We start from the raw sequence: 122,054 nt of genomic DNA on the forward strand, positions 1-122,054 counted from the left end.
TTTCAATTCAATTCAATTTTATTTATATAGCACCAAATCACTACAGCAGTCGCCTCAAGGCTGTAACTTTCTTACAGTTTGGTCAGAAACGTACACACAAACAGTCCATTGGAGTTCGTTCTCCTGTTCCTCCTTGCTCCTTCTACAGCCCTGTACTTAAAATGAATATTTTAACAACATCATAAAGAGCTTATCCACAAGTGCACATTTTATTTATTTTTACTGTGTGCATCTTACATTAAAAATAAAATGACATTGACTCCAATTCTCTATCACACCAGTTGAGGGCAGTCAAGATTAGGAAATGTGGGTGTTGATTTCTTACTGTGTGGTATGGCGAGCTGTTCAGTGGGTGGTGTTTTATAGTAAGGTGATGGGCAATTCAGCACATTGTAGAGTAGTACACTATTGTACTGCACCGCCATAAATTCAAGCACAATTCAGCAACTTGAATGCACTGCAACTTCAAAACCTATTTGGAGGACCAGTAACTCACACAGTGTTGCAGGTGAGGACACATTATATGTGTAAGCAGGATTGAAATAAACAGTGAATTATTATTACATGGATGATAAAAAGCCAGGACACACAGATCAACCTGGTTTCTCAGGTTTCAGGTAAATATCTGGCACAATGTGCATATGAAACACAGACCATCCTTTTCATAGTTTTCTTAACAAATTTTAAATCCAGCAGTATTTCCAAGAATATTTGTTGTTAAAAAGTACACTCTTCAATCTCAATGAGAATATCATGAATAAAAATCAGGATCTTCATCATGTTGCATCCTTCAAACCGTGCAGACGACACGTGACAAGGGCACACGTTAGCGACGATAGGAACTGTAATCGGTTTGTTCTGACATGCACACATGTACAGACTCAGTCACGAATACTCACACACTCACACCTCCATCTCTCCCTATGCATTGGCAAACGCTCCACTTCACGCTGATCCTTCCCCTCTACCACCCACACCGGGATAAGTCATCCCTGCCTCAGCATGTAAAGCCTAGTCTTATCTGAACAGTATCATTGCCTTCGAGGGTCTTATTCTTGATCTTTTCCTCTCCTGGCTGGCAGCAAACCTACCGCACAACTTGCCTACAACTATGAGTCTATATCGGCGTCTCACATGCACATACTCACACAGAGACCCCAGACAAAAATCACAATATACTCCTTTTCTTTTTATTCTTTTCTCCATTTGGAAATTGCAGGGTCAATATTTTCATTAATCACATTACTTGACATGATGCACCAAAATTTTTACTCTGCTTACAGGAATACACTGAATAAAACACAAGGTTTCACAATGGATACACGACTGACATTTTGCCCATTGCACTTACAACAGTGAATGACATTTTTCCAAATTTTTAGTTTCCTTTTTTTCCCGTCACCTCGCGGATCACACCCACCAAACTAAAGACCTCCTGATAGTCTGACAAAGGCATTCTGCTCTGCAATTGCCATGGAGGTTTTTTTTTCTCCTCGTTTAACAAATACAATATGTATAGAAACTCCACAGAGACTGGATATGTTTCTGAATACAAGATTTGTTCCACTGTTGTAAACAGTCAATACAAGTCAGCCACATACACTATGCTTATGCAGTAATAATGATCATCGTCATCATTAGTTTCATTGTCATCATCCTCATTATTGTGATAATAAATATTCTTTTTATACACAAAAGTTGGCAGCAAATACGGCATGGGGATGCACATGACAGCCGTACTCGAAACTCAAAAGCTGTACAGAAGAATGACTTTATATTTACAGTAAGAATGTGAGAACGTGCCCGTCTGCCCTTCTGTTAATAATGTTCTGTTTAGTATCATGCGCCTCGCCGTCGCTCCTCACCGTGTTTTTATGCAAGTATTAACGTTGTTCAGATAGAGGCACTGTCACGCAACCTCGATATTCCTGTGTTTCATCAAGCATCGAGTGCTGCCAGTCAGGCTTGTGCTTTCAAAATGACATGCCCTGATTTGTGAATGACTGGCTGAACATTTTACTCATTGTTATTCTCTACGTTGGCCTGTGAACGTCAAGGTTTGTTAGGCAAACCTCGGTGAAATCATGCCTTACCTTTTTTTTCCTTTTTTAAATTCAGGTACAACTTCCAAGAATATAGTTTCTAATCATGCACCTTTCCAATGGCTTGGCTGCTGAGTGGGTTAATCAACAATGAAATATCTGATAGAAGCATTCCATTCATCCTCACAGGTTATACTGACACCCAATATGTACATTGACACATATTAATGAGGAGTGCTGACCATCTGTATCACAGGTTTTATAGCAGCACAGACAGTCACTGCAAGCCAAACACTGAGGAGCCCAGGTCAGCCAAAACGCACAAAAACTGAATGAGGGCTTACGAACAGCCAGACAAAGCCAAGCAAACCCATGCTTCAAAGCAACATGATGGTGGACATTCATAAAACCGACAGTCTAACACAGTTTACCCTTTGGCAACAAGTCCCCCATGCGGGGAGTGAGGGGTCAAAACATGCCACAAAAAACAAAAACAAAAACAAAAAAACAAACAAGAAGAACTCTAGTTCAATATTCAAATTCATACAGACAAGTTGCTAAGTAAAAACGTTTTCAGTACCTTTTTTTTTCTGCTTTCGTAGTTCATAATTCTCTTGTTTTCTTGTGAGTACAGTGATGATAATAAACTGTTTTAGGCTGAATCACTTCCAGGTTCAAAATGAGTCATTGCATAGAACATTTGAATTGATAATTGCTTTCGTCCTCTCCTGTATCTGTCTGTGTGTGTAGGTGTGTGTTTGTGTGTGTGTCCACATGTGTGTACGTGTGTGTCTTTGCACAAATAGAGGCAGTGGCCCCAGCTTGTTAGTGAGATCATCTCGTTGGTGAATTGGTAACCTCATCAATCAGCAGGAGGTTAACAGGTCTATTTGGAGAGAACTCAATTAGCCTTGGCTCTGAAGTGTAACAGGGATGCAAAGTGTGTAACGTGTGCAGTATGTGTGCGTGTGTTTGCAGGAAATTGGTAGAGAGAGAAAGAGAGAGTGAGAGAAAGACAGAAAGAGAAAGTGAGAGTGTGTTCGTACCTGTCTGCATGCTCTTATGCGTCTGCATATACCATGCATGTTTGTACACGGTACTGTGATTGTAAACCCTCTGACAAATTGTATTACGGCTAGTTATTGACAGAAGTGTCTGATAATACCCTTCACTACTATAAACTACATTTATGTGCTATATAGCATTTTCTGCATGCTATTGCTTTTAAAAATGAATAAGCAAATTAGTTTGATGCAAGAAAACAGAGATTCAAATAAATACAAAGTGAAAAATAGATAATATAAATAAAAAGTTTTACCAAAGTAAACCACATAACAAAAAGTCACAGAAAAGTGATTCATTAAATACACAAAACGACAAATTTACATAATTATATCTCTTGTTTTGTCTTATGTACATACAGTAGTATACAGTGTAAAAACAAATGCATGACAATATGAACGTTTTCAAACATATGAGGTATACAAGTAAAAACGTACCGAATAAGGCTCTTCCATTCAGTGAATATATCAGGCAAAAAAAAAAAGTGAAAAGAAACTAAAAGATGAGCCAAATCAATGAAAAGGATAAAGTCCCAGAATGCTCTGGGGCTGACTACAACGATGGCTTTGTGATGGCTAATAAAGAGCCGTGGCCATTCTTTCATTTGGTCCTCTCATCCGTGTGAATCTCACACATGTGGGCACACCGGTAGTAATTTCCCTTCCCTAAAAACCTACAGCTAATGACTAGCGGCATCTTCGAGGTGGTGAAAAAGTATTGATATGGGCTTTTTTTTTTCTTTTTTTGCAGTTTTTCATTTGTGCGTGCATTCTCATGTCCACGTTTACACAATGCATTCTGTAGACACTGAAACAACAACAAAATAAAAGACAAATAAAAACACATTCAAAGACAGGGTCATTTTCCCTATACTGGAATGTACTGTAGAGATCAGAGAAACCAAGCCTTGAAGAGTTTTAGTGGCGTCATCAGGTTGGTCGTCATTGTTGTGATATGCAGGTTCTGCTCCAGGTATGTGGTGCCTTTTAGGGCTAAGATTGGTCTCTTTGGTACAAGGTAAAACCTATGAAATCTGACTTCTTTTTCTTGATTTTCCACCATGTTTTGCATGAAAATACTCTGAAGGCATCAAAGTAGAATCAAGTATCCTTGAAAGACATGAGTGGTGTCACATTAAAACCCCTGTAGAGGGCGCTGTGAGGCTTTCTTCATTGAGCTGCTTCAAAGGAGGGACACGCAAGGATGAGCATGCTGACTTTCCCCTATGATATCCACCTGCCTCAGTTAGTGGGGCTTTTACTGTCACACAGATCCCAGGAGGACTTTTTCTTTTTTAAAAAAAGGATGGGAGGCATGACTTGCTCTTTCCAGTTTGCCTCATCCTCATTATTATTGACCATTATCCACCTGAAATAGAGACAATGGAAATGTTAATGTTGGCAGAAATAAATGAAACCTTAATGCACAACAGATGCTAGTTAAATTAAAACAATACAGTTAAAAGAAAAATACCAAAAATTACGTTAAAAAAAAGAACATATTTTTGTAAAAAGCAATCACATAGTGACAGAGATTAAAGCTTTCTTTCTTCTGTTCATGTCACGACGCAGCCTGCCCACCACATCCTCCTTCACATGACACTCCAGCCTATCACAGCCCTGCTGGTCCTGGCAGTAATTCACTGAGCCACTGGGTCTGGTTTATCTCTACATTTCCCCTCTGACTCCTCAGAGTGGCAACCAACAGAGATGACCAACACGGTTGCTGACATCAATCCAAACTCGACCGCAGACAGAATCAAAGCTAAATGATAGATCTTCACTCAAATAAACTTCAACTTTGTCCCTGCGTGAGTTTTAACACAGGCAAAAGAGAAAAAAAGCGAGCTTTGAAATCTGCTTTATTTGCACTTTTGCAATTCTGCTCCATTGAGCAGAATTTGTTCATTCTACCATGTAATGAATTACAATGAGTCATGAATCTGTGTCCCTACATGTGCTCTTGTCTCTGTGTGTCTTTGCGTGTGTGCAACTAAAGCCACGCCACAGTTAGCTTTCGCTGGCTAATTATAGCCCAGTGTGCTTGGCCCAGATTATCGGAGGTGTGTTTAGTTAGGAGGTAAACTATTCTAGTGCAGACCTCACTTGCTCTTGGTTTCTGCCTCTCATCTCTGCTACACAAACTTCAAGTGGACAGTAACAAAACTGTAAAAAAAAATGCACATGCAAAGAAAAGTTAATTAAACCGGCAACACAGGCATACATTCACACACAAGAACACAGATGTGCAGCATGTGAAAGTGACTTGCCGTTGGTCTAATGAGGCCTCAGATGTCTTCGCAATCATCATTCTGGGACCATAGTCCTGTATAAGCCTCCACTTACTTTCAGCCCTCTGCTCAGGTCTTGTAACACTGTGCTGACGAAGCGATCGCCCTTATTTAATCCACTTCAGTCATGCGCCCATGTCTGGGGAATTGAGTGCTGACAAGGCATCCTTTGATTCCACCTCTGTTTAGCAATTCGGGGTAAAGGAGAGGTACCGCGAATCAGTTCAAATATACAATCAAGACATTTAATGAGTCATCACTTCACTTGAGTCTTCTCATTATGCAGACATGGACTATGCTAATCTATGTAAATATACCCTGATAGAACACTTAATCCATTAATCAAAGTGAGACAGCATTTTATGTTTTCACAGCTTGGAGTGTTGGTGTACCCCAAGAAAACCAAAACACAAACCTAAATGCATAAAAAATACCACCAATGATCAATAGCATAACATCTGCTGCATTTACTATATACAAAATTATCAAATCTTTCAATAAGTTACTATTATGACGTGGTTTTCGACTGCTTAGTGGTGCTTTGTCCCCCCCCCCCCAAAAATAAAAATAAAAATCAAAGTCGACCTGTTACGATTCCCTTTCAAATATACACTGTTAAAATGTTGACGCTCACATTAAACATAATATAAACATAATTAAACATAACAAAATTCAGACAATGAGGCCAGTGTATGTGTAAGTATTTTCTTATTCAGCCTTTTTTCAAGCAGACAATTGATAAATACATTGGAGCGTTAAACCCTTTAAATCCCTTTCAAACTTGTCCTAAAAGTAGAGATACTCACTGATGCATTCAGCATTCCTGCCTGTCCTCTAAAAAGTGAAATGTATTAAAGCAGTTTCATAGGTTTTTCCAGTACAAAGCTACCAATCCAACTTATTTCCACTCTGCAAACCCTGGAAAAAAGCAGCACAGTAGAAAGAAAATGAACATGTTAAATAATAACCACACATATTTCCCTTTTCTAAGCAGTAACTATTCAAAATTTGGAAGTGTTCCATCATTTCTGTTGACAGATGTCAGCCTGTCATCATTTCTCTAACGCAATCCGTGCTTCTAACATAACAGCTTGAAAAACAACAAAAATGTATACATTTTTATAATTTCAACAAGTCTCTTATTAAGAACTACAGTTTCATTACCCTCCTCTCTACAGTTCACCAGAATGAAGTGAACTTCTTCCCAAGGCCGGACAAAGCTGGAAGAATGACAAAAGAGAAGAAGGCAAATATGAAAAAACAAGAAAATCCAAGAGCTTAGTTTTAGCTGTAATAAATTTCTCTGTTTTACCATATCATAGCAAAACTAAACCTAAAGGAAAACTCTATTTCAGTAAATCAAAGTATTAATGAGAGTACCATCTCCCAGTTTTCCTGCTTGCTCTGCAGCTCCTCCTTGCAGTATTTTGGTGAGAACATTCTCCCCTTCAGCAGGTGCCTGGCCTGCTGCAGCGCTGCCTATACCTCCCGGTTTGCTACCGATTCCAACGGGGGCAGCCTTGGAGCCTGCAAACAACAACAACAAAAAATCAAAATCATCATGTACTGTGTGCCATATTTTTGCCTGTGGCGGTGGTTATGACATCTTGACAGTGATACTATGACGTACCAATGCCTGTTAGAGGTGGCGTGGCTATTTTGGTAGGCTGAGGTGCTATTGGGATTCCTGCTGTAGGTTTCATTCCTGTGGCAGCTGCTGCAGGTGTGGTATCCATTTTTGCCTGAACAAAAATCAAGACAAATACTATGGGCTCAAAATGTGGTCATAAATATTTTGTACTTGTAAAAAAGATTTGTATGTGTAAAAAAGATTTGTATGTGTAAAAAAGATTTGTGTGTGCGTAAAAAAGATTTGTGTGTGCGTAAAAAAGATTTGTATGTGTAAAAAAGATTTGTGTGTGCGTAAAAAAGATTTGTATGTGTAAAAAAGATTTGTGTGTGCGTAAAAAAGATTTGTGTGTGTAAAAAAGATTTGTGTGTGCGTAAAAAAGATTTGTATGTGTAAAAAAGATTTGTGTGTGCGTAAAAAAGATTCCTGCAAGTTACAAGTACGAATTTTGACCCTATTTTTCTTCCTTTCATCTGATTGGTCAATGTCATGTCAATCACAAATGTAACAATCCAATCAGAGAACAGATGGGTTTGGCTGTCGGAGGGGCGCTTTTTTGAACTGCAGGTCCTTGAAGGGTGATACAGTTTGAAGCTGGAGGATCGCTATATAAATATCCGATAGCAGCTAGGTCCCCTAACTTTCAGTAGCTGTTGAAAGGAAAAAGTTGTGGTATATCAGTGGTTAGAAATACCATTATTACCTTAGGATTAGTTTAACACAAAGTCAGGGCTGACCCAGGACCATTGCTGTGAGTCACAGTGCGCAGCATAAAAGTCCTTTCACATCAGACGCAGGATGTGCTGCTAATGCTAACTGCTAACTAAAAGCAAAGGATCCAGAATTTGTTGCGCTGGCTGCTGGGCTCTGTGGGTTTTTGCAGCAGCTCTACCTGTACTAGATGCACCTGCTCCTTGTCTTTTCTATCTCTGACTTTATGTCCTCTACAAGAGTTTCTGTTTTTTTTGCTGGTTCTTCAAATGTTCAATAAAAACATGTATGCTAATTCATAACGAAGAAAGCTTTGTAATGAAGACTGTCATTTCCAAAACACTGCCCGCCCCCACCCCGCGGTCCGCAGCGCTGTTTAAAAAGGCTGTGGAAGTCCCTATATTAAACACGTAGACCTGTGACACAAAAATCACCAAACTCGGACGACCACAGACTGTTTTCCTTCGTGGTGATGAAGGAAAACGCTGGGTTGGCATGTAAAAGGGCATTTATTCCCTTCAAAGACCTGCAGTTCAAAAAAAGTGCCCCTCCAACAGCCAAACCCATCTGTTCTCTGATTGGATTGTTACATTTGTGATTGACATGACATTGACCAATCAGATGAAAGGAAGAAAAATAGGGTCAAAATTCGTACTTGTAACTTGCAGGGTTTTTTTTTCTAAGTCCACACACAAATCTTTTTTACGCACACACAAATCTTTTTTACACATACAAATCTTTTTTACGCACACACAAATCTTTTTTACACACACAAATCTTTTTTACGCACACACAAATCTTTTTTACACATACAAATCTTTTTTACACATACAAATCTTTTTTACAAGTACAAAATATTTATGACCACATTTTGAGCCCATAAAATACTGAGTACGGGGAAAATGAAACTACTGAGTGGATTTCTGAGTGAGTCACGTTGTTCTCACACTTGCATTTCAGCAACAGCATCAAACAACAGCTTTATCCATAGTGGCATTTGGAACCGTTTTTGAAAGCTGAATAGGACACACCAGTGCAATTCACTGCTTCTAATTATTATATCATCATAAAAGGCTTCTGTGGATTATTTAGAAAACACAACTACTTAAAATATGTCGCCATAAAAACATGTCTGTTGTTGTATATGGAGAAAGCAAGGCCAGGTGTAGCTCTACTTACCGCTGCAGGTGGTTGCCCTGCTGCCGACCCGACTCCAGGCTGTCGTCCCTGTGCTGGAGCTTGGCCAGCTTTTGGCTGCTGCTGTGCTGGTCCAGCCCCTGCACTTGTTGGTATAGGCTGACTGCTTTGTATCTGGCCTTGCTGCAGCGGTTGCTGCTGCTGCTGCTGTTGTTGCTGTTGTTGCTGCTGCTGCTGTGCATTCTGCTGATGGTGCTGCTGCTGAGCATGTTGGGTACCATCAAGTGGCTCAGAGCCTGGATGCCTCCCCGACTGGTCCTGCCCACCTGACCGCTGCTGTCCAGAATGGCCCTGAGAGGTCTGCTGTTGCTGTGGTTTAGGCCCTGTTGCAGTGGGATCCTGTCTCCGGGACGTTGAGCGATCTCCTTGTCCCCTCTGACTCCTTCCTGCAGTGCCATGGTGATGACCGGAGTCACGAGAGAAGTCTCCTGAGTTCCGAGGGCTTCCCTGGGCAGAACGTGAGTCTGCACCGCTCCTTCTTTGTAAAGATGAGGAGCTCCGGCCATCAGAACGGCCAGATGGGTCTTTGGGGTGTGTCCTGGAAGACCGAGAGGACCTGGAGTCTTCTGTGGAGTGGCGGGAAGAGCTGTGTCTGCCAGGGGTGCTGCTGTGGTGACGGTGGTCCCGTGGTGTGGAGGATGAGTGGCGTTGGTTGTACTCATCCTGTGGACCGTATTCCTCTGGAGGCTCGTCGTAATCATGGTAAGTATGTTTACTACGTCTGCCTGTGGACGAGTGACTCCCACCTCCATGATGTCTTGAGCGATCAGAACGAGCCTCCCGTGGTTTCTCAAACCAGTCAGTCTCCTCTTGACCCAAATGATAGGCTTTTCAAAAATCAATACAGACATGATCAGTCAATGTCAGTGGTATTGCTTTGGCGGGTGGAGTAGCATGCAGACTGATGACATGCAAAATATCCGTAAAGCCATGCTCCATATTCCAGAGCCATGCAGATGTTTAAAAAAAAACAAAAGGAAAAAAAAGAAGCAGCATTCACGGCCCACCTCATACATAAAAACTATGCATGCAAAACATGAATATAAAACATTTTTGGCATTGTTTGTCAAAGGAAAAAAATAAAAAATAAATAAATCAAAATAAAAATGGTGATGTTCTCCAAACTTGGCATGCAGTCTTTTCAGCACAGAGGAACAAACTACACCACAAATAATTCAGCACCAGTTACCTTCACTGTCAGAAACAGCACAATGCATGTCATCCACAAGATAAGGGTCATCTGGTTTATAGACATGACTCCTGGGCAGGTCCTTCTTATGATGGTCCTGTACATCTGGAAGTGAATGGCTGGAGCCGTACTGGTTTCTCACGTCATGGGCTTCTGATATGCCAGAGCTTCTTCCCATGCCGACAGGCTTTCCAACCGGACTGAGCGGGCTCTCCTCTTCTGAATTCTGGCGCATAGGAGGCCTTCCACTGCGGCTGCTTCTTTGAGATCGCTCCATAGCATCTCTTTCATACGATTTACTCCGGTGCCCTGTGGCATCTCTGGAAGAAATCTTGTCCATACCATATCCTGTAGACCTGGACCTACCAGAGCTATACATGCGGTCCTCTTCCTCAAGACCTTCACGACTGGTGCCATAATATTTCTGCTGGTCGTATGCACTTTTCTTCATCCCGTAGGTGGCATCATCCTGAAGCTTCTTGGATCTGGACACCACTGTACAGGAACCCCCCGTTGATGTTGTCATTGTGTAAGAGGCAAGGTCAGACTCCACATCCCGTGCTTCTTCAATAGGGGAGAATTTCGAAATTTTCTGCTCCATTCCCTGCTTCCTGTGTTTACTACGTTTAGAGGAGACTACGGCAGGGGCAAGATTCTTGGAAGTTAATTTGTGGCTGCTAGAGCTGCTGCGTGATGAGTGTTTATAATCATCATAGTAATAGGAAGAGCCTCCACTCACTGTGGTGCCAGTGCGACTGTCCACTGTGGTCTGGTAACCTGTGGAACTTATAGGTTTGCCATAAGCGTCCACGGGCTCATCATCTGGCCTGCCATATGCACTTCCTCGAGCGGGGCCATTCTCACTGCGATACCGCCCTCCGACTGGATGACCCAGAGCATCTGTGGGTTGCCCACTGTCTTTTGTCAGCTCGCTGATGTCATCGATCATGACATAGTTCCTAGGAATACTCTGCTCTAAGTTAGAAGTGTAGAGACCATCTGTAGCATAAGCAGATGTGGGGCTCTCCACAGAATGAGTCAGGCCTGGCTCAGGTGGGCGGTATTGTCCATATGCATTGCCATAAGCTGAACCATAGCTGCTATCTGGAGCTGATGTAGCCACGGATACTGCAGGGTTGCTGATGACCTCATAATTGGTGGGAAGCTTTTGTTCAAGGTCAGCCAAAGATGTTTGCCTTGGTCTTTGATGGACTGTGAGAATCTCAGCCTGGGGCTGATAGGAGAGGCCAGGCTGGTAGGAACTGTGAGTGGGATAAGGAAGGCTCTGTCCTGGCATAGGTTGAGCAGGTGAATGGAAGCCCTGGTGACCATGCTGTTGCATGCCAATGTCTGTCTGATAAGAGGACTGGCCATACATGCGTGAGGAATAAGTTCCCTGGTTCTGATATCCAGGGCCTGGTGGGGGATGTGGCTGGAATGTTCCAGGCTGGGGTGCAGAGGATGAAGGGTACTGAGGAGGCTGGAAACCTATCTGTTGGTAAGTGGAGCCTGGTTGCTGTGTAGATGTTTGAGGGTATGGATAAGACATATAAGATGAAGTTGAGGGATACTGGGAAGTTGCAGTGAGATCATTCGTAAACTGACTCAGTGGGGCAGTGCTGGGCCTTGTCAGCAAACCATTAGCGTCAAAGGTTCCAGTTGCAGCTGCCATCCTAAGGTTATTGAGCTCGCTGTCTGACATGTAGTCTCGGGCATCACCCATACATCGCAGGTAGGCCAATTCTCTCCTCTCTCTCTCCTTCACCATAGTCTCCTTTCGTTGCGTAATGCCTAGCTCCAAATAGCGTAGCTTGGCATCAATCTCTTTTTCTTCTTCCTCCAGTTCAGCCTGCTGCTTACGAAGCTTCGATGACTCTTGTTCCACAGCTTTTAGTTCGCTCAGAAGGCCAGCCTTGGTGACACCTTGGGTGGGTCTTGGAAGGACCCTCTGGTGCATGCCAGGAGAGCTGTACATTTGTGCTGGAGTAACAATGGGAAGTGGAGTCTCCTCTGGAGGGGGGCTGGGGAGAGTCCTCTTTATTTTCCTCATCAGAGAGTTCTGCTGCTGCTGCAGGGAGGCCATCTGCTAGGAGGGGCAGATACACATCAGCAAACACGGAGCTATAAACAGAATGTGTTTATGTAAATTAAACTCATTACTGTACACTTAGTACTCATAGAGAAGCTGCACACATCTTCATCTCTACACCGAAGCAAAGAACTATTAAGCCCTGTGTTTTGTCAGACTCCCTGACGTTAATTGAGCTATGTACTATGAGAGCCTGAAATTCATCAGTATTTTAATTAATATGGTTTAATTTCATTATATTTATTAAAACGTTCCACTGAAGCCAGAAATTGTAATTGAAATTTTTCATGTTATGCCAGGTTAACAATTTTAAATAAAATGTTTAGAACTAAAAGTCAACACAGAGCACCACGCTATATCACACTACATAAAAATGTTTAAATGTAACCATGTTGTTTATTAAAACAGTAATATTAAAACCACTGTTACTGTAATGAACTAAGCATTAGTCTACAAAGCTATTATCTTAAAATAACAGCAATTTTTCTAAATTTAGGGCCCATAAAGGTCAATGACAAAATTTTTGATGAAATATAATGTTGAACAAATTCTGTGTTTTAGCAGTTTAGTATATGTAAAAATAAGCATATGATGGTTAGACATACTTTTCAAGCTAACAGGAGAATAAAATGAAGAATAAAATGAAGCAAATGTCTTCTGATTTCACTCCAAATGTATTTTCAGAAAAATGCTAATTTTCCCTTTACTGCTTTGATAGTTGCTGTGGCTGGACTTCTTTTACAAGACATAAATATTTATGCGCCTCATGCAAGTAAGAACAGTCAAACATAACAAATAAAACACAGTTTAAAAAGATATCTATGCTAGTCTTTTACTTACAAAACATTTGTGCTTCGTTGATCCATGATGGAGGGTTTTTTTTAGTATCCACAAGAGAATCGAGTATTAAATGTTAACACTAAAGATTAGAGGTATGAATATGAAAAAGACTTGGTCTAAGTGCAGAGCGATACTAATTTACTTTGACCAGCTGCTAACAATTAGGGAGCGAGCAAGGCAGCGGTGGGATTACTTCACATTGTGTCTCCCTGTGGCAAAACTTTAGGGTTTACCAAAAATAGAAAACGTGGCAAATAGAGAGAGAGAAAGAGACAAACGGACTAAAAATGTATAAAGGGAGAAGATAGGGGAGGAGACGTAGCAGAAAAGCTTTTCTGATATTGCCATCTGCTCTTATGAGATCATTCTGATACTCTGTCAATGCCAGATCCTGTGTGATTATCCATGTCCATGTCCACACAAAGCATCCGAGACATCCTGGATACATATTAAAGGAAAAGCCTGAACCTTTGACCTTGCAGTCAGGGGATATACTGGCTCTGTTATGCAAATTAATATAAGAACTGTTATAATCACCTTTATCCTTTGATGGAGCATTTCTGTCCTGATGGGACAGGTTTGACCAGTATGAAAATGATGTGGATGATATTCTATGGCTTTAAAGTCTTCAAATCTAAATTGAGTTGATTTTCGACCAGTTTGTTGTACATCGCTCTCCACCTCCCTTTTTTAAACACCAAATGAAGGGAAAATATTCTGGAAGAATTGTGTGCATCCTTACCATAAAATCTCAACCATGGAAAATGAACTCCAAGGTGCACCGAAGCAGCTTTGACAGCATATGTTGGCGTAAACTATGTGTGTGTGTGTGTGTGTGTGTGTGTATTTTTTAATTCACGTAATGAAGTTTTAGTTTTATAGTGTAGAAAAGCACTATGTGACTTCCAACAGCCCCCAAAAGGTGCTACTTTTATTTGATTGTATCTGTGCTAATAGGCTCTAGTAATTGTAGAATAAATTAGTTTTGAATCTGTAACACTAATAACCACACATTAGTTTAACTAGTTTCTAAAGTCAGATTTGTCTTGTGATTATACTCTTCAAACAGGCATTTAAATTTTTTGAATTCTACTAGTTCTTTGTTGTGTATAAACACTGATATGTTACATGCATGATAAACTCTGTTTAAACAAAAGGTTATGATTTTGTACCTGACTGTTGGACACAGCTTGTTGGTGATATGGGGAGAACCTGGTCTTGACAGGGTCCTCTGATGTAGGACTGAGAGGCTTTGGATCCGACATCGAACGCTGCACACTTTTTATGGGTCTTGGTAGAGTCTGGTGTCGTTGGGGTGACTCGGCGGTGAAGGCCTTTTGCTGGGGCGTTACGTGGGCCTTGTTAAGCTTCTCCTGTGAGGCAAATGTTGTCTCTAGCATGCGATGAGGAGACAGCGGAGATACAGGGGAGTATAGCACTTGGGGAGATTTGGGGGGCTGGCGAGAATGAGACTCATTCTGTTGCTGCTGATAGCCGATTTCCAAGGGGTCTGGTTTCCTCCTCTCAAACTTAACAACTCCTTGGAGTCTAGGGGAGATTGGGTCAGATGTGTTTGCTCCTACTATATGCAGACTTGTTGAGTAGGGGCTGATAGTTGTGGGCACACTTAGCTGAGGGGCGACCACTCCCTGGGAATGAGACTCTGGTTCTGTCTGGCAGGCCAGACTCTCTCCTTTGTGCGTTCTTTCAGGAGCCGCAATGTAATGTAACAGGTCAACCTTTGAGGTTTCTGCCACTGTAATGTGGATTGCAGGCGAAACCCTGCCTAGTTGGTCAGGTTCTGTTTGGCATGATGAATCATTTGTGGTCTGAATAGCTATGCTTGCAGAAACCACTTTGGATGATCCTTCAGATTTAGCTTCACCGCTAGATTCAGAGTGCTTGGATGCACGTGATCGCCTGCGCCTCACGGGCTGCTGATCCCATTCTGCCTGGTCCTCCTCATCAGTCTGTACACTGCAGTCTGCAATTCGCCGAGTTCTCCTGCGCCTGTTCATGAATCTTTCCTCTCCATCTTCGTCATCTGTTTGCACACAGCTGTCTGTAATCCTTTTCACAGAGTCCTCCTCTGAGCCATCCCTCAGCCGAGGCATGGAATTCTGCTTTTTCATAATCTTAGAGTCAACCTGTTTGTCACTGCTTTTTAAAGACATTTCAGAGGCTGAACTATGAATAGGTCGAGCTGCCACCACGGCTTGGACCAGCTGTCCATCTTGCCAAAACTGAACACTCTGTCCATCTTGCTGAATAACTCTACCACTTTGGTCACAAATAATAAACCCCTGAGGGGGACCTCCTCCAACAACAACCCCTTGTATAGCACCTTGGGCAGATGTTGCTGCTGCTGCAGCTGCAGCAGATGCAGCAGCAGCTTCAGCCGCCGCAGCTGCCGCTGCTGCCTCCACTGCTGCTGTCTTTTGCCTTTTCTGCTCCTCCAACTGCTGCTGGAGCTGCTGCTGCAATGACTGGATTTGCTCAAGCTGCATTCTCTGTTGAGCTAGTTGTTCCCTTTGCATAATGAGCTGCGTTTCGCGCTCAGCTTGCTGCTGCTGTAGGACTTGCTGTTTGATCGTCTGCAACTCTTGGATCTCACGCTGAACCAGGAGCTGTTCTTTTTCTCTGTGACGCTGAAGCTCCATACGATCTCTTTCAAGCTCCTCTTGCAGACGTAACTGTCGTAATTTCTCTAGTTCAACCCGTTCTCGTTCTAACTGCAGCATGTGCTCTTGTTGCTGACTCAGTCTCTCATCTTCCTTACCTTTCTGAGCATCTGTGGGTGGAGAAAGTTTGGAGCTTGGTGCTTGTGCAGAACCATGTGGTGGTGCTTGCGAGTGACTTTGCGGCAAAACTAACTGTTGAGGCTGACTGACAGGTTGTGCTTGAGTTTGGGTTTGAGTGAGGGATAAAGGCTCAGTTTGAGCAGGCAACTGCTGTGCCTGCACTGGCTGGACAGTTGGAGGCTGGCTTTGAGCTTGAGAGAGAGCTGTAATACTCTGTGATGAGAGCTTAGCAAGGTCTATTTGATGATCAGCTGTTGTGTACATCCCAGTGGCAACAACACTTTGTACTGCAGTTTGTGATGGTGCAATTGTTGTAACTGTTTGTGGAGCAACTGTTGTTAAAGGCTTTCCGAGGTACATTGGAGTTTCTTGGTGGGAGCTGCTTACCACAGGCATACTTCCTGATGGTGTGGCAGATGTTTGATATTGGTTTGGAGGAGGGTATGAATATGCTCCCTGCGTGGACAGAGGCATCCTGGGAGTCAACTGAGGCAACCTTGTAAGACTAGCCAATGGTACAGCAGTTACACCTGTAGGGTACGGTCTGTAAATTCCTCTCGGCATGGGGCGCAGGACAGAGGCAGGCTGTGTAGTAATTGGCAAGGTAGAGGCAATGGGAGCATTTATGGTAGAATATATCATTCCATCACCTCCCCTCAAAGCAGCAGGGTACAAGGCGCGTATACTAGCTTGTCTAGCATTTATTAGATTTGTTAGGGTTTGGCCATTTGCTGTTGGTCTTCCATCTGGTCCATAGAGTAAATTTGCTCTTATTGATGCTAAGCTTTGCTGGAGATTTAACCTTGCTAAAGGTCCACCCCTTCCTGCCCCATATGGTAATTCTGCATTAGTTCCATACCGGTTCCCATACTGATCCACTGTGTTAAGAGCTGCACACATGCGACTGATCTCCCTGGCAGTGGTCGCACTATACTGAGCCAAATTGGTGTCCTGTGATACTGTTAGGTCACGTGAACTGTAGGCATAGTCTGAACTGATATTTGACATGGAGCCATAACGGCGAAGGGGTAACGAAGGGCCTCCGAGATCTCCTTGGTGACGCAAGTCTGTGTAGGAACCATACTGTGCTCCCATGCCAAGGTATCCACCTTCATAAACCTGATTTATACTGCTAAGATCTACTGCCATACCACCTTGGAGATTACTCTGGTAGTGGCTAGCATCAGTCATGGAAGGCAGATTAGTATCCGACATGGATGGCTGTATTCTTCCTGAGGGGACTATGGGTGTTTGGTATGCTTTATGTTCGTCTGTCATTCCTTGTGTAACTTGAGGCTGGTGTTGTTGTTGTTGGCTAATGCTGTAGTGAGGTGAATGGGGAGGATGGGCTGCTTGAGAGCTTTCAGTGGTCGTGTTTTTATCTGAGGATACTGTGGTAGACTTCTGAGTGAGTGACCCTGAACAGGAACCACCAAAGGGCAATTTGTAAACAACATCACAACAAGCCACCTGGTTTTCTGGTTTGATCTGTCCAGTAAGATCCAAGACCTGAGGAGGGGGAGGAGGTTCCTCTCGCTTTATCAGTTGAGTCACTGTGCCACTTTGTGATGGATTACTCTCATCAAGGTGCACCATCATCACATGGGGCTTACCTGTGGATAGGTTCATTACTGTTGGCTTATTTTTTAGTTCTAAGGCAACTCCACCGTACAATTCGTGGGGAATATTAGAAGCAGGAGCCCCAGAAACTGATGGTGGAGCCAGTGGGGAGACTCTAGGTATGGCACTAGCAGTCACTCCAGGCTGGGCACTGCTTGTCTGGTTCACTACAAGGTCTTTTTTTATCAGCAGTGGCTGGACTTGATTAGCCAAATTATAACGAGCAAAAGAGGATTGCTGCTGGTGCTGCTGGAGCTGTTGTTCCAGAAGCTGTTGCTGCTGAAGCAGCTTCTGCTGCTGTAACTGCAGTTGTTGCTGTTGTAGACCCAGATTCTCCAGACAGGCATCGATTTTGGGAATAGATGGGTCTGTGATTGGTGGCTTACTTTGGGTTAAACAGACAGCTGATCCAACACCTTGCCCAAGATCCACACGGTTTTGTAATGGATCTCCATACACGACAGGCTGCTTTGGTTGGGATATGAATGTTGAACCTGCGACTGTGACACTCACTGTGGTTGGCGTTGATACAGATACGTGTGGTTGCTCTTGTGCATTTAGGTTCATGATAAGAGGTTGCACTGCTGTGTGTCTACCAGCCGGCTGCTCTGCTCCTAAAGAGTATCGTCTCGTATCAGAGGCAAGAGATGTTAGGTCCATTCCCTGGTCTGTCATTATAATTGGAGCTGGCCTCATTGGGGCCCTCAAATCCACAATATTAGTGCCAGGAAGTGTTTCACCCTGACCTACGACCTTTGAAGTGCCTTGAATATTTGAAATTTTACCTAGCGATATCTCCACAGATCCAGCACTTATACCAACATGAACTTTTTCAACATTCTGAGCCATCTGAGAAGAATGTTTCAGGGACTGTTGAGATGGGTGTTTTTGAGGTGATGTTGGCGAACTTGTTGAAGAGGGATGCGAGCTGTAAAGTGTTTTACAACTTGCTTGTGTTGGTGATGACAAAGGCGAAGTGGAAGAATTCACAGTAAGTGGCTTGGCAGGACTAGTTGTTTCAGAACCGAGAGTTATCACCATCACCGGTGAATCTTGGGAGGACTGCTGTCGTATGAGACGTGGCGAAACTGCTCTTTGAGGTGCCTGGGCCCCATGGGATGCTGCAGCTGATGTAGGACCACCAGGCAGAGATGGCAGTTGCCTGCCGCCACTACTAGTGGATCGCACAGATGGGGCATGAGTTGGACTTTGTACTGGAGAAGCAGTGGGAGAGACTGGGGGGCTAGGGCCTTTGAAAAGGGAAAAGACTCTGGAGGTCAGGGAGGATGTTCCAGAGTCAGATGGTGCCTGTGTTGGCCTCTGGGAGCCTACCTTGGTGCCAGCAGGTACCGGGCCACCTGTTTGGCGATTTGTCACAGTATGACTCACAGCTTTTGTTGTGGCAACTCCAACAACACCTTCAATTTTGGCACTCTGTGTCATCATCCTGTTTTGTGTTTCTTTTGATAGATGCTGTGCTGCATGAATACCTGGAATTCTTGGATCACTGCCTGTTGTAGAGAAGGACATAGGTGCAGTAACCTGTGTTGGGCTTGAGCCAGGGGTGAGTGCAGTTCCAGCTTCAAGATGATGCTTATCATCAAACTGAGAGGTACTTTTCTGCTGATTAACAGCTTGTCCCTGCCTCTGCATGAGCTGTGCTTTCTTCATCATCTCCTCGTACACTTCCTCTGCACTTTTCAGTGTTTTATCAGATGGTAAAACTGCTGTCTTTTCTGTTGGAGAGTAGAGAGAAGTAAAGGTTGGAAGGTTATACTCATTTCCTGATTTGTAAAGCTTTCCACCAATTATCTCAAAGCCTTCTGCCTCAGAGTCCATAGAAGGTGAGTACTCCGAACATGACGATCTGTGAAGTTCCTCCATCTCAGCAGCCTGCCTCAGCTCCTCTGTTGGTGATGCATCCTCGATGGGAGAGAGATTACTTGGAGGAGTTTTGGACCTTTCTCTGCGTCTTTGGGCTCGTAGCTCTTCTTTATCCCTTTTTGTTTTTCGGGCAGTACTTCTGATCCTCTGTTGCTCTAAATCTCTCATTTGCTCCTGTTCTCTAAGTAGTTCTTCCTCCTCTCTAAGCTCATCCTCCTCAGATGAGTCCTCAATGGTTGGCAGCAGGGGCCCATGGGAACGATGGCGAGCCTTTCTCTGCTGCTTAGCCTCCTCTAGTCGTGCCCTACGGCTAGGGCTGCTGTCACTGTCATCCTCCATGGATGACACAGATGTGGGGGATGTTCCAGAGGTGTAGCTGGGGGTGGTGGCAGGCAGAGTTGATGAATACTCTCCTTTAGACCGCTCCTCTGGAGACCCAGTCAGACTTTCCATCTCTAGCTCTGGTTCTCTTAGGTCATGCTCAGTACTGAGCTCCATGTCTCGATTGTAGCTGTTGGTGTTATTTAGCTCAATGGTTTTAAAGCGGCGAAGGCCTCCAGCGATCACAACGTCTTCTTCTTCATTTGCCTTATAAGCCCCTTCTGAAACCTTGGCGTCATCCTCAAAACTATTAGAATGATGAGAGAGTCGTCGCCTCTCTTTGTTTAAGTCTCCACTTGTTTTATGTGACTTTTTTACTTTCTGATTTCCATAATCTTCTAAATCTTCTTCATCAGCACTCATCTCCATAATTTGCCTCCTCATGTATTCTTCATCTGTTAAATCTTTATGTGACTTCTTCTGTCTTACTGGCAATGGTGAGAGACCACTTTCACTGCTGTCCTCCACGTAATCATGCCGAAGCTTACAACTGAGGTCATCTTCTGATTCATCTCTTGCTGCATCGTCATCGGGATTGATGTCCTGTCCTACAGACAGTGAATGTGGCCTGTGCTTCTGATCTGAAGTACTCTTTGACTCCAACAGAGGTTTCATGGAGCTCTCCAGCTTGGTGATTTCTGAGGGGATGGAGGCACCTCTTTCACTGAGCTTGATTCCTTCTTCTCGAATCTGACCAGTAATTTCCCCATGAGAACTGGAGATGCCATCTGAAGAGTATCCAGTGTCACTTAAACTCTGACAACTTGATTTGTTGGAATCCTAAGAAAAGAGAGGAAGAAGAGAAGAGGTCAGAAGCAAAAAAGACATACTTTTTTTCCTGTAATTAATTAATGAAAAAGTATATTACAAGCTTCAGTGCACATCTTGTATCCAACTATTTCATCCAGCTCATCAGTGACGTTTCTATGAGCATTTTTGAAATGCTTAGGAGTAAAATTAATTCACTACACCTAATAAAGATGAAATAGTCTCTAATAGTAATATATTAGAGAATAATTAACTTGGAAATAACATACCCGTAAAGAGACAGTTCACCCCAAAATAACAATGCTTGCTTCATGGCGCACAAAGCACCAAAAAAAGTTGTCTTGATACATGGGGTTTTTTTTGGGTGGCAGGCAAAAAAGGTTAATTTGAAAATCCAGGAGCTATGTCTCTTTCTAGAATGTATGACTGCACAACTAAAAAAAGACCACCGACCTTGGTGGGAGTAGTTCATTCTAGGAACTATATTCTTTTTATTGAACTACACATGCAAATAAAAAGAAACTATACATGCTGCCACACTGTCACAACCACAAGCCTCACAGCACAGGTAGATGTGATGCAGGTGGTGGATGCAGTGGGGTAGAAAGAAAAAAACTTCTTTGTGAAAGTGATTAGTGCTGGAGTCACTATTTATTTAGAGTAACCAGGTCATGATGTCGAGAAACAGACTTTATTAGGGTTGAGTTTTGAGCACCACTTGGTAAGTGGCAGTTAGCTCCTTGATATTCACCAAACTATATGGTGAAAAAAAGTGGGCAGCTCGTACTAAGACAGTTTAGATGGAAAGTCAGCACTATAGGCCAGAGGAAACATAAATGTGTCTTTTTTATGTGTGAACTGTTTCTTCAATCAAACAACCAGATATATTAACATTTTAGGTTAAAATCAACCCAAATCTTTACACTTTATTTCTTTTTGGTTTTAGAAATTAGGCAAATTTGCAAAAGTTGCCATTTAGAAATATTTATGCATTTGCACTTGTACTTGGAAAAAAAGACCAACTTAACTGCAAAATGTTTCTGTCTTATAGAAAAGAAAAAAGAAAACAAAATAATTAGTGTCATTACCAATGAATTATTTCATAGTTTATTATGGCTGTTGACTGTATCGTCTTGATTTGGGTTGAGTTTGCCTTTCAGCATTATGTACACACAGATGGATAAATACACTGACACAGCATGACTATAACAGACAGTTGAACATACAAACAATTACGGACAAATGTCATTTGATTACATGCTTCATTGCCATCTTTGACGCATTCTCCATTGCATTCTTCCAACCGCTGAAGAATAACGAACATGCTTAGAATGCTTAAAATATCATCACGTGTCACATTAAATGAACACAAAAAAAAGTTCAAGAAAACCTGCAAATAAAAAAAAAGTGGACAAAACATGGCTGCAGAACGAAGGCATGATCTGAATGTAAGAAATGGCTCCTGAGACCAATGATGACGATCATAAGGATGAGGATGAAAATGACATAGATGGTGATGTTAAGGACATCACGATGATGAAAAAAGTCCATTAAAAGGAAATCATCTCACTACTAAGTGAAGGAATTTCTGTATCTCTATCTGTTCTTTGTAGTTCAAATGTAGTTTCTCACATTTATTTTCTCCACACGAGGTGACCTTAAAGTTGACGTCACCCTTCTTAATGATGTCACTGGTCTTGATATCATAATAATTCCTAAATAAAACACTGATGCTGACAACGACCTTTTCGTGACAGCATTACTCTATTTTATGTGAAAGATGTTATGATATAGCACCTTTAGGTAAAGATGTAATTATTTACAAGTTAAACTTTGCTCAGAATTAAAGAGATAATGATGACAGAGTGGTGGAACAGATGAAGTTGTGAAAATTATAATACGAACATAAAATCATAAAGAGCTTGATAAGCACAATAATTAAAAAATGTAAAAAAAAAAAAAAAAAAAAGAACAACTTTTAATGGAGCAAAATAAATAAAAAAATGGTGACTCAAGTGGAACAGGTGAAGGCGAAGAAGTTGCAGGTAGCTCACTTCATGGTGTCTTGACTTCTGCGCATCTTCAGATATCTTCATGTCTTTTGGAGAAGTGACAGTCTCTGACAATGCCTTCTTTGGTGAGGCTTTGACGTCTTCTTTTAGAGATTTAGATGCAACTTTAGTCTTCTCCTGGCTTTGCGGCTGTTTGCGGGCCTGGTTGTTACCTGTGGGTTTAGACTGAGTAGGTATGGTTTTTGAAGGGGTGGAAGACGCCTTGGCATTGCTGGGTGCAGCTTTACCAGGGGTAGATGAAGTCTTGGCACCAGAAGGGCCCTTAGTCTGAGCAGAGGGCTGAGCAGATACCTTTGTCTGAGTCAGCCCTTTGGCCTGGCTCGGGCCCTTCGTCTGGTTAGCTGGCTGAGCAGGGACCTTACTTTGAGCGTGTGACTGAGTAGGACCTTTAACCTGACCAGGTCCCTTACTCTGAGCCGTGGGTTGTGTTGGACCCTTAGCTTGGGAAGGTGGCTGGGTTGAACTCTTAAGTTGGGCAGAACCTTTGGTTTCAGAGGTAGGCCCAGCCTGTTTCACATTTGAGAGAGGGCCACTTACTTGGGGACCCGCTGGTTTCTGTTGTTGTTGTTGAGGACCTGTGGTCCTGGGCCCTGATAGTTGATTGGGCCCTTTCTGTTGAGGTGGTTGTTGATTGGCTGGAACAGGTGACCGGGGGGATGCCATTGGCTGTGGAACAGGAGCTGGAATATCTCCCAAGCTTCCTGACAGGGCCCGCTGTGTCTGGCAGTTCAAGCATAACCATTCTTTCTTCTGAAAAACAAAAAGAAGAAAGCAGGATTTAGCCATGAAGTAAAGAAATCAGATAGGAGAACATGATTTCATAGTATGTACATCAGCAAAACAAATTATACACCAATGCTAGTAAAAGAAACAATTTGAATTTTCTGCCACCAACAAACCTCAGGCATGATTAGGTGCTCATAGTAATATTTTCCAAAACACACTACTGGATTCTTATTCCCGGTGATTGATGGGTACAAGCATAAAGATCTGTCTGTTAGTTAGATAAATTAAATCCAAGTCATGTTTCTTCATAAATGGTCACGGTGTGCTAAGGACATGCTATAGCAAGTCTGAACAACTGAATATTTGAAAGCCTGTCCAAACAAGGCCTTTCATCTCCTCAAGAAGACTTAATCATTTGACAGCATTTAGCACTCTCAAACCGAGTACACAGAGAAAGAGTGCAGCACGAATACAAATGAACACAACTGTTATTAGATTGGACGGATGCAACAATCATCAGATCTTTTATGGAGCCCACAGCATCTGCAAGAGCAGCATTCACCCTTCACAGTCACCCTCGCTAAGCCCTATGTTTGGAAAGAGGAGTGTGACACTGTTAAAAATCTAGTGCAAAAGCCATCACAGACAGGAGATTAACATAAACAGATTCAATTTCAGGTCAACACAACACATCGATCAAACTGCTCAATGGAAAGAAATGGTTCGATTACAGGTAATGAAAGCTGAAAATAGAGGGGAAGGAACTATGTTTGTAACACAGCCTCCTGTTAATGACAATCATCTGTGCCTCGGGCCTGAAGAATGAGCATTCTTGTGTAACCGACTTGTACAACAAAACAAATAACCTCATAAACACCTCCATTGCTGATTACCATCTGCCCAAATAAATCATTTCTTTTATTGGTGTAATACTTCAAAAGCATAAATACAGAAGATGGAATTTAACAACATGCCCGGTAACAGCTAATAAATAAAATAATGGTGGTAGGTGTGCAGTGACTGTATCAGAGGACATCTTTACCGCGGTGCAAACAGTCAAGATGGCAGAGAAGGTTGCAAATAAAACATTTATTTTTAACGCACCCTTATGTTTTCATCACACTGCAATGATCAAATGGAAAAGGGAGTCATTGAAGTCACTGGGATGCTGTCTTTCAGTCAAAATCAATTAAGGAAGGTAACATTAAGAAGAGATCCTCCTGAGTTATACAAATAAATGAGAAAAGCCCATGTTCCACGTAAGACAAAGAGAGACTGACAGAGACTGACAAGCATTTAGTCAGCAAGAAACATCCTATCAGCACAATAGGGATCTTAATCTAGAGACCCAAGAGGCCAGCATTTGATAGATATGTCTCTAGCGATAAGGTCTGTGAGTACAACGGTCTGTCTTCTTTATCATTTTATACAAAACCTTTAGAGACATTGACCCGGCCCTGTGTAAGGGAGAGACTGATTGTTCTTCTTAGTGGTCCTTGTCTGTCCTCTATTAGATTCAGTGGCCACAATGAATGGTGGCCGCATGGTCATGGACACCCTAATTGAAAAGTAGGATTAAAAACAAACTATAGAAAATGTAGGTATACCAGTTCAACTGCTCATTAATGTGAAGATTAATTCAGCCAATCGCGGGGCAGCAACATCAGAATATGGAAGAAAGGTGATTTCAGTTACTTTGAATGTACAACTACTGTGATTTTCTCTCACAACCCTCTTTACACAGAATGAAAAGCTAACATATCAAATGAGAGGCAGTTCTCTGGGTGAAAATGCCCGTCAGCGGTCAGAGGATAATAGCCACACTGCTTCAAGCTGGAAGGAAGGCAAGAGTAAGTCAAATAACCACTAATTATAATCAAGGTATGAACATACACAAAACATCAAACTTTGAAACAGAGGGGCTACATAACCACAAGACCTCACTGCATGTCACTTCTGTCAGCTAAGAACAAGAAACTGAAGCTACAGTTTACACAGGCTTGCCAACATCGGAAAATAGAAGATTGAAAAAATGCTGAGTCTCGATTGAGCCGTTATTTAGCTTGAATCAACGGTTCAAGCTAGCGTTGGTATAACTGTGTGGGGAAGATGTTCCAGGCACACCTTGGGCCCCTACTAACTGATCATCATTTAAACACCACATCCTACCTACGTATTGTGTTGCTGTCCATATCTATCCCTTTATGATCACAATGTACCCATCTTCTGATGCCTGTTTTCATCAACGTGTCATGTCACAAAGCTCAAACCATCAAGTCAAAAGTGGGTTTTTACCCGTGTGGTGTCCTCGGGATTCCCATATACTTGTTTGCCATTCACCTAGGGACCAGTTTTGACCCGAGGACACCACAAGGGTTCGGCAATGACTCCACTGTACTCCAATGGCCTCCACAGCCCCAAATCTCAATTCAGCAAAGCACCTTTGGGATGTGGTGGAGCCAGGGATTCACATCATGGATGTTATCATGTCAATATGGACCGAAATCTCAGAGAAATGTTTCCAGCACCTTATTGAATTTGAGATGTGACGAATTAAAGCAGTTCTTAAGGCAAAAGCAGGTCCAATCCAGTACTAGCAATGTGTCCCCAAGGAAGTTGCAGTAAGAGTATCATTCTGAGAACTCATTTCTTAATTATGATCTAATAGAATAAATTCCTAATATAATACATTTCTCATGCATGTATGACAGATAAATAAAGACATATATGTCTTATACATGTTGACTGGAGGCGATGTGACAGTTTTTTAAATTCTGTTTTTCCATGTGGACACTTTTACTATCTGCTCAGTGTAACTGACTTTGAACACAAAATGATGTACAAATAATGGTTAGTGACATGTTGGCGTAGGTGTTAGTAGACAAAGCTACAGCTCACATTTAACACAACAGGATGAAAAGGATGAGGAGGTGGATGGGAAAAGAGGAAGGAGAAGGTGGTGCTGTAAGAATAATGATGCTGTTAGTGAAGACAATGTCTATTCAGGATATAGGTATATAATATTTGCTATATTTAATGTTGTTACTATATGCTGCTTATAATAATATATAATTATTATTTATCTAAGCTGAATTATTATTTATGTGAGGCCACTAAAGCTAACATACTGAAACCTCTTCAGTATACCTACATGCACATCCCAGCAGACAGAGCAACAGTATAAAGGTGGTGAGACAGCAACGTCACTGTACATGTACATTTGTAAATGCAATAACAGACATATCAAATTATAGCAGGGTTTACCTTTTTTCCCTTTCTGCATACTTAAAGAATGCATATGATTTTTCAAAGCGTAATTACTGAAACCAAAACACCTGCAGCCAATGTGTTTACTAAGTGTCAGAAACTGAATCCACATTCTCTGCTTTACACTCAGCTAATATTTTTAAAACACACACGCTGCTTTACACTCAGATATAGCCTTCCAGCAGATTCTTTCCACACTGCCTACCTCAAAACAACACTGCATGCAGTGTGAATGAAGTTTCATGGCTTTATACACATGGATCCCCTTTTGTTTTTACTGTTCTTCAATTCAGTTTGATTTTATTTATTTGCATTGCACCAAATTAAAACAACAGTTGCCTGAAGGTGCTTTATATTGTAAGGTATAGACCCTACAATAATAATACAGAGAAAACTCAAACAATCAGACAACGATGAGCAAGCACTTGGTGACAGCGGGAAGGAAAAACTCCCCTTTAAAAGCAAGAAACCTCAAGCAGAAACATGCTCATGGAGGGGCAGCCATCTGCCGCGACTGGTTGGGGGTGAGGGGAGGGAGGCAGGATAAAAGACACACTGTGGAAAAGAGCCAGAGATTAATAATAACTAATGATTAAATGCAAAGTGGTGGACAAACACACAGAGGGAAAAGATGTGCATGAAGAAGAAGCACTATCACTATATTTGCTTCCTTAAAAAATCCCTTTTTGTATTTGTTGTGCGTTCTCTTTAGAATACACATTTGGATATCTGCGTGTCTATGTTTATAACATGTATAAAACATCCTTAGCTGCTGTGGCCTGCACACAGAAAAATGAAAACCCCCAAGTCTTATTTAATCTATTAAGTCAGAAAGTAGTTGGCGATTCTTTAAATGTAATTAACTTAAAGGAGTTTTGCAAATTTTTTGGTTTTTTCATTGTCATCTTTTGCTAAACTTGTATGATGTTTTATTGGTTTCACAATTAATTTTGCAAAAACAGCCACGTTTCAAAGATGACGCCCAATCAGTCAGGGGGAAAAGAGCTGTAATAAGTGGCAATGACCCAGCAAACATGGAACCTCAATAATAACTCAATTATGCAACATGAGTGACAAATTATGCAACTCCTTCCCTCAGAAATGATGCCATTTGAATCATGAATAGTGTGAAAATATGCAGTGCATCTTGGTTAATGCAGCACTAACAATAGTGTGGGCAGCGACATCATTTTTCAACATTAAGCAGGATAAAGTAAGAGCCTGGAAAACATTTGGGTGCACCGAGAAAACAAAAACCACAGGTTATGACTGTAAGGTACTACATTACTTAACTTCACCTACTCAGTTTGATAAAGTCCGAAACCCAACAAAGTGCCTCAACCAAATATAACGCAGCAAAAATAGACGTGACAGTTACATTAAAAATCTATCTATAATGCGCTATTTTTGCTGGTGCTATTCCTCCGTACAAGATAAAACCTTTGTTAATATGCCCGAATCCTAAAGGAATCTGCTGTCTCAACTGAGACCACAAAGCGTGGATGGAGCTACTGGCATGCCAAACAGACAGACTTGCTTTGTTTTCCTATCTCTCAAGTGCTCTACTGAGAAGCTATATATAAACAGGTGCAGTGCTCTCAGAACTAGCCATCTGTGCTGGTTCTTTCACAACAAGTGACTGTGTGTTTGTGGACAGCTAGCACATGCTGGGACCAAGAGACAACTACTGAAGCTATGCAACAACAGCTACAGTGAAGACATGCTATATGAGTGTACACTTATATGATCACACAATTAAGCCAGCTAATAAAAATTCCAGCTTCTGAGCTCTTGACTCACGTCTCTAACTTTCTCAAAACCCCATCTAATCATCCTTTTTACCTTTATTACTTAAATGAGATGCTGAATAATATTTCTTTTCTATGGAGACGTTTTCTCTTCCTGCCATGTTGGAAGTGCCAAACTCTCCTCTTTGCTCCCGAATCAGCATAACACCACTGCGTGGGTGAAAAGGAAAGAGGAGCAAGGCCAAACCGGAGCAGGGAGTAGCAAATTATTCATGTAGAATGCTTTAGCTTGTACAGCAGCGAGTGTTGTGGGCTGTGCTTCCCACCTCTACCCACACTGTGTGGAGAGAATCAGGTCCGTATAAAAGAGCGAGCCTCTGTGCTTCAGAGACAGCCTTTTAATGCGTCTTGAAAACAAAACAGCCAATTCACTGTGGTAGTCTCCAGCAGCTCGATAAATACAAATTAAACTGTAGCCAAAAACTACAAAAGACACAAGTAATGAAATGTCCTCTTTAAGCTGGAAGTAATTAATTCTGAAAAGCTTTTTGTTACTTTTAACTGCAAAGAAACTGACATACCTCTGTGCTGTTCTGTTGTTTGCGTTTTTCATTTGCTGGAACTCTCATTTTTTTTAGGGGATTAAGTGTGTGGGGGTTTTCTCTAAGGACAGCAGGCTCAGTTTGTTAGCAGGATTATCCTGTTAGTGAGTTGATAACCTTGTTAAATGGCAGGTTAAGGTTAAGTTATCTGATCAGTGGACAGTGTACTTAACATTCACTCTTATCGGTGATTCAGATTTAGCCAACAGGACTACACACCGATTGTTAATTTGTAATTACATGCACATAACAAGCATTTAATGTTTGTTTGTATCTGCTAAAGCTTACATGTGCCAACAAGTGATTTTTAGCAATTTGTTGACCGAACACATGTTTTGAATACATTTTGGGATTGAACATGTGTCTTTGTATTACTCTCTGCACTATACATAGCAGCTGTCAGGACCATTTGGTTTACTGTATTTCTTGACAAAATCTAGATGTGTAAAATATTCTCATTTGATTTTTTTCTGTAAACCAATAAAAGTCACTGAGAAATCCTGGTGGTTATACGACAGAAGGAATGTGCACTGAAAGAGATTTGTATAATTACAAATACTGTAAAGTATGTACTGTAAGTATGTAACGAACACAACTGTTGTTAGATTGGACAGGTGCAAGTATGATTTAAATTTAGACACATTTTTTAAGACTGCTCTCACTTCTAGCAATACTAGTATGTATACACAGTTTGAGATTCTGTTTTATAGATCATGCATTTCTAAATAACTTGAAAGAATATTTTCTTTGATTGAAGTTTGTCTGTTTGTATATCCTTTCCAAAAATTTCAAATTTTGGGACTGAAAAATCAATAATGTCAAAGTCAAACTCGCAAAAACTGCACTTCCTGGAATGGCCACTTGAGGACAGCACCAAAAACCCTAACCCTATATCCCACAGATATGTCAAAATACCCACATTTACAGGAGAAATAAACATGTATAGCAGCCTGGTACACAAAATAAATAAATAAATATGTTCTGTACCATTGTGTCTGACTTGATTTTTAAAAACATACCCATTTAAATTTTATTAAGGCTTAAAAATTGCATTTGACAAAGTTTGAGCCTCCACATTCCTGTATGGAAAGATCAGCCCTAATCTGTTAGAACCTGTGATCCAAAATCCTTTAGAACGCGTTACGGGACCAAGTAAATTTCACATTTTTATTAATTCTCAAACTCAGAAATGCTGCTGTCACCTTGTTACCTGAACAGAGATTTACAGATCTTGGTAAAAATGATTCACGGCACGAAAGTAAATAAAAACCTGTCAATGTAGACTGTTGTCTTAGTTTAATATGTAGGAATCAACTGTAGCAGAATATCTATTAATTCTTTCTTTAAATTTGTGCTATTACATTTTAAAATGATTTCATATTCAGTATTCAAGTAAGACCATTTGTATTGTTCCATTTGACTGCCATGTTTGAGGATTTCAATTTGAATTACCATTACAAGACTAAATACTCAGAGAAATACAAACATTTGACAGATGCAAAGCAGACAGGGATAGATGAACCTTTGCTTGCAAAGCTGCAAAAGCAACAATGACTTTTTAACAAGCTTTGCACATTGAGGGATGGAGCAGTGAGACCAGCTTTCTGATTTCACTGAAAATATACCCCAAGAAAAAAGAAGCATTTGAGAATGTTCCCCTGCCCAGATGATCTATGACAAGACAACAGTATCATGGCAAAATAAGTAATAGAAACGACAGTCCACCGGTCCATGCAGAAGTTGCATTAGCAGCAGGGGGAGGTAATATGTTTAATTAAAGCCACAAAGTTGGTATTGAGCAAAAAATGTATGCAGTGCACTCTAGGGCCTTTAAGAAATTGTAAAGCTAGGCGGCTAATACGTATTTCCATGTAAATGTGTCAATAATGTCTGTTTAAACACTTTCCCATTATTATTTTCATGTTGGCTTGAAATAAAATATCTCATTCTGCTGTTACTGCAGCTTACTGCAACTTCTGCATGCATGTCCTTTTCACATTTTGTAGATGCAAAGCATGAAATGGGCACTGTGGACAAGCGTGTCAATTACACGTTTTGCCATGATATCGTGTGAAACGAGATGAATGAAAAACACCGCTGCAATTCTGGAGCTTCAGTTTAAAAGCAAAGCGGACAATTTGGCCTTTTTTCTCCTTAGCCCTGGACACATGCTGTAATGTCTGCAACACAGCCAAGGTACTCATCTTTGTACATGGGATAACAAAAGAGTTAGATTATGGAGGAGCTGGCAGTAAAGCACTCAATGACAAGGACTGCAACAGGGAGTTCATGGAGTTCATGCTCAATTATGTTGGGGAAGAAATGGAAGAAAACAGGAGTGTTGATTAAAAAGTGCTAAAATATTGTTTTTACTATTCCAATTTCACATTTCTATTTCCTATTTGTAACATCTACTCTTACCAGTAGAGATAAAAGTCATATAGAACAGAACTGAGTTCAGCTTCTTGGTGTGGCCCTCCACAACAGTTTCCAAATCTGGCCACTTTTGGCACAATTTTGGATTTATTTTTTAAGAAGTCTACAATCAAGAGACAATTTTTTTTTATGTCTAAACAGAGTGTTTACAGCAATTTGTTCCTCTCAAAAACAGGAGGCCACATTAAACTTTTAAACAGTTAATTTAATTAAAATTATTACAAATGACAAGAAATCCAACAAATAAATAAATAACATAGAAAAGCACACAAAGCTAAAATTAACTTCATAAAAATGATGGGTGATGTCACAGTGGATACATCAATCTTTTAATATTAAGTCTATAGTTTTCTGTGCTCTCGTGGCCACTTAATCATTCCTGAAAAAACAATAACTGTGTTGTTCCTGTCTTACTCCACAGTTGCAGGTCTCTTTAGCATATATTACTTAATATATCTAGAAAATCGAGGTGTAGGTAGGTGAGTAGTAACTGTGTGAATCAGACTCTGTCATGAGACAAAGGTGCACAGCTCACAGTCGGAAAAGCTGCCCTTTCACTGTCAAAATAATGAGCGATTGAACAGTGTAGGTTACCACAAGGAAAAGGTCAAACAGATTGATCCCATTCTCTTAGGTTGATCCCACTCTCACTGGAGGTTGCTGAGACATTAAAGCCCTTATCACTCGCACAATGTGTGTACAGCATTTTTGTGCATCTATGGCTGCAGATGCACAAGTCTGTATTGATATTTTGGAGCATAAAGTTACAAAATAAAATAAAAAATCATGAAAAAAACCAACTTCTATTGATATTACACTCATATTTTAGCTTATATTACACTGACAGCAAACCAGTAACAGGGACCAAGACTTACAGAGTGCCTGTAAATGACAACTAAAAGTACTTTAATAGTGCTTTTTTTATTGGCGGATCATTTACTTAAGAAATTAGTTTTCTGAATACAATTACTTACAATTGGAAAGATCCAGTAAAACTCAAAAACAGCAACTCCAGGCAATAGAAGGATTCTTGAAGTAATAAAAAACAATTATGAAGCACAAAAATTTGTCTTATTTTGAGACAGACTTACACAAAACAAGGGGGGCAAAGGCATCTCTGCAGAAAGTCGTTTGAAATTAATGCAATTATACGGATGTGGATACACTGAAGACCACTTGGGGGCAGCAGAAACACAACACTAATACTATAATGCAGAACTGGTGAAACTGGTTAGGAACCAGCTGAGCAGCAAACAGCACTCAACATTATCCAGATCATTGGCAGTTATTTTTCTGTTCACCTGGCGAATCAAGCAGAAACATTTGCTGTCCTTTTAGTCTTGTTTTGGTCTCCACCAACTCCTCAATGCCTTTTCTGAACAGAACAACAAAGCTCGAGGGCACAAAACAATAATGACAGGTAAAGCCATACCAAAAGTTTGGGAGCGATAAATCACTCTGGAGTGAAAAAGCTTTAACATTGTACATTCAAGTTTTCACCTGATGCACTGTTGACACAAAAATATGAATTTACAAGGATTTCAGTATAGTTTTGTCTTTCTCTGTAACAACAGCTCATAAAATTGTATGAGCACTTAACTAGGACACCAAATGTGCAAAACAATGCTGGATTATATGAAACAGCACACTGTAGAGTCATGGTAAAAAACTATTCTAAGACCCAAGTAAAAATGTTCTAGTCCTTACCAGATCTTAATATTAGGTACCGGTGAATACAGTTCAGATTAGTGGGGCTTTAGTTCACTGAGGTTTGCAGGTATTTGTTCATGCACAGCTCTGATAAGTTCCCACCACAGCATCGCAATCAGGTTGAGGTCTGGACTTTGAAATTGCAACACCTTAATTCATTTCTTTTTCAGCTATTCTGTTGTAAATTTGCTGCTGTGCTTGGAACCATTGGTTTGCTACATAAACCAATTCCAGACAAGCTCTAGTGGTCTGACAGATGGCCTCACATTTCACTTCAGAATACTTTGGTATACAGAGGAGTTCATGGTCTACTCAATGAAGTGCCCAGGTCTGTGTCTGCAGAATAAACCCCAATCATCACCCCTCCACCACTGTGCTTAACAGTTCATATGAGGTGCTTGTGCTGATATGCTGTTTTTGGCTTTGTCAAACATGATGCTGAGCGTTATGACTAAGCATCTCCACTTTGGTCCCATCTGTCCAAAGCATATAGTTACAGAAGTCTTGTGATTTGTTTGTTTTGAAAACGTAAGCTGTGCTGCAAAGCCTTCCCAAAAAGCCATACTTTTTCAGTGTTTTTCTAATGGCACTGTCGTTAGCATTCACATTTTAGCCAGCTAACTGAGGCCCGTTTTGTTTTTGGTTTTTTGTAGTTTCTCTGAGCATTACACAGTTTAACCTTGGGAGCGAATTTGCTGGGACACTCCTGGGAAGATTGGCAGCTGTCTTGAATGTTTTCCACTTTCTGACTAATCTTTCTCACTGCAGAATGAATGACTTCAAATTGTTTAGAAATTTCCTTAAAACCTATCTGAGATTGATGGACAGAAACAATTGCTTCTCTAAGATCACTGCTGATGTCTTTTGACCTTGCCATTGTATTAACACACCTGAATGATCCAAACTAGCAAACTGCCAAAACTTCTGATTTTATAGAGGTAAACACACTTGCTGATGATCAGTTATCAAGTGCGTTTGATTAGCAGCTGATACTTACACTCTTAACTCCTATGGAAACACTAAGGGAGGACTTAGCTTTATCTTGAGTGTTATGTAATGAGTGTAATGTGGCACTTGTTGTTGTTTACTTTTAAACTGTTTGCTAATGTGGCTTTAAACTGGCACTTGTAAAACCGTAGAATTTTAAAAAGGGTCTGCTTTCTATTCATAACAGCTGCAGGTCGATAATATTTCATCCTTTTTTCCTGTTTTTACCCTCTTTTACAAAACCAAGTTGACAATTAGTTTCACTTTGCATATTTTGTTTAATCTGCAAATGAACTAATGAGTGCATTCTCTAGCTTTCTACGCTTTTTTGACCATACCAGCTTTCAAAAAGATGTGAGGAGAGTTTAAAGAAAAGGGGGGATCCATGAATTTAAGACTGCTTCAAAATCAGTCGTTCATAATTCTTTTTGTTTAACTGTACAGAAATAGCTATGTGTGTGCATGTAAATAATGTCAAACCTACAGACCAAGCTGCTGGTGAGGTGAGATATGTGTGGAGAGATTTAACCATCCCTACCCATGGAGGGAGCCAGAGTGTGCACAATTTCAAGGAGAGAAATGGAGCCCCTGTGGGAGCATACACACCCACACAACAACATGAACGTGCAGAGCTGAAAAACGAACAGTACACTCACAAACTCGCATTCGAGCATCCTGCTAAATATTGTACTTAGAGTAGGCTGCGTGTTTAACACCAGGGTTTTTAATTTTATCCTGGCTCTGAGTCCCTGCACAACTGGTGCTGACATCTGCACGCCCCTTTTCCACTTTACTTCTGACACACTTATACATGCACATCAATCTACTTTAATGTGTTGGACAAAAAGAAGAGAAACACATGCGCAGGCAGCACTGTGTTCAATTTACACAACTTCTGTATACACCTCTTACTGTCAGCCAGCTCCCAATGGGAGTCTGTGCCCCACATGGTCTCTCTGCCAGGAACTAGAACACAAGCTGTGAGCAAGAAATGTCAACTGTCATTAGATGCACTCACACACCTCACTGAGATATAATATTTTAGGTGCTCATTACGAGAAAGAAACGAAAAGCCCTATCCCAGACATATCCCTATCCTATCCCATTTCAGGTGGCCATTCCTTGACACAACTCCTGGTTTTTGAATATTTAAGCAGCACGCCGTGGCTAATATACAAGCAGAGGATAAAGCCTGACATTTGTTATTGTTTAGCAGATCTGAATTATAGTGGCTGTTTCCAAGCCAAAACAAAAACCGCAAAGGGGGAGGCAATGGTAAAAGAAAGATACTAAGTTGTGCAAGGGAAGTGAGGAAGTGGAAGCATGACATCTAGTATTAAATATTCTCAGAAACACAGTCACGCATCGTGTGTAATCCTCCTCACCAAAGTTTTATTTAAAAACGTCAAACTTTGCCTATTGCCTGTTACATATTAGCTATTTCCAAGTAATTCAACAACAGCTTTGACATCTTTCCCCATAAAAACTGCCTTGGTCACTGGCTGAATATAAATTATTTGTGACAAAGCAGAACAAAAGAAGTGGCCACATCAACCATCAAAGAAACTACAGAGTACTGAAATTCAAAGCATCGCTATGTAGCAACAAAGGCAGCAACCATCATAATAATCCTTCGCGTTCTGTGTCTCGCAGAGATTAATGAGGCATACGACGGAGGAGGTCATAATTAATTCGTAACAAGTGAAGGTCATGGGAGCAGAGGGTCAGTGTGAATTATTAACTAACACGTGCACAGGGGCGAGCTGCCAAGCAGGTGTGAACAGGGTGAGCCTACGTTGACTGGGAAAATACATTACACACAGTTTGGTGCCCAGACATGTCGACACACATATGATCAGTACCAGCAAAGGTGTAATAAACCCTGAGACACACTACATATGCACTCAAATAACAGAGACTTACATTGAAAAAGTTTGTATTCAGTCTTTTGTGCTTTATATATAATTTATTCCAAGTAGCCCCATAGCAATAATTACATTATCTTCAAGCAAAATATTGATGAGAGTCAAAGATTAGCAGGGCAATCTATAAAAGCACTATTAGATTATATTTCTAATGTGAAGAGTCTGAATGAACAACAGGTCAAGATACTAAGTGTGCAATGGAAAGCGTGACTGAGCACATGTCCCAGCAGTGTGCCAGGCAGTGCCACGACTGTGACATGTCAGTAAGAGTCAGCAGGTATATAGGTCAATCCCCTGGGACTCCTTCAATGGGGACACGTGGTGAAGCTTGTGGATTAGAGAGGAAATGAAGGATCATCTACTGAGCAAGCAGGACTCAAGTACAGTCACTGTCAGTCATATACCATCTGACACAGAGGAATGGTTAAATGGTCATGACAAGGGGTTTTGCAGGTCTTCACATTATGTTGCTCTGAATGAATGCTGTTGTTTCAGTATTACAAGGCCAAACATCTGGTGTCTAAGTAGTCACTGAGCTGATTTTAGATTTAGAATAAAGGCAAAGGTTATACTGAAAGTGTGAATGCTGAATGCTGTTCAAGTTAGAAAAATACAAGAAGAGACTTATATTCAATGTAAGACAGATGATGTAGCAGGACTGTCCATACTTGAAGTACTGCAAGAGCCTTGCCAGCAGTTTTCTATTTGTAGACATGAAATGTAATTTACACTTACAAATAGATAGTTATACTTTATTTATTTTATACACTTTATAAGCTTTTTTACAAAATGACTGTCAGATCCGCTGTTATTGCAATGTCCCACTCAGCTAAACAAATCCCAGAAAGATTAAATTCACTACCTAGCAACCTCGCTTTGACATTAAAACCAGCTAAGATGATGCACAGTTCACCTGGTACAGCAGGCGCCCATATGAAAACAGGCTACTGCAGGGGCCTGGGCTTGAGTCTGCTCCAGACAATTTCCTGCATGTCATCCCCAGCAGACAGATTGGGATATGATTTGAGTTGCAGACATGCTTTTATCCACAAAAGCACTGGATAAACAGATGAGTCAAAACGACTAATTTGTCCCCTGTGAACCATGAATGTGCATGATTTCACGTTAGTGTCATGCAACAACCATTACTGTCAGTAAATGTTTTAATGTGGACGCTGGTAGGATAACTGACTAAAAATTAGCACTCATAAAATAGTTAGTCTGGCAGAGTCATACTTAATGTAAGTAAATACAGCCAATATATCTATTTTTTGCATAGATTGGGCATTTAAGCAGACCATAATGGCTTAATAACTTCACGACTGCATAACATGACCAGTGTACAAACAAGCACATTACCAAGGTGCTAAGAGTGCAGGATAAATATTTTCCAAAACAGTGGCACTCTATATGGGAAATAACTTTCTATGAGAGGGGGACTCATGGCCTCTCCAGCAGAGTGTGTTGCTGCAGGACAATAGTGCGTCATCTGCAATCAATAATGTGTGTCTCTGCTGTCCCTCTGGGAGCTGTGCAGCACTAGGTCAGGTCATGTTTCCTGCTTTTTATTTACATATTCTGTCTTTTTCTATTCATGTGCTTTTTCTTGCCTCAGCAGGGAGCTCGAAATACAGAAGTGTCCAAAATGTATGTTTTCAGACACAAATGTGAGCAGGGGAATGTTACCACTACCCTTTTGCCAGGATTTTGTGTGTGGGAATAAGCTTTTCTTTAGTATTACATTAACGTTTGAAAATTCTGTGTTGTGTTAGGTGATGTCTGCCTCGCAGCAGTCATTTGAACAGGGGATCTATGTACTCCTTATGGGCCACATTATTCTGCAGCATAAAGTCTTGTTCCATTCCACTGCTGATGTCAGACAGATCTGCCTCTTACTCAAAACCTTAGTGTACTCAGTCTTAGTCATTATTGAGAGTGAATTATATGAAAACTTGTGACTCAGTAACATGTCTGTAAACATAACTGCTTTGACACTACTTTTAAAACTACTGGCTCTTTCTGCAAAACCCTACATAATAACCACAAATCCTAACTTCAAATGTGAAAAGTATTATAATTGCGCTACATTATTGTAGAGTCTCTACCTTATAATGAGACGACTGCTTTTGTGAAGGGGTTCTATATAAATTGAATTGAACTGAATTAAATTGAACTATGCATCTCATGCAAAAGAAATCAATTATTGAGCATTATTGTTATTGAGCACTAACAAGAATATCAGTGAAAGACACTGTGAGGTTTTGGCTCGTTCTGTGTTTCAGGGCAATGAAATTTTGTGAAAAATAAAGTATTGATGTGTAGTTTTAAAAAAAACGTGCATTTTCTTTTCCTCTAAACAGCTTAATACTTTTCAATTGAAAACAAATACATAAAAAGGTAACCTTGCAGTGCTAGGAAAAAACCTAGGCATTGTGGGTCAGGCCATAACTGTAGGCACATCACATGGAATATTGTTCTTAGCTCACCAGCTTGTCTTCTGGAGTGCTGTGTTTGAATGTACAACACTCCTGTTAAACTGTGGTATAAAATTACAAGTTGAGTGCCAAGCAAAGAATTTGCATCCAAATTAGAACAGTTAGTAAACGTATTAGGTGTACGAGTTTAGTTTAAGAGATACTTCTTCAAGCATCACTTTAAGCATTCAGAAAAAAAGGCTCGAAAAGTCCAAGGATTTTGCTCCTCTCAATTGACGTCCTTTTAAATGTGATCTTATATCGTCTTTTGTTGTGGCAAATCTGTAAGTGCTTGTGGAGACAGTTTTCTGCGACTACAGGATTTCAGTTGCCCTAAGCTCAGACTCATGCTGTCAAGCTCTGTGCTGCTCTGCCTGCCTGCCTGTCTCATTAGCTATAGCCTACATAGTACCACCAGCGGTGGAATGTACTTAGGCGTTACACTTCTCCAAGACATTTTTTACTACTACACTACATTTATCTAATGGCACTAGTTACTAGGTTCTTTGCACTTTTTTCATATAAAACATATAAAGACCTTATAAAATATGTACAGATTAATACAATTCATACAAAAACAATCAACATAAATCAGATTTATTGTTTAGTCTATTGACAGATAGCTGTCAGTTGTTTTGATAATGATTTAGAGCAATCTTCCAACATAGCTGGAGCACAATTCCAATATAATCGATCTAATAATTGTAAAAATATTCCACAGGGCTTTTGCACTGGGATAAATCATACATTTAACTGTTAAGTGAATACTTCCCCCACCAACGACCACCACGCAATAGGGATCCCACCCAGTGATTTTAAGCGAGACTCTGCTGGGTTAAGTAGTAGCTCAACCTAGCAAAGTGGTGGTAATACATTTAGGTCCATAATGTGTCAGACAAAGATGTCATTTGTATAGTTTTGCTTCTTATATTTAAAAAAATTGCATTTAATTAAAGTACAGCTTTAATTCAAGGAGTTTATAAAAATGTTGCATTGTTTGTTTGCACTCTTCAACAATTCTAGCCATTGTTTTGCATCATGTCTCCTCTTATCAGAGGATCAGAATAAATTTTTTATAGGAGGAGATCATCATTAGGCTGAACAAACAAAATAAACCTATCAGGGATGCACTGACCAGTTCAAAAACACCAAAAGGCCTGAAAGATGACAGAAGACAACTGAAGAGTATGATGACAGAATCATTTTCATGGTTAAGAAAAATAACTTCACTAGATCTAATGAAGTCAAAAACACTCTGGGTGTGTTATTGTCAAAGTCTATAATCATGATACAACTTCATGAATGGAAATACAGAGGCTTTATAACAAGGTGCAACCCGCTGGTTACAGTGATTCTAAAAACAGTTCTTTGGACAGAAGAAATCAAGATTAATTTGTACCAGAATGATGGGGAGAAAACAGTATGATATATCGCATAGTTTGTTAAACATGGTGGAGGCAATGTTATGGCATGGTTTCAGTTTCAGTTCAGTTTCAGTTTCAGAGGCAATGTTATAGCATGGGCATGTATGACTGGCTAATTGAAGATGTGACTGCTGATAGACGTATCAGGATGAATTCTGCTCTCTGCTCAGACTCAGCCGGATGCTGCAAACTTATCGGACGGGACTAAACAGTGCAAACAGAAAATGACCCACAGCACACTGCAAAAGCAGCCCAAGAGTTCCTCAAAAGAAAGCAATGAGATATTCTTCAGTGTCAAAAACAAGTCAGCTAACCTCAACCCACTGAGAGTTACTAGTAACAAGTAGTAACAAGAGATGGCACCTGAAGTAAAGGTCTCTCAACATATCAAGTAAGTAATATTTAGTATGTTTATGTTTATTAATGTTTATTAAAGTGGTCACAAAGTGCTGTGCACTAAATAAATAAATAAGAAACATAAATAAGTGCCATAAAAGTTAAAAATAAGTTAAGATACAGAATAGATTTAATTAACAAAAGTATCAACAACAAACAAAAACATGGTTAAACAAAATATTTTTAACTACTTTTATTAGAAAGAGAAGAAGCATGGCATTTGTACACAGGCCTTCATTCATTGCAAATGATTTTCACCAAGTATTAAAACAAATACTTATAATTTCAAATTATTTTAGTCTGTCCAATTAATTTTGAGCCTCAGATAATTTACAAAAATGGCTGTGATTCCTAAATAGTTAATTCAAGACGTCTATAAAACCCCTCGAATTAAAGGGGTGTCTTTGTGGTGGTGGTGTGTTTGTCCAACCAATTATGGACTTGACTGTATGTACGCATTTATGCATCAATTATTTACAGATTAACATACAAATATACAATTCAATCATCTCAATATATATCTGGTATTCTAAAGACTGCAAATGATTTTATGCACAGACAGTTACAGAGCTCTCCACACAAATTTGCAAATAATTCTGCAACAATAACACCCCTCATACTCTTTAGTTTCTTACCAGCTTGTCTGAGATTAGTCAATATTTGTTATATCTTCATGAGGACAACACTTTTTTATTTGCTCCTTTTTAAGATAAATCAGTTGTCCACTTTGTGTTAAGTCTTCTGTTAAGAACTTATGTGCCTCATTTTCAACTTGTCAGGTCTTGCTTTCTTTGGCTTGTTTAATAAACAGGAGCATTCATTTCATAAGGTGACCTACAAAAAGGAGTAAATTCCCTCGTGTCTTTCCTGAATCACTGCAAACTCTCATACTCAGCTGGCTCAGCCAAAATAGCCTGCACCACTTAAAACTTGTACAGAATGTTGTTGGACGGATTCATCTTCAGGTTGATATAAACATGTACAGACATGGTACTGTTTTTAGTGTTTTTATTCATATTTAATGCTTCATGGAAAGTCTTTTGCAGTAATAACTGGCCCTACTGACTGGCACAAAGAGATTAACAGATGTTTTGTGCCTTCTTCAGTCCTCACTTAGTCTGCAGCTCACTGAAGGATTCACTGGTTCACGACTTGTTCTTTTTCCTCCCCACTCTCATTTTCCACCATAGCACAGAGGTTTGATTTGTTCTTTATTTTACTGTTTTTCTTTTAGTCTGTAGCGCTTCCTTTCACAGTTTGGCATTTTTTGTGAACTGCAGCTTGGTCTTTTGTTGTTTTTGTTGTTTTTGATACTTTACCAGACATTTTCTGGTGCATTTCCTGGTGAATCCTCCAAGCTTATAATTATAAAGTCTTCTTTTAGTTCCTGACCAAGTGACATGTACATGTACATCTCCTACTTGCCTCCAATCACAAAGTGGTAGCTCTTCCTGTCTTATTCCACTTATCCATCTTTAGAAAAGAAACATATCCAACTCTTGGTTCTGATCATTTTTTTATTTAACAGCCAAGTGTTTAATAAATGTTTTAACTGTCACACTCTTGCCGCTGTGCAGGATTCTCAAATTAAAGCCGAACGTACCCATTATTTCGTTTTCAATTTAATCTCCTGTAGCACAGACCCCAAAGAACAAAATGTCCACATGCTTACAGTATGAACTGAACGCATTGTAATATAAGGTAGGGGGAAGGACATATTTCTATAAAAAGCCAGTACAGTAATAATGCTAATCTGTCGCCTCCACCCCTGCTAAATATAACTCAATCATCGTGACAGATTCTTTCAGTCCACCTCTTTCATCCCTAGAGGACAAGAACAATCTAATATCCTCCTTCTTACACTTGAGGAATTGTAAGACAGCATTCAAAGGATGACTGAGGCTGTTCTGAAGGCAAAAAAGGCATCTGACTGTTTCATTTTCTTTCTTTTTTTCTTTCTTTTCACAGTTAAGCCTTTTAGCCCAGCTCTGTTAATTTGCCCTGAGAATATTCAAGATGAATTGCAGTGTTTATCCCTCTGCAATCTTGCTTTAAAAGCACCCACAGCGATGCCATACAGCTCAACTTAGTTTAGTGAATGCACTACTCTCTGTGGCCAAACTGTCTAACGCAGTCAGTACAATAAAGTCTTTGATGTGTCTTATTTTCACCTTCCTTCACTACCCTCTTCTGTGATTGCGCAGCTATATTTCTTGACTTACTCACTGCTCTGAACCTTTGCAGGATTTAATCAGCAAACAGACTTAATGTCAGCAAGATAATAAAGACACAGAATTGCAGTGTGGCAAAATGAGATTAAGTGAGATGCATGTACTAGTCGATAAGCGTATAGTCTATCTGCGGTAGCATCATACAGAAGATGGGTTACGCCATGAAGATTAAAGAGTCAGATGCACATTTTGCAAAAGACCTCAAAGGCAAATAAAGAATAAAGATGGTAACAAAAACAAAAGTCACACCTCTAACACTATTTCTGTTTTCCAATAATGTTAATCAAGCTGCTGTCAAGCAAACCTATTTTCACTGTGGTTGGCAGCCGACGCTAGTCATGCGTCTCATCTTGTCACATATGTCTGTCCCCAGGACAAGTTAATCAGGCTGTCTGCTAAGTCCTGTTTTATTTTAGATGAGTTTCTGTTACTTCTGCCGGAGAAAGCCACAGCTAGCAGTCAAGCAAATAAAATTTATGTACCTCACATAAGACTTCAAAACAAGTCACTCAAGCTGTAATCTATCACTAGAACATAGTAAGATGACAACTTTAATGGAACACGTCCAGCAGAAATATGTCTGCTAATTCTACAGTAGGCTCACGTGCAGGTTGATGAGCCATCTTATATGCATCCGACTGAGTCTGCAAGGCAGTATGAAATGTGGCTATTAGAAATGTATCTACATGCTTTATAGATATGATCTGGCATAATTTAGACAGGATTAGACAATTTCAATTAATGAAAAGATCCACAATGAGACACAATGTGTGCTTTACCTTAGCTGTAGATAGCCTGGGCTCACACAGGTTGGATTAGATAAGAAAATACTAAACTTGACACGTGACAAAATGTCCTGGGGAGAAAGTTTATGTAAGAAAAAGTTGCAAACTTCTTTCTCATGATTATACATTTAAGCAATTCAAGAGGCTGATGTGTCCATATGAAACATAGTATATTAAATTCATTGCTTTCCCTGAAGCCTCATCAGGTACCAGTGGAAGGGTGGCTGTCAAGAAGCCATTCATAACGCTTTAAAGTCCAAACCATGAAAATTGAGTGTTTAGTGAACCTTCTGGTGAAAAGTAACTTTGCAAGTTTAAATTTGTACCATATTTGCTACATCAGGCATTTCTTAACAATGTATTCTGTAAAAATGTACAGTGCAATTTATTTTGTTTTTTTCAGAGGGAAAAAGAAAAATCACATTAATGATGTAGGAGTCTCAAAAGCTCGCAAAAACTTGCATCAAATATAATATACTTGATTTTAAAGGGTTAATGCAGGGAAACAGAGAAAAGGCTGAGTTGTGCCAACTTAGAAAACAACTGGACTGAAAATCAGTAGCAACAGATCTGATGATGATGATCTCAATCCAAATTTTGAATTTTTGGTTTAAATCATCATCAATATGCACAGAGGAGCTCAAGAGAGAGGTACAACAGTGAGTGTCTACAGCCATCTGTAAAACACGGTGGAGGCTCTGTGATGGTTTGGGTCTGCATTTCAGCCAGCGGTTTTGGGGATCTGTCAAACTTTGATCCACCATGAAATACAATCTCGAAAGCATCTGATTGGCAGTGGCTTCACTTTTCAGCATGAGGATGAGCCAAAACACGCTGCCAATGCAATAAAAGCATAAGCGGTTAGAAACACACAGTGGAACACTTTCAGTCATGAATTAACCTCCCTAGAGCGCAGACCTTAATGTTATTAAAACAGTGTGGGATTGGCAGCCAACATCCAAAGTGCTTTGAATGTACTTCAGGAGACCAGAAAAACTGTTCCTGATGACTTCTTAAAGAAATGACAAGAAAGTTTGCTGATATTGCCCTCTGTTTTCCCCTTTTTATACTGCATTTACATGTATGTTTACACATTTCTCTGCATCTATTTCCCATATCCCCTGGTAAAATATAGAGACACGAGTGGTGGCTCAAGTCTTTTGCACATCTCTGTGGCATCCTCTCAACAGGGATCAACTCTCCAATGAACAGAAAATACTATATCAAAAAAAAACAAAAAACAAAAAAACACAGCTTCCATCTTCCTCGGCAGCAGAGTCCCGATGTCTTAATTAATGGAGACAGTGAGAACACCATTTGTTTAGAAGAGCCTAAAGATCCTCAGGCTGCTTTTGCTATACTTGTTGTTGGGATGCTGTTCAGGGCAGCAGCCCAGACCATCACTAACTGATCTGGTCATTTCCAGAGCTGCCCGACAGCTGCAGCACTGAGAAGATTAGCAAGGGGTTAAATGTAATATCTGAGCGATCAGTGAGCTTTATCTCTTTCATTTTGTCTCTCAATCTCCCGCTCCCTTTCATTATAGCTCTCCCTCTTCCTGGCTCGGTTTTTGTGTTCCCCTGACATACAACCACACATTCCTGTCCTATAATCTCACATTTGTGTTGCCAGGCTTTTAGTATTTGCAGCCTCTAAGCATAGAGCGCATTCAGCTAACCCCTCCTTCTTTCCTAATGCTAGCATTAGGGAGCAATCGCATGACTGAGGTGCTGAGGGGAAGAGAGAGCAGGAGCACCAATGAGGCGTGTGAAGTGATGTGTTAAGACGGGAGGGCCCAGTAGCAGAGATGGGAGGACTGCACTGGCCCACCTCTGTGGCTCTGACAGCAATGATAGACCCAACACTGCCAGACATCCCTGGAGCATAGCTAAAGCTAGTTAGCATAGCCATCAGGCCTTGAAGATGAGTTTTGAAGAGGTGATTAAGCCAGTGCCGAGGCCCCTTGTAGGCTTCAAAGCACATTTGCTTACAAGATAGGAGAGAAAGGGCATTTGAAGATAGAACCAGAAGGTCTGAAGGGGTAATTCAAGTTCAGTATGATCCATGTGCTCCTCATGTAGTTATTCATGAAAAGCACTGATACTACAGCCGGTGCAGGTAGAGCAAGTTATAGGTTAAAGCTGATCTCAAAGACATCTAGAGACAAATTTACATTTGCAATGCGCAGAAATGCAGCAGAATAATGCGGAAACCAAAGCAGTCCCAGTGTCGGCTTCGTGCTAGACATTTTCCTCTTATCTTTTTCTACTTTTTGTTGTTCTTTTCTTTACAATCGGGCAAAACAATGTTGCCATAAAATGTCAAAAATCTCAAAAAGACTTGAATTCTAAAAGCTGCTCTGGGAGCTTTGCCTCTGGTTGTCTCCATAGATCTGCTGCATACAGAAGTTCAGGGAAAGAGTACGCAACTCTGTCTGAGCACAGAGCCTGGTTCCAAACACATAGTTCCCAGGGATGAGAGTGAGTGGCATTTAAGCCTTCAAACCAGCGAGCCATCTGTGCTGGGTGCCACATAATCTCAACAGGAAACAGTCATGGCTGTACACCACATCATCTTCAAGTCATCCACAGCACAGTCATACACACTGAATTTTATCATACTGTAGTGTATACTGTACTGACCTTAATTCAAGCTAAGAGTGCACCCATTTATTAGAAACGCAGGGTTTATGTGATTAAGAACAGGGTATTTCCCTCTTACAGCCTCTTCAATACTAACATGGTTATCAAACAAAGTAAGAAATGGCATTGTCTCAGTTTAATCACCCAACAAGGCTTACAATTCTCAGATGGCACTTATTTGTGTGGGTGGATCTTTACAATGGTGTGTTGGGGTTAAGCTCTTTACTCAAAGGGACCACCAAACTCTCTCAAAATGGATTAGTACTATTCCCAACTAGCTCCCTCTACGACCTACCCCAACCCCAAATCCCCACTCAACCCCTTAACATGCACACAGAAACACACTCATCTCTGTGTTTCTTTTTTTCCCTCCGTATCAGCTCCTTTAAGTACTCTCTTATTATGTGCGCAGGTTTTAAAATGCTAGTCCTTCTGTTGTGGCTAAATAAATACAACACAGACTAAATCAAGAGCGCTGAGTACCCATGTTGCAATGTCAACTGCAAGGTATTCAACCAGAAGCAATTGCCAGTTCAATCAATGTGTCAACAGCAAGCAGTTCCCAACTCCTTCGTGTAGACACGAGGAAGAGGAATGCAAAAGGAACAAGGAGATCATTGAAACGCAAAGAGTAGGAGTGTGCGTGCAAAGATCCATCACGAAGTGGAAAATAAGACAAGAGAACAAAACAACCAGAGCATCACAATGAAGAATGACGTGTCAGCAGGACAATTTTACTGTATGAATATGGCAAATCTACCCTAATCTGCATATAGTCACATATGAGAAAGGGATGAAATATCCAAAGGTATCATAAGGTACAAGCAAGCATTGAGGTGTTTCATAATATATATGTACTTTTAGCATAAGGGCCATTTTAAGCTGAGGAGAACAGACGAATAAGGTTTGCTCCGTGTGTGAGCATCCATAAAAGCACACGTGCCTGTCTTTGTGGAGCTAGAAAGTACCAGATTCTACTAGCATTTTAAAGTAGTTAAATAACATAGTTCAGTATATGAAATGTAGAAAATTAGCCTTTCTGTATACAGTAACTACAAAATAATAATGCTGTTGTTGGTTGTCCTTACTGACTCCACATTAAACATAAAACAAATATTTTTATGTTGTAATTTTCAACAGCCAGCTCACAAATTGAGAAATTAAAACGGTAAATTCAGACCTCGCTGCATGTAGCTGTAATCCCCATTATCGTGTTTCAGTGGCTGTGATTAAGTCATATTCACTCCTACTAGAAACGTGCAGGCGTGAATGACATGTGCAAGATTCATGTGGACCTGAAAATTGTAATTCTTCCTCCAGAACCTATTTGCACTGGGTTATTCTAGGCACGCAGCACTTGCAGTATAAAGGAATATGAGAATATTAAAAGGCAGCGAGCAGCTGATCGAGGCCGGGTGGGTGTCTGAATCTGTGATGGCGTACCATCATCACTTTGGAAGCAGCCAGGCTCAGCATGGCAGGCTTGGATGCCTGATGCCACCAGCCATCTGGCTTTGGATGAGACTCCTAAGGGAGACACAGGCTGGTGCCAACCTTCAGAAAACACTTCCAACATGTTTGAGAATAAGAATGGTGTGTTCAGCTACACTGCCGCTCTGTGTGAAAGCAGCAACTGTGTTCCTGCAGTCCGGTGACACATTCGCAAATACTACATGTTCTACATATGTTCACTGTATGCAGGATGTGTACTCAAGGACACCGGGCTCCTGTGGTGAAAAGCCAGAAAAGAAGACCAATGATTTGTATAACTCATATGAATTTCATTCATGCATAGCTCGCAACACAAGTCGAATCAAGTCTTTTTTATTAAACATATGTAAAATGCAGGTGTCTCACCAATTTCAGCTCATGACTCATGTACAGCCTAACTGGATCTTTAGTGAACCACAACAGTGCACAAATAAAAATAAAATACTTCCAAACTACATTCTTGAGACATCAATCTACTGTCATTACATGTGCATTAAAACCATTTCTAATGATTACAATTTACACTGCTTGGGCTGCTGGTGGGCCAGATCCACTCCTCTGGTGGACTGGATGTGGCCCACAGTTCATATGTCTGACAGCCCTGTTTTAACAGCTAAAACTGCTTCTGCAAATTCACTTCATGTGTGAGCAGCATAGTTTATTCTATCCTCTGTGGAAGGCGCATAAAAGGCGCCAACTTACCATACAGGTTTTTCATTTAACAGACTGCCTTTTCCTCTTTACTGCCTTGCTACAGCTGTGCATATTAAAGAATGAGACTGTAACAGTGTATACTATAACTGGTAAATATCATATGTTGATGTCAAAAAGTTGATTATTAAATTCTGACTTTATTTCAGCTTTTTATTACGCTAACCACCGTGAACTGAAACCAGATCCAAAATAGACCACAGCTGAACTTTACTTTGGTGACACATCACCAGGATGTGCTTAGATTAAACACAAGTCTGTCTGATCTACCTCGATACTCTAGAAAATTAGAGCATTAACCAGCAGCCGAAAAGCCACATTCCCATAAAAGAAGGAACAACTCTTTCATAGAGGCCTGAATATTTGTGTCTAAATGTCCAAATACGTATCCAGAAACAATAACTAGTTTCAGGACACCTGCATTTATGCGTTCTTGTCTCTCAGACACAAATACGCACACATGCACACATGCATCAACACACACTGACCCTATGTGACATGTGGAATCAAACACAGCTCTCTCACTGCTGCACACTGCATGAACTATTTATAATGTTCTCCTTCACTGAATTATTGATGAGCTATGTTTTCTGTTTCTCTACACTTTTCTGCAGTTCTGTGAGAAATTTGCTCCTTTTTGACTAAATATCCACTCTGGGCCTCTTTCACATTATAAACAATGGGAACAATTTTAAGCAAACAGGGTCGGATGAGAACATCTAACCAACCGTGGGGACGGGGAAAAATAGGCATATGGGGTATAAACACAATGAAATCATGGTTTTGTTTTGTTTTTTTAAAGTAATGTTAAAGTGAGAATGCTGGGAAGTCAGAGGTAATTTCTTATGTCAGTCACACCTCTACCTGTATTTTGAGTCATGAAAGATCTAAAGTATGACATCCACTCTGCCGTGTCTGCCTCACTAGCAGACTGTGATACCAGGAGGAGAGACAGAAGCACAGAGTTATTCAGGAGTAAGGACTGAAATCCAGTGTACTGTGAAACAGATTGAGCAGCAGACACTCCAGTGAAAATATTCTATGTTCTATTTACAGCCAAACTCTGGGGAGATGACAATGACACGGAGGTTTGTTTTAATCTCCTTCAGAAGCAATAAAGGAGGAGGAAACCTCCCAAAACAAGGACATCTTATTTACTCAGAGCCACACATGACTTTCAACACTAATTGATGTGAAATATTCCGCAATGTAACAAACAGTTGGCTTCCTCTCACTAATTATCACTGATTCTCACTTTCCTCCTCCTCCTCAATCTTTCACCTCTTTCCTTCCTCTCCTCCTCCTCCTCCATTCTTCAACACGTTCTCGCATAGACACTGGCAATCATCGTCTCATCGCAGATTAAAAAGGGGCTCGCTATTTTTTATATAATGCAGCTCAGCCTAATTCGCTCTGGATGAATTATGAATTGTGTCACTAATAATGTGACGGAAAATATTTTTTTCTTCCTGAATGCTTCAAGCGTTTTCTGATTTCCACAGGCTAGAATTTTTTTTTCTCCTTGCGAGAGAATATGCATTTGATAAATGTAACAATCTGTTACCGGAGATGGTTTGGCATGACGTAGGCAAGCGGCTGAAACAAATAATTCAAGAGTTTTATAGTTCCAATGAATTTAGGTAAATTTTCTCTCTGCGTTTCCTCTGTTTGCCAATTTCTAGACACTGTACTTTATTTGTGTTTTCTCTACATGTGTCCCGCTTTCAGTTAATGTAATTATCTTCTGAGCTGTCAACACTGTAGGAACTGTTTGTTCTAAGTTCTCTGTACAACTGTAGCAGGAAAAACAGACATCTTCAGATAATTGTATCAGTAAAAACCAAACTGCTCCTCTAAAAAATATGATGCAATTAAATAACAATATAAAAAAAAACAAAAGCAGAAAAGAAATATAAATCTGGTAATGATGTTTTTTTTTAACATACACCAACAGGCTATTTTGTTACAATGGCTGAACAATGTTTTACAATCAGACTTGCCTAAATTCTGTGTGGCATGGATTCAACAAGATAATGGAAACATTGCTTAGAGACTTTGGTCCATGTTGACTTTAGCCATCACAGTTGCTGCAAATTCATCCTGAGTCACTGATACAGTACAAAGCAAGATGGAGCCATGCTTTCATGTTGTTTATGCCAGCGGTCTCCAACCTTTTTTGCGCCACGGACCGGTTTATGTCCAACAATATTTTCAGGGGCCGGCCTTTAAGGTGTCGCGGATAAATACAACAAAACAAAACCAGTACTGGTACCAAAAAAAAGACGATTTATTCATAACACACAAGAAAAGACCAAGGGAAACCAATATAACAATAAGAACGATAAATGCTAAAAACCCTGAACCCACACCTGAGCCTCAACTCTCGCGGCCCGGTACCGATTGACTCACAGACCGGTACCGGTCCGTGGCCTGGGGGTTGGGGACCACTGGTTTATGCACATTTCTCACTCTACTAGCCAAATGTTAAAGCAGAAGTCAAGGTACATAAGACCAGACAACCTTTTTCCAATCTTCTGTTGTCCAGTGTTGGTGAGGCTGTGTGAACTGTAACTACGATTTCCTGTTCTTAGCTGACAGGAGTGACAGCCAGTGTGGTCTTCTTCTGCTGCTTCAAAGTTTGTGTTGTGTGCTCTTCTGCATACCTTTATTGTAACAAGTGATTATTTAAGTTACTGGTTTCAGGTCAATCTCTATAAACCCTTGAGTTTGTTGTTTAGGAACATTCCAGCAGTTCAGCAGTTTCTGAAACATTCAGACCAGCCTGTCAGGCAACAACCACAATGCCACCTTAAAAGTCATTTAAATCAGCTTCCTTTCCCATTTTAATGCTTTTTTTTAACTTCTGCAGATCATCTTGACAATATCTACAAGCCTAAGTATATTGAGCTGCTGCCATGTGATTAGCTGATTAGTTATTTGCAATAACAAGCAGTCTTAAGCACAAACACCTGCGCCTAATGAAAAACTAGTATAACATAAATAACAGCAAACACTATACACAATAAACTATTCATCATTTAGTATTTCTTGTTTAGCTAAAACCTGATAAAGCTGTTTTCTTTAAACTCAAACACAAATCAGCACATGGATAAAATCATAGTGTCACTGTATGCATAAAAAGTGCATCACATCATTGACTAACTTGCTCAAAATTATTATAGCTAATGAGCAACACTGTCATGACATTGAAAAACTGTGTGGGAAGAGGATATCCAGATCTATCCAACCACCAGTATGTCAAACAGACAATAAATCTAGCATATGACAGCTTCTTCAATGTGGTAAAGGCTGGGAGTCTGCTGGACTCATGCACAGTTTAGTTTTGTTACCACTGCTTAGTTTAAACATCTCCATAATGCTGACAATTCTCCTCCATGGCCTACGTTCTATATCAACATGGCTCAAACTTCCTGTTGTGCAAAAGTGGTATTTGATGCATCGTATTGAAAGTTTTACAATTACAACAGTACAGCATCCCTAACCCCAACAGCTTTGTTACCACATCCTTGAAAAGAAGAAAGAATGGTTACAACATTACCGGCGCAAAGAAACACTAAAGTTTGGAGAGATTAAGAGAGGATGAGAAGGAGGATATCTGTGCCAAACAAGCTGTGGAAATCAAGCTGAGGAACCAAGATTCAAAGTACAAAGCCTCACACCATGTCCAAATGGTTCTCACCCACTCTGGAGCGACCCACCTGCCAGCTCACAAGGAATGACAACAAAACCTGTTCACAGATTTGGAAAGAATGCTGGATTGAGATGCAGGCTTAAGCCTGCAGAGCAGAAACACAACACACCTATTAACTGAGTTCCTCCTAAAAGAAGAGCAACGGCAGTCTGAAAGTTTTTGCAGACTCTGAGCATCTCAGCATCCAAGCATGTAAGGGATGGCTGACAAACAAATTATCGCTCTGTTTCCATAGCAATCTATGAATGGGCTGTGCTACTGCCTGTGACAACCCGATGCCTGTGAAGACAAGACTCGCCCATACAACGCTAGCGCTCTGCAGCAAGCCTGTTATTACTGCTATCATTCAATTGGACTTGATTTGCATAATTAAACTCTGTTATTGCCTGGCTCTGAATGCTATTGTCAGGTCCTGTTCTTACCAACCAGACTCCCAGCATGACACAGGACAAGGGGGCACTTAAAGAAGAAATATACCCTCAGGTGACCCTGAGATATGACTAACCAATACTAAGATTATCCATTAAATTGAATTTAATAAGCCTCTGTTTCCTGTAGATAGGTCATTTATTTCTGCGTTTCTCCAGGGTAGTCACTGACAAGGTGAGTCACAGCTTGGACTTCACTCTGCTAACCACATGAAAGGCCCTGACGGAGCTGAACGAAGCAGGTCCTGACTGTGAAATAGAGAAAGGCAGGAGAAAAAGGAGAAGCTCACAGGCTTATGTAAAATATTGTTTGTGCAAGCTGTGAAGGCTCCAAATATCAATGAAGAAATGTTATCAAGTTAGCTATTTATCATTTAGTTATCATTTGTAATAATGCCTTCATAGCTCTGTGTTAAAGAATGAGAGTGAGAAAGAGTGGGTCATTCTTAAAAAAAAAAATACCAAGGAACAAGAGAATCAGAGTCACGGTGATTCTCAAGGATAGAATAAATGCAGCAGTTGCTGTATATTTGACAATCCCTGGAGCCACATGCTGGATTTGTACAAGCAGTCATCCTCAGTGAAATGAAGCTGTTCACACCAAGAGCACACCAAGATGACCTGGCAGCATCAAGTTGATAACAACCATTGTAGCGAGTATGCAACAATTCAGCGTTTTTCACAAAAACATGCCATTTTGTGTTGGAAATCAGAATCTTACCTCGACTATGTGTGGAGTGGGATTGAATCCACACATGTTGCACACTTGGGAGCGGCACTGTGTGCAGGTGTTGTAGTTGGGTTGTTCTGCTGAGTTGCCTATGTTGAGATTTGTTTTACAGAGGGGACAAGAGGCTTTGGCCTTAGAGGAGTCCGGGGGAGCATGCTGTTGCTGCTGCTGAGAAGGGGGTCGAGGCCCTTGTTGTGCAGACTGAGGTCCTGAGGGTTTACCTGCCCCAGGTCCTGGACCAGGAGGTCCTCCTGGTTTGGGGGCTGGTTTAGGGGGCTGCTGTTGGGGTTGAGTAGTCTCTGATATCAGAGTGCTTGCTTGATTGAGAAGAGACGCACCAAAGCCAAACAACTTCCCGAAGGTTTGCTCTGGAGGTGGGGGCTGTCGTGAAGGGGAGCTTCCTGCACTGCGTGTCTGGTCCTGGCGGGGGTGTTGGGGTTGGTGGGCGGGTGAGCTACGGGATAAATCAGGCTGGGATGGGGCCTTGGCCATCCCAGGGAGAGGGACTGCCCCTGGAGGCAGCCTTGCTTGCTGCTGACCTGGGCCAGCTGGACCAGTCTGTTTGGTAGGGCCAGGCACTGGATGGGCCTGCAATGGAGGCTGCGTCTGAGGAGGTGTATGTGTCTGAGGTGTGGGCTGAGCTGAAGCGTTAGGTTTAGGTTCTGGATTGGTTGCATGAGAAGGAGAGTGAATCTGTTGCTGACTCTTGGAACGTGGTGTGGTCATATCCATCCCCAGTGCTCTCTGCATTTGACAGTTTAGACATAACCACTCTTGGACCTGAAAAAGAAAGAAAAACAAGGCAATGGCAATGAGCTACAGTATCTTGTTTTCACAATGGGGTACACTGGATACAAAAATAGAAATTCATTGAATAATCAGTTTCCTGCAACTGCTGAAAGAAGGTTGCATTTTTATCTTGCTGGCTACTGAGTGATTTTACCATGGTGCCACAAACTGATAGCAAGGAAAAGTCTTGCAGGCAGCCTGAAAAGTCCTGGTGACAATCAAGCCTCTTTCTTCATTCCTCCTCTACTTCACTATGTCAACATGCTCTCCTAGTAGCAAGCCTGACACCCCTGAAAAAAGAATGAAAGAATAAGCAGCTACCTCACAGACCAACATTACCATTTACTCACTAGATTCTCTTCTGCGAACTTTAAAGCCACATAAAAAGTGATTCACTCATCACACATCACTCCGTGGCTGACAGGTTGCTGCTAGTGGGCATTCTGGCTTTCAGTTGTTTTGGTAATTCTCTAATCTACTTACCACCCCCTCATGTGTCAATCAGCAGTATCATTTGCTCCTATTGGTAGTCACTTTAATTTCTCACCCCAAAGTTATGAAAAGTTGAAACTGGAACCAGTCATTTTATTTTGCCTGTTGCTGCAACAATCAGTGCTCTGCCACTCGCTTTCAGCATGGAAGCTTCACCCACAAAGGCAAACACATGAATGTGCTGTTGTTGACTGCAAAAGCAGACACAACTAAGTCTTCATGTAAGCAAGTGAAAAGCTGAAAATCCACTGCATTCATTTATGACCGTAATGTCAAGTCAACAATAGAAACAGCATCACTGGTAGCATCTTGTGCAGCTAAGGTCTGATTTACGCTTTCACTGGGAATCTTTCTACGATATAACCTGTAGAAGTGGCCGATGTCGTTTGTATGATTTTTTTGTGTGTGTGGCTCGTGTTTCGTACATATTGCTGGCTGACAGAAACCAATAAAATGCTGGGACTTTTTCCCACCTGTGTCCCCACTCTTTATCGTGGTTGATTCAAGTTTTTCCACTTTTTTGTAAAGTCCCTCACATCCATTCCGATAGTTTCAGCACTCTCTCCAGGAATTTGCCAACTTATGTGTGTCCTTATATTGATGTTATTCCTTATACTGAGATGATGGTTGTTTTTCTCTCACTGATATATTTAAAAACTGCTGTGAAAAAGTAGTCGGAAGTGAGCAGGATGAATCCAGGTGTGCCAACCTGACGTGTATTTACATTTTTAGGGAGACGCACGTCAAGCAACAGCCTGTGTTAAGGTGCATGGCTCAGTGGGGTTTGCACAGAGGCAGTAGGTTACATTGTAGATTTCCCACTGAAGTATAAAACACTAGCAGTGTGACAAACATTACCATTAGCTTTTTTATAAAATGACCACCAGAAACTATAAAAGCAAGGACTGGGTGTGAGTTACTGTGTTTTCATGTCATCCACAGTGATTTAGTGAACCATAAACTCCACTAGTCCAATTTCTCTTAACTCTCTAAAGATATCCAAGTAAAATGAACTAAAAACTGAAGAATGCTTGTATGGGTGTGAATGTGAATGAGTGTGTTGATCTGTTTATGTGACAGACTGGGCGCAGTCCTTTATCCAGTGCGTGCTGGGGTAGCCTCCAGCCTGCTCTGAATGGGAAATATTGTGTGTGGAAAATGATTCAACCACAAAATAATTGTGAATGGTGTAAAATATCTCATTGAGGAAGGATTTGAGTATCTCCAGGCATTTATTGCTACCCATCACTTACCCATAAACAAAATGTGTGTGAAATAAATCTGACAAATGAGATGAACTCTGGAAATCCTCAGTAAATCACTGCTGCCCCTGTTTTTATAATCTTCCCTTCCTCTGTCTTTTCTGGGAGTCTCTTTCCTTTTTGCTTTCTCATGATTTCATATTTGCATTACATAACGTGGAGAGCTCCTCATTAAAATCATTCCTCCAATCTCCTTGTGTTTCTCCTGCTGATCTCTTTGCCTCTTGTTTTCATTTCTTGTTCACTTACTGCTTCATACACACACACAAAAAGGTGAAAGCCAGAAAGAGGCGCTAGTGATGCCACATGGCCATAGACTGTAATTGGCATCCTGGTGCTCTGACAGCTGCCACACTATTGTAACTGTCTTGGATTCATGGTCATTGCATAATACCTTAATGAATTATAAATGAAGGCAGCAAAAGGTTGTAGGTTTGGGTTATCACTTGGAGGTCTGGGCCTCAAAGAACAAGCTGGGAGGGCTGGACTGGGGTTTTTTTTCCTTAGAGCTTAGGGTCAAAATTGCCTTTCAGCCTGTGAATCTGGATTTCATAAAGATTTTAGTTCAACTTCACCTGAGAATTATTTGCACTCTAGGAATTTCTAAAAAAAAAAGTGTAATGCTAAAAAAAAGGGCAGTCTGAAAATGCTTTTAACTAACAGTCTGTCAGCAGAAATGTTCCTGCTCCATTATTCCATAATTTACAATACACTCAGCACTACATGTGGCAGAGTACACATCACAGCTGAGCAGACTTCAGTGTGGATTCAAGCGGAGTTGTCACATTAACCCTCTAAAGCTTGAAACATGAAATAATTTCCAGAAAACATTTTTTTTTTGAGTATGGAGTGTTTATTGAACCTTCTGACAAGTAAAGAAAATAAATAAATATCCATCTGCACACATAAGTTTCATTTTAATGGCATTTCTTTCCCAATTTATTGCTTTAACATGTGCTGTGCAATTTATTTACGTTTCCAGGTGAAAGAAAATCCCACTGATGATGATGATGAAGTCTCAAAAACTCATGTATCAAATATCATACACTAGAAAGGGGTATACTGATAAAATATTTATCAACAATGACTCTACAAGTTTACTTTTTTAATAAAACTGTGCATAAGCTGATATCAGCATATGATAAATGCAGTAAATGCAAAGATTTCATACTATTTTATGCATCTCTTGTATTTATTAATGCATTTCTAAAGCCGTCTGGTATCTGCCTGCATGTATTAAATCAAGATTAAGCAAAATTGTATCATACTACTAGATAAACAGGAGGAAGAAAGACATAATTTAGTCACTTCACAGTTTAACTATGAGTCACTGGACCTTAACTGTAGTATTGCCCCTCATATTGTAAAGCAGTGACTCACTATTATGCTGGGATTTCTGGTTGAAGAAGAAGCTCTCTAACTTAAACCCACTCATAACATCGAGTTTTGCTGAAGCCTGATCGGACTGCACTCATTTCATTGCACTTCATTATTCAGTTATAGTTATTCACTATTTGAACTGCTGCAAAAATGAGATATGGGTAGTGATATGACTCACATCTCTCAACGCAGGCACTTTTTTCTGCCTCCAGTGGTCAGAATTCTAGTTTAGATGATGTAGAATTCAGTTTGTCATATTCAGCACACATTGATCTCACTATTAGGTATGATTACAGGTGCAATACAGCACCTACAGTAACTATCCTGATCTGGGCAGAAGTACAGTAGTGCTGAGCTAGACAGCATTTTCTGTAGCTGTAGCACTTGCTAACAGGCAGCTGCTTCCTCTGGGTGGAGAAAAAAAACAACCAATCGGGGAGATCATGTGTGTTAGACACTTCCTCCGGCTGAGCTGGCTGGTTTCCTGCAGGCTCTATGCTGTGAGTGCATACGGCATAAATGCCATAAAATCCTATTCTGATCCAACTCTTCTACAGTCTAGTTTTTTATCTGCCTTTCTGAATCAAATTCTGATTATGCAAAGAGAAGCTTTCAGGCTGTGTTAAAAGTGAAGGAAATTAAAAATCTATTCATCAGTTCACAGATGAAACACTCATCAGAAAACTACCACACATATTATGACAAGCACGACTGTGAGATTGTTAACATGATTTTACAGCACTGCTTTAGTCATCGGGAAGAACTTTAACTCTTCTTCGAATCCCTGCTGCTGCTTTCTGACCACACCTATCTGTTCTTGTACGAGGCATGGGCTTGAAATTTTCAACCAGATGGGGCAGTAATAGACTACATTTCACTCTGCTTAACAGTCATTTCTTAATAACAAGATAATGGAGTTTTTAATTATATATTTTCTTATTCTTATTGCAACAAAATCTTTAATGAATCCATCGCAATAGCTCAAAATTTGACTGTTGACTGCTTTTAAATGTTTAGCAACCTCTTCACCTGCTTCACAGTATTTCTTTATCTCTTAAGTCAGTCATTCGATCAGTCAGTCATTCAGTAAGTCCGTGTAGACAGAGTAAGTCACAAGCTCAGCAGCACCTTAGCCTACTGCCTGGCTCACTGCCAGTTCCTGGTATAAGGAGCGATCAGGCCGTGGTTTTCACTGTCAATCAGGGAAACTGAGAAGCCGGGTGCAGAGGTGAATCCTGGGGACAGTGAAAAAAGCCAACACAGCGCCATCTAACACTGGACACTATCTAATCAGAGACTCGTGTAGAAACTCCTATTTCTATGACAACTATTGTCATTGACATTGCTTTTTCAGACACACTGTTAGGATAATCATATAAAGCTCACCAAGGGGGAAAAAACACTCTGGAAAAAACAAAGAAAGCAGCTGCGCGAAGGGCAAGCAGCTATTTATCAATTTCTTCATGTCTCTGCTTGCCTCCGCCTCATCTCTCCATCTCATTCCTTTCTGCGTCCCCGTTGTTATGAGGCAATCATGTGGATCTTTATGAAATCTGATCTGTATCAGCAAAAAAAACACACACACACACAAGCACACTGCACACTCTGTCTCCTCCCCTGCCTCTCTATCAGTTCTCTTTTGCAGTCCTCCATCTTTTTCTCCTGCACTCATCTTCATTTCTCCTTGTTATCTGCATCTCTCACATCCCATCACTCCATCTAATTTTCTTCTTCCAGCTCCATCATCATCTGTGTGTTTATGACGACTCTCTTCAGGGCCAGAAATTCATACCCAGCTAGTTTCAAATGAGGGTAAATTTCAGAAAGCTAACTGCCACATTGCCAGGTAAATGTTTGTACCAAAATAGTCGCGTAACAAAGAACTATGCTGAGAGTGTCTACCTCTCATTTACGAGTGCGTGCTTCTGTCTTCTGCTGTCTTGGAGTCTGACACATATACAGACGTTAGAAGATGTAACACTGCATACATCACACAGGTGCACAAAGTTTCCCTGTTTTTCTTCTTCATGCGTTCGTTGACAGGTGTGAGACATCATGCCGTCCATCATTCCCCGGGAAAGCTGGATAACGAACGCGCTGAAACACATCCAAACTTCAGCTGACAAAGATGCAGATGAAGAAAGCAGCTTTGTCTTAGAGATCACAATGCAGTATCACCATGCGGTATGTACAGCAGCTGAGCACTGCAGTTTGGGGATCGGGACACTTGGAATGCAGTGGTTTATCAATTCCTTGCAAATTGGGCCAAAGACATTGAAATTCCTCCCTATGCCTCGCTCCCCCTTTCTCTCTTTCTCTCTGTCAATTTGTCTCCCAGCCTCTGCTAAACTCAAACACAAGCAGCTCTACAAACAACTACACGAGAACAGTCTCAATAAAACACATCTGTTTTACTCCTGAATGTTACCAAGCAGGAAAACAAGGCTAATGAAAATCCTGAGTCATTGTTGGGGAATCGCTGTTAAATTTCTTTTCATGCATACTATTCAACTTCTCTCACCAGGTATACTGGTGCAGTGGTAGGAACGGCAGGGAGTCATGGTATTAATAAGTATGCGGGAAAGTAGTGCAGAGTGCATAACATTAAATCGTGATCTACAGTAGAGGAAATCGGCATGATATGATGAACGCTTGTGCACTGCAATGCAATACCGTTCCCTTGCAAAAGATTTGTTGCTACCTTTATGAAACTTTTAATAGTCAGTTCCTTTGAGATTTTGCCACAGAGAGATCTAGACTCCACTCTGCAGTACCGTTTGAGTCTACAGTACATCATGTGTCATTATTGTCACTTGAGAGTATTACTGAAAAGCCAAGAGCATTTCGATTTCAAATGTTTCTGTCTGGATGATTCACACACAGCCAGAAAATTAGCAAGATTTGCTGCGAGGGAAAAGTTTCTGTGGTCTGATAGGCCATGCAACAAATGTGCAATAACAGCGCAAAGTACAATCCTGTTTGATGACAGATTAAATAGAAATGTAGAAGGCCTAAAAGAAGTCATTGTTTGCAACACGGAGTCAAAGAATTATACCAAATTGCTGAAAGTGATCTTTCTGCGTGTCCAGTTCTAACAAGGACGCTATTAGGAAAACTGACTAAAGATTCCTGTGCAATTTTTCCATACAGAAAAGACTACTGTAAGATGGACTTTAACTGCAGTAGGTTATGGTGTAATAATTAAAACAGTGTCCCAGATTTAGTGTCTGGCAGTTCTCGTTGCAAAATATTTTGGTATATGCAAAATGCAGCATGAAGTGTCTCAGCTGGATTCCTGACCTAGTTCCCACTGTTTGTCCACTTAAAACCAGTCTATGATTACATCCAAAAGCACAGTGTGGAAAAACAGCCACCCAAACCCTGACATAAGTTTCACAGAATAATTATTTAGTTATTTGAACATACGTGTTTACTAAGGAGCTTTTTGTCTCACTTTCTTATGAAATGATTTGCAGTAAATAGGATAAGAGGTTTGCAAAGGAAGGACAATTACTTGAAACACTGAATGTTAAAATGTTTATTTTTGTTAAAATTATCTATTTAAAATCATCAGGGTAACATTGAGATGTCCAAATATAACTGTTTGGAAAGACTTACATTATCAAACCTTCTGATCCGTGTTCTCTATATAATGGTGTATGTTTGTCATGTATGTGCAGTTAGGATCACACGTTTTTGGACAATGACACATTGTTTTGTAATTTAGCCTGTGCACACTGCCACAGTGAATTTAAAATCAGACAATACAAATGTGACTGAAGTGCAGACTTAAAGTTTTAATTCAAGGGGTTTAACATTTTCAGACGCTCAAAAGTAACTGGACAAACAAACATAGCAACCATCGTCCCTTGAGACACTCTGCTAGGCCTTAATTGAGTTGAGATCAGGTGACTGACTTGAATATCCCATTTCTTTTTCTTAAGAAACGCTTGGGTTTCTTTTGCGGTATGCTTTGGGTCACTATCCATTTGCACTGTAAAGCGCCACCCAATCAGTTTTGCAGCATTTGGTTTAATCTGAGCAGAGAGTATAGCTCTGTACACTTCAGAGTTCTTCTATCAGCAGTTATATCATCAATAAATACTAGTGCCCTGGTTCCACTGGCAGCCATCCCCACATCATAACATTGCATCATTTTCTTTTCCCATCATTCTGGTACAAGTTAACCTGTGCAAATAATTTTTTTCCCCAAACAAAGCAGGCTCTTTTATATGTTTAAAGTCTAATTTGGCCTTCTTGTTATCAAATAGCTGGTTGTAACCACTGATTCGGCCATTTGTTGTAAAACCCTCTGTATTTGCACTCATGAGGGTGCCTCTTGACTGTAAACTTTGGCAATAATACCCCAACTTCTTCAAGAGTGTTCTTGACTTGGTTAGATGCTGTGAAGTTGTTTTTCTTAACCAGAGGCAGAATTCTGCAATCATCCACTTTAGTTTAGTGGCTGTCAATATATAGAGTGGCCTTTCAGGTGTTTTGGTGTTGCCAAGTTGCCCAGTGCATTCAGTCTTTGTAAGAATGTATTGTACACTCCAAGAAGGTCCTGGGTTTGAATCCACTATCTGGCAGGGGACCTTCTGTGTGTCTGCATGTTCTCCCCATCATGTTTGTGTGGGTTCTCGCCACATACTTCCCATGATGCACTGAGGGTTTCTGTTTCACTCACGTTTTTTACTCACTATGTGTTTATACATCACTCTGCATTTAATCATTAGTTATTATTAATCTCTGGCTCTCTTCCATAGTGTGTCTTAATCTCGTCTTCATCTCCTCACCTCAAATAATTGAGGAGATGGCCGCCCCTCCCTGAGCCTAGTCCTGCTGGAGGTTTCTTCCTGGTAAAATTGAGTTTTTCCTTTCCAGTGTCGCCAAAGTGCTTGCTCAAAGGGTGCCTTTATTTTACAAAATTAAGTGTCTTGAAGCAATTGTTGTTGTGATTTGGCGTTATATAACTAAAATTTTATTAAATTGAAAATAGCCTATAGGTCCAAATGTGAGTGTGAACGGTTGTCTGTGTGTTAGCCCTGTGACACGCCTGGTAACCTGTCCAGGGTATGTCCTTTGGTAGCCTATGGTAGGTAGGATAGGCTCCAGCTCCCACCCACAACCCCAAATTGGATAAGTAGATGGACACTCCCGAACTACCAAATCTCTCTGACAGGTTTATTTCAGATTGTCAGCCTCCTTCACTTGCATCAACATCTCTGTTTAGAGAGCTCCAGTGAACATTTAAAAAGTGCAAGTTCAAAACTTGAAAACAACCACACATCGAACAGTCAATACAATACTTTTGTTAAAAACCTAGAATTAAGGCTATAGAATTATATTCAAATATTGAATATTTGATTCATACTGGCTAAATGGTTATTTGAATATTGTGTAAGTGTATGTATTGTATCATGTAGGTTAGGGTGTCACCAAAAGACATGCACTCAATGTTTTTGTTGAAAAACCTGGAAAAACATTTGTTGACTAGTAGGTAGACTCAGAAATAAATTCATTTCAGAACATGTTTTGGTTTTTTTGTTGTTGTTTTTTTTTGCTCTGATGTTATTTAGCATCTTCAAACGGAAGAAAATTAATCTCTCATCAAAAGAGAGCAAGACACACAAAGATCAACAGCTTCATGGAAAGAATAATTTAGAAGGATCGAGAAAAAAAAATAAGATCACATTTACTAAAATTAAGCAAATCTTGAAGAGATTCCCCTAAATGGTATTTTCATATATGATTTATCTCCTACTCTAAATCTAACCAAATGACATCTTGATTTCCTACATTAAATTCTTCACAGCTCACCCATGTCAGACAGAAGCAATGCTGTCTTTCACTAAAATGAAACTTTAATAGAGATTCATGAAACATTCTCATTGTGTTACACTTTGCCAGATCTGAATGTCACTGAATCTCTTGTGCCACATCATCCAGAGTTAGAGGGGGATTAGAAAAGTCTAACGCTAAATATCTGAATTAATTTGAGGGGATTAGGAACCGTCCTCTGCCTCCTCTGGGGTATAATGGACTTATCCTTCACTGATATGACCATATCACTGTATTTACATTTATATAACTAATACAGTACCCACTCAAAATGTGGCCGTTTCGAAAGGCCAACTGCAGCTTGCAGCTTGAGTGAGTGATGAATTCCTTTGTTGACCGAGGAATGAGGCGTGTCAGCAAACACGCTGCTGATTCAGGTAGCGTCTAATTATTTATATCGATATTTGACAAAATCTAGATTGTATTTAATGTGTAGGCTAACTTTGCTTTGCAGTTTTCTCTATATTTGCATATAAATGTGTGTGTATGTGTACTGTGATTATAAACAAAGGCCCTAAATAAGCCAGTGGAACAGAGTTAACACAGACACACATATAACATTACTGTTTTATCAAAAGGACACAAATAAGCACGGAATTAAACAAAAAACACCCCAAGTGAGCTTGTGAAGCAGAACTGCCAAATTAGGCAGGCGCTGCAGAATAATCAGCTAAAAATATACTTTGAGAACCATGAATGCCCACTAATAATGTCCCTGAAAACATACAGCAACATACAGAGAAAACTATTTTTTCTGCAATGCACCAACATATCAGCCAATCCGATTGCCTGTGTCAGCCTTGCTGACTGTTTATTGGGCAAATAGAATAACATCTGCTAATGGCAAATCTCACTAAACACTAAGTGCTAATGTGATGAAAATCTGAAAGACCTTAAAACTTTCAAACAGATCGCTTGTGTTTGTGTCATTCCAAAAACAAACATGCACTATATCGACTCAAGTACTACGCCTTACACCCATGCCCAGAAGCTGCCAGCGCAGTTTTTGTGCTGATGTTAATGCCAGAGGAGGTTATTGAGTCAGCAGAGTGTTGGTGACTTTTACGCGCTATGAGCCTCAACACTCAGCAACCCCGTTCTGTAAACACTTGGGCTGAGTTGCTGTGGTTCCTGAACGCTTCCACTATGCAATAACACCACTCACAGTTGGTTATGAAATATCTAGGAGGTAAAAAAAAATCATCATGAAGTGATTTGTTTCAACGGTGGCATCATATTACAGTATCATGCTCAAATACATCGAGCTCTCTAGAATGACCCATTGTTTCCCAAATGTTTGTAAAGAAAGACTTCATGGCCAGTTGTTTGCTTTTACACACCCATGGCTATGGCACAGTAAACAGTTGAATTCAAAGATTAAGGGGTGTGGCCCAATATTTTTGTCCAAATAGTGCAAGGCCTCGGCTATGGGAAAAATTAAGAATTTTACTCTGCATCTCCACAATTTCTAGCAACAAAAAATGAAAACTATAATAATATTTAACAGTACACATCCTTTCTTCTCCAGCAGTTCTTTCAGTTTGATTCCTTGCATGCAGTCCTCGTTAGCGTTTGATACTTTGTTAGAGTTTGTTTTCTATGAGATCTTATTAGTCCTCTTTTGTGAAGTGCTTTATATTCTGTGTTTCTGTTACTCACTTCCTGTTTTACTTTGGTAGTCATTTGTTTTTTGTGCCTTGTATTTACTTCCTTGTGTTGTTTTAATTAGTTTCAGCTGTGTCTCGTCACCCTCCTGTGTCCACTTTCCTCGATTACCTGGCCTCAGTTCTTTGTAGCATCATACTGTGTACCTGCCGTGAGTGCGAGAGAGACAGTACACCCGTGTGTTTGTGTTACTCCGACTAAATATATAATCCTCTTGTTTTTGTTACGTGTGTGGGTGTGTGAGGCACCTGTGTTATTCTTTTGGATTTTGGGCCATATTTGCCTGTTTCTGGATTCATCATCAGTTTGTTCAGGAGTCTGCATTCAAGCTGCTCTACACCATATGACAAATTCACCTTCCGAACAGGAAGCAGACTGGTTGAACTTTATTTAAGCAATATAAACAGTCACACATATGCAGATAGACTCCTTCTTTTATTCCTTTTAGCTCAGCAAAAAACTCAAGTAGCCCTCAGTTTGAAGAACACAGCGCACTTTCTAAAAGTTTAGAAGTAATCACAAGTTTAAGGTCAAACTGGGATCAATACCATACCTGAAACACTCACAACCCACAAAGCTGCCTTCGAGCACGCTTGAAAATTACAGAATGTTTACTTATGACACTATGGACAGCTTGCTCTCCCCGGTTGGTGTCGCTTGAGAAAATTGATTTTCAGCCTTGGGATTAGAACTTTAGAGCATTAAAGTCGATTTAAACAGTCCCATGTCTGACTGAGAAATGTAGTGTTTAACTGTAAGCTTGTGTACAAAAGACGTCCAGCTGTGCACCCAGTATATGCTTTCCTGATCAGTTTGTGGTCTCAGTTTCTAGTTTCAAGGGTAATTGAATTTATGCCTTTTAGAGGAATGTTTTTTTTTTTTTCTTTTGTCAGATATATGACTAGCCAAAGAGTATGTAGTGAGCCTCAGTTTTTCAGTCAGCCCTGTGCCTCACTCATTGTGTCCAGTTTCAAAACCAAGATGGCAAAAATCCTCCTTTTGAAGCTAGAAAGTGGGCCTTCACTAACTAACAATGACAATACCGCGGTAATCTAATCTGTGGTTTTCAGTACACGGTGTCTACGAGGCCGGTTTTTAACATTGTCTGCTGTTTGGTGCCTAACAGATGTAGTACAGTGGGTTTCTCTCTTTTTTTTATACTGAACGTCTGCCCGTTTCATCTGATTACTGAAGCTTTTTGTCTGATCTTGATTGGAAACATTTTATTGTAGAGTCCAAATCGATATTACTGCTTTTGGTTTGGTTGCTAAATCTATCTACTGCAACTGTAAACTGTGGCCACCTACCTGCTATATTTTAAACTCGAATGAGGAGATAGAGTGCTTCTGTGTGGGAGCATTTGTTAAAACTGCTCTTTCAGCTTGTGGGATTGTTGATAAAAAAAAAAGAAAGAAAGAGAAGAACCTCCAAGGCATTTCTGAAACAAAGACTTTAAAGAGTCATTGTTTCATGACTTGTTTGAAGAATGTTTCAGCTCCACGTCAGGGGTGTGTCTTCATCACCAAACTGTATGAAGAAAAAATGTAGTTTTCAAAAGCATCTTAGCATTGTTTTCTGATTTGTTTCTCCATTTTGTTGTTGTTGGGGTATTTTTTCTCCCTACGCTGAATTTATGCAGAGATAGATAGTGTCAGTACGAACACTCTGGCTATTATGGTTAATTTATGATGATGCTTTTTTTTCTCCTCCCGTTCTGTCTCCTCCTGCTACCGCACAGCTTTTTCAACCAGCTCTGTCTCTCTCTCCCTCTCCCTCCTTTCAGCTGTGGCTTCTCAGGACCGGGCCACCGTTGCAGACAGAAGGAGGGTAGGGTCTATAAATAGAAACTGGACCAATTATGAAGCAGATGTTCCCCTGTATGGTGGTGGGAGAACACTGTCAGGGGAGAATGTCTGTGGTATTCTCATTATCGCTCTCACTGCTCTTGTTCTTTGTTGTTCTAAGCCTGCCTTTAGACCGTCTCATTTCTTGCCTTTCTGGCTTTCTCGTTTTCTCATTTCGGTGCTACCTACGTCACGTCACATGTAAGTCTTAGTTCACGTGCACGATAGCTGGCATGCCTGAATTCGTAGCTATCACGTCTAAATAAAACTTGTCTTCTCAGCTTGACTGACAGCCACGTAACAGATGCGGTCTGTGAGATCCATTTGTCGCTCGCTGTTTACATCCAAATTGCATTACCATCAAGAGGTAGTTTAACACAGCTCTGACGTTCATTGCAACAATTATCTTCACCCCTCAAAGAGTGAAGAGAGATTCTCTTTACAAGATAATGTGGCTTCTTAAAAGAAAATCCAGGCTAGCCCCGCTATTTGAGTCTGTGCTCAAAAATCCAAACATGAAATCATCCACAGCTATCAGGACTTTAATCGGCACTGCCATCTTTCTGTGATTTAATGGGAAATCCTCTTCAATGACAGATTTTTGCTCATATTATCCTGATAATCTGGGGGACTTCAGTGGGTCTCTGTAAACTATTTGCAGACACACATCTCTTGCACAAGAAGTGGTCCATGACTAATAGTGTGTTGTCATCACAGGACTAATCCTGAAACTACAACGAATGAGAAAATTCTTCAGGTAATTTTTCACACAAAACACCAAATGTTCAAATGAAAACAAGATTATAATCTTAGAAAATCCCAAACGATGTTATTATACAGGACAGGATGTATGTTTATATACAAATATTTTACTATTAAGAATCAAGAGAATCCCTGTGTGGATTTTGACACAGCCTTGCCATGGCTATCCTTTCTCTGGGCCAGTTCCCATCACTGTAATCGTAATTCCTGTTATCGTCATCTTCTGCATTATCATCACCTTGGTTGTCATCAGTTTCCCTGATGAGTGATAAGGCTGTTTTAGATATGCTGCAGTGAGGCTGAAGCCAAATCCATCCTAAGTAGGTTAAGGGGGTAAATCTTCAGGTCTCCAGAGGCTGGACATTTTCCCTCCCTGTTTCTCTCTCTCTCTGTCAGGATCTGACAAGCACACCAAGCCTGAGCTGAAAAGCACCCACCTCCGCTGTTCTCTTTACTGCCATGCTCTCCTTCACTCCCTGCCATGATCTATTCTTTACTGTCTGTTTCCACTTTGGTCCATGCTTTTTTCTTTCTCATCTTTCCATTTCCCACTGCTTTCTTCTTCCAACATTTGCAGTCTCCTCTCTTATGCATACATGTCATCAAGCTTACACACACCCATTGGGCAGTACATTTACATGCGCGCATTTATCGTTCAAAAAACCTAAACATTATATTCTGCATCCTAATATTTACTCAGCCTACGGTCGCTTTGATAGCCTGTAGGCCAGCGTAACTGACATTGCATCTTGGCTTCAATTTGCAACATGACTCAGTGAAGTTGATTTGAAACTTTGTGACAGATGACACAGCCACACTTGACTCACAGTTACAGTGAAGCATGGCCTAATTCAAATTAGGCAAGTGATTTATTTTCAGACGAAGGCAATAGGCTTTCTTAGCTACCTGTTAACAGTGATGAGTGTTTAGACGCATATGAATGATTGCGAATGATGGGGTAATGTGTTGTGCTCCTTTTTTGGGATGATATAAGAATCTGTTCAGATTTTTCAGAAGAGGCTCTGGGCATGATTAGGATGTGCTTGTCAGAAAGGATGGATGTATAATATACAGGCACAATATACTTCACATAAGTGTTATGTAAAGATAGATTAGCTGAATAAACAACAGAGTTTGCTTTAGAGGTAAGAGCCTCTGATTTATTATGGCTAGTAGCGGGTGAGTAATATATTACTATGCACCTTAGAAAAGCGCATACAACCAGGTCTTTGCAGATGAAAGATTATGAGCCCACCAAACTATTAAATACTTCACCTATCAAGAGAAATCATGGCTAGAGCAGAAGTTCACAGCTCTCAAACAACATGCATCTAATTCACATCTTGACTCCCATTCATTTGGTGCAATTCAACCCACGAGTCAGTCAGAGCCAACTTGATAACAATTGTCATCAACAGCATTACTCATAAATGTCAATGAGAAATAACATTCAAAAGACAAATTAAACCAAATTGTAGCACCTGAATCACCCACTTCAAAAAAAAAATGCATACACCACTGTGACGTTACAAAGGGTGTACAGGAAAAGACTGGCAGTGCAGCAGCCAGAGACCATGGCGACAGCTGGTGAAATAGCTGTTGGAAAGTGAGCAGGTACTGAGTTCAATTACTGATAGCCCGTAGGAGCAAAGGACACCAATGACTGACCTCCACTACAGCAACGAGTGAGTCAGTTTGTACACTCACCAGCCACTTTGTTAGGTACACCTGTTCATCATAAAGAGTAGGGATGGGTATTGATAAGATTTTCACGATTCCGATTCCATTTTCGATTCTGTTTAACGATTCGATTCTTTATCGATTCTCTTATCGATTCTTTTTAAAAAAGGAGAACACTAAGGTCGATTAGCTTAGAACTTTGTTTTATATCTTCTCTTTGAACAAGATAGAAATTTAGGAGTAACATGGCCTTACAAACCCAACAGTGAGATCTTAAGAGATCCTTAAGAGATCCAAAGCCTACGGCTCTTCCATGGGGTGTCACAAGGTCCCCGGGGAAAAAAATTGTAAATGTAAAATAATAAAATAAATATTCTTCTGTAGCAATAACAAAGTATAACATAAATTATTCTGTAGCAATTACACAAGAATATCCAGTAATGTCCCTGCCTACAGTTAAACACATTCACTTACTGAAAATTGAGGGCATCTGCTGTGGCAAATGGGTTCAAGCCTTTTACCACAAACTTAGTCACTGCTCGGTGACATTCGTCTATCCTGGCCTGAAAGGAGACGCTACCGGTAGACTGCAGCGAGAAATGCCAGCATCTGAGCCAACCAGACTCTGTCTGTCTCTCTCATCATGGCCACCTAAATGCACAGTAATGGCAGGTTTTGTAATAAGATCGCGCTAACATAATATGCACTGTTAGTTGATTATTTACCTGCCGCATTAACGGGAGAGGACGTGCAAACTTTACCGCTGCTGCTGGGTTGAGATTCACGAGTCCGGAGCGGAATTAAAAACACGACATTCATTTAAGGTCATCGCGTGTTTTGTGAGCAAATGCTTTTGCATATTCGTAGTGTTTCCTCCTTTAAATGAAATATCTACTTTGCAAGTATTGCAAGTTGTCCTGTTGTCATCCGTTCTCGTAAAGTAAATGGCCTGCATTTGTATAGCGCTTTTCTAGTCCATAGGACCCCAAAGCGCTTTACACTACATTCAGTCAGTCACCCATTCACACACACATTCACACACTGGCGATAGCAAGCTACATTGTAGCCACAGCTGCCCTGGGGCGCACTGACAGAGGCGAGGCTGCCGGACACAGGCGCCACCAGGCCCTCTGACCACCACCAGTAGGCAAACATGGGGTTAGTATCTTGCCCAAGGATATTTGGCATGCAGCCAGGAGGCAGCCTGGGATCGAACCACCGACCTTCTGATTAGTGGCTGACCTGCTCTGCCACCTGAGCTACAGCCACCCCTAGTAAAAGTATAACCAAACTTTTGAGCGTTTGAGCTGCCATGTTTCCTGCCAGGTAAATGACGCTCCGCAACGTGGTGACGTCATTCGGGGCGTCTGGAATCGATAAGGGAATCGTTTGCAAACAATTCCAAGGAATTGAAACAGTGGGAACCGGTTCTCAACAAGAACCGGTTTTCGATACCGATCCCTAATAAAGAGTCAATCACATGGCAGCAACCAATCATGTTTAGGCATGTAGTCAAGACGACCTGCTGAAGTTGAAACTGTTGTTGTCTGATGGATGGGCTGGTCTGGTATGTGAGTGTTTTGGAAACTGGTGATCTCCTATCAAACAACCATCTCTAGGGTTTACAGAAAATGGTCCAAAAAAGCGAAAATATCGCCAAGGTGGCTGGTTGATGCCATAGGTCAGAGGAGGATGGAAGGAAGGAAACACTAACTCAAACAACAACTCATTACAACCAAGTGCAGTAGATCATCTCTGAACCCACAACATGTTGAACCTTGAAGCAGATTCACGGACTCCAACCAAAATTGGAAAACAGACGACTGACAAAACATTGCCTGGTCTGATGAGTCTACTATGATGAGTTTAGTCCCAACTAATGATTGTTGAAACAACACAGCCTCTTCCAAAAAAATGTTGCTGACCATTTCTATCCCAGTGGCTGCTTCCAGCAAGAGAACACTTCATGCCACAAAGCTCAACTCATCTCAAACTGCTTTCATGAACATGAAAATGATTTCACTGTACTCAAATCTGCAGCACCTGTGTGATGCTATCATATGGACCAAAGTCTCTGAGGGATGTTTCCATCATCTTGTTGAATCTATGCTATAAAGTGTTAAGACAGGCCTGAAGGCAAAAGAGGATCCAACGTGGTACTAGCAAGGTGTACCTCCTAACGTCCCAGGTAAGTTTATACTGACAGGACTTTAGACGTGCAGTACACATATTTGACTGATGATGAAAATAATACAATCATGCGACAACAAACAAAACCTGATGGTGTTAAGACTTGGTCCTATTTTAAAGCAGATCAAAATTACAAGGAAAATCTTGTGCTCAGTTTGTCAACATTAGAGAGTCACCCTCTTCCTTTTATTCTCTTTAGCTCTGAGGCAGTCTGCAATGCTGTATGCCTGAATTCATTCCAAATATGTTTGTGCAGTCGATTACACGGTTGCATTTTTTTAACCTTTTTAGCGGTATTTGAGATGTTTTTGTTTCCGTGCGAATGCACCATGGCAGATGCTCATTACGTTTGTAACTCCCTCACTGACAGTAACCGGGAAACAGATGAATTTACCTTTACTATGTGGCACTGGTCTGCTGTAGTGAAAGATAAAAGAGAACAATCCTTGAAAATAAAAACATCTTGGTGAAGCAGATCCACCTACCTCTGTTAGGTGAGGGTTTGGGTTGAAGCCACACTGGTTGCACACCATGGAGCGGCACTGCGTGCAGGTGTTGATGTTCGGCTTGTCATCCCCAGTGCCCATCAAGTCGGTGGTTTTGCAGACGGGGCACAGTTTGCTGCTTGGCATGGGTGCTATTTGAGGCACAGAGTAAGGGGAGGTGGGGACACTGCCTCGGTCTGGGGACGCAGAAGGGGACCTCCCAGTTCTGCTACTACCGACGTCCACCTGCAGACTCTTCCTGGCCACATGGCCCTGGCCTTGCTCTCCATGAGGCGCAGCATGCTGTGGGGTGTCATGGGAAGCCAACCTGTCACCTGTCCCATGACCGATCTGGCCGCCTGCTTTAGGTCCTGAGTCTGATGGAGGTGGCCTGACAGAGAGGTAAAGAGAACACAAGACAAGGTGTACATTAGAGCTGTGTCCTAAGCTAGGAGTATAACCAGTTTAACAAAGAGACTATTGTTTAAACTGAGAGCCAACTGGGCATGGAAATATTTCTATTCGTCTAGGGATAGGAAAGGCTTTAGCTCTGAAAAAACTCAAGAAGCTTCTCAGCTATTCTCTCAATTGCCCTTTGCAAGGTCAAGACTGAGTTTTACACACTTTATGTACATTTTACACTTTTAAAGTCATACGTGTTAAAAATCCTTTTCAGGTTCGCTTGCTGGAAATGGCTTTATGATCACTATATCAGACTGCACTGAAGCACACATATCCACTGTGTCTGTGACAAATAAAGTCCTTGAGTCCAGTTAACGTGCTTATTCTTATAAGCACACCTTTGCAAACACCCAGTCCATGCTATTTTTTACTCATGAATGCAAGGCCATCTATTGCATAAACGAGAACACCGAAATAAAAAGTCATTACACTCTCTGCTGGAAGTAACTACACGGGGTTACAAGCTTTTTGTTTTTTTCTTTTGTTAACATGCAAAAACTTTAAGAAAATAACCACAGCAGCCTTTTGGAGTGATTGAAAGTACTGAAAGAAGAATGGTGAACATCAAGAGAAACGTGGTGTTTCCGGGTATAGACTTAGGAAAGCAAAGGAACCTAACTTTGTTTTTCTGACCTTTTCCTTTATAATAAATTAGTATATATTTTAAATGCATTGCATTTGACTTTTTCTTAAGTGGGCTTTTATAGCTGTAACAGCTACTGAATATAAATAAGCAGCAGTGCTTCTTCATAAAGGGTGCATTTTGGAGTCCTTCAGCTCTGAGATGCATTAGGTGCACATATCATTAAAAGATTGTATTGTGGTTCATGATGTGATAACAGACCACTCAAAACAGAGGCCAGGAGTAAATCAAATGCTGCCTATTTTATAGTGCCTCTTTCTGTAAAGTGCTGGTCTGTTCTCGCCTCAGCATTCTCTTTGGGGTGGAACAAAGGTGGCGTATCAGGACTGTAAACTTTGGGTTTTCTTGCACACCCTGGCCTTCAGGCACTGGTGCCAACAGTTAAATAGGAGCAGAGGATTTCCACTGTCATAACAACTTAGACCTTGTTTAGTCATGGCCGTCATCTTCAAAGACAGTTGAAGCAGCAGCCCTGGATCCACAGTGAGGGAAGTGTGGCGATAATGGGGAGAATAAAGGAATTAAAATAGAGCATGTTAGCAATTGTGACTCATTGGCAAACACTTGAGTTGCTACAAAACTCTAACCTTGTTCAACTCTCTACAGGAGCTTTGTGTTTACTGCAGTGAGCCCATCGGGAAAATCTTTACTTTTCATCTATCGACTGTGAACTTGAAATTCACACAGTTGCTGACAGTCTATGGCGGACCATCGCTTTCAGTCCTTCTGAGGCTACACTCATTCCTTCTCAGACATGGGATATGTAACATTGCTGGCTTCATCAATATTTAAAATGTAGGCATTCGGTGATTCATATGGGTCAGTTTTATGTTAATAATCCTCAGGGAACATTGACAGAGCAGTTCCAGTTTCACACAATATTATGTAGTATGAGCAAGATCTGACACTAAGTACACTAAGTAACATATAATGAATTATTTTAACTTTTCTTTGATTAGCAGCTATAATGTGATAGTTGTTTTGATCACTATAGGAGCCACATTGTGTATAGATCCATATAAACTTGTACATATACAAATGTAGCTTATAAACTACAGTTCACCTGCCTGAAGTGAAGTACATAATGTAATTTGCAGTGAGATCCTGATCAATCCTGTCTCAATGTCAGGGATAATCTCACATAACTAATTAATGAAGTACTGCTGTTGTGCTGTGTGCACAAATGCATGAAACTCTCTCACTCTGAATAAACACCGTACAGTGTTGTGTGCGCCGATCCAATAATGGATTTGACTCCATGCATTCAGACGCGCTATGTTGAAAAGGATACTTAATGTTATCAGGTGTGACTCGGCGTGATTGCCGCCACTGCTGCTGATTTTACGAAGGTGAGCATTCAGACATGAAACCCTCAGATAAATGAACATTTTTTAGTAGCTGATGCGTCTTACCGTTGATCCACTGTGCAGTCTATGCAGTCTACATTTAAGTCTATGTCAAGGTGTTTTCAGAAAATAATTGCAATTTAAAACACCGAGGCACTAAGTGGAGTCTCTTGTGGTTTATGTAAAGCCTCAGGCACCATGGCTTAATGAGAGTCAAAAACATAGTTTAAACTTGAGGACACTTTTTCAAAAGATTTCTTCAAATGTTCTCATCCATCAGTAAGTGGTAATCCACTGAGAACAACTTGTGGCTTTGTGGCGAAAGCACTAGAGACTGCTTCACAAAGTGGATAGTAAAGCATTTGTGTGTTGCCAGTCTTTCGTGCTGGTGAGGCCCATGTGAAACTTTAGATCGCGAATAAGCAGAAAGATGATTAGATTGTCTACTCAGCCTTAATCATCCATGTGACAATATCCCAATGTCACATTAATTAAAAATTGAAATGCAAGACAATGAAAATCTCAGAGGAATTTTTTAGTATTACAGGAAACACTAGTCCCTGAATTGCCAAGAATTAGATGGGAAAATTTATACCACTTTCATATGAGAAGAGTAATATAAGTTAACTGCAGAGAGAAACATTTAGCATACCTCTGTTTTACTGTGAAAAATCTTATCCCTGTCTAATGTAGCCGAAGGTTTCCCAGCAACGGACAACAGCAAAAAACATGTAGGTGCTGACAACTTTTGGACACGTAACAATCACGCTGACTATGTAGAATAAAGCGAATAAGCCCCTGGTTACACAGGCCATCTGTCCAACACTGGTCATGAGGCAAACATTAGTTTTTAGGTTTTTTGCTGGAGGTTGACTGCAATCACTGTGAAAGTGATTGATAAAGCTCCAGTCACACAAGTCTACAGTCCACCCCGTAGCAAACGCCTGTTTCTAGGGGCAAATGTTTGTTCCCCAACTAGTTCCTGAAAACCTCCTTCTGATTGTCATAGGAGTGATGCACTCATCTGCAAATGCTGGTAAGCTCTTCAAGTTGTAGTAAAACTTTAAAAAGTACAACACAAACCAGAAATGGAGAAGCTTTGCCTTCAAAGTAAAAGTTGCGCCTTCTGAAACATGTTGTCTGCAGCACTGAGCCACAATTTTTGCTTTGAAGGTGACCCTTCTCCATCTCAGGTTTGCCTCTCACTTTTTGAAGTTATAACACCCTTGGGCTAGTAGTTAGTGAGTATTTTTTAGACAAACATGAAAAACTACACGCAACTGTGACAATCTGCTAGCATCCATGCATCCATCCTCTTTTGTTTATCCAATTCAGGGTCGTGGGAGGGCTGGAGCCTATCCCAGCTGCCATAGGGTAAGAGGCGGGGTACACCACCACGCCAGTCTGTTGCAGTGCTAGCACCCAAAGCAAACGATTTCATCCAGCAACAGCCAGAAACCTCCAGGAAACACCTGCCAACCAGTTGGGGCGCACACATTTAGCCCTAGCAACCAGTGGTTGTATTACATCCAATATGTCTGACAAATTAAGCAATGTGTGCATGATGTCACATGAGAAACCTCAGTTTGTACTGAAAAAATGCTCATGCTTTTTTCATTACCCTCAGACAGAGCCAGGCCAGCTGTTTTTGATATTTTCCCAATTCCAGGCTAAGCTAATCTAGCTAGTTTATATGAGTGTGATTTCTTATCTGTAGTACATCCTTTAGGTGCTTGCTAAAACACATGCAGTGGGCATTGACAGACTGGCGATGTAATGCGAGACAGGTGAGACAAAACTAGTTATGCTAATCCTGTCAATACTTTAGCACAGGAGGGTATCCACAAAGACTGAAAGTGCTGTTTGCACAGTGATGGCCATAGACATAGTAATTCAACGTAATCCACTATTAAATATCCAGCATAAGAGTCATGGCTGAGAGCTTTTTTGATCAGCATCTAATGTTCAAGTCGGTTTTCAGTTTAAATACAGAATAACATCAGCTCCCTTTAACATCAAATCAAAGCTTTTTTTTTTCAAAACGTAGTAGTCTTGGTGTTTTTGTGCATTTCCATCTTTCCTCCCAGCAAAGTTTCATGTAGTCCATGTTTTAACTAACAGTACTCATTGTCCTTATAAAAATCTAATTACTGGCCTATACAATATACCAGCCCATTACATTGCTTTGAACGGGTTTACTGAACAATAAAAACCACTGCAGCTATACAATAAACAGCAGGCATTCATTTATATTTACTTTTATCATTTGGATTAAAAATTGTCTTCGCACTGACATCTGGTGTGCCAATTAGGTCCGTTGGTAGAGGGGTAGTCATCAGACTGATGTGTGCTGAATTTTAGCTGGATAAAGTTTCAGAGTCTATACAGTGGAGATGCTACAGACACAACATTAAAACCACTCAAAGACAAATACTGACCATCTAGTCACACTACACTGCTCTCATAACTCCCAGGTCCCAAGTGTGAACAGTCTGATCCACAGAGACCTCAACTGGCAACTAAGCGCACCCAACAAGATTCCCCAGAGAGCCCATGTCCACGGCAAATCAGGGCTATTTTTACAGCATGATAGTTTAAATACTTGTGATGTAGAGTATGATTGTGTCTGGTTTAGGCTTTCTCTCTGTTGGAAATGAACCTGTAGCTGAGGCTTCTGAATGAATGTGCCTCCCATTTAGCAGTATTTAAAGGTCAGAGTAGAAAGGGTTAGGGTGATGAATGAGATGTGCACATGATTAATGGCATTATTTGATGCGAATGTCCAATTGCATGTTCAGTGTATCAGTAAAATGTAAATCCACCATTAAGTATCTGTTTGTCGAAAAATATCAACAACTATCGCACTTGTTTTTCAATCAGCGCCGGGTACGTCACATCAAAAAGAAAAAGGAAAGAAAGAAAATGTAACAAGGTTATGTTTATTTCCCAGAAGGAAACACTTACAGCTTCATAATTATCCAGCAGGGCAGATTTAATTCTGTCATGCAATGGCTGCTGGACATTAGACAAGAGTGTTTCTGCGTTTAAGTGAATCATCGGGGTTAAAGAGGAACAAAGCAGGGGTTGGCACACATTTAAGCAATTTCTGCAAAAAATTATATAAAAATAAGAAAAAGTGATTATTAGTTGTTGCCACTAACAACCAGAAAAGATGTCAGACACAGAATGAATGATTTTCAATTAGTTTTTTTCTATTGGTCAAACCTGCCAAAAAAGCTGTGACAACAAGATCCAAATCAATGTTATAAAGCGTGTATTACAGCATCCTGACAACGTTGCGTAGCTTTGTTAGAGGGCACAGCACTTCTTGATTCCATTATTTACACCACTTTTCATACTTTAACATCAGACAAGCTTGGTTGCCCCTAAAAAAATGAGCAGCCAAGTCATAGATGAGGGGAAAGCTTACTCTAGAGCCAACATATTCCAAATCTTGCTGGACAAATGTAAAAGTAGTAGTTGCAGTGATGAAACTTTTAAGTTTATCCTGCAATGCCTCACATCATAAATGTGAAACATGGTTCAGCACATCAAATGGTCTTTCCCAAAAAATCACGCAGAGGTTCCTTCAAAAAGCAACCTCAAAGAAGCTGTGAGCTACAGCTGTATTGTGTTTTGTGGTGATTGTTACTCTGATGGCAAAACGCATCCAGTGTGTAGTTGTGACTAGACTGGACACAGTGTCTGCGCTGCCAAAATATTCAACATGGCATCCAAGTTCAGTTTCATCCGCAGAACAGCCTGGAAATACAAAGAAGATGGTACTTGACTTGGATATGTGGTTTTAGCCAGCTTCACGAGTAAAACGTATTAAAAAAAATCAGCTTAATTAATAAAATAAGTTTCTTCTTTTTTGAAAGTTTGATAATGCCGCTATTTTTTTCCATCTGTGAGTAATTGTGTTAAATAATCGCGATCTCATTATAGACAAAAATAACTCTGATTGTGATTTTTCGCCATAAAGTAGCAGCGCTGGTAGACATCCATTTTCTGTTTATAACAGTGTCATTAGTAAGGGTGGCAATGAAGAACTGGTTCCAAATAATTAAATCTTTTGCCTCCCAGCTTATCAATTCGTTTAACAATGCTGGCTTGTTTTTCTGACAGCTGTGCATTGACTAACAATGATGTCAAACTCATACTGAGTCTTTCTTTTTTACTTGGTTACTATAATGTGTTCAGCCACAGAGATAATGTAACAATTGTGTTGATGCTGAAAAACTGTGTAGGACGTCTTATTTCCACAAAGAAACAAATCAGCAATCAATAAGAGAAAAGGTGAAGGCGCTAACCTGTAATCAGAATCAATAACAGTATTGGTAGCAATGATATTCTATAAATGCCCCTCCCTGGTGATAAACAATATGAACTGCTTTGCATTTGGAGTGTGCTCAAAGTCTCAAAGTCTTTGAATTTGAGTGTATCCATTACTTGTGATTGGTTTCATGCACTCTGCTTGTGTCTGGGTTCGTAAAGTACCAGTATCAATACTCAAACCCGCATTTAATATCAATATCAGTTCTCCACCAGTTGAGTTTTTAGACTGAAAATAAGGAGATGCCAAAGCAGCAGGACACTGAGCTCATCGCTGTAAACAGGAACTATTTGGAGCTTGTGTCAGACTGCCTTTCAGTTATGGTCAATAAGTCAGGATGACTATGCACTTAGTCAAAGCTGTTATGATAAGAGAAGAAGCAGAAGAGTGGCTCCCCTAGCTTCACAGACTCATACAGGGGCTCAGATAGAGTTCTCTAACTGCAGTAAATAAAATGTAAAACTGTCAGAATTGGTCCCAAAAACCTCCTACGTGAAACTTGCTTTTGAATAAAGCTATATAAAGCATATTATACCCTTACTCGTATTAATAGGCAAACTCATAAAATGGTGCACCTCATTTTCATTCAGATGAAAGTCTCCTATCTACAGTCTCAACCCAAGCGTTGTCTCATTATTTCTTAAACACTCACAAGGTCTTTGTAAAGGAATATGTTAAGGCAAGATTCAGACTGAATGTGCAGCCACAACCTTAAAAAGACTGTTTAAATTAGCCATATGATATACTCTCTGTCTCTCTCCCAGCCGATTTCTTATAATGCACTCGGTCTTTTAGTACAGTCAGTCTCTCAGCAGTAGACATCACTTTATGAGATACCTTAGGGTGGATACCAGAGAGAAATCAAGATATAAAAGAATCATGAGGTTACAAGGGAGCTATGAGGATTTAAACCTGTTCCAAAGTGAATAGACGGGATGAACGGTAAATGCTTGGACGAACAGAAACACGAAGAAGACTGGACATTATTAAAAGCGTACAGTGTCCTTTTGCAGACCACACATATAAAGCCCACTAAAACTCACCGTGGAATAAAAAGAAGTTAAGTAGCAGCGCAATGCAAAAAAAAAAAAGGCATCAAAAACCAGACGTCTGTTGCACGAAGAAATCAGCACATAGCTTTGAATATCAGGCTAAAATCTATGGAAAGAGACTGTAAGCAGGTGTGGCGAATGTAAGACGCAGCTGTGACTGTGACTGTGCATGTGCATATTCAGGTCTACAACTGCTGAACTGTATAATTAAGGCAACATCAGATCTTGTTGGAAGGGCAATCCCTCCCACACATCCACACAGAAAACACAGACCTGCAGGCTGCTACATGTGATCACACTAATGATTTGTGCTGGCTTTTGGGAAAGGCTAATATTTTATTAGCCGACATTGCTGTCAGTATAAGCCAGCAAGGGGTGGTGGGAGGGTGTTTGGGGGAGTAGGGGTTCAAGTAGTGTATGTTCCTGTTAATCTGAAGGTGAGGCTGTCACATGAGAAGCTGCCACAACGCCATAACGCATCTGAGCTGAGTGTCTGGGTTTCTTGTGGTGAGATGCGAGCACCACTCTTGAGGAGAGGAAATCACGCTCTTTTTTTTCTCTTCTGTGCAGTACACAGAAAAGTGGAAAAAACAATTTTCACCGGATGCATATTGATTTGAGACTGAGACTGAGATCTGTTAACTGGGACAGCTGTGGGTTATGCTCTCTGGCACTGCTCTTCCACTGACGCTGGCGATATCTAAGGGTAGCTTTGTCATCCTACAGACGCCTCCTTGCAAGGTGGAAGGTGATTTGTCATGACTCTCTATTTACTAGCACTGATGTCGAGGCATGCTCGGTGGAAATCAACATGTAATGGAAGCGATCGAGCCCTTCAACGTGAGATCCAGTGCACTTTGAATCATTTACAATTATTATATATATATATATATATATATATATATATATATATATACATATACTTAACACTGCCTCACTATGTCGCTCTTTCATTCATGATACTTGCTGGTGCCTCGGGACAGACACCGTGAAAACGGGCGTAAATTCCTACTTCAGACGTTTGAGAGCATATTTACGTTTTATTGATTGCACATCGAGACCGTTGCATATTAATTTTCTTATTAACAGGGCGGTGCTGCCAAAAAAATTGCAAATAAAAAGCATAAATTGGTCTGAAAGGGGGGTGGTGGTAAATTGTGTTGACAGTGATATTGAAATAAATAATTTAGCACCCATTCAAGTCTATCTACACGCAATCGGTTGATCCTATATCTACGCTGCACATCGTTAGGCTACTAATGTACGCTACACACCACGTTGCCGTGTAGCCTCCCTGATTCCTTTCCACACTTTGGCGGAGAAGCGTCCTAGCTATTGCTGCTACCTGTTAATCCCCGGCCCGGGTCCAGCCCCACTTCCTCCGGCTGGCGCTCCATTGCTGGGCTTGATGAGCTGTCCAGAGTCCGGTGGTGCTGAAATGGAAGCCGGAGCCCCTGCTGCAGGGACGGCGGGGCCGGGCTGTCCCGCCTGTCCCTCCCCTTCCATGCTGGCCTCGTTCCCCATCGCCTCGGGATAGGTCTCGATGGACAGAAACGATGTTGTAGATGGTTCTACAGCTGTGGTGAAAACTCAGATGAAACTCAGCGGTGCTCCCCTTCCGCCATCATCGCCTACAATTCAGCATCCCGCACGGAGCACGCGCGCTGACGGAGAGGGTGAGGGAGCGCGCTGACGCAATGGGTGGTGACTTGTGTGGCTCGTACGTGCGCGTGCACGGTGGTCACTTATCTCAAGCGAGCCTCGAGACACCACGGCGCAAATTCCCCTGGCCCGAGACCTCCAGGGCGCATGACTGGAGAGCAGTGAGGCATCCCTGATTCAGAGCACGTCGTTTCCTTTATGGACCGTTTGTTTAGTAACCTAAATGATGGAGACACCAAACAAAGCGAAGTGTGTGCTTGAGATGCCTGCCTACTTTTTGCAGTTTCGCTTTTGTGAGCCTGCTGACAGTCAGAGAAAATAAAATAATACTGAAAGACTTCAAAACATTGTGTCAAAGCAGTTTCCAGCCAATGGTGTGGCTAGAAATAATCCAATAATAATATTTGCAATGTTAACAGGAGATTTGTAAGACAGACAACCTCTCTTTTAATATTAGCTTTAAAACTTTCAGTACTACCTTAATTATGCTGCAATAGGGCTAGACTACTGGGGGCTTCCCGTGATGCACTGAGCGTTTCTTCTTCACTTATCTTTTTTTACTCACTGTGCATTTAATCATTATTAATCTATGTCTTCCACAGCCTGTCTTTTGTCCTGTCTTCCTCTCCTCACCCCCAGCCCATCATGGTAGTGGGCTGCCCCTCTCTGAGCCTGGTTCTGTCAGAGGTTTCTTCCGGTTAAAAGTCAGTTTTTCTTTCACACTATTGACATGGCGCTTGCTTTTAGTTAGGTCTGGTAGTTGGGGTTTCTCTGCATTACTGTCTTTACTTTACAAAATTAAGCACTTTGAGGCAACTGTTGTTGCGATTTGGCACTATATGAATAAAATACAATTGAATTAGCTTTCTTGCAAGACATAAAGTAAAAAAAATCCTGTTAACGTAATCCATCTTTTTTATTCAGCAAAAAGAATAAAATTATATGGAATCAAGCACTTGTACCTGAAATCAAATGAAACACAGTTAAACCTCTAAAAATAGTTGCACAGATCTTCAGGAAGTCCATAGTCGGCCACAAGTGATTTGGTTATACTTGCAATTTAATTACATTTCTCTAGAGCTAAAGCAATTATTGTCATCCAGCAGACAATTAATCACCAAGCATTTGGGGCTAATCTTTCAAGTCATTTAAGCAAAAAGGCCAACTGTTCCCTGGAGCTTATAACATGTGAACTTGTTTGTTATCTTGGTCTTTTGTGATGTTTGGGATTGTGGTTTGTTGGACACAAAAAGGAAGTTGAAAATGAAAAGATCATTAAAATAATTCATTGTTGCACCCAAAGGAGTAAAAACCAGGGCCAGAGTGCACCTCCATCTCTGTGTTAAGAGATAATAGGCTAATAGCACCATCAGCAAAGAATGATGTCACACAGTGTACTGCAATCATAGCTTTCCTGTTCTGCACTATGGTAGTGGTGCAGTCACTCCTGCATGTTAGTGCATCTCCATCCACTGGCCCTCCTTGCATTTAAAAAGAGACAAGAGGGAGCATAGAAGGAAGAGGCAGATTGCAGAGTGTAGCCCAGTCAAACAACTCTTATGTATTTATATGCTTTTTATTTCAGCTTAATAGCAGAGGCTCTTCTGCTGTCTTGCTGCTTTCTGTTTGTTGTCACTGAGGACTTTTTGGAGTCCCCAGTGACATGAATAAATATAAGAGTCCTACATTTATTTGAGTAAATGTAAAACTGTGCTTCATCTAAGATATAAAAATGCATGAATAACACTGAATAACACCTCTACAGATCCAGTAGAGGTGAGTGTAATTTTATAAAAACCAACCCCCAAAAAGCATACTTCCATACGAATCGTCTGTTAGACGCCAGTGTTTTCAGTTAATTATAATTTTCTGTTAACGGTAAACATGACTATGACAACAGAAGGACATCTATTCATATAATGTCTATCATGTTTTGTGTTTACTGTGAAGAAGCTGGTTGCAGTTCTAAGTCTATGTCTCTGTAGCAAATCATCAGTGACATAACACACCGCAGCGTGGATTTACTTAACTCAAACATCTGCTGCACTCAAAATGTGTGGCCGAGGGGTGTTTTTTTTTCTTTAAAACCCACTCCCACATAGGTTACTGTGTGTGTTTGCTTCGCTGCTCTGCCATGAAGTCAGTGTTTATCACAAAGAGGCTCAAACATGTCCTAAGGTAAAGCCAGACAGCAGCTGAAAAACAAAATGAAACACAAACTAACATAAAATACCTGTCATGTTAAGACTGACAGTTTTACTTATGGGTGTAGCTCATGTTTTATAGATCAAAGACTGCTCACTGACTGCGATCGTGAAAAACGAATGTATTTCATTTCATATGGGGTAAAATAGAAAATGTAGCTTTGAAGTGCAACAAAAAACTGTGGAAGAACACTGAGCTTGTTTGAGCAAAGACAAAATACTGATGCAACAAGGCTGACATTAAATATTTATATGAATAGAAATTTACATCTCAGACACTGTGCCACAACATAGTCTGACTGCAGTAAATCAAAAGTTCTATTCTGAATAGCTGTATTTAAAGCACGGTGTAGAATAATGGTGGGGATATAGCTACTGCAGGTGGGGTGTGGGTGACCACATGAAAAATGATGCCATTGTGCCGACCTTTATTTCACTGTAATTCAACCTGGATTATTTTCATTCATTTTTTTTATGTTTGAAAAAAAATGTGTGGGACCTGAGCCATTTGTCAGATTTTGAAGTGGGTCACACCACAAAAGGTTTGAGAACCACTGGTCCAGAGATAGATCTGCAAGGTCCCGCTCATCCCTGAATGATTGCTCTCCCTAGTGTGCATCGGCTGCCACTACAGTACATTTACCTTTGTCTGAAAATTACTACCACTTTAACACCTTTCTTTATTGTAGTATGAATTGGTGAGCACAAAGAACTCACCTCAGTATATAGGCAAGCCAATAAACAGATACGCCTCCCAAGAGACACTTTAATCTTAGCTAAAATGACAATAACTTAATTTCCTTTTTTTTATTTTTTTATTTTTATTATTTGCAGGACCTCAGGAGACAAACTGTACATATATATCCAGAGACCTTCGATTGAAAAAAAGACATTCCAGTGAAGAGAAAAACGTGATGAATCAGTCTGTGAGTGACTGTGCCGTTGAGGTCTTAACTGTCCATATATATTACACTGATTACAAGTCTATTTTTTATATATAGTGAAGTTGCTACACTGGATATGCTGAAGTGCTGAGAATGACTAAAACATAGGCTTTATTGTCCAAACATTCAATACTTTAAATACTTCATTGGCACTGTGAAAACGTCAAAGAGGGATACAACTGAGGAAATGCTGACTTGTTGTTACAAAAGTTTAGTGATATATAGAATTTTATAGAAATACAGAAGAAAACCATTTATTGTACTGACCACACAAAACTGTAGAGAATTTAAAAAAAAAAAAAAAAGCATCCAGCTTCACTTGGGGCATGCCCTTTTTTTTTTTTTTTCCAGAGGCTGCATATAGCAATGGCACAGGTGGAAAATGTTACATTAAGTCTAAAATAGCATATACAAATATGATAAAAGAAATGAACGCAACGCAGCAATAACCTGCCTTCAGGAGAATGTTTCAGGAGTGAAGCCCCGCCCCCAATCCCATGGTGATTGCTTGCTGCTCTCAGAAGTTATGATTGTTCGTGTTTACTGGCGTTTGGCTTTATAAGGTCGGGAACGTTTCCTTCTATCGGGCTTCCTCTGTTTGTGCAAGCGGCCAATGCTCACTCCCTGCCGACGACGCACAGATATGTTCTGCTCCACAAGGCTAGCCAACATGCCTGCACAGGAATACCAGCAAAAGTTACAAAAAATACCAACACGGCGCTTGTGTTTTGTTTGTTTGTGAAGAAAAATGTGCACTTCTGATTGAATGGACACACAACTGAGTGCTTCTCATTTTGTTCTCTCATTCCTAAGATTCTCATTCTTAGTAAATACAGAAAAATGACTGACACTTTATATGAAGATATTCATAAATGTGGTAGGATTTAACTTGTACACAGTACTAGTGACCACTGAGAATTTATGGAATATAAATGAAATCTCAAGAGTTCCTAAAGGCTGGTTTAGACAGGAAGGGAAAGGGAATGCAAGATAAACTGTGATGGAATATGGCGATCAGCTTTACCTTCTTGGGCCAGCATTGATATAAAGGTGCAGATAAACTCATCATAATTGTGGGTTCTTCTTTGATCATCAATCTGAACACATGGAGGAAAAAAGAGAGAGAGATATTTTGATTATAATTGAATTTGTTTTTAAAAATGAGTCAAATAAATGATGTTAAATTTCTGTGAAAAAAAGTCTTCAACCACCCCTGATTTGTATTAGATTTTGCTAAGAAAATGGCAAAGCAGTGCAGTGTTTTACTGAAGCGTGTGCAGAATGCATGGAAATACAGTATATACGGTAAAAACAGTCTGTTGAAAGTCAATATTTGCTATGACCACTTAAATTTTTCAACATGGCCTGAACTCTTAGGCAGTTTTCTTGTAATGTCATGTAAAAAAAACAAAAACTGAAGCTCTTGTCAATTAGAAGCTTTCCAGATGGTAATACATGGTGGATGAAAAGCTAAAAGGTACTTTTAGATATGCTACACACTACTTTTAGCTACAGATGACTACAGACACTAACTGTTTAACCTTCCTCTTTAGCATTTTTCATAGATTCACCCAAAGATATTTGAATTAATGTGTTTTTGTGACAGGCTGCTAGTAAAGAAAAGTTGTTTGCTATGTTTACACACAACACTGGATCATCCTTTGAGTTAGATGCCTTTTTATGCTTGAATGATTCATAGGTCAGTTTTAAGTGGCTTAAAAAATGAAAAGCAAAAAGTAACAACAAAAACAAACTCTTGATAATGGTCTGGTAAAAAAAAAAAAAAAAAAAAGCCTTCAGAAAGCCACCACTTCAAAAAAAGAAAAGAAAAGAAAAGCACAAGCTTTTTTTTTGGCTTATTTGAAGCAACATATAAGGGGCAGTCAGACTTGTCACAGAACTGTAAACAAAAACCTACTTTGTATTTCTTCCTCTTTTCCACCTCTTCCTTTAGATGCACCTCATAATTGGCAATGTCAGCCTCTACACACTTGAGCAGTGCAAGCAGCTCCTGCAAAAGACGGAAAAATAAGACACTTTGTGTGTTCTAACATACGTGACTGACAACGGCTCATTAATTGTCAGCACAAGCAAAAAGAAAAGTACTGTGACATAAAAATAAGTTGCGGGGGTTGATAAACACGAGTAACAGTGTACACAGTGGAATAAATCCTGGTGATTTTATGGACTTACTTTGGGTGAATACTTATCCCCAAGAGGCTTGCTGTCTGCAGGAGTTTCCACGGTGTTGAGCTTTTCCTTGCCTGGTTTCACCTCAGCTCCATCTGTGCTCCCCTCTTCCTTCTTCACCGCTGCAGACGGTCCCTCATCTCCTCCTTTCGCACCTTCCTTCCCGTCTGCCTGCTCTTTGTCTTTCAACTTCTCAGGAGTGCTGGGCCGCTTTGTGCCATCAGCAGCCGAATCTGCTGTACAGGTGACACATGTGTTTACTTCATGTCTAAAATTATTTACATACTCGAACTGAAAGGATCACCTGAACAGAGGCTTTTAAACTACCTAATGTGAAGTCAGTAATGACCCTGTCTACTCACCAGATGGAGGGAGAGCATAGATGGTTCCATCCTCCTGTAGATGTAGCAGGGCTACACTGACAGAGGGGCCGAGCTCCCGTACGGCACGGTTATGTCTGGAGTCGAGCCTCAGCATCTCATCTTCTCCAAACAGCACGCGAGACAGATGGGAAGCGACCGGACTTGATGGGCGTGTGGCAGCCTGGGAGCGAGCCGGAGAACGCAAGGGGGAGTTAAAGGCGCTGCCAATCTCAGAGGCTGTATCAGTGCTCTCGTTGCTGGGTGTGGGAGAAGGTTGTGAAGCAGATGTGATGCAAATGCCCCCGGTGCGACCCTCAGTGCGGACAGACAGAGGTGTATTCAGGGCATCTTTTCTTTGAGCCTCCTTTTTTAGTTTCTCAGCCAAAACACTGAGGGCAATCTGGCTCTCCATTCCAGTCGCAACCCGTCCCGTTCTCGAGCGTAGGCTTGCCTTCCGCCTAAACCTAAAAAGAAAGAGTAACATTTACAAACACAGATTAAAAGAGCTTTAGCTTCAGGTCAGATCACAACAGGAAAAATAAAACAAAATCATCCGCCAGAAACAAATCTCCAATACTTGCCTGCTGGATGTCCCTGCAGAGCCGGTCATCTCTTCCTCCTCGTCATCATAGTCATCTTCATCATCTGAGTAAGGGGGTTGAGGAGGGCCTGGCATCCGAGAGCGTCCGACACCAGCCGCAAGATCTTCCTCCTCCTGTCAACCAGAGTGTTTAATAAAGTGCCACAAAATTATCCCCCCCCCCCTTTTTTTCTTCTTTTTCTAAAGCTACAAGAATGTTTTTAATGGAAATCTAAGAGAAATGTAAAGGGCCTAAAATAAAATCTGTAAAGTAAGTTAAAAGTTTAAGGGCAGAGCTAGCATGTTTTTAAATAGCAGCAGCTTTTTAAATAAGGCCCAGTGTGCCGGACGCACGACACTTGTGCAGGATGCAGAAAAGCAAGAAAAGAGAGAAAGCTTTACATAATTTGGCATAATATTGTTTCCATAATATTCGCCACCTAACTCTTGACTCTACTGCATAAAACTATATATTTGAATAAACTCAACGTCTCTGAGGCTTAAATCAGTGGCCGGACCAAAACAAAAAACCCAAAACAGTCATACATTACAATAAAAATATCTAAAATGGCCACATAGATGATGGCTGTTCATTCCTTCTTCTTCTCCTTTCAGTCGCTCCCTTTAGATTTCCCACCAGCAGATCATCTGCCTCCATCTCACCCTATCCAAAGCATCCTCCTCTGTCACACCAACCCTCTACACATCCTCCTGAAAAACAAAAATGCTAATTAGCTAAACACTTCTCTGACCCACTTCTTACCTGCATTGGAGACTTGGCATAGTTGTGGTTGTCCAGAAAGGCGGGCAGACGTTGAACAATGGGATTGGAACTAGTGACTTGCTGGGAACCTCCTCCGGTGGGGACTGGTGGTTTGCCCATGACCTTAGTGTTTCCTGACGAGCTAGTGGTGTCCTTGGACTGAACCCCTGAGTCGTCTGTTGTATATTTATGCTTCGGTTTAAAGTTTGAGCCGACTAAACATTTTAAAGGAATAAATTAGAATGAAATAGCAGAAAGAGAGCCAACCGCTTTACCTGAAGATGCGTGTTCACCTCCTTGGGATGTAACTGGGTCTGCATCTGCTTCTTTCTTGACTGTGACGCTGCTTTCATCTGGAGAGGAAGAGCCTTGCTGCTTCTTGTCATGGACAAGCTCGGGCTGGGTGAGCCGGATCATCTGATTGGTGCGACAACATATTTTAATTGCATTCTCAAAAGAAAAAACAAAAGAAGTCCATACATTTATTTTATGCGGGCTCTTCTTTTGGAGATCTTCCTCCCATTACAGCAGGAGGTAACCAGATTTTTGGGTCTCAATCTGTAGTATTGCACAGTACCTTACGGTATAAGGCAGCTATAGTTTACTGTACACCGATGCTGTAAAATTAAACTTAAACATTTTAGCCCCATGCATTTCTTTTAAAATTTTCCCTTGGACAATAAAAAAAAAAAAACAACTTGAAGGGTAATACGCTCTCAGTTAATTGGACTTTGGGGATTGTAATTGGCCTGCAATCAAACTCAATTCCTGACCTTCTGTAGACCCTCCAGCACAGTCTGTCGATTTCGTTTTAATATTTCCAGCTTGGACTCGTACTTCATTCTGCGGTCAGGCACCACTGCCATCAGGTTAAAGCGGATATCATGGTATGGTTCGCTGAAAAAAAAAAAAAAGCAGAGCAGCAGCATGAGAATGAAGCCTTAAGGATGACTGTAAAGCTAAAGCATAGCTACTTGAAGCTAACTGATTTAGGACTCACCCAGCAGTGGCCAGTCCAATCCTCTCCATAATAACACGCCGTGCCTTATCAGTCCATTCCTCCTCCTCACCCCAGGGTCCTGAAATATTGTGGTGGGTTATAGTTCATTTAAACAGCAATTTAAGGTGAGTTCTCAACAACAGCATGGTTCAGTTCAGTTTAAAAAAAAAACGTCCATACGGAGAAATTAAAGGAGAGTCAATTTGTTTTGTTTGCATGATTACTTCAGAAAAGGCACTGCTTTATTTAAGACACCAAGAACTCTCGGTCAGTGTTTGTATTTAGCATAGACTCTCAAACAACCAATGAGGTTATCCCTGAATTCAGACTCTTTAATGGATTTTAAAAAAAAAATAGAATAATGAAAGAAAAAAAGTCTCCCGAGTCTCACCGTGGTCAATGGGATAAGCCTTGAGCCCATCAAGCTCAAAGAGGCGGTCTTTGATGGGCACATAGCTAACAAAGTGGAAGGCTTCCATGGTCCGCACTGCACTGATCCCGTTCTGTTTTTCTGGCAAGTGCCTAGGCTCCGGTCTCCATAGAAACACGGAAAGAGAGCTTGAGAAACTGACGAATGCACAAAGCTTGACATCTCCCACAGTGTGGCAGACCAATCACAGAAGATTTGAAAAGGAATCACTGACTGAAACCAACCTGGCATGGCTGTTATGTGCTCTGGCAAGCTCTGGGGCATTTCCTATTGCATAACCTTTGCTCTGAAATATACATAATTGAGAGTTACACATGACGATACGGAAGAAGCAGTTCACTGTTGACAGAAATGTAAAAATCATGTTTAGGTTACCTTAATTAATACATCCCCCACAGTAACCACAGTAAGCTACTTATATGATTTTTTTTTTTTTGGAATGAATAGAAAGGGCCAGTGAGTGAGAGGGACAACTTACTTCTGGACTAAAGCCTTTTGTAAAAGCTTTCATGCGACTAAGGGTGGTGCAGAGCTCAACTCCACTGCAGTTCAGAAGAACACTCAGCAAAGCATGCGTGGCGCATGAATTCGGTATCAGCTAGATAGAAAAGTGACAACAAGCACACATGTAAAATTAGACCACCTTATTCTTTTTTTTACTTCATAGTAACATATGAACGTGTAGATGTGGATTTTAAAGGGCTGGAATCAAAATGTATTAAAGGGCTTCTTTTGTTTTGGGTCACTTGTGATTGAATCCAGTTTTGAAGTTCAGTTTTTCTGTTCTGTGGTTTTGTGTGCATGTTATTTACAGGGTACTCTCTTAACAAAATTACATTTTTTAACAAATGATAAAATCTTTAGTTGATTAACAGCATTTGATCAAAAGAACAAATATATAAAATATACAGAAAATATTTTAGTTAACTTTTTTTAAATTAAATACTAAACACAGCGAGCAGGCCTAACATTATGACTCTCTGCCTAGTATAGCGTTGGCTCCCTGACCCCCTGAAAGTGTGCTGTGGTATCTGGCACAGAGATGGCCTCAAACCAAGGTTAGTGGTACATGTCAACGTAACATCCACATGAATGGCAGGACCAAAGGTTTCCCAGCAGAACATTGCTTAATACATTACACTGCGTCTGCTGGCTTGCCTTCTCCCTATCCAGACATCCACATTATGTAAAAGAAAACATGGTTGGACCAAGCTCCCTTCCTCCATTGCTCTGTGGTCTAGTTCTGATGCTCTTATGTCCATTGTTGGCACTTTCAGTGATGGGAAAGAGTAAGCATGGCTACCCTGACTATTCTGCGGCTATGCAGGCTTTGTTTTGGAGATGCCCTGACCCAGTCATCTAGCAATCACAATTTGGTTCCTGTAAAACTCACTCAAATCCTTATGCTTGCCTATTTTCCTGCTTCTAACAAATCAACAATGGGGACAAAATGTTCACCTGCTCCCTAATAAATCCCACAAACTAACAGGTGCCATAATGAAAAAATAATCATTGTTCGCATGATCTGTCAGTGGTCATAATGTTATGCCTGATCGGTGTACATCTACATATTATCTATTATATAAATAATGCAAATAATGCAATTTATGATCTAAACTTTGTTCGAGCACTAAGTTATATCCAGCTTTAATTAGCATTAACAAAAATAATTATTTTAGTCAACTGCACAAAAAAAAGTTCATTTTTACAAGTTTACAGAAAATGTATGCCATTTGTCCTGGTTTTTGTAACTTAAATGAATAACAATTAAATGACAAAAATTAAATATTTTTTTATAGTTATACACACACACATACACACACACACACACACACACTATACATTAATTTTGCTCACCTGTGAGAAAGAACCAGTCTAGTTAGAGAGTGGGCAAACTTTATAGCTTGACACCTCATATGGAATTTAAAACAAGCCTAACAGCTTTAAATGTTGTAATAATACTACTACGAGAAAAGCACTCACCTGATGAGCAAAAAACATATCATTTACAATTTCCTCATCAATGACTGACGTTTCATCCACCAGTGTATTAACTTTCCTCCTGGATCTACGCTCCTCAATCCACTTGAAGAGGAAGATGAAGCCATAGACTGGGCTGAAGAATATAAATATAAAATACATGAATCCATTTAGACAGTTTGAGTGCTAAACCCACATTTGCCCCGAATGATCCCCCAAAATCACAGACCTCTGACATTTGCTTTGGAGATCATAGATTTCCTCCACCTGTACCCCCTTGACACCTACGAAATAGAAACACAAGGAAATAGCATGATTTGTTTTAGGAGGACTCCACAGATCTACTGGTATTCACTGCAAACCAGCACAGCTACTCACCGAAATCTTCCACCAGCAGAGTGAACAGTCCTGCAATTATAAAGCATTTAAGGTTCAATAACGAAAAATAAAAACAGACAACACATGCCACTTTCACTGCTATCCTCCCTCTCTATATTCAATGTTTCGCCCGTCTTTACTGACATGACCATCTTGCACAACGCAAAGCCTATTGGCATCCTACTTGCAAAGGTTTTAAACTTGTATTGGTTCATTGAAAAGCTAAATTGTGCCTCTGGCTTCATGTGGGAGCTAACGTTAGCTAGCTACGCGGTCCGTCGAAATTGCTCACCCGGATCGCTCTCGAGCTCTAGCCACCCTTTATTCATATTTGCATCTATGGGCAGCAGACTAATATCTAAGAGGTTCTCCAGTCCATGTCAGAACGTAGGGTGGAAATCTTAGCCGTATCCATTAACAAATCCGCTGTGTAGAGTCCCTAGATAAACACAATAGAAAGAAGCCTCCTACATAATACGCGAACAAGAAACGACGGTTCGTCGCGAAAAATAGTCCGACTGGCAACTTCCTGAGAGAGCAACGACGAGCGGTCAACCAGGCATGGCGATAACGTCTAACATAACATAACCCATAAGAACTACACACAGAATTGTATAAATATCAGCGAGTTTGATGCTATGATTTAAACCATTAAACCTTCGGGGAAACAACCAGGTCCCTGATTATAATAGTAGCGACTATAAAACCGCGACGTTTGTCCAAAAGCAGCAGTAGAGGACCAAAATTTGGGGGGCATCTTTAATGTGAGTACAATAAACAGAACTATGGTCACATTAATAAGCTTACTGTAATGCGTAATATCCTAACCCAAAACTGCTAGTAAGAACGGATACCACAACCCCTGGGAAATCCGGCTAGTTAGTCGGAACGCAAGTTAGAGTAGTCTCTACGGGGACAGTATTTATGGTCACACTGGAAAAAATTGGAAATTAGCAACGTTTTATCAGTGCATTTACACAATTACCGTGCTTATTTGATTGAGTAATAGTTATATGCACTAACATACTGGCGTCTTAAACAGCACAGTGTCCGCTTATATAAGGTAAGCTCAAGTTTACGTTTAAATTACGCGTCTTAGTTAGCCGAGTGTGTTAGCTTTGCTCTAATATGAGTTAGCATTAGCTGCTGGGACGTTACACCTACACAGTATTAGATCGCTATCTCGCCCGAACAGAGCAGTCGGTTCTGCAAAAAAAGCCGCTGCTCTTCCAGCACAAGTCACAGATGGGTCTCAGCCCGTACCCCCTCTGCCGCTCATGGGCCGTGGAGGTTACCGCTGAACCTCAGGGGCTGAAAATGCGTTTGTTGTTGTGTAATTAGCTAGCACATTGGTCTGCTGACATAGCCGACAAACAGTAACATTTTCTGTGGATGCAGTAATGCAGCCCAACAATAAGCCGTCTGACGACAGGCGCTTGATGTTAATCTTTTAAAAAAAATGCATAACATCTTGCAGAGGTGGCTGCAAGCTGTCGCCATCCCGGGCTTAGAAGCCTTTTGGAAAGAGGGGGAGGGGGTTCGGGGTTTTTCTCCCGTGTGAATGAATACTCGTATTAATTTCATGGACCCGGAAGGTAATAAACAAGAAATACGAAAGCTGAAAACGAAGTATATGAGAACTGAACCTAATTTCTGTCCTCCAGACAGACTGTAAACGCTAAACTTGTGAAGTTCTCCGCTATCAGACATCAGGTCTGCAGCCTTGACTTCACCTAGTGAACACGTTTTTTGTTTTTGTTTTTTTGTTTTTTGCAGAACTTAATAACAGCTTCATTATCATTGAACATGTACCGCGCTGTCCTCTAATTGTTGACGATCATTGTACGATTGAGTCTTTTAAAAACGTTTAATGTAGTTATGGCTTTTGGATAAAAGACGCACAAAACAAAATCAAACCTTTGTTTTTTATGTCCTGAAACGTCTGGGCTGCAGTTCAAACTGAATGTGTCAACAACGGGATGGCTTTTTTGTGATGCTCTGGGTTTTTTTTGTTGTTTTTTTTAGTTGATGTTAAGTATAAACCTCTTTTAGAGAAGGGAGATGACCCTTTGGAGTGCTTTCCTCTCTACCGCTGTGCAGCTAACCACACACAGACACAGTATAATGAAATGTATAAAAGTATAATGCATAATGAAAGGACACAAGTTTTGGGGTGAGGCAAACTTATTGCAGGATTATTTAAAATAATTCAGATTTCTGTCTTAGATTTTGAAACAGTTGAATGTGTCCTTTTTATGGCCTATTTCTCCTTTGAATAGTGTTTATTGCTCTATCATTGCAAGATTATGAGATGGAGAGAGGAACAAATCCAGGTTAAGTAAAGAGGAACCACAACTCAATGGCAAATTTTTTTTACACTGTTTTAACAATATTTACTGTAAAAACATGTAAAGGTCTCTTTAAAATACATAGCTGCTCTTGGTTTGTAAATCTATGTCTCAAAGTGCACAGCACTGTGAAAAAGTACTTTCCATCTTTCTGATTTTGTTTTTTTGCCCCATTCTTCTTTGTAGAATTGTTTTAATTCAGCACAGTGGAGGGTTTTTGATCATAAACAGCCTGTTTAAGGTGATACCAAAGCATATCAGTCTGCTTTAAAATAGTTTTTCACACAGGGCAGGTAGGTTTGGGTAGCTTTCTTTCTTTAATAAAAGCATTTTGAATTTACTTTGGTTAATATATATATTTTTTTTAGATTATCTGAAACATGTATGCAAAAATCAGGAAGGGGATAAATACTTTTTCATGTCACTGTACATTCCACATGTTCTGGTTCCAACAATGCAGGGGATTTTTTTTTTCTTTTTTTGCTAACTTATCACCTTTGTTGTAATGTAAAGATTGGATGTGCCTCATTATTGCAGGGCTCCTGATGAAGGTGTGCAGGTAATACTTTGAGAGCCCCGTAAGACGCCATGTCTGAAGAGGCAATTTCAGAAAGTGACCTGGAGGCCAGCCTTAACAGTGAAGAGGAGTATTTAGAAAATGAGGAAGAGGAAGACAATGAAGACATGGAGGAAGATGAGGATGAAAATGATGGAGATGATGAAGACGACAGTGTTGGTATGTGACAAATTAACTTTGTGCTTTTACCTCTTAATATTCAGATTCATTTCAGGCATCAAATTAAGCAGTTTTGTTCTCTTAAGCCAAATAGCAAATATTAACTAGTATTCAACTTCATTACTGTCTGCTCCCTTGTTAGATCGACCTGCGAGTGCCCAGAGCCGGACAGAAACGGGTCAGGATGACAGGGACTCCACCTCAGCTACCTCCGGAGAGCCTTCTTCCGAGCCTCCATCTCAGCCTGCATCCCGCCCATCCTCCAGGGCCCCTTCCAGACCTGCCTCTCGTTCTCCAACAAGCCCAGAGAACTCGAGCAAGAGTGGGCTGCCTTCTAGCAAAACAAAGAAACAGAAAGCCTCTAAACTGAACAAATCCTCAAAGTCTCTGAAAGGTTCCAAACCTTCAAAGCCATCTAAGCCTGCACACATGAGGAAGAATATCAGGTACAATTATGTTTTCTATGATTTCCAGGTATATTTCCTAATAAATCTTTGCTTGTGTGTAACCAGAAAGTTTTCTCTGTGCTTATAGAAAGCTGCTGAAAGAGGATCAGCTAGAGGCTGGAACCAAGGCTGCTCAGCAGGAAGAGATGGAGAGGCGGAAACGTCTGGAGCAGCAGAGGAAGGACTTTCCTACACCAGCTCCAGCTGTCCCAGACTCTCAACTAGGTGACTTTCTAAGACTGAATTGTAAACAGTATTTCAGTTTGGCAGCTTTCATAATACTCAGTTTCTAAGTTTCCCATTCCCTTTCCATCTTTCCAGCAGTGGAGACTGCTTCAATTTTAGGAGAAGTGTCTCACTTAGTCCCTGGTCTCCTGGGCAAGCAGGATGTGATCTGTCTGGACAGCAGTGGTGAAGAAGATGAAAAAGCGGAGCCAACGTTGCCCGGACTTCCCATTAGAGATGGTGAGATTGATGATAGTTCTGTGCAGTTGTAATTTCTTATTTCCAAGTTAATTTAGATGATACTAACCCAGTGTTTACTTCACCAATGACTGCACAGATGTAATTGAGCTCAGTTCTGGGGACGAAGACGCCCTGCAGATAAGCAGTGAGTCGGCTGATGAAGATCCTGATGGTGCCCATGGGACAGAGGAGAGCAGTGGAGCACACATCAACGATGATCTGAACCTGCCTGATGTTCAAGGTCGAGTGCTGGTTAATATCAATCACCCTGCAGAGGAGAAAGACATTTTCCTCGCCCCACAGCTGGCGAGGGCTGTCAAACCTCATCAGGTATAGCTGCCATCTCATACAGCTCATATGCTTGCAGAGCATAAATCTTTGGTAACATTAAAAAAAAAATCATAGTCCAGCTTGTTTTATTGCTTAACCTTTTCTTTTCTTCATCTCTAAGATTGGGGGAATCCGGTTTCTCTATGATAACCTCATTGAGTCTCTGGAGCGCTATAATACCAGCAGTGGCTTTGGCTGCATCCTTGCTCACAGCATGGGGCTGGGCAAAACATTGCAAGTCATTTCCTTTATTGACATCCTGCTGAGGAACACTGAGGCCCACACTGTGCTTGCTATTGTCCCTGTGAGTAATCGGTGTATACAGGGTTTTAAAAAAAAAAAAAAAAAAAAAAAGTAGTTATGTAAGTTGCACATTAATGTTTCCTGAAATAACAGTTATGTTAGGATTAAAGTAACATTCCACATTTTTTGTTTCCTTCATACAAGGTGAACACACTTCAGAACTGGCTAACAGAGTTTAATCTCTGGCTCCCACCTCAAGAAGCCCTCCCCCCTGACACCGACCCCACATTCGTCACTGGCCGCACATTCAAAGTTCACATTCTCAATGATGAGCACAAGTATGTAACTTGGTGATTTGTGTGCACTGTGAAATATTTGAGCTGTTTAATCATGTTGACTATGTGACCTGCAGAACAACGCTGGCCAGGGCCAAGGTTGTGGAGGAGTGGTCTAGAGATGGAGGTGTGTTGCTCATGGGTTATGAAATGTACCGGCTGCTGTCCATGAAGAAGAGCTTTGTGATGGGCAAGAAGAGGAAATCAAAGAAGCCTGCCGGACCAATCATCATTGACCTGGATGAAGAAGACAGACAGCAAGAGCTCATGAAAAGTAAGTACAAGTATAAGGAGCCGTTTGAAACTATACAAACATCTATGTAGATGTTCCTTGTCACTCTAACACTGTTTGAGTCACTGAATTGGACCTTATGACCATGATCTGTTAATTGTACCTGCGGCTATACAAGGAGTCATATTGTACTACTTTATGTTACTTAGCACAAGTTCTCAGGTATCTGTGACTGTGCACAGCACCCATACAGTGAGTGAACGTGCCTTTCTACCCATGCTTGTTAACATTAGCTGATAACTTAGCACTCCCTCATCTTATCTAAATAAGTCACTTAAAGCTCAGAAAAAACTTATGGCAGCAGCGATAAAGCTAAAGCCGAGACTTCTAAACGAGCCAGTGACATGCTTCCATCTTTTGTATGCAGTTTACACTTTCATCTGTTTAATTTTCATCCTTTTTCTTCAGGTATTGAGAAGGCCATAGCACGGCCCGGCCCAGACGTAGTGATCTGTGATGAGGGCCATCGCATTAAGAACTACCACGCCAGCACATCCCAAGCCCTAAAGAACATCCGGTCCAGACGCAGGGTAGTTCTGACAGGTTACCCCCTGCAGAACAACCTTATCGAATACTGGTGCATGGTGGACTTTGTCAGACCTGACTTTTTAGGCACACGCCAGGAGTTCAGCAACATGTTTGAGCGTCCAATCCTAAATGGTCAGTGTGTGGACAGCACTCCTCAAGATGTTCGCTTGATGCGCTACCGTAGTCACGTGTTGCATAGCCTGTTGGAGGGCTTTGTCCAGCGGTAAGCTTTCAGTCAGGCTCAGAAATTGAACATTGTGAAAACGAAGCATACTAATATGGAAGTTGCTTACCTCACTACGTTCACGGGAGTGCTTTTTTTGTTTGCAGACGAGGTCACGATGTGTTGCGAGACCAGCTTCCCACGAAGGAGGAGCATGTGATCCTGGTACGGCTCTCCCCCATTCAGAGGGCACTCTACACAGAGTTTATGAAACGCTTTCGAGAAGCAGGGAACACAGGCTGGCTCGGCCTCAATCCACTCAAAGCTTTCTGTGTTTGCTGCAAGGTAAGACTATGGATTTTTTTTTTTTTTACCCTGTTTACATTGGGGAACTTTTTTTTTTTTTTTTTTTTTTCTTTCTTCTTCATCTTATCTGAGTTGCTAAGTCCCGTGTCGTCATCATCATCATCTTCTCCATCTAGATCTGGAATCATCCAGACGTCCTCTATGAAGCCCTGCAGAAAGAGAATCAGGCCAACGAGCAGGACCTGGACCTCGATGACATCACTTCAGCTAGCAACCCTCGCTGCCCTGCACCCGGTGCTGGCCTCAAATCCAAAGTAGCAGACTCAAGCAACAGTAAAGTCAACAGCACTCTGCCACCACTCAATTCCTCTCAGGACAGAGCCAATCAAGTCATCACATATGAATGGGTATGTCACGAACATAGAGCTTGGCTTGACATTTTTAGTGTCACTGTTTAACAAACACACAGTTTAAAATATGCCAGCAGCATGCCTAAAGGTTTGTTCTATACTTTAGGCAAAGGACATAATGTCCAACTATCAGACAGGAGTTCTGGAGAACTCTGCCAAGATGGTTCTGCTCTTCCATTTGATTGATGAGAGTGTGAGGAGAAGAGACAAGATTTTGGTCTTTAGGTAAGTCCTCTGCCCCATGCACAGGGCATTAAAGACAAATCCACCAATAAGAAGCTTATAGAAGACACTGACTGCAGTTTTGCCTAATTAACCTCATTTTTCTAGGTTTTCTGCATCTTTTCAGGTTACTTTAACAATTATCCCACATTCTGAACTTTGTTGAAAACAAACCAATTACTAGTCATAGCCATAAAAGTAAGCACACTTACTTTGCTTAGCCCTTACAATCTGTTTTTGCTGTATTTCCATTAGCCAAAGCTTGTCCACCTTGACGGTCATTGAAGACTTCTTATCAAAGAGACCCATGCCGCAGGGCATTGCCTCCACTGATGGCCAGAGCCAGAACTGGGTTCGCAACCTCAATTACTACAGTGAGTCATCCAATCTGCGCCCTCTGCAGAAAATGCGCTCTTCAACACTGAAACCTCAAAGTTGTGATTGCCTTTATTGATTTGGTGTCCCTGGCTGCAGTTTCTATAGTATTGGATTCCTCCACTCATTATATTCTTTTGTGGAGAAGACAATGTATTCTATAGGAATTTGATGAAAATGTTCCTAAACTCAGTATCTCTTCTTCACTTCACAAGTTAAAGTGTGTTCAGGTGTTTCACTGTAAAGAGATGCTATACCCCTGCTTTGTGTGTCTGCAGGACTGGATGGAAGTACATCTGCCTCAGAAAGGGAGCGGCTTATTAATCAGTTTAATGATCCAGAAAACAGCTCAACACGGGTCTTCCTGCTTTCTACCAGGTATAAATCTCTGCATTCGCTTAATTTTTTTCTCTCTCACCTTTTCTCATTAATTATTTATTTAACATTTATTTGTTATTCTTTTTTTTTTGTGTATTTCAGAGCGGGCTGTTTGGGGGTAAATTTGATTGGAGCAAATCGCGTCGTCGTGTTTGATGCATCGTGGAACCCCTGTCATGATGCCCAGGCTGTGTGTAGGGTTTACCGATATGGTCAGAGAAAGCCCTGCCACATTTACCGCCTCGTCTGTGACTTTACCTTGGAGAAAAAGATCTACGACAGACAAGTCTCCAAACAGGGCATGTCGGGTAAGGGATTTCTTAATCTGAACAAGAGCTGTTAATCGTTACAGTGGACAGGTACTTCACTTGAGCCCTTATAAAAGCTCTGGTCTTGCCCCAGTTACACAGACCTAGAGACCAAGTAGCAACCATATACTGAAATGTGTGTTCCCTGACTGGTTGGAGTGTGCTTGTTGGTACTTGGTGTGAAATTGATTCCCAAAGCCAGAGTTACACAGGCCTAGAGACTGAGCAGTGATCTAGTGATAGCAACGGGTTACTGGCAGTTGCTACCAAGGCACTGGTTGCAACAAGGTATATGGTGCTGCACCAAAAATTTTCTTGCCATTGCTTTGCTTTGTTGCTTTGTTACTAACATCGACTGGTATTTCTCAAATGCTGAAACTTTGTTTCTGTGTCTTTAAAGACCGTGTGGTTGATGACCTGAACCCAGTGCTTAACTTTACTCGTAAGGAGGTGGAGTCGCTGCTGCACTTCGTTGAGGAGGAGCCTGAAGCTGAGAAAATCCTTCTAGAATCCCTGGCAGTATATGAGCCAGTGATATCTCAAGCTTGTCAGCTTTATCCACGTCTCATCTCCAAGGTACTGTTGCAATAAAGTTGTTACTTATATTCCACAGACTCAAAAGAACCTCCTATTTCAAAGTACGGTAGGAGGTGTAGTTAGTGGAATGTTGTGCTATGATATATTAAAAGATAACTGTCAAATTTTCAGATTTTGCTATTGCTTAAGTAAGAATATTAAAAAAAAAAAAAAAGAAAAGGGGGGAAAAAAAGCAGTGGTTCTTTTTCTTATAAGCTGACTCTAAGTCCAATAAAAGCTCCCAACAAGAATTAGTTGCCAGCCAGCTCTCCTGCTGAGTTACAGCTGAACCACCGAAGAGCAAAGTCTTAACTGTGCGGTGAATGAGTAAGCAAACGAAAAATCCATCCATCCATTCATTTTCTTAACTGCTTTACCAGTTCAGTGTCATATGGGGTCTGAAACCCTATCCCAGCTGTCATAGGACGAGAGACAAGGTACACCCAGTTTATCGCTGGGCAAACACAAGTTGGGATAGACAACCATTCATGATCACATTCACACTTATGGCCAATTTAGATCACTAGTTGACCTAATAACTCCTGATACTGTGTAAGGAGGCCATTTTTAAAAAACATGGTACTCGGAGAGTCCTTTTTGACTGTCGAGCGTGTGTGGCGTGTGAGAGAGCTGCCTCTTCATGAAATGCGGCATCGCTGATATTTGATTCAGTTTCAATTAATTTCAACAGCTACCTTTCCACCACGAGTCTCTGCTGGTGGACCGGAAAGAGTCGAAACTGACCAAAGCAGAGAAGAGAGCTGCTAAGAAGAGCTACGAGGATGAGAAACGAGCCTCTGTACCTTATTCCCGTCCATCATATGCCCCCTATTACCCAACCAGTGACTATCCACTCACAAACATACCAGCATTTACCCAGCGTGGATGGTGAGTGCAAGTCTACAGTGTTTTGTTTTGCATTCATTGAATGTTAGTTTTTGATTTTCTTTTGAAGTCATTACTACACTAAGTATCTTGCATAATATAATTAAAAAATCACTCCAGGTTCGGCAAAGTCTGAAAAAAATGGTAGCTTTGATTGCTTCTTTTTTTTTTTTTTAATTCTACCTGCGTTCCTCATCTTTTTCTAATGAATTTCCAAACTACAACTAGAGAGAGAGAGAGTGTGTGTGTGTGTGTGTATTCGTGTTTGTGTGTTCATGTTCGAGTTCATCTAATAAGTTCAGCCTTCATATTTGCAGGCGTCCCATGACACGGCCAGATGACAAGCCCGTGGCAAGTGTCAGGCCAATTCAGTCAACACCAATACCCATGATGCCTCGCCAGGTCGGCATGGGCATGGTTGGCTCCGGCTCTTCCGGCAGTCTTCCTGTCAACTTTCTCCAGAAAGCCGGTGTTTACGTGCAGAGGATTGTCACCACAACAGGTTATTATGATGTTTTTAATGTTTAAATCACAATAAATAAATAAATAAATGATCAGATATTACATCCGCCATTTGTCTGGATTCACAGATATAGTGATCCCAGGAGCCAACAGCTCAACAGATGTTCAAGCTCGAATCAGCGCAGGAGAGAGCATCCATGTTATCAGAGGATCTAAAGGTTGGTTCAGTGCTGTGTTAAGAACTCTGTGCATACAAACACTCATTTAAACGTCTCTCTTCACTTACTCTTTTCTGCAAAGCAGGTACCTACATCAGAACAAACGATGGACGAATATTTGCCATTCGATCTGGAAAGATCAGTCGACCTGTAGCCGGGGGTTCTGCTGCTTCAAGAGGTAGGGGTTTTCCTCTTTTGAATATATATATTCAGATGTTTTGTCTCATTCATAAGACACAAGTGCTTCTTATCTGATTAATCAGTAGAACACTTGATTTCTAAAATAATCGATAGCTGCAGTCTTACACTTAATCAAATTTAGATATTTCTCTTCTGGTCTGTAATGCTTTTTATCCGTCCAAGTTGGGTACATCAGACACAAGGCCCAGGGAACAAGGCCAGAATTGACCTGGCAGGGACTCCAGTCTGGCCCACCTGATGTCATTGGAGCATCTAAAGGAGGGCATAAATATAGGACTTTTAACAGTATTGTTATATAGCTTTTCCTACTGATAAAGACCTCCCCCATGGCTATTCATGGTCTCCTGAGAACCGAGGAAACGACTAACTTTCAGTTGGCTGGTTCTCAGAAGGATAGTACACCAAAGTAATTGAGTAATAAATGAATAAATAATTTTAGATGACAGTGAAAAACTGGAACTTTTCTATCTACAATAGAAAATGTAGTTTTGTTTTGCTTTGTTGTTTTTTACAAAGTGTAGTTAATGTGCAGTTAAACTTCCTTAGTCTGATGGAAAGGGGAGTTTCTTTGGTCTGGCCCACTTAATATCAAAGTGGGTTGTATGTGGCCCTCAATGTAAAACAAGTTTGACATCCCTGATCCAAGTCATTTAGGTAAGACGGAGAGTATGTAGGACCTACTTTCTTTTTCAGATGTATGTCTTTGATTCTTTGAGGACCACAACATTTCATCTTGTTCCATTATATTTAAGAGAAGTTGGACAAACTGGGGAACTGTAGAAAAAAAAGTTGAATTTGATTTGAGGGTGAACTGTCCCTTTAATCAGTGATCACATTTGTGCAATGCACTACATCAAGTTTTTAACAAGATTTTCAACTTATAATTTTGTCATTTTCTTTTCAGGATTGACCTTTCAAACTTAAATTCCCCAAAGACGGGAACTCTGTATAAGACTCCTGACATGTCTGCATTTCTGTCTTCTCTACAGACACCCAGGGTTCGGGGATCCGACCAGTCAGTAATGGCTGTTCTTCCCCTGTGGATCAAAACCAACGTTCCCCCAACGGTGAGCAGCGACCCTCTTCTCCCTTAGGCACGGAGATCCTCAGAGAGCTCAGCCATTACACCTCATCCACAAGCGACGCTGCTGCTGCTGGAGCAGGGAACGATTTGGCGTCGCCGTCAGACATGTCATCTGTGCCGTCGGGAGATGGAAATGCTTCACAAAACTATCAGGCCCGTGATCTCAGTAGGCTCGGTGACGACCTTCTGAGTTCATCTTTAGAGATGCGAGGCACCAAACGCAAGAGTACTGAAAGTCAGGGAAATGCACAAATGGGAGACAAATGTACTTCTGCTGCAGCTCATTTCCCTGCGCTTTCAGGTGGGCTCAGTTTTCCTCCAGTGGGTCTGAACTCTTCATCCCTACTTGGGAACCTTGGTCACATGAGTCACCCACTTCTAATGGCTGGTAGTGGTGGATCATCATTCCTACAAACACCAGGACAAACACTGGCTGACCTACAGACCATATTTCCCTCTGCAGGCACAGACCTACTGAGACAACCTGCCACAGGGAACGGGCACCTTCCCACCCCCTCCTCTTCCTCTCTGTCCACTATTTTCTCCTCTGCCTCTACGACCATTCCTATGTCATCTACATCCTCAGCAACAACTTCTTCCTCCCTACCATCTGGTTCTCTGCCTCGGTACTTGATGAACCCCAACATGGCTGGCCTGCTTTCACCAAGGTTCCCCCTCACCTTCAGTCAGCCATTGCTCTCTGAGCCGAGGTTGTTCTCCACGCCTCTTCTCTCAGGGTCAGGGGGGTTTTCTGCACCCAACTCCAGCTCGGCTACATCTAGCTTCCTGTCCCACTTCAACAATCCCACTTCCAGCCTGTTGGGGGCAGCTCTGACCCAACCAGACAGACATCAAAGTACAGAGAATGGCGGTGACAGTTCAGATGATGATGTTATTGAGGTGACAGGACAGTAAGTCAGGAGTCTCAGAAAGTGCTGGCAAGGCAGTTACACACATACACACCTGTTTAACCTAAAGTGCATTAGGAATGGGAATATTTAAATCTTTTATGCAACTAAATCAACGAAATTCTGTTGTACCCCCCAAAGTTGCGTGCTATTTTCTGAATTTGCTCTCAGAATGCAAATGAAGAGAAAAAAGTGCAACTTGATTAGATTGAAATGCATAAATAATAAAACTTCTCAGGAAGGATTTATGTTAATCCTGAACCTCTTAAATAGAATGAAGTTACCTGCTTTGACTTTATTTGGCAGTGTTTCACTTATGACCGAGCAAACAGTTCCACTGTTCACTCGGTCATAAGTGAAACACATCTGAATTCCCATTTCTAATGATGTCATTAAATGTCACACATCAGGACGTTCACAAACAGCTCATACCTTATTGACTTTCCAGAGTCAAGAGTTACAAAATCCTCATGCTGACTGTCCCAAGTTGTTGAGCTGGAGCAGCAGAGCAGTGGGAACAGACCTTTGTCATACGGGGACCAGCCGAATCTTTCAGGGAGGCAAAACAGCCTCTTTGTGCTACGTTTTAAAGCGAGGCTACGCGTGCAGTTTTCTTTCCTCTGACTTTAAATGAAAGTGATTTGAAACTTTTTTTTTTTTCATGGCCAGTTTCTTATTAAAAAGTGTAACAAAACTGGAACGCTACATGCCACAATAATGAGTAACACACAGTAGCTAATGGGTGGAGGGGATTGTGAAAATCCTCAATATATTGAGAGATGATCCTTCAAGGCTCACCTTTAACAACAGGAATTTTAGGCTTTCAAGCATATTTTAGTCTTTAGCAGTTTGATAGACATTGTAGCTCCCCTGTTAAAGGATATGTGTGATACTATAATTGAACATGTTGATACTTTGTAAATAAACAGTCATTATCATTGTTTATATTGCAAGTCAATACTGTGCAGTGTGTAGATTTTGGTCGTAAGGAAATGGTTTATTAACACGGTGACAGTCATCATGATAAACCCACCCTGAGGATGCTGGGGAAGCAAATTTCTGTTTAACTTTGTATTTTTTTTCCCTTAAAATTAAAATGAATGTACTATCATGCTAGCCTTTGATAACACAGGGTTAGGGACATGGATTTGGACTGTGTTCTTTAATTTTTAGCCTTAAATAGACACAAAGGGGTCTTCAGTCTTAGCATTTATCTTATTTTTTACAAATCCGTCCTACTGACATTTAGACCCTCGGCGCAAAACTCAAAATACAAATTTAAGGTAGATTTTGACTGAAAGCCAAAGGGAGCTCAAACCAAGGTTTAATGTTGCTAGCTTATTCGCAGAAGCCTGTCATTTCTCCTCCATTGCAGTTCTTACTGAAGTGTCCCCACCATTTAGTTCATGACTACACAGTGAGCTTACACTCAACATGTAATCTCAGCTGCAGTAACTGTATTAGGGTTTTTCTTTCTGAGAACAAACGTTACCTGAGCTATAGAAACCATTGCATTCATGCAGCCTGAGAGCATCAAAATGTCGCTAATGTAGCCACCAACCATCAAACTAGATGTAACTACCCTTTCGGTACAACCGCCTGTGACTGTGGCAGAACCGGGTCAGGTGATATGGTGGCCTTACAAAACTGACAGTGCCATAATGTGGTAGCTCTTCACCTCAGTGCAGTGCAGTGTAAGTAGCTTCTGTCAGTAGTGTCAGTCAGTGTAGATATGCAGTGCTTTAGGGAGTTTGGGTCTTCACTGTTCTCCGTAGCCTTGTGTTTCTGTGTTATCATGTCACCTTGAGCTAATTAGTTTTAGGAAAGTCGCTTTCCTCTGTTGGTAAACTAGGCTAGATGCAGTGCTTATTAGCCTTTAGAGACACTGGATAACCTGAGACAACAGATCATTCCCTGTTGAGTTACGTTATTCGTATGCGTTTTATTCTGGGGATCTTCTCTCTCCCCTGTTGAGTACTGTTCTTTTTTTATTTGCTGCAGGCTTCCTCTGTCAGCTTGGATACTTTTTTTTTCTCCCCCTCCAGTTTTTCTTGAACACATCTTGGGAACTTGTGGTTTGGTTTGTTTCCAATTTGAAGGTAAAGCTAGCACTTTGTAAAAGGACCATATCCGCTTGTGAGCTGTACAAGGTACAAAATAACGACCCCGTGTCTTTGTTACGTCTTCTCGATCAGTTGGAAATGCTTTACATCTTTTGTTCTTTGGAATATTTCATTCATTTACAAAAAAAACAAAAAAACAATCTTTGGTGTTCACCTGGCAGTCGTGTCCCTCATTACACTCTAAATATCTGAAATGTATTTATTTATGATGGAAAATGTTGTTTTTGTAATTACATTTTTTAACTCTTTTTTTTTTTTTCCCGATTTGTCCCATTAATGGCTGATCCAGTAAGATTTTCATACATGCAGCCTAAACCGAAGCAAAATATGACTGTGTTATCAATGTTATTTTAACAATAAAACACTCTTCTATCGCAGTGTCAATCATACACAAATACATTTATTTTAAAAGCCATGTTGTATCCAAACGTGACAGTACAAATAATCAGAAATGACAGGATCATCAGTAACCTGAGAAGAGGTCAACGTTATTTCAATGTCAGGTCAATATACAGTATATTATGGGCTTTTAACCCCCCCCCCCCCCCCCAAAAAAAAAAAAAAATCCTAACCCATTCGATTTAAGTCCTTTTTTTAAATGCTGTTTGTTCAGTCGTCAGCAAGACTGAGCGAAACTGAATTCTGTTAGCCTTGGCGAGGTGGAGCATGGATAAAGGAAGATCCTATTACATTTTTGTGTAAATCCTGATGGTTTTTTTTCCTTAAAATTATAAGACAGGACATTGGCCTGGGCAGAGGAAATTCTCTCTTTCGTATCTTTAAATCAGATGGCGCTCAAGTCACATGTCAAGCAAGAGACTAAAGCAGCAGTTAGCAGCTCTAATTACAGCCTGACTGATTTATCGGCTAACCAGTATTATTGTCCAATATTAGGTATTTGCTTATCTATAAATGAATGAAAACTTTAAAATTTTAAAAGACGGAGAAACACCCTTCAACTATATTGAGAGTGCTGATTTTGCAGGCACCCTGCACCTTCCATGTTTGGAACACCACAAACACCAGTTGATCCGAAGAGAGCATAAACAAGTAAATAAATGGTGTGTGTATATATTCATACATGTATATACACACATTATATCATTCTTTAAAATCCCTTATTGAATAAGTACTTGCTCCAACATTCCACCCTTTGCAAGCATGAGATCTATGTTTGTTGGTTTAAAACTGCAACATTTTCTACTTAACACAAAAACTTTGATCATTAAGTTAAAGCTAACATGAAGTAGCAGAAACTAAACAAACAAGCCAGACAGCAGCTTTGGTAGCATCTACCCCAAAATTAGAGGCCAACAGGTGTCAGGTTTTTGTTTTTTTTAAAAGAACAATACAAATGCTGATAGTTGATATAAAAATCTAATATCCAATAAATGTGCCAATATTTTATTTTCTTTCAACATTTAACGTTGATGTGTAGTTATTTATTTACTCGCTTACACTCTTCTCGACACTCAAAATATAAAGGCTGCTTCCTCTGTCTCATCTTTAATTCTCATTTACTTGCTATTACAAATGCTGATAGTATTAAGATCAGCAAATAGCTGATATTTGTTGATAACCCAAAATCCAAGAAAGACTACATAAGACATGACCTCAGTGTCTACAATTGCAGCTCTGGTTCCATGCGTATTGAAAAAGGATTTCATAAATCACACATAGTGCCTTTTCTTCTTCAAAAACAAACAAACAAAAAAACATCAGGGAGGCTCATAGCAGCAAAAACCAGCACCTTTTGCCCTCCATGTAAATCACTTTAAAAAAAACAAACATCCAACTCAAATAAGTTTAATCTGTGAGGCTAGCTCATCTTAAGTTCTTTTACATCCTCATCAGGACTGGAACCGTTTTTTAGCCATGTAAGATCTGGAGACTTGGTTCATTATGACCAAGGCACTGAGCACCAGGCAGAGTGCTGACAGGTACCAGGTGTATTCTCTGACAGCTCCAGCGAACCACACAGAGCAGAGGCCCAGGAGCATGCTGGCACTGCCAAGCAGGTAGGTGATGAGTCCAGACGCCGCGTGGTAGCGCTTGAGTTTGGCGAGGGACCAGCCTTTGGCTAGAGAAGGATAACTGAGAGGCATTGCTGCCAAGGACTGCGCAATGACCACACACACTGTCAGCAGGCCCATCAGACCGTGCCACGAGGTGAAGTGGGGTTTACCACTCAGGTGTTTGTTATAGAAGATGGCAGCAAAGCCCAGGACTGCACAAGAAGCACAGAGGCCCTGCAGGAGCCGGTGAACACCACCTTTGGTTTTGTGTGAAAAACTTTTGATAGGAGAGCCCTCAGGTGAGAAGAGGAGTATAGCTTCTGTCATGAAGAAGGAGAACTGGAGGAAAAGGACATTACCTGAGTCGTTGGCAAATTTGATCAATTAAAGAATCTAAGAACATTTTAACTGTTTAAACTTACAGCTAGGGTCATCAAGAAAGGATGCCAAGAAAACCAACCTAAAACAAAACAGGAAATCAAATTAAATGCGATGCAATGACGGGCACTGCTGTAGAAATGTGTGATTACTTAAGGCACTCACTTGTACCAGGTCGAGAGAGAACTGAGATGAAGACAGCGAAGCCAAAGCAGATGAGGTGGGTCAACACAACAGACGCTGTTCTAGTAAAGCCATAAAGCCGAGGCTCTGATTCAGGCTCTTTCTTGTGAACCATGTCTTTAAAATTCACTCAATCGCCACAATGTGACCGACGTGAACTCGCCGTTGGTTGACTCAATGAGAAGCGGAAGTGACGATAGGCCAGAAGTCTTTGCGTTATCTTCTTTTGCTGCTCTACTGTTTTATTTAACAACCCGGCACAAACAAAAGCCTACATTAGTAATTTATTAACATGTCCCTTGTCGTTACGTCAACACACGTCAAGCTTTGGTGTTTTCCGCCGGCGAGGATAAGACTTCCGGTTAGGTTTTTCCAAAATAAAGTACGCTGGAGCACATCCACACAAACGTTCATCCGGAGGCTCAGTAACATGTCAGCTGATTTACCTGAATTTGAAAGCCCCACATTGTCAAATAATACAATAAAGATTTTCGTTATTAACATCTGGTCCGACTGTGTCAAATTTGACACGGTTCTTCTACTACTATTATTTCTTCTTCTTCTTCTGCTTCTTCTTTTTCTTTTATTTTAGCTGCTCCCTTTATGGGTCAGAATCAGATTTATTGTCACATCAGAGATTAACAAAAGTAAAAAGTGGGTGAAAAACTTTTTGTTTCAGAACAGATCAGCAGAAACACAGTGAGACACCACATTTTATATATGCTCAAATGCATTAGTAAAAGAGCATATGTCTGACATCAAAATAGCAATAAAAATAAAAGTAAATTAACAGGTCGTAATTTATTCAGCAACCTGACAGCAGTTGGAAAATAGCTCTTTTGCATCCTGGTCGTGTGCCTGAGGATGCATTTATGATGTTTCCACATGATGATGATCCACTGTCGTTGACTTTTCCTTCTCACAGCTTCATATCAAGCACATGCCCAAACCAGCTTCACTAACTCAACCTGAGCTGGTTTCACTACCATTTTGTAAGGGTCCCCTTTCATTCTTGCTGCCTGTCCATCTGTCACAGATCATCCCTGATACTCAACTTCATTATCTCTCTTATGCATTATTGTTTTAGAGGGTTGACCCCAGGTATTCACACTCATCCACTTTCACTGCCTCTGCTCCGTGCAGCTGTTACACCTGCTTCCCTCTCTGTCACACACATGCATTCTGTCTCAAAATTCACACACAGCACATTCCCCCTAAATATTGACTGAATTAGCCTCTCAAACACATGTATGTTACACAGTCTAGCACATAAACACATTTATCCTTATCCTGAATTAAATCGTGTAAGTAAATAAGGTTATACCATACCAGATGGAGCATTAACCTTGGGTGCTGCAAATGATCTATTGATACAGGAGCATCTCCACAAGAGTTTTCATAACAATCGTTTCCTTGGCTTGTCTGATCTGAAAAATACAGACATAATATTTTAGTCCACCAGCCCCAGATCTGAGCTTTGTCTGATTAACCTGTAGTAGTCTGTGCAAAGACTCAGAAATAACTCAAATCCAAATAAAACGGCAATCTTGTTACATGGTAAAGCTTTTATTCTGAAACCGGAATTCCCACAATTCCTTTCATTTTATTCTAACCAGCTTAACCGCCGGTTTGAGTTGCTGGCTGACGTGGACAGAGCATTGTAGTACAACCTCTCCTCAAAAGTGCTTGAATACTTGCACGCGATTGCTGCCAGGCCCTTTAACACGTGGTCAAAGTCCTTGAAAATGTGTATTTATCTCTAACAAAGTGGTTTTGTAGTTGTCGGTTATTGAGAAAATTCTGCACAATAAATTTTGGTGCCATTAGATGCATCCCTCATGCTATTTATTGCACAGTGGATAAGAAGTGTCATCTAAAGTACCTAAAGCATTTCCTCAGTGTATGTTATATGTCAGACTAATGGCACCAGTTCCACACCCAGCACTTACTGGTCAGCTGCCTATTAGTTGTTGTGCTTCAATTACGCTCTAATAAGCTTGTGACTCTGCATGGCTTCCACACTTGCAGAGTCACAAAGAGCACAGAAAACAACAACATTGTCAGTCAGAGTATCTGTCTCCTCTCTCCGTCCTATACAATGCACACCACACAGGGTACTGCATGTCTTCACTGTTGCAGGCTTTAAAAATGAAGCTTCTTAAAAGGTAAGCATAAGCAGTAAAGTTGCTTTTGCTTTTAGATACTCACATTGTTGGTTCTTCAAAGGAGCAAGTAGACCTGGCAGGAATTTAAACGGTATGATAACAGAATTATTTCCATGGTTAAGAAAGACAATTCACAACATCAAATCAAGTCAAGAACACTGTAGGCATGTCATTGTCAAAGTCTATAATCAAGACACACTTTCATGAATGGAAATACACAAGGCTTACAACAAAAAAACAATGGTTACACTCAGAAACAGGAAGTTTAGATTATACTGTGTTGGAGAACATCGAAAAGAGGCTGCACAGTTCTGGAAATAAATCTTTGGACAGATGAAACCAAGACTAACTTGTGTGGGATTGATGGGAAGAGAAAAGTGTGGAGGATGAGAGAAACAGCTCATACTACGTCATCTATCAGACATGGAGACAATATTATGACATGAGCATGTACGGCTGCCAGTGGACCCAGGTCAGCAGTGTTTCTTGAAGATGCAACTACTTATAGAACTAGTATGAACTTTGAAGTGCACAGGGCTATACTATCTGCCCAAATTCAACCAAATGCTGCAAAACTGATCAGACTACACTTCACAGTACAAATGGATAATAGCTCAAAGCATACTGAAAAAGCAACCCAAACGTTTCTGAGTGCAAAGAAATTAAATATTCTTCAATGGTCAAGTCAGTCACCTGAGCTTAGTTCAATAGAGCATGTTTTCAGTTAACTGAAGAGAAAACTAAATGAAAGAGACTGAAAAAAAGCAAAAGACCCATTCTTTTTTTCTTTTCTTTTTTTTTTTTTTGTTTGCCTGTCCCGTTTGGATCTTTAGCCAACAGAATTGTTGTCTGAAGGCCAAAAAAGATGCCTAGCGAATTTACTTTACCAAGTGGATCATCATGGCCTTGCCATATTGGTCCATTTGATTGACCTTTATTATAATTATATATTTATTTTATTTTATTTTCAGTTGTTACAGACGGGACAGAGATGACCGGGGGATAGGACAGGGAGAAAGAAAGAATGAAAGAAAGAGAGGGAGAGAAAGACAAACAGGGAAGAAGAGATAGTGAGAAAGGAGGGAAGAAAGAAAGAAAGAAAAACACCTGGATCACCTGTTGAGAGAAGAAAAAAACAGAAGGGAAAACAAACAAAAAAGAGCAACATAATAAATATAACACTATCACAATAAACTAGCTAACAGTAGATAACAGTAGATACTAAATATTAAATGTTATTGTGCAGTACACAAGATCAACAGCGCACAATGTGCTTTGAGGTCGCAGCCAAGAAAGGTGTAGTTTGTGTCTGTGAACACCTGTGTGTATACTTGTGTGAACACCTGTGTGGATCAGCACACTTGTATTCAAAAGGTTTCTCCATGTAACGATCTGCTAGGGAGTGTGGGGAGCCATAGCCCCGTCCCCCAGGGCATGAAGCAGGTATGGAGGAGATCTAGGCCCCAGACATGCAGAGGGCCCAGAGTACGAGGACCCAAGGAGGACCACCAAAGGGGCACCCTCCTGGGAAGAGCTGAGGAAAGCCCCAGATGAGGGGTCACCCAGCAGCCACGGAGCCGAGGCCAGAGGGGGTTGCAGTGACGTGGCTCTTTTTTTGCAGAGCCCAAAAGACCCATTCAAGTGACAGATTTCCATGACTACGTTGTACATGTACAATGACAATAAAGGGCTATTCTATTCTTCTATTCTATTTTTTCATTAAGCCATAAATTCCCTTCCTTTTTTATCTGTTCTGATGTTCCAGAGCTGTGGACCTTTAACTGTGAAAACGCTGTTTTCTGTTTGGCTGGTTTATTAGTCATTACTAACTGTAGAGAAATTATCTCACGCCCTCTTGTAGCTTCAGATGTGCCTTACTCCCACTTGTGAGAAACAGAGAGTGAGCGTGTGGGACATGAATAAATCATGTTATGGTATTCTAACATGCGTTTCTGGCCTGGAAGAATCTGCCATATTGGAGCCTGGAAGGTTTTTTTTTTCTCTCTGACTGATTTGCCAGTTCAAGTGTCTCCAAATCAAAAAGGAATCATTCTGTTCATTTCAAACAAGTATATCTACCGTTTAAGCATATCTACTGTTTTATTATGGACTAAAATATTATCATTAAGAATTAATTTTGTTATTCAGAATTAAACAGTTAAATTATTATTTTTTTTAAATGATCGCTACTCTTTCTGATACAGCAACGTTTATTAAATACTGGGCTTTGTTGTCAAAGGAATTTCCCAAATGAAATGCGTCATTCAGCAACAACGCAGAGATGAAAAATAATAATAAACTTATTTAGTAGCCGTTTATATTTAATTTACGATCTTTTTATTTATTTTAACATCCTGCAAAAGCTATCATCAATATCATCAAGAACAGCTCCCACTTACAACTCCATCTAACAGTCGAGTGTCTGATGAGAACAGAGGGGATTCCTCTCAGTGTAGCTTAATACTCACATGGGATTATACGGTAATCCCACACCCACAATGTGCATGCGCAAACAGAAGTGCGTGCGTCGGACGAGGGACGCGTCGCTGTTAATTCAACGAGAATCTGCGAACGCTCTTCAGATTCCCTGTAGAATGAGTGTGGGTGATAAAGTAAGCGAGGTAAGGTCATCTTCAACACTTTGTCTTTCAAAAAATACGGATTTTTGCTCGGGTGTGACTGTCAACTTGAGTTTGTCGTCCCGTCTCAGACTGCGGGATTAACTCCGTTACACGCAGAGCTGCATTAAGCAAAACAGATGACCAATGAAACAATAAGATGTCGTGAAGACTTAAGCATACATGACTTCGACTGGTAAACAAACCGATAAGACCCCCCCATGATAAATAAATTGCATGGATGCTTATGGACGGTTACAATGGGCTCTTGTTGCCCTGTGTGAATAATTGCACCGTGTGGTGACCCACTTGGCAGACAGACTCCCGGGTATTCATATTCACGGCACAAAGCAGCTCCACAAGGACACTAATTTAAAGAGATCCAGATGAACCTGTGAGCATGTACACTTATTCTTCCTAGTGGTATTTGACTTTATTATCATTATTATTATTATTATTATCAGTTTCTGCAGCTCAGAGATCAACACTGGCAAGCAGTGTGCACATGCTGTCTGTCTCAGCCGAATGATGTATTCAGGTTCTTCAAAGTAAACTGACAATTATCAACAAAAAGTATGAGCTATGTGGTTGTTACTGAAGTTGCCAGTTGTTTCTGACATAGCTCTGTGCTTTCTGCATGCAACGATTGCTATTTTCCCACTTTTAGTGTCAATGTTTTGTCTCAAATATGCAGTTTGGCCTCACAGTCCTACAGAAAAGCAACACGAGTTGTCCCAGGATTGTACAGGATTATACTTGTCGTCTTGTCCCACATTTTAATATAATCTTATCCTGGCATCAGATAACAAAGACTAATCTTTTGGTTTATTTTTTTTATTTGTAAAACCCATACAGTGCACATGCTGAACGCATGTTTATGTTAAACGTATCCATTAACATTTTTGTTTTACCTGTCTTGCAGCTCCTGGGGACTTAGAGGCCATTATCACAGTGGACTCAATCAAATCTTGACCCAGTGCCTTTTTTTTTGCCTCACACGCTATAAATTTGCAAAGCATGCAAAGGTGCATATATTTTCATCTTGAAAGGCAACATGCACCCACAATAGCTCATGGACAGCAAGTGCTTGGCTGACATATTGGCATCTGCGTCTCTGCATCGAGGTCAGGATGTCTAAATGTGAGCTGATAGAGCTGCAGGATCTCAGTGTAAATGATCCCATCGAGCTGGCCGCTCCAGCTGTCCACGTAGCCCCGTCGACTGGAAACCTGGGTCATCCCAGCCACTACTGTGTCGTCCGTCTGGTTGGAGATAACGTCAGCATTGAGCATCACACAGGAGAGACTGGTGTGGGTCATGATTTCCAGCCATACAGTCATGCACATCTCAGCTGGTGTGACCTGTGTGGTGAATTCATCTGGGGGCTTTATAAGCAGAGTTTACGCTGCACCAGTAAGTACTTCCGCAAAAGATTTGTTTACAGGATAATCCTGGTTATAATCTTTATTTCTCTCACTGTCAACAGTTCCCATGAAACAAACAAGTAAATCCTGATAATGCAGATCTTATTCTTTCACATCACAGACCTCCATCATCCCCTAAACACAACTCTAGCTGACAGCCTGACTATAAAATCAGTCAGTCCCTCCAAGCGTTCACATCCAAAGCACAAAACATTTTCTGACAAATGCACTGCTGATTCCTAGTAGAGTAAAGTTTGCTGAAAACTGTAGTCTTTTGGTGTTTCTTGCTATACACTCACCAGACACTTGGCTAATACAGCACTGGACCCACTTGCCTTCAGAACTGGTCCATGTGGAGATGATAACATCACACAGTTGCTGCAGATTTGTCCATGATCCAAAGCTTCCATTGCTCCACTATCCAAAGGTGCTAAGGTTAGGTTGAGATAGATAGATAGATAGATAGATAGATAGATAGATAGATAGATAGATAGATAGATAGATAGATAGATAGATATTTTATTGATCCCACAGGGGAAACTGATGTGTTACAGCAGTAGGATAAAGAATAAAAATAATCAAGTCTACAATAAAACACAAATAAACAACAAAATTAAAGTAAAGGGTTTATACTATGAGATAGTGCAAAAAATGTATTTATACAGCACTGATAAAAACAAAATAAAACAAAGAAAAGTAAAAAATGAAGTTATTCTTACTTTGACTGTTTTTTAACTGACATTTTGTGAGAGTAGTGCAAATTGCAATTAATAAATAATATTTACACTATGAATCTAAAAAGAAAAGAAAAAGAACTGCAGAATGAAGAGTTATAATACACCTTTATAGAGAACATTGGGAATGGTCTCCTGAAGCCTTCTTTATGGCATCAGAGTTGATTCAGTCTGAGGTAGAAGTGGCTCTGCTGCCTCTGAGCTGTGGAGTGGAGCAGGTGAGATGTTCTGTCCATGATGGAGAGCAGTTTGTTCAGTGACCTCCTGTCCTCCACTGACTCAAAAACCTCCAAATTCTGAAAAAAAATCAAATTCTGAAAATCCCAGTAGATCAGCGATGCCTGAAAGATTCAAACCAGCCCATCTGGCACCAACAACCACACCTTCAAGGTCACTTAAATCACCTTTCTTCTGCTTTCATTCTGCTGTTCTTTTGTGAACTTTAACAGGTCATCTCGATTGGCTGATTAGATATTTTTGTGAACAAGTGGTTGATAATTTTATATAATAAACTGGCCAGTCAGTGTATATAAAAGTTATATATTAGATATTTGTTTTTAAAGATTCAAATCTTCCTAATGAACAAGTAAACTTCCCATCGCCCCATCTGCCGGGGAGATTAGAAGTAGAGAGTCGAGCAACAGAATCACAAATTCACTTTGTTCTTTTTGTGAAAGTATTTGAACATTGGAAATAGAAACAGCATTATTCTTTGATTAATTATGTAGTATCCGGTCAGTAGTTTAGGGTTATTACATTAACTAGTGGAAATATTTAATCATTGCCCTTTTAAGAAGGTGCTGAAATTGAGATAAAGCAAATTTTAAATAAATAACTAAAAATATTGTGAAACTAAAGCGAGAACATCAGACGGCAAACACAAGAAACAGACAACCCATATCCACACATATGGCCAATTTAGAATCATCAGTGGCCTTATCATCCATGTTTTTGGACTGTGGGAGGAAGCCAAAGCAAGGAGGAAACTCATGCAGGCACAGGGAGAAAATGGCTACACAGGAAGCCTCCAGCCATTCATGAGGTTCAAACTGAGGACATGTGATGTATTCTTCACTTTCTGCATCACATGATTTATAGGGCGATTTAGGGCGATCGTGGCTCAAGAGTTGGGCGTTCGCCTTGTAATCGGAAGGTTGCCGGTTCGAGCCCCGGCTTGGACAGTCTTGGTCGTTGTGTCCTTGGGCAAGACACTTCACCCGTTGCCTACTGGTGGTGGTCAGAGGGCCTGGTGGCGCCAGTGTCCGGCAGCCTCGCCTCTGTCAGTGCGCCCCAGGGTGGCTGTGGCTACAATGTAGCTTGCCATCACCAGTGTGTGAATGTATGGGTGGATGACTGGACATGTAAAGCGCTTTGGGGTCCTTAGGGACTAGTAAAGCGCTATATAAATACAGGCCATTTACCATTTTACCATGTAGGATTCATATGTTAGTTTTTCCATTCATTAGGAATTGTATCACACATTCTTTCCTAATCTGAAGGAAGCTCTGGAAAGCATCACATTTTGACTCCCTGTGTGCTACATGTAGAGCCGGGGAGCGTCTTTTCTCTTTGCCTTCCTGCTGCATGCAGCAGCGCGGTATGAAGCGATTCGACATAGCCAGGTTTTTAGGAAGGGAAAACAACTACGACTAGAAACAACATGAGAAGAAGCTACACCGCAAGTCTTGACATATATCACCCTTTAGTGATTTATCGCTCTCTTTTCGTCTCACTCTCATAGACTGCAACTACACTTGTCACTACCGGTGCCGACTGTCCATCCAGCTGGACTGCATGACACATGGAAGTTTGTTAGAAGAGCATGCAGCTTTATCTGATGACTGCATCGAGACAGACACAAATGTGGTAAGAAAAACAAGAACACTATAATAGCAGTGTATTTGTGTAGACAGCAGTTTTCATTTGTATTTTTTCTATTTTCGTAGCTACAGAAAAATTTCAGTAGCTTGTTATTTATTTGTACAACTAGGATTTTTTATTTTTGCACAAAAATAAAGTGCACTTAACTCTTCCTACATTCATATGGAGTAGGTGGGTAGGTCAAATGGAGGGAAGCTGCCCACTACTCTCGTCTCTGGTTCCCCACAGGAATACTGGAGAGTATAGATTTTAGATTATTTTGGAATTTTTCTTCTCAGTTCACTTCTTTTGGCTGCCTGCTCTCATTTATGATTGTGCACCAACCAGACACAGTCAGATCCTTTATTATATTTTGTAAATAGTAACTTTATAACTAATAATAATATCCTTTTTTCAGTACACCTTTTACTGGGAAAACAATCAGAACAATTTAGGGGCCTTGTTGTAGAAGGATGAAAGTGCATTTACAAGGCTTTTGAAGTTCTAAATGCCTGCATGTTTGGATGTGTTAGGCTCCCGGGAAAGCTGCAGCAAAGTATTGAATTCAACAAAAATAAAGCCATTGGTGTGGTTGTTATAAGTGCATTTACAAATATAGAAACATAAACATAGAAAACATTAAAATAATGCTGAGGTTTAGATTTTTCTCCACTAAAATCCTCTGAAGTATAGATGAACAATAACATGAGGGGGAAATTGTCACTTATGATCATTTAAGCAGATCCCACTGGGAGTAGGTTTCCCCCTCCAGATGTCATTATTGCGTTTTTACTGTCAGTGAGGACCAAATGGTAATGGTGATGCTAGAAGAGCACTGAGTGACGGGCACCTCCAAAAATAATTATAACAGTAATCAGAAATCACTCTGAGCCTTTGAAATGACTTGTGGAAGTGCAGCAAGCGACTCATCCTTTACTCAGGAAGCCAGCAGCTGGGAGATGAACCTGCATTTCACTGTGTGTTCATCTTTCTTTCACAGTAATGTACTGGTGAGGCTGTGGCATAGTTTATCAGGCTAATTTTTTTTTTTGGTCAACCGTTTTAAGTAAATATTTCTTTATTGTTTTTTTCTGGCTACATAAAAAGAGCTTGTATCGAGCTGACTTTTATTTTCATACATTTGTTTTATTTCACCTTCCCTTTTTAAAGCCTAGTTGTGAAGGCAAGCTTTCTGCTCACTGTATCGTGGCTTATTTGTTGTTCTTTCCATTTTCTTTTCAGGATGAACAGATCGAGTTGGGTAAACAGGAGTTAAGTGTTAGTGAGATTCAACAGAAGGTGAAGGAATACAATGCTCAGATCAGCAACAATCTCTACATGGTGGATGTGAGGAACTGAAAAAAACATTTTCATTGAGATTCACTTAAGCAAAAAATGTGCATTTTCATATAAATACATAGAGTTGTGGTCAGAGGTTTGCATACAATCATTATGATTGTATGTAAACAATCATCAGTTCTGAAGGCTTCTTCAGAACTGAAAAAACCACTTTGTTGCCATATGTCTGTGAAGGTTTTCAGTCATCCAGGTCATCGTTGTCTAAGGAGCTTGGAAAGAAAAGCGTCTGGACTTGCTTTGTTGCCGGTCACTTTCTTTCCAAGCTCCTTAGATTTTCTCTGATCCACACAGGGTTAAAAGTATACATACAAACTGTAATATATAGAAACACCTACAACTAAAAACTTCTCATTAGTAATCATGATTGACTACAATGGGTATAAAAAGCAAAAAGCATAAAAAGAATTTGTTTTAAAAGCACTTATTGGATTGACCAATAGTCAGAACAATGGGAAAGTCCAAGGAACTCAGTGAAGATCCAAGAAGGACAATCGTAGAGTTACACAAGTTGGCATCATTAGAGCCATTTCCAAACAACTGGAGATTCCAAGATCATAGGTTTAAACAGATGTACAAATGGACAACTCGTTCAGATGTGTCACCACTTTTCCAAGGTCTGGATAAAGTAAAATCTGTATGAATGTTCATGAAGAACCTAGGAACTACCAACAAGGCTCAGCATCACTGTCCACAATGAAGACAGTTTGACACTCCCATGGACTGAAGGGGTTCAAACCATGAAAGAGGCCCCTGTTCCAAAATCAACACCTTCAAGCTCAACTAAAATTTGCAGCTGCTCACGTGGACAAGTTTGATCATCAGCCAAAAAAAGATTGAGCTATTTAGCCACAATGACAAGAGGTATGTTTGGAGGAGTAAAGCTGAGGCTTTCAAACCTAAGAACACCATTCCAGCTGTCAAGCATGGTGGTGGTAGCATCGTGCTCTTGGGCTGTTTTGCTGTCAGTGGTACTGGTACATTGCACAAAGTGGATGGAATGATGAATAAGCAGCACTATCTCCAAATTCTTCAACTTCGCCCTAAATCAACAGCTAGGACACAACCAGATAGTTCAACAGGAAAATGATCCCAAACAAACATCAAAACTGGTTTTGGAATGGAGCAAAGAAAAAGCAGGCTAACATTAAGCTTCTGGAATGGCCTTCCCAAAGCCTCAACCTCAACCATACTAAGAATTTGTGATCTACCATTAAGAGCACCATGCCAGGAAACTAATCAATTTAAATGAACTCTACCAGTTCTGCCAAGAAGAGCAGTCGAATACCCAGCTAGAGTTATGTCAGAACCTTCACAACATGCAAAGGGATATTTAACCAAATATTTGTGGGGTGTATGTATGTATATATGTGACCCTGTGTGGGTTAAAGAAAAACCAAATTAAATTTAAACTTGTGCACCCAATTCTTGTTTTTTTAGTCATAAATGTCTGACTACAACCACATCTCAGCATAGTTATGTAGATGTGTGAACATATTTCTATTCATAATATTTGTTGATAATGTATTAAACCTTTTAATTCCCATTTATATGCTATAAATCTGTCCACACTTCAGAATAAAGATGGGTCCTACACTGGTTTCATCAAGGTCCACTTTCAGTTAGTTCGTCCCATTTCCCTCCCTCCTCCCCGTCAGAGTTTGAGCTTGATGCAGGAAGATGATTATCAGGGAAGACGGATGAAGCGGCGGACATCATTCTACCTCCCCAAAGACGCTGCAAAGCACCTACATATAAGCTCTGAAACACGGGTACGAGAAGTCATCGAAGCACTGCTCAATAAGTTCACTGTTGTGGACAACCCGGCAAAGTTTGCCTTGTTTGAACGCACAGAGAGACAAGGTCAAGGTAGGATTCCTAATATTGCGTTGTTCTTACAAACTAAAACAGAACCAATTGTTGAATCGTGAAATTCTGCTTCTCTTTCCTCTAGTGTACATGCGTAAACTGTCTGATGATGAGCGTCCTCTATACCTGCGCTTGTGCGCTGGCCCCAGTGAAACAGTCTTAAGCTTGGTTCTGAAAGAGAACGAGACAGGGGATGTAAATGTAAGTTTCCATTCTGTTCTGAGAAAGATAAACTTGTCAATATATGGTGCTTATATGGTGAATTGCTCTCTTTCACAGTGGCATGCATTTAGCTTTCCTGAGTTGTGCAACTTCCTGCGAATCCTCCAGCGGGAGGAAGAAGCACACGTAAGAGAGATCATGAAGCGCTACGCTCTTGCTAGAGACATGATGAAGCAAGCCATGGCCCGGATGACTACACCGGGTTGACACCGAGACACTCAGCTTCACACTGGAACAATTAGAAGACATTCTTCCATGAAAAGTGTCGATAAGAAATTTTATGTCATGGTAAAGGGGAATGAAATAGCTCAGGTGATGATGTTGTATGGATTAGAGATTGGTAATAAAGCAGGGAGTTTGCTGTAATATTTAATGTGAATTACTTAAAGGTTCAGTTCAGGGTGATTTTGATCTAGTACAGCTATGAACTGGACTGACTCAAAACATATGAAATTGTTGTGGACTAATTGATCACACTTCTTTCTTTAAACATCATGCTGCTTGATTAGATTATTTAAAGTGACATGTTAGATTTTTCTTAGTTTATCTGGTTTATCATCTTATACTCAGTTTTATTCATGTTCCGACAATGTTTTTTAAAATTGTGGCACTTTAATCAGCCTCTGAAAATGAGTTGGGTAAGCTGAAATGTGTGGATATTCAGATGATCTAATAAAGTGTGAAAAATGGCTGTTTAATATGAAACTTTTGATTATTTCTAACAGCGTGCCCGACTAGAAGGCCCATCATGGGGGACCACAGTAGTGTACACATGAATATTACACTCATATGTGATTGTAGAACATCTCATTCAAATGTAAGTATTAATATGCTGATATATCACCCTTGATTCTTCTAGGAGGGCTTTTGACAAACTCTTTTGAATGTGGCTGAGATTAGGCGTCTACACAACAAACACACCCATGTGGGTCCACAGTGGGTAGGTGTGGGGCTGTGTGGACAGGGCAAACCCACCCCTTACTGCATGTGGGCCCAGTTGGGTGTGTCCACACAGGGATAGCAGCAGTTTAATCCTTTGGAGACCCTAAAAAGGTTTTCTGTGGACAGCCCACAATGTGCTTGCCTACAGAAAACTGCTTTGGGCCCCACATGGGCAAGTAGTTTTGTCTGTGTGAAGGTTTCTGTTGGCATCCTTTAGCAGCTT

General features: G+C 40.7%; 5 protein-coding genes across 12 annotated transcripts; 2 read left to right on the forward strand and 3 right to left on the reverse strand.

Moving 5' to 3' along the window:
- Positions 1-1,168: 1,168 nt before the first annotated feature.
- Positions 1,169-80,903, reverse strand: bsnb (bassoon (presynaptic cytomatrix protein) b). Of its 3 annotated transcripts, none has more exons than XM_084928589.1 (13): positions 80,576-80,903; positions 71,392-71,782; positions 52,993-53,781; positions 22,559-23,326; positions 14,223-20,516; positions 10,122-12,204; positions 8,915-9,759; positions 7,025-7,136; positions 6,775-6,921; positions 6,559-6,614; positions 6,201-6,312; positions 5,374-5,575; positions 1,169-4,472 (listed from the first exon to the last, which is right to left on the reverse strand). In XM_084928589.1, exons 1-10 carry the CDS (start codon positions 80,752-80,754, stop codon positions 6,574-6,576), a joined length of 11,649 nt encoding a protein of 3,882 aa, XP_084784715.1. In that variant the 5' UTR covers positions 80,755-80,903; the 3' UTR covers positions 1,169-4,472; positions 5,374-5,575; positions 6,201-6,312; positions 6,559-6,573. The 3 variants fall into 3 exon arrangements, with proteins under 3 accessions (XP_084784715.1, XP_084784714.1, XP_084784713.1); XM_084928588.1 differs by having other exon boundaries at positions 5,450-5,575; positions 10,122-12,207; XM_084928587.1 differs by having other exon boundaries at positions 10,122-12,207.
- A 3,222-nt stretch (positions 80,904-84,125) lies between these two features.
- bap1 (BRCA1 associated deubiquitinase 1) lies at positions 84,126-92,208 on the reverse strand. 2 transcript variants are annotated; one of them, XM_084928597.1, is made up of 17 exons: positions 92,016-92,208; positions 91,724-91,753; positions 91,575-91,629; positions 91,349-91,481; positions 89,844-89,963; positions 89,590-89,651; positions 89,327-89,469; positions 88,936-89,014; positions 88,709-88,832; positions 88,211-88,352; positions 87,936-88,111; positions 87,174-87,307; positions 86,593-87,056; positions 86,234-86,463; positions 85,959-86,051; positions 85,065-85,137; positions 84,126-84,714 (listed from the first exon to the last, which is right to left on the reverse strand). In XM_084928597.1, exons 1-17 carry the CDS (start codon positions 92,050-92,052, stop codon positions 84,581-84,583), a joined length of 2,229 nt encoding a protein of 742 aa, XP_084784723.1. In that variant the 5' UTR covers positions 92,053-92,208; the 3' UTR covers positions 84,126-84,580. The 2 variants fall into 2 exon arrangements, with proteins under 2 accessions (XP_084784723.1, XP_084784722.1); XM_084928596.1 differs by having other exon boundaries at positions 86,234-86,466.
- Positions 92,209-92,330: 122 nt separating this feature from the next.
- rad54l2 (RAD54 like 2) lies at positions 92,331-106,449 on the forward strand. 5 transcript variants are annotated; one of them, XM_084928592.1, is made up of 22 exons: positions 92,331-92,487; positions 94,609-94,807; positions 94,950-95,253; positions 95,342-95,478; positions 95,575-95,718; positions 95,816-96,048; positions 96,170-96,352; positions 96,496-96,629; positions 96,704-96,900; positions 97,327-97,669; positions 97,777-97,954; positions 98,092-98,322; positions 98,432-98,550; positions 98,803-98,921; positions 99,201-99,300; positions 99,403-99,608; positions 100,009-100,184; positions 100,876-101,072; positions 101,387-101,571; positions 101,660-101,749; positions 101,832-101,927; positions 102,940-106,449. In XM_084928592.1, the coding sequence occupies exons 2-22, from the start codon at positions 94,660-94,662 to the stop codon at positions 103,947-103,949; spliced, it is 4,530 nt and encodes a 1,509-aa protein (XP_084784718.1). In that variant the 5' UTR covers positions 92,331-92,487; positions 94,609-94,659; the 3' UTR covers positions 103,950-106,449. The 5 variants fall into 5 exon arrangements, with proteins under 5 accessions (XP_084784718.1, XP_084784717.1, XP_084784719.1 ...); XM_084928591.1 differs by lacking the exon at positions 92,331-92,487 and adding an exon at positions 92,611-92,786; XM_084928593.1 differs by lacking the exon at positions 92,331-92,487 and adding an exon at positions 92,611-92,786 and having other exon boundaries at positions 101,835-101,927.
- On the reverse strand, positions 106,446-108,988 carry cyb561d2 (cytochrome b561 family, member D2). The gene is made up of 3 exons (XM_084928598.1): positions 108,624-108,988; positions 108,503-108,540; positions 106,446-108,419 (listed from the first exon to the last, which is right to left on the reverse strand). Exons 1-3 carry the CDS (start codon positions 108,754-108,756, stop codon positions 107,916-107,918), a joined length of 675 nt encoding a protein of 224 aa, XP_084784724.1. The 5' UTR covers positions 108,757-108,988; the 3' UTR covers positions 106,446-107,915.
- Positions 108,989-113,311: 4,323 nt separating this feature from the next.
- Positions 113,312-121,580, forward strand: rassf1 (Ras association domain family member 1). The gene is made up of 7 exons (XM_084928599.1): positions 113,312-113,427; positions 114,347-114,837; positions 117,324-117,448; positions 118,685-118,789; positions 120,376-120,667; positions 120,753-120,868; positions 120,947-121,580. Exons 2-7 carry the CDS (start codon positions 114,555-114,557, stop codon positions 121,094-121,096), a joined length of 1,071 nt encoding a protein of 356 aa, XP_084784725.1. The 5' UTR covers positions 113,312-113,427; positions 114,347-114,554; the 3' UTR covers positions 121,097-121,580.
- Positions 121,581-122,054: the final 474 nt, after the last annotated feature.

This window comes from Perissodus microlepis, chromosome 5, assembly GCF_051167445.1.
Source record: "Perissodus microlepis isolate ML-2025 ecotype Zambia chromosome 5, ASM5116744v1, whole genome shotgun sequence".
In the NCBI taxonomy this organism is placed as follows: domain Eukaryota; kingdom Metazoa; phylum Chordata; class Actinopteri; order Cichliformes; family Cichlidae; genus Perissodus; species Perissodus microlepis.

What these genes read in the sequence shown, in the direction of transcription:
- bsnb (XM_084928588.1), bottom strand. Translation starts at nt 80,754, where the DNA reads ATGGGGAACGAGGCCAGCATGGAAGGGGAGGGACAGGCGGGACAGCCC. An exon ending in CCCGGGCCGGGGATTAACAG is followed by an intron (nt 71,783 to 80,575) that starts GTAGCAGCAATA and finishes CCTCTCTGTCAG; the next exon opens with GCCACCTCCATCAGACTCAG. An exon ending in AGAAGTCAAGACACCATGAA is followed by an intron (nt 20,517 to 22,558) that starts GTGAGCTACCTG and finishes CTCTTTTCTTAG; the next exon opens with GATTCCAACAAATCAAGTTG.
- bap1 (XM_084928596.1), bottom strand. Translation starts at nt 92,052, where the DNA reads ATGAATAAAGGGTGGCTAGAGCTCGAGAGCGATCCGG. An exon ending in AGAGCTCGAGAGCGATCCGG is followed by an intron (nt 91,754 to 92,015) that starts GTGAGCAATTTC and finishes TTATAATTGCAG; the next exon opens with GACTGTTCACTCTGCTGGTG. An exon ending in TCTGCAGGGACATCCAGCAG is followed by an intron (nt 87,057 to 87,173) that starts GCAAGTATTGGA and finishes CTTTCTTTTTAG; the next exon opens with GTTTAGGCGGAAGGCAAGCC.
- rad54l2 (XM_084928592.1), top strand. Translation starts at nt 94,660, where the DNA reads ATGTCTGAAGAGGCAATTTCAGAAAGTGACCTGGAGGCCAGCCTTAAC. An exon ending in ATTCTCAATGATGAGCACAA is followed by an intron (nt 96,630 to 96,703) that starts GTATGTAACTTG and finishes TGTGACCTGCAG; the next exon opens with AACAACGCTGGCCAGGGCCA. An exon ending in GACAAGATTTTGGTCTTTAG is followed by an intron (nt 98,551 to 98,802) that starts GTAAGTCCTCTG and finishes TATTTCCATTAG; the next exon opens with CCAAAGCTTGTCCACCTTGA.
- cyb561d2 (XM_084928598.1), bottom strand. Translation starts at nt 108,756, where the DNA reads ATGGTTCACAAGAAAGAGCCTGAATCAGAGCCTCGGCTTTATGGCTTT. An exon ending in TCTCTCTCGACCTGGTACAA is followed by an intron (nt 108,541 to 108,623) that starts GTGAGTGCCTTA and finishes GTTTTGTTTTAG; the next exon opens with GTTGGTTTTCTTGGCATCCT. An exon ending in CTTTCTTGATGACCCTAGCT is followed by an intron (nt 108,420 to 108,502) that starts GTAAGTTTAAAC and finishes CTTTTCCTCCAG; the next exon opens with TTCTCCTTCTTCATGACAGA.
- rassf1 (XM_084928599.1), top strand. Translation starts at nt 114,555, where the DNA reads ATGTCTAAATGTGAGCTGATAGAGCTGCAGGATCTCAGTGTAAATGAT. An exon ending in GCAGAGTTTACGCTGCACCA is followed by an intron (nt 114,838 to 117,323) that starts GTAAGTACTTCC and finishes TCACTCTCATAG; the next exon opens with ACTGCAACTACACTTGTCAC. An exon ending in TCGAGACAGACACAAATGTG is followed by an intron (nt 117,449 to 118,684) that starts GTAAGAAAAACA and finishes TTTTCTTTTCAG; the next exon opens with GATGAACAGATCGAGTTGGG.